General features: G+C 37.7%; 3 protein-coding genes across 6 annotated transcripts; 1 reads left to right on the top strand and 2 right to left on the bottom strand.

Annotated features, from left to right (window-relative positions):
* Positions 1-18,201: 18,201 nt before the first annotated feature.
* LOC149816654 (UDP-glycosyltransferase 73C6-like) lies at positions 18,202-19,997 on the bottom strand. The gene has a single exon (XM_089987633.1). The coding sequence runs from the start codon at positions 19,938-19,940 to the stop codon at positions 18,480-18,482; it is 1,461 nt and encodes a 486-aa protein (XP_089843759.1). The 5' UTR covers positions 19,941-19,997; the 3' UTR covers positions 18,202-18,479.
* Positions 19,998-74,279: 54,282 nt separating this feature from the next.
* Positions 74,280-115,077, top strand: LOC149816653 (acetyl-CoA carboxylase 1-like). Of its 4 annotated transcripts, none has more exons than XM_089986576.1 (32): positions 74,280-74,418; positions 75,198-75,582; positions 75,911-76,117; positions 76,230-76,391; positions 77,083-77,175; positions 77,681-77,776; positions 78,004-78,177; positions 80,767-80,860; positions 80,938-81,125; positions 81,224-81,274; positions 81,448-81,517; positions 81,598-81,722; positions 81,875-81,991; positions 82,128-82,202; positions 82,306-82,362; positions 82,479-82,583; positions 87,246-87,332; positions 88,257-88,448; positions 88,644-88,832; positions 92,499-92,609; positions 92,716-92,802; positions 92,991-93,167; positions 108,340-108,417; positions 108,590-108,712; positions 109,142-109,411; positions 109,493-109,842; positions 110,117-110,354; positions 110,431-110,798; positions 110,895-111,105; positions 111,334-111,513; positions 111,630-113,780; positions 114,864-115,077. In XM_089986576.1, exons 2-32 carry the CDS (start codon positions 75,208-75,210, stop codon positions 114,918-114,920), a joined length of 6,858 nt encoding a protein of 2,285 aa, XP_089842702.1. In that variant the 5' UTR covers positions 74,280-74,418; positions 75,198-75,207; the 3' UTR covers positions 114,921-115,077. The 4 variants fall into 4 exon arrangements, with proteins under 4 accessions (XP_089842702.1, XP_089842703.1, XP_089842700.1 ...); XM_089986577.1 differs by having other exon boundaries at positions 74,416-74,685; positions 81,478-81,517; XM_089986574.1 differs by having other exon boundaries at positions 74,416-74,685.
* A 4,035-nt stretch (positions 115,078-119,112) lies between these two features.
* On the bottom strand, positions 119,113-125,389 carry LOC149816652 (sulfate transporter 1.3-like). Its single transcript, XM_089987140.1, has 13 exons — positions 124,982-125,389; positions 124,855-124,903; positions 124,507-124,714; positions 124,256-124,430; positions 124,110-124,175; positions 123,914-124,027; positions 123,684-123,800; positions 123,475-123,601; positions 123,095-123,381; positions 122,801-122,991; positions 122,619-122,704; positions 122,455-122,531; positions 119,113-119,605 (listed from the first exon to the last, which is right to left on the bottom strand). Exons 1-13 carry the CDS (start codon positions 125,315-125,317, stop codon positions 119,462-119,464), a joined length of 1,977 nt encoding a protein of 658 aa, XP_089843266.1. The 5' UTR covers positions 125,318-125,389; the 3' UTR covers positions 119,113-119,461.
* Positions 125,390-144,179: the final 18,790 nt, after the last annotated feature.

The following is a 144,179-nucleotide window of genomic DNA, read 5'->3' as shown; positions in this document are numbered from 1 at the left end:
TAATTTGATGATAAATATCACCAACTATATTTAATATCGACGATATTTAGCATCGGCTATTTGAACATATATGATTTAACCTTGCACTTGCAGGTTAGCAAAAAAATTTAAAACGTATATGATTTGACCTTGCACTTTCATGTTAGCAAAACTTTTTTAAACATATATGATTTAATATCAACGACGACCAAAAAAAAATTGGAAGGAGGTAGAGGAGAAAGTGTTAGCAAAAATGAATAAGTGGGTCTGATTCAACCTTGCTCTTGCGAGAAGAATCACCTTAGTTAAGCTTCTTTTTGGCTCCTTTCTCTTGCATTTCTTACAAATTTTTTAAATTCTGGGTAAGACAAGAAAGAGGATAAATAGTGTGTTTCAAACCTTCATTTGGTTTGAAAAAAATCCAAAAATTAAAATGCACTTAGTTTCATGGGAAATCATCACATGTAGCAAAGTGGAAGAAGGATTGGGAATTAGAGAAGTGGGGAGATGGAACAAAGCCATGCTCATGAAATGGATTTGGCTGGTCCTCACTCAAAGCAAACCATGGGTGATGGTTTTAAAACATAAGTATAGCTTGTTTGGATGGCCTTGACGCTGATTTGGGAGTACCAAATGGGCAACTAGGTCTGGTATATGAAAAAGAGTGGGTCAAAATATTACTAAAATTCCTTGAAGCAATTCATTTAGAGATGGCTCTAATACTAGATTTTGGAAGGATGTTTGGTTGAAGGTCCGATGTCTTAAAGACACTTATCCATCCCTATATTGGCTTGCAAAAGGTAAAGAAAGCAATATCTTCTCCTATTAAAATCAAATCTTTGGTTGGGAGATCCAACTTCGACGTAACCCATCGACACTTGCCTTCAATCAGTGGATGTATTGGTTCATGCTATCGCATGCTGGGACCAACAATAATTCAATGGTTGTCGACCAAGGCAATATGGATCCCAGCCTACCCAATCCGTGGATCCACCACTGCCTGATTTATCCTACATGATAACCTGCTCACAGATGAGCCTTTTGTCAAAGTAAGCAGGAATCAATGACTCATCTATTTTGGGAGTGCACCTTCACTAAAACTTGTTTCAGCTATATTTAGTGTAATGTCTGAAAAAAAATAGAGTCTGACACGTGTCAGACATGAGCCAGGCACGTGTCAGACATGTGTCTTGGTAGGCTGACGATCCCGGATCCGAGCCGGACCCAGATCCGAGCCCAGCCCGGATCCGGCTTCTCGATTTTTCGAGAAGCTGGTACACCCCCCTTTTTAAAAAGGGTTAGGGTGCCTCGAGCGAAGGCATTTGCCTTCGCTCGATTCTCTCTCCTCTCCCACTCCCTCATTCTCGGCTCAGCTTCGGAGACCCGCCGACCGCTCGATCGGCCATCCAACATCCACCTTGGTGGTGGTCAGCTCCCCTCCTCCGTGCTCGCATCCACTGCTTTCCTCTTCTTCTTCTCCAGCGACTCACCATCGGACTGCTGCAGGTAGGTGTCCTTCTCCCTCTCCCCGAAGCTCGGGTTCGTCGGCAGGGGGGCTGTCCCCCTACCATCGTCGGTGTGTCGGGGAGAGGCTTGGCCCTATGTCACCGACGATGGCTCGGCAGGGGGTTTAGCCCCCTGTCACCAGCGGTTTGTCGGCAAGGGGCTTGGACCCCTGCTGTTGTCCATTCGTCGGCAGGGGGCCTGACCCCCTGCCATCGTCAGTGTGTCGGGGGGAGGTTTGTCCCCCTGTCACCGAAGATGGGTCGGCAGAGGGTTTAGCCCCCTGTCGCCGGCAATTTCGTCGGCAGGGGGCTTGGCCCCATACCGTCGTCGATTTGTCGGTAGGGGGCCTGGCCCCCTACCTTTGTTTGTGTGCTGGCAAGGGGCGGAGCCCCCCCTGTCGCCTCTGTGTGCTGGCAGAGGGCGAAGCCCCCCTGTCACCTCTGTGTGTTGGCAGGGGGCAGAGCCCCCTTGTCGCCTCTGTGTGCCGGCAGGGGGCAAAGCCCCCCTGTCGCCCCTATGTGTCGGCAGGGGGAGGAGCCCCCTGTCATTGCTTCGGTTTGCCGGCAGGGGGCGGAGCCCCCTGTCATTGCTTCGATTTGCCGGCAGGGGGCGGAGCCCCCTGTCACTGTTCGGTCTGTTGGCAGGAGGCTTGGCCCCCTGTCACCATCGGTTTGCCGACAGGGGACTTGGCCTCCTGTCGTCGTTCTGTTTGCCGACAGGGGGCGGAGCCCCTGTCACTTTTGTTTGCCGGCAGGGGGCGGAGCCCCTGTCGTTGTTCGGCTTGTCGGCAGGGGGCTTCGACCCCTGTCACTGTTTTGTTTACCGACAGGGGGCGGAGCCCCCTGTCATTGTTTGGCCTGTCAGCAGGGGGCTTCGCCCCTTGTCACTGCTCTGTTTGTCAGCAGGGGGCAAGGCCCCTTGTCATCTTTTCTGTTTTTCGGCAGAGGGCAGGGCCCCCTATCATCTTTTCTGTTTGTCGGCAGTGGGCAGAGCCCCTTGTCATCTTTTCTATTTGCCGGCAGGGAACAGAGCTCCCTATCATCTCTTTCGTTTGTCGGCAGGGGGCTCAGCCCCTTGTCGCCGTTGGTGGCCGCCTGTCGCTCGGGTTGTTCGTCAGGGGCCTTGTCTGTCTATCTCTGCTTGGCGGTCAGGCCCTTGTTTTGCTTTTGACTTATGCTAACATCTTTAGCGTGTGCAGGTTGCACGACGGAGCGCCCGCGTGTCTCGTGGCCTAAGACCCTTCGAACTTACGCCCGCAGGTGTGCAGGAACCCGCAACTCCCCAAGGTAGGGGAAAGTTGCGTGGAAGGACTTTGAATGAACTAAACTGAACTAAAGAAAAGATAATTAAACAATATGCCTATATACGTATATGCACGTTCTTTTAACTCAAGGATGCGGTTTCGTGATCCTTGTCCTGTTTACTTTGTAGCACTTTACTTTCTACTGCCGCCGCGCTATATGTGACAGGCTTTCCTTTTTGTCTTTTAAACTCAAGGATGCGGTTTTGTGATCCTTGTCCTATTTACTTTCTAACACTTTACTTTCTGTTGTCGCCACGCTATATGTGCCCAGGCTTTCTTTTGTGTCTTTTAAACTCAAGGACGCGGTTTCGCGATCCTTGTCCTATTTACTTTTCAATACCTTACTTTCTGTCTTTTAAACTCAAGGACGCGGTTTCGCGATCCTTGTCCTGTTTACTTTACAACACTTTACTTTATGTTGCCTTGCGCTTTATGCGCCTTGACTATTTATGTTTCCGCACCTTACTTATTGCCTTGCTTGCTTATGCTGACTCATTTCTTGCTTGTGCCATATTGACTTCGATTGTGCTATTGTTCTGCCTTGCAGGTACCCTTAGAAATTGTTGTCAGTACTTGAGCTCCTTTGAGTATTTCTGGTGACTTGTGGCTATAAACTTAGTCGCATATCTTGGCTGTGCTATGCGATGCTATGATGCGTAGCACAAAGTGAATGAGCCTCATGTTCTGCTTTTGGATATCTCACTAAATGATAAACATGCGCCTTCACAGGCAAGATGCTCGAGTGAGTCGAATACACTAGGGCATATAGAGCAAGGTGATGATGATGAATAACCCTTCATCGTGCTTGTTTGGGCTGGTTCATCAAGAGAGATGATGGATGATACAAACCCTCCGGTGGACAAGTCATTCATGGCTATTTCGGGCAAAGATCTAGCTTCCCCAGTCATCAAAGGTAGGGAAAATGGTGTTACCATAAATATCCTAGGTGGTAGTCGCTCGGCACTTCTGCAGAAGTTAGATGCATCCGTGGGCCTTTTCTAGCCTTTGAGGACTTGCTCTCTCAAACACAAGTCGTTCCCTTAGGAGCGGACTCAGTCAGTCTTTCGGGGTATAATAAAATACATGGCATAATGAACCCCCGAAAGGATCTCGGTTGTTTCTACGTTTATACATTGTGCGTACCCATAATGTCCAGATAATAATTAGATCACAGTATGGCATGCTCACAGTTATTTATTCTTTTCTCGTACTGCTTGCTTTTACCTTACTATTCGTTTGTTGTTTGCGATAGTTGGAAGGTATGCATGATAAGCCTGGTTGTGATTGCTTACAGTTACATTGATATCACTGTACCACTAGTTTGCTTGAGTTTATGATATATCGGTTAGCCTTGTTGTTCACAAGCATAGATTGTATTTGTTTCTACTTTCTTCTGTTCAAGCATGCTTTAGATTAGTTCATTCTATTCCTTTTGCGTACCTACCAGTTTTCAGGACTGACCCCATTCTTTATGGGTGTAGGTGACACGTAGCTTTCTTACAGGCGGCGGTGCAGATGCTACGTGGTCAAAGCTTCGCCTCTCTTGTCGACACGCTGGCTATTTGGTTTTATACTTTTTTGTTGTTTTGGGGTGGACACCCTTCTGCCTTGTATAAATTAAACCCTTTCTTTTATGAATGTACTTTTTCTATCCTCTGTTCACTATTTTGGCTTAGAAAATGAGCTTGTATTTGCGCTGAGTCTTTTTGCTAACGTACCCAAAAGAATTGACTTGTGTTTTTAAAATCCTTTGGTATCTTTAAAAATCTTTGCTGCAAACTCTGATTTTCGAAGGTATTTCTATGCAAACCTTTTTCTCTCAAGTCAAATTTTTGGGGCGTTACAAATTTTGGTATCAGAGCCAGGACAAGAATGGTTGAGCCTTGATCATCGAGTTTTTCACTGCACTGTAAGTAAACGCTTAATTTTTTCTTGCTTTGATAAAAAATAATGCATTGTTTTTACCTTGATCAGTACTTGTGTGTGATGGATCCGTCAGCTGGTCCGAATGGCTACCACAGCAGGGGTGGTCGTAGAATGCGTGCTCGTTCGGTAAGAGGTAGGGGCCTCTTTTTTGAAAGAGGAGGACGTAGGGTGTCCTGGGAAGAGAGTTGGGCTAATCGCCCACCCCCACCAACCTTTACGGATGAGACGGGTAGCCCACTACCCCCAGAATTTCAGGTACCTTTCACAGCAACCTGGTCCTCAGTATATGTTCGAGTTGGAGGACATCTACCCTCGCAAGTCCAGGAAGATCGGCAAGCTACGCCAGAATTCTCAGACGGTAGTGGTCCCATCCTAGTACCACTTGAGTGTGTCTTTTGTGGCGAGTTCTGACACACCTTAGACTTTTGTCTCCTTAAAGAGGAGCACGATAGGGCAACTGCAGTCCAGGATTCTACTGAAGCCGTCATCCCTGACCTTAATGTGCCAGATCTACCTTTGGCGGTCCTCGAACAACCTTTGCCCCCAGTGATTTCAGAGGGCCCTGCGCTCCCAATTCCTGGTGTTGATTTTCCAATCAACATTTCAGATTCGTCCACAAGTGGTTCGTTCTCACTGGACTGCACACCTTCGACTCCGATGTATGATGTGGAGGTTCCCCCAGATGAGCCACTCCCTTTTGTGCCTCGACGCAGGTTTAGAAGTACGGAGAATAAGAGGAAATACCTTCGACAGTTCGAGCGTCCCTATAAGGGAGTGTTTGTAAATTTTTTGTTCAATTTTTGTAAGAGAGGCTGTCATCGTCGATGTGTCGGGGGGAGGCTTGGCCCCCTGTCACCGACGATGGGTCGGCAGGAGGTTTATCCCCCTGTCACCGACGGTTCGTCGGTAGGGGACTTGGCCCCCTGTTGTTGTCCGTTCGTCGGCAGGGGGTCTGACCCCCTGCTATCGTCGGTGTGTCGGGGGGAGGTTTGGCCCTCTGTCACCAACGATTGGTCGGCAGGAGGTTTAGCCCCCTGTCGCCATCGATTTCGTTGGCAGAGGGTTTGGCCTCGTGCCGTCGTCGGTTTGTCAGAGCCCCCCTGTCGCCTCTGTGTGCCGGCAGGGAGCGGAGCCCCCTGTCATTGCTTTGGTTTGTCGGCAGGGGGAGGAGCCCCCTGTCGCTGTTTGGCCTGTTGTCAAGGGGCTTGGCCCCCTGTCACCGTTGGTTTGCCGACATGAGGCTTGGCCCCCCTTTCACCATCGGTTTGCCGACAGGGGACTTGGCCCCCTGTCGTCGTTCTGTTTGCCGACAGGGGGCCAAGCCCTTGTCGCTTTTGTTTGCCGGCCAGGCCCTTGTTTCGCTTTTGACTTATGCTAACATCTTTAGCATGTGCAGGTTGCACGACGGAGCGCCCGCGTGTCTCGTGGTCTGAGACCCTTTGAACTTACGCCTGTAGGCGTGCAGGAACCCGCGACTCTCCAAGGTAGGGGAAAGTTGCGTGAAAGGACTTTGAATGAACTAAACTAAACTAAATAAAAAATAATTAAACAATATGCCTATATACGTATATGTACGTTCTTTTAACTCAAGGACACGGTTTCACAATCCTTGTCCTGTTTACTTTCTAGCACTTTACTTTCTGTTGCCGCCGCGCTATATGTGCCTAGGCTTTCCTTTCTGTCTTTTAAACTCAAGGACGCGGTTTTGCGATCCTTGTCCTGTTTACTTTTCAACACTTTACTTTTTGTTGCCTCCGCGCTATATGTGCCCAGACTTTCTTTTCTGTCTTTTAAACTCAAGGACGCGGTTTCGCGATCCTTGTCCTATTTACTTTTCAATACCTTACTTTCTGTCTTTTAAACTCAAGGACGCAGTTTCGCGATCCTTGTCCTGTTTACTTTACAACACTTTACTTTTTGTTGCCCTGCACCTTACTTATTGCTCTGCTTTCTTATGCTGACTCATTTCTTGCTTGTGCCATATAGACTTCGATTATGCTATTGTTCTGCCTTGCATGTACCCTTAGAAATTGTTGTCAGCACTTGAGCTCCTTTGAGTATTTCTGGTGACTTGTGGCTATAAACTTAGCCGCATCTCTTGGCAGTGCTATGCGATGCTATCATGCGTAGCACAAAGTGAATGAGCCTCATGTTCTGCTTTTGGATATCTCACTAAATGATAAACATGCGCCTTCACAGGCAAGATGCTCGAGTGGGTCGAATAGACCAGGGCATATAGAGCAAGGCGATGATGATGAATAACCCTTCATCGTGCTTGTTCGGGTTGGTTCATCAAGAGAGAGGATGGATGGTACAAACCCTCCAGTGGACAGGCCATTCATGGCTATTTCAGGCAAAGATCCGGCTTCCCCAGTCATCGGAGGTAGGGGAAATGGCGTTACCATAAATATCCTAGGTGGTAGTCGCCCGACACTTCTGCAGAAGTTGGATGCATCTGTGGGCCCTTTCTAGCCTTTGGGGACTTGCTCTCTCGACCACAAGTCGTTCCCTTAGGAGCGAACTCAGTCAGTCTTTCGAGGTATAATAAAATACATGCCATAATGAACCCCTGAAAGGATTTCGGTTGTTTCTACGTTTATACATTGTGTGTACCCACAATGTCCAAATAATAATCAGATCACAGTATGGCATGCTCACAGTTATTTATCCTTTTCTCGTACTGATTGCTTTTACCTTACTATTCGTCTGTTGTTTGCGATAGTTGGAAGGTATGCATGATAAGCCTGGTTGTGATTGCTTACAGTTACATTGATATCACTGTACCACTAGTTTGCTTGAGTCTATGATATATTGGTTAGCCTTGTTGTTCACTTGCATAGATTGTATCTGTTTCTACTTGCTTTTGTTCAAGCATGCTTTACATTAGTTCATTCTATTCCTTCCTCCTACCTATCAGTTTTCAGGACTGACCCCATTCTTTATGGGTGTAGGTGACAGGTAGCTTTCTTACAGGCGGCGGTGCAGATGCTACGTGGTCAAAGCTTCGCCTCTCTCGTCGACACGCTGGCTATTTGGTTTTATACTTTTTTATTGTTTTGGGGTGGATACCCTTCTGCCTTGTATAAATTAAACCCTTTCTTTTATGAATGTATTTTTTTTATCCTCTGCTCACTATTTTGGCTTAGAAAATGAGCTTGTATTTGCGCTGAGTCTTTTTGCTATCGTACCCAGAAGAATTGACTTGTGTTTTTAAAATCCTTTGGTATCTTTAAAAATCTTTGCTGCAAACTTTAATTTTCGAAGATATTTCTATGCAAACCTTTTTCTCTCAAGTCGAATTTCTGGGGCGTTACATTTAGCACACAACTGACTTCCATTGGGCTGATGCTCGTGATCTTTAGAGCAATCTTAATTGCCTCACACATCAAGCTTTGAGGGAAGAAGTACATCTTTGCATAGAGATGCTTGGTTCTTATCTTGTGGTGCCTAATCTGGCTTTAACGAAATAATCATATTCATGACAACAATCAACAAAATCCATTCACTATTGTGAAGGCTCGATGCAGCGAACTGATTACAATGTTGAATTTCAAATGGCTGAATCAGTCTGCCCTCCCCCCCCCCCCCCCCCCATCTTTAAAACATTTTATTTGTTCTGTAAATCATAACGAATGATCTCTCGTCACTTGTTTACTGATTATTGTTGTAATTCTTTCAATTATATATATATATATATATATATATATATATATTTAAATGAAAAACAATACTATCTCTATTCTCCAAGTCTATTACATTGTGAACGAGTCTATTAGAATCATTTTTACACTCCACAACATATACTATCACGAGAATTCATTTGGTCTGGGTTGTGTTGGAGTGTGGAGCTTGTTCCCTACCTAGCTATGAATCCTTTTAAAGAATAGTTTTGTAATTTTACCCTAGACTTTTTGTAGGATTAGGCTACAGAAGTCACGTACACTCCTTGAATCAAAATACAAGTCTTGTAGAGTCCTTATAATATATGAACTCCACTTGCAGAGTTTTTTGTAACACTCTTTGGCTTCCTTTATTTAAAGAGGGTCATTCGCACTTTGTAAGGTATCTCAGAATCGAATAAGCGATCATGGGCATAAGCAATTCTTGCCAAACCAAGTAAATCTTTGTTCCTCATGTGCTTTGAATTCTTCCTTTTTGCTTCTTCTCGTTTATTTGTTTGTTGATTTGTCGGTTGTGTGCTTATCATTTCCCAAATACTGGTATCAATGCTTGGAGATGGTTCAAGTGGGAGCGATGGAAGAGAAGAAGCTGAGAATTGAGAAGTTCAACAAGATGAACTTCAGGAAGATGTATATTGAAGATTATCTATATCAGAAGGATCGCTATCGGCCGCTCGGAGGAAAAGCCAAAAAACTGACTGACATGAGCAACGATGACTAGGAGATCTTAGATAAGAAAGCCCTTGGAACGATCTGTCTCTCCTTGGTGACATATGTTGCTTTTAATATTTCAAAGGAAACTATGACTACAAGTCTCATGAGTGCTTTGGCCAAGATATACGAGAAACCATCGACATCCAACAAGGTGTTCTTGATAAAGAAGTTATTCAATTTGAAAATGGCCGTAAGTGAAAGTATTTCTAAACATCTAAATGAGTTCAATACTGTCACTAGTTAGTTGAACTAGGTCAACATCAATTTTGATGATGAGATTCGTGCATTATTGATCTTGTCTTCTTTATCGGAAAGCTGAAATGGGCTAGTCATGACTGTAAGCAACTCCTCAGGGTCATCAAATTTAAAGTACAATGATATAGTAGGTGTTTTGTTTAGCAAGGAGATCCACAAAAAATCATTCGATAAAGGATCAAGGAAAACTTGCTAGTGTAGGCTATGTTACTGTGTTTGTTGGTGACTCATGGAAGATCACTGAAGGGGCTATGCTACTAGCCAGTGGTAAGGAGGGTACACTTTATGTGACAGAAGGAACTATAAGTTCCAAATCATAGGACAAATCAAAGACCCATGGACGATCCAAATCAAGGGGTAAATCCAGATTTTCCAAAGATAAGGAAGATGGTTGTTGGCACTGTGACAAAAAGAGGCATTTCTGCAAGGCTTTTAAAAATTAGACAGAGAGCACTCCTCAGGAGAAGAGCGCTTTCGATGAATATTTTTGACGATTCTGACATTGATGCCTTAATTCTATCTCTAGATAGATTGTTTGAATCTTGGGTTGTAGACTCTAGTGCTTCTTTTCATGCTATTGTATAGAAAGATATTCACAGAAATTATGTCCAAGGATACATTGAACGTGTTTGTCTTGGAGATGGAGAGCCTTGCAATATTGTTGGTAAAGGTAAAGTTCAGATAAACATGTCCAATGGTTCTATTTTGAAGCTCACGAACGTGAGACATGTGCTCAATCTCAAAAGGAGTCTCATATTCGTGGGACAGCTTGCTAGTGCAAGCTATGCTACTGTGTTTGCTGGTGACTCATGAAAGATCACTAGAGGGGCTATGATACTAACCCGTGGTAAGAAGGAGAGCACACTTTATGTGACAGAAGGAAGCATGAGTTCCAAATTAGTCGCAGAGTCAACCACTAATTTGAATTTATGGCACAGTAGAGTTAGACACATGAGCGAGAAGGGAATGAAGATTGTGCATTCCAAGAGAAAACTTCCAGAGCTCAAGTTAGTGAATTTGGAGTTTTGTTAAGACTGCATCTTTGAAAGGCAGAGGAAAGTAAGCTTCTCAAAGGCAATATGACCATTACGTTCACAAAGGTTGGAGTTGGTCCATACTGATGTCTTTGGACCAACCTAGGTACGCTCACTTGGTGGTTCGTCTTACCTTGTAACCTTCATAGATGATGGTACAAAAAAGCTATGGGTTTATTTTCTGAAAAATAAATTTGATGTATTTGGTGTCTTTAGAAAGTGGAAAGCTCTGGTTGAGAATTAATCTCAATTAAAATTAAAGTGTCTAAGATAAGACAATGGAGGAGAGTACTGCAGTAGAGAATTTGAAGTATATTGCGCTACTCATGGAATCAAATGATAAAAGACGATTCCAAGGATACCATAATAGAATGGTGTAGATGAGCGCATGAACCACACTATTATGGAGTGTGCTAGGAGCATAAAGAGGCTACACGTTGGGTTGCCTGAACAATTTTGGGCAGATGCGGTGAACACTGTTGCATATTTGATAAACAGGGGGCCTTCAATCCCACTAAATTGAGCATTGCCAGAGGAAGCATGGACTGGGAATGAGGTAAAACTATCACACCTAGGGACTTTTAGCCACATGTCTTATATTCATATTGATTCTAAAAATAGAAGCAAATTGGATGGCAAGTCTAGGAAGTGTATTTTCCTTGGGTATGGACAAAATGGTTTTGGGTATCGATTTTGAAATGAAGAAAATTGAAAAGTCATTAGAAGTAAGGATGTCATATTCAATAAAAACATTATGTATAATGACAGATATGAAAAACAACATAAAAAGAAAGAATATGTAGAGTTAGAAGAGATAAATGAGAGAGATGACTTAAAAGGTAAAGAGAACATGGTGACACCTGCAGAATGAGAGACCTCTAGTGGGGTGGTACCTGCAGAATCGGAGACCCCTACTGCTACTAAGAGGTCTGCTAGAACAGTTAAAGCTCCTAGTCATTATTCTTCATCTCTACATTATTTATTGTTGACTGACAATGGTGAATCAGAGTGTTTCGAAGAAGCTTTATGAAATTCCACTAGAGGGGGGGTGAATAGTGAAATATGATAATGATCGATAAAATAAAATAATTAAGCAATTAGGCACAACGCATAAAACACAGAAGTTATACTGGTTCGGTCAATATCCAGACCTACATCCAGTCCCCAAGCAAACCACTTGAGATTTCCACTATAACATCCGAGTCACCAGATAAATAGTACAACACCCTCTTCCCAAGAGGTCTTCTTCTCTCAACAGAGAAGGGCAACACCCTCTTTCACAGAGGTCTACTTCTTTAAACAAAGAAGGAATACAGTGAACAACAGAGTTACAATACTTCCTATAGAACCTTCAGAATGATATGAATGCACGAATGAAGGATTCTAAGAATGTTATGTTTGTCACTCAGAGGATACTCTTTGTCAAAGAGCTGGACTTGACTTTTTCTCTTTTCTTTCTTTTTCTTTTTCTCTTTCTTTTTCAAGGCTCTCTTTTCTAATCACGAATAGAAATTTTTCTCTTTGTAAGCTCACACGTCTATTTCATTCTCTTATCTGAATAGTTTGTTTGTGTGTGTTTATATAGCTTATAAAAAGTAGTCGTTACATTTTGGAATTGTAACTTTTTGAAATGTGAAATGTTAGGTCATTTCAAAAACATTTTTTAGAGAAGTTCGAGAATGCCTTTTTCCATAAAGGTGAAATAGAGGGTACACTAGTCGTTGTATTATTTTTAGGTAATACATATTTTATGTAAAAAGTCTATTTCTTACAATGGTACATTGAACGTTGGGTTGTAGTTTTGTCTTTATTCTAATTAATGATTTGAGGTACATTAGTACTTCTTTTCTTTAAATGAGTGTAAGTACTATGAGTGCTTTGAGATATATATTTGTACATAGTCATGTCAAGTGTTTTCTTTATGTTGTGTATTTCAAAGTCTCTAGAGAGAATGAGGACCAAAAGAAGGTCGACATTCTTTGGGAAGGATATTTAGTAAGGATTTGTTACAGAAGGCATTTAATGCTTTGTAGAGAGAATGATGACTTCAAGTAAGTCGACATTCTATGGTTATGAAAAAAGGTAACTAGAGTCCTTTTAAAAACATATAATATTTGTTTTTCTTATGTGTAGCCGATTTATGTTTTTGTCTTAAACAATATTTCTTTAAAGAGGGAAACTAGAGTCTTTTCAAAAACATATTTTATTTGTTTTCTCCATATAGTCGATGTTATGTTTTTTGTCTTTTTCCTACATTCCTTTTTTTTTTATGTTGTCTTGTATATAGTGTAAGGTACAATGACAAAATGTTTTTTTCATAAAAGGTTGTAAGAAGGTACAATTATTATATGACAAAATATCTCTTTCATAAAAGGTTGTAAGAAGGTACAATTATTATATGACAAAATATCTCTTTCATAAAAGGTTGTAAGAAGGTACACTTATTGGTTTTCAAAAAAGGAGCTTTTTGAAACTATCGTATACTTTTATGATATAGTTTTTATGAATGAGTATGTAATATGCAATATGCAAGTTCCTGAAGGTTCTGTTACATATGACTCTAAAGAAGAAAAAAATCTTCATCTTGAGGTAGCCGATTTCTTCATTTGAACTTTAGGAAAGCATGGCTTATCAAGCTTTTTCTTCAAGGAGTATGATTGCACCATAGTTGTACTTGAACAGGAAGTCTCCATCCTTATTGGGTGAGATATCCTTGCATCAAATACTCGTTAGATTTAAGGCAAAACATATTCAGTCATAATATAACATTATTTCAAGAGAACATATTATCATATCATATAAAATCAAATGAGACAGTGTATCATATTATGTGACATCAAAACTGAGTTTCTCAACACTTTATAGGTTGGTCCAATTGCCTGAAGGAAAAAAAAACTCTTTACAATAAATGGGTCTACAGACTGAAAGAAGAACAAGATGACACCAAGAGGTATAAGGTCAAATTGGTGGTAAAAGGGTTTCAGCAAAAATCAGGTATAGACTACACTAAGATATTTTCTCTTGTTGTCAAGTTGACTACTATAAGAACTATCTTGAGTTTGGTGGCTTCAGAAGATTACACCTTGAGCAACTAGATGTAAAAACTGTATTTCTCCGTTTTGATTTAGAGGAGAAAATTCATATGCATCATCTATATGGTTTTCTAGCTCCAGAAAATGAGAACTTAGTGTGTAGACTCAAGAAGAGTCTATATAGTTTAAAGCAAACTCTTAGACAATGGTATATTAAATTTGACAAATTTATGTTTGTGTATGGTCATGGGAGATGCAATACTGACCAATGTTGTTATTTTAAGAAACTTGATAACTCTTACATCATATTGCTATTGTATGTAGACGATATGCTTGTTGTAAGATCAAGCATGGAAGAAATATAGAACCCCAAAAGTGAGTTGTCAAAGGAGCTTGCAATGGAAGGATTTGGGTCTAGCTAAACAAATCCTTGGTATGAGAATCAACAGGGGTAGAGTAAAGAGGAAGTTGAAGTTGTCGCAGACCTAGTATATTGAGAAAATTTTACAAAGATTCAGCATGGAAAAGGCAAAGCCTTCCAATAGTCCATTGACTGCTCACTTCAGGCTTAGCAAAAACCAGTGTGCAAAAAATCCAGATGAGAAGGCTTATATGAAGAAAGTTTCATATGCTTAAACTCTTGGAAGTCTTATGTATGTTATGGTGTGTACAAATTCGGATATTGCACATGCAGTGGGACTTGTCATCCGATTTATGAACATTCCAGGCAAGACATATTGGAAAGTTATAAAATGGATTCTCAAATATTTGAGAGGTACTATAGATGTGGGACTCTGGTATGGAGGGTCAGAGATTAGACTTCATGGGTTCGTGGACTCGAATTTTGCTGGTGATCTTTATAGCAGGAAAAACACTACAGGTTATATATTTACTCGAGGTAGTGCAACAATCAGTTGGGCTTCAACGCTTCAAAAGATAGTTTTCCTGTTCACTACAGAAGTCTAATATGTTGCAGCAGTGGAATCATGTAAGAAGATGATATGGCTTAGGAACCTTTTGTCTGAATTGGGCAATCATCGAATGCAATTTATCTTGCAAAGAATTTGGCATTCCATTACAAAATGAAACATATAGACATAAGGTATCATTTTATCTGCTCTTTTCTTGAAAATGGATAGTTTATCTTTGAGAAAATCCATACCAACAAAAATTATGCAAATATGCAAACCAAGAAAGTTACAGTTGAGAAGCTAAAGGTATGCAAAACTTCTCAAAGACCTCACGGATAGGAGTTGGTGGCATCACATCGAGACCCTGGACTGCTTGAGGAAGAAGTTACAAGATGAGACTGTTGGAAGGAAATCAATCTCCAAGTAAGAGATTGCTAGAGGAGTGTGGAACCGTTTCCTACCTGGATATGAATCCTTTTGGAAGGTAGTTTTATAATTTTATCCTAGACTTCTTTGTAGGATCAGACTACTCCTTGATTAGATTACAAATCTTGCATAGTCTTTGTAATATTCAAATTCCACTTGCAGAGCTTTTTGTAACACTCTTTGGCTTCTTCTACTTAAAGAAGGTCATCCGCCCTTTGTAAGATATCTTAGAATCGAATAATAGGGTTTCAGTGTGGCCGTGAAAATACGCAATTCTTGTCGACCCACATAAATCTTTGTTCTTCATGTGGTTTGATTTCTTCTTTTTTTTCATTTATTTGTTTGTCAATTCATCGAATGTGTGCCTATCATTTCCCAACAGGTTGTTGGGGGTGAGTATCAGACATTATCATTAGCATCATACTATCCAGAATGATATCATAGTTATGGATATTGTCTACTCAGTTTTAGCCTACAGATGCATTTGGCATGGTTCTTTTATTAGGAAACACCACTTCGGATCAAGTTGTTCTGAAACAAATACATGAAATTCTTAATTGTGACACTTTCAGGCATTTGGTGTGTTGATTTTTAAGCGCTTGAAAAGCCCGTTTATGGATCACAATCATGCTTCCAGATCATCCATCTATTTTTATCATAATTGATGCCTACGATACATTGGTTCCTTCTACAAAGTTCAAGGTATTTATTGTTTTTTCCTCATGATATGACCTTTCCACTGTTGAATGTATATCATAGGCCACAAATTCAAAAGAACTAACTTAAACGAAGCAGTAAATTCTATAATTCAAAAACAAAAGCAGTAGATTCTAGCAACACTATCTTCCTTCCCCCTTTTTATTCAATTTGCTTCACTCCCCAATGAGATTCAACATTTCTCGTTGCCTTTGCATCTCTCTCTCTCTCTCTCTCTCTCTCTCTCTCTCTCTCTCTCTCTCTCTCTCTCTCTCTCTCTCTCTCTCCGGTGAGAGACTTTTTAAAAGAAAACAAGGAAACCTCAGTATTCAACTGAACAAAGAGGATACAAGAAACGGAAATGAGGAAAACCGAACAGACCAATCACTCTCACCCCAAAGCAGGTTATATGCCCCCCCCCCCCCCCCCCCCGAACAGGGGAGTTAGCTACATCTCATGTTCGGGGGTCCCAAAGAGCACCACGTATGTAAGCATGTGTGTCTCGTATCCCCATGTTTGTCAGCATTAATTAGCATTGGAGTTTGATGCGATTGCAAAGACTTAAGTACCCTCTCCTCCATTGGTGCAAAAAAAAATGACGATTCTTGAAAAGGAGTGGTTGTAAAGACTTAAGTGCCCCGAAGATGATTATTTAAGACCCAGTCTCTGCACTGCAGAATTATCTGAGAAAGAAATCTCCCCTGGAGGAGGCCATGAACATCAACCCTCTCACTCTCTCTCTCTCCCTTCTCTTTCTGCTTCTGTGCACATCCAGCAGAAGATCCTACATTGCTCCATCAAGCACCGACTGACCTGCACATTGACTGTTGTGGAGCCTGATTCAAAGCTTTTACCCTTACAGGAGGAGGGTTTGGGGGCTCCTCCCAGCGTGGGTAGCATCATTCAACAAAATGAGTTGTAGATCCTGATTCAGAGTTTTTACCCTTACAGGAGATGGGTCTAGAGGCTCCTCCCAACATGGGTAGCATTATTCAACTTGAAGAGTTGTGGAGTCTGATTCAGAGTTTTTACCCTTACAGAAAGGGGGGTCTGAGGGTTCCTCCCAGCGTGGGTAGCATCATTCAACTTGATGAGTTGTGGAGTCTGATTCAGAGTTTTTGCCCTTATAGGAGAAGGGTTTGGGAGCTCCTCCCAGCGTGGATAGCATCGTTCAACTTGATTCATTGTGGAGCTTGATTTAGAGTTTTTGCTCTTATAGGAGGAGGGTTTGGAGGCTCCTCCCAGCATGGGTAGCATCGTTCAACTTGATTCGTTGTGGAGCCTGATTTAGAGTTTTTGCCCTTACAGGAGGGGGGTCCGGGGGCTCCTCCCGGCACGGGTCTCGGGTGTCGTGGTCCAAAAATGCACAGAGTATCGTGGTGAGAAAGACATATTTTTGTTCCAAGCAAGGTTGGAAGAAATCAATGGAAAATCTAACAAGAAGCATGCCAGAATCAAGATGTGGATGTCAAGCGAGAATGGTGTTGTGCAACTCAAATAACACAAAATAACAGGGGTTTGGTTTTTAGTTAAAATGAGGAATGAAATGATAATAGAAATCGCTGAAAATTTACAGAAATAAACTAGACTCAATAACGAAGACACCACTTTTTACGGATTTGGAATATGACCTCTGGTTAGGGAGATATGGCCCTGACAAGTTGGTCCTAATTCGGGTAGCGATTTGCTTACTGAATAACACTACAAATCGTTATAGTGATTTGCGGAAGACACTACAAATCGCTATGGCGATTTGCGGAAGAATCTACAAATCGCTATAGTGATTTGCGGAAGACACTATAAATCGCTATAGCGATTTGCGGAAGACACTACAAATCGCTATAGCGATTTGCGATTTGTAGTGTCTTCCACAAATCACTATAGCGTTTCGTTGGAGACCCAAAAATACTACAAATTGTTGTAGGAAAGCCCGATAATACTATAAATCATTGTTGGAGCCCCCGGACCCCCCTCTTATAAGGGCAAAAACTCTAAATCAGGCACAGAAGTAGAGAGAGAAGGGAGAGAGAGTGAGAGGGTTGATGTTCATGGCCTTCTCCAGGGGGGACTCTTTACCTCCCTTGATTCTTCTCTAGAGAGAGAGAGGGTTTTACAGTGTTTTACGGAGAAGGAAGAAGAAGAAGAAGATGTCGATGAAAAGTTCAAACGGACATTTTTGATGGCTTATGTTTGTTTCGTCAGATGACCATTGGATCGTCGACTCACCATCGTTTCGCCAGATTACCATCGGCGAAACGATTAAGGTTCGTTTCGCTAGGTAGACTTTGAAGAGTCAACATCATCCTTGACTTTCTGGATAAAGAACATGTTTGTCCTTTTTTTGAACTGTTTGTTTTTTCTTTTTTGAATAAAGGGCATTTTTATCATTTTCTCAAACAATTATGGTTCGTTTCGCTGGGTAGACTTTGAAGAGTCAACATCATCCTTGACTTTCTGGATGGAGGACATGTTTGTCCTTTTTTTGAACTGTTTGTTTTTTCTTTTTTGAATGAAGGGCATTTTTATCATTTTCTCAAACCATCGTTTTATGAGAACAATAGCAAGAAAAGGTACTTAAGTCTTTGCAACCGCACCACACTCCAATGCTAAGTGATGTCAACATACACAGGAATACGAGCCCCATGTGCTTGTATAAGTGGTGCTCATTTAGATCCCTGAACACAGAACATACACCACCCTCTCCTCTCACCCACCATCCCCATCATTCTGCAAACACTCACCAAACACCACCATGATTATAATTTACAAAGATAATTTGAATTACAATTTTCCACATTAATACAATATATAATCAAAGCTCTTATAGAACCAAGAGATATTATGGTCATACCTTTCAATCATAAAGAGAAAATCTAGCAAAGTACATTGTATATAACGTCTTGTATATAACGTCCATCAACTTCATTCCAAAAATCTCATAACAGTGTTTTCCTGCGCATTTCTCTGCTTTGCAGCTGCTTAGTTGCCTAGCAGCTTGAAGATTTACCTCTCTCTCTTCATTTCCTATGGGGAGTATGTGACATAACATACTCAAGAAAGAGAGTCAAGTTGGAGTGAGAGGAACCACCTTCCTCAACGGCCCTCTTCGCCTTCTCTCGAAGCTCATCGGCTCTGCGCCTCACCCCCTCGTCGCCCAACACGGCAACGACAGCCTTCGTTACCTCCTCTCTCCTGACCCCTTCAACGCACTGCTCCCCAAAATCCCCCACGAACAGGTTCCCCACCGCAACTCCCGTCCTCAACGCCTGCACCACCAGCCTCTCGTTCGCGTGCTGCTCCACAAACAGCGGCCAGGTGATGAGCGGCACCCCGCTGCTCACCCCTTCCAGTATGGAATTCCACCCGCAGTGCGTCACGAACGCCCCCACCGATGGGTGCGAGAGTATCAGCAGCTGCGGAGCCCAGCCCTTTATGATCAAGCCCCTGCTCTGCAACCTCTCCTCGAGCTCAGTCGAGAGGTTGTCGATGGCATTTCCTCTGATCACCCAAACGAAGAAGTAGCCAGAAGCTTCAAGACCCAGCCCGATTTCCAGCAGCTGAGCCTCTGAGATGGCACTAACACTACCAAAGCACACGTAAACCACAGAGTTCGGCTCCTTGGAGTCCAGCCAATCCAAACACCGGCGCTCTTCGATGGAAGCCTTGTTGCCCCTCTCCGCCTTGTCGACCTCCCGTGTATTGCAGAGCGAGACGGGGCCGATGGTCCATACTGGCTTGCCGGTCGCTCCTTTGTAGTACTCTACATACGAAGGCTCCAACTCATAGAAGCTGTTCATAACCATACCCTCCGTCGCAGCGTCGGCTTTAACGACTCCCTCCAGGAATTTAACGAGTCCGGGATCGTTGATCTGGTCCCTCGTCTTGTACATAATATTCGATAGATGGTCTCTCGAGAACGATATCCTTTCTGGAAAGCCCTCCAGAAGAAGCATCTCCTCTGAATCCGAAGAAACCGTCGTGTTATAACCGCGAAGGAAGCGCATGAAGGAGAGGTAGAAGCAGGAGGTGCCGTTGAAGGCGAACCTGGGGATGCTGAGCCTGCGGGCGATCTCTGCGGTCCAAGGGAGGAAGACATCGGATACGATGAAGTCGGGAGGGGAGGCCTCGACGAGTGCTTCGAAGGGGGCCTGGAGCGTCCAGGTCGCTAGCTGCCACTTGACGGCCATCTCTTTGGAGGTGCAGGAGTCGAGATTCTCGCAGTTTTCGGGCAGGCCTGACGCTTGAGGAGAGAAGGGGAGCTGCGCCACTCGAATGTCGAGGCCGAGGGAGACGAAGCGTTCGACGGTCGATTGGAATCGGGGGAAGTTGAGAGAGGTGGTGACTAGGGTGACGGCCACGCCTCGGTGGGCGAGGAGGCGAGCTATGTCGACCATGGGGATGGTGTGGCCTTGTGCCATCAGAGGGAAGAGGAGAGCCTGGAGGTTGGATCGTTCGCTAGCAGTTGCAGAGGGGGACATCGTGTTGTGGCGATGGGCTGAGAGAGACAGAGACAGACAGAGGACGAGCTTATCTTTTCTTTCAGCAAAGTTAGTTGTATATGTACTGACTCTTCACTACCACACAAATAATGTAGGTAAAACTCTTTTTCCTGGCTTTTTTTTTTGTCAATTCCTATTGTATTATTTTGACCTGCTAAACACATTCATAAGGTCAGATTTTGTCAAAACAACCTCATCCTGTGAATTTAACCAGGGTTCCTTATCCACGAGGACAGCAAATGCTATATAATGAATAGTAAAAGTGTTTGGCTTGCAAGTAACAAGTTTTGAATTCTCTACTTATCCCATGTGATAAGCGGGTCCTGTGATCGAATCCCTCTGCCACATGGGCGGCGGCTCTTGTTCTGATAGGGGTCCGCCTAACCCCAGCTTGCCTTTCAAAAAATAAAATAAAGTAACAAGTTTTGAATTCAAACTCTACTTTATTCCATCTTTGAAAGAGTGTAGTTTCTCTGTAAACCAGTTAACCTGAGCCTCGCTGAATTGTTCTAAAGTTCGTGCAATATTACTTTCAATTCTGTAACAATGTACTTTTTCATGGAGCTTGCTCATGTTCAGCTCATTTAGCTTGAGCTGGTCATGAACTACATCAAGTTTGGCTCATTCACCAACCCTACCTGCAGAGTACTGTGAACTATATGCGGGTAGGGGTGTAAACAGGTTGCATTCGGGATGGATCTTGCCAGATCTGAAATAGTAGATACGAATCTGAAGCCATATCCAAATCTGATTTGAGGAGGAAAGATTGAATCGGAAACCGAAATACATGTAATACTGGATCAAAAACAAAAAAGAACAAAACAAGCTATTTACATGTAAAAAAATGTAATCAGGTCAGTCTTGAAATGGGATCGATTTAGTATCTGACTTAAAATACTGATCTGAATCCAAAAGTAATCTGATTAGATAGATATGAATATGATCAGAATGTACATTCAGATATCCAGAAAAAAAAAGTCACTCTCAGATCGAATATCCGATCATATCTGATTTGTTTGCAGCCCTATATGTGGGTGCGAATCATTGGAGACTTGTTTCTTTTGGAGACTTGTTTTTTTTTATAAGCAAGGTGGGGTTAGGCAGACCCCCTACCAGTTACAAGATATCAAAAAACATTACAAGTCAAGCAAAGAGGGAAACCAGTCTGGAGGTTTATCCTTACAAACTCTATTCCTGCTAGTGAACCCCATCTGAGCCAGCCAAACAGCCCCGTAATTACAAGATTTATCAATGAGCAAACATTTGCTAAAAAGCAAATTGGTCATATCAGAAATCAACATAGAGACTACTTTCTCTTCCTTCTAACAACTTGTTTGTAGCAGCAACAATGTCTCGCCTGAAAGATTCAATGAGAACCTTAGTACCCAGTAAGGAACCATACTTAAAACCTCCTTCCACGATATCCACTCCCTCTTACAGACCTCCCCCGTACAGGACATCAACTGTTCAAGTTTATCAATAATCTTCTTAGGGAGATGGAAACACCATCCAATAAATCGGATACAAGGCAAACGCCTTTTTAATAAGCACCAAACGACCAGCCTGAGATAAAAAGAGTACCACTCCATGTGTCTAAATCTTTCCTAAACTTGACAATAAGAGGGGCGCACAAAGAAGATTGGAGTCAATCTCCCCGTGAAAACGGGCACTCCTAAGTACTGGAATGGGAGTTTCTCTAGCTTCCATCTAAATATAGACAGAGTATATAAGATTCTACCAAGGCACAAATTAAATGGGATGAAAGTATACTTCTCCTTACTGATTAGGAGGCCCGATCGAAACCCGTTGGAAATGCTCCAGTACTATGAAAATTTTCAACAAAATTCTTTGAATCTTTTAGGGAAAAAAGAGCATCTGACTCCACCTGAAGGACTTAATTGAGGCTAGAATAATTTGAGAACTGATTTCAGCATCTTTCAATCTCCTGATCAGTAGCTTCATGACCAATAAAAACAAGAACAGGGAGGGGGGGTGATGAGTTGTAGAGTCTTGATTCAGAGTTTTTGCCCTTGCAGGAAGAGGGTCTGGGGGCTCCCCCAAGCGGGTCCCGCTTATGTTTGAGACCTGGTTTCTTATGGATCAGACTCGATTTGTTTAGGTTTAGGGTTGTCGCTCTTGCCTTGTATAAATGCTTTCTTTTCTTTCTCTCTTGTAGCAGTCAGAAAGAATAATAATATTTCTCTCTAGACGGCCGTGGTTTTTTACTCTCTTTAGTTTGAGGAGAGGTTTTTCCACGTAAATGTGTGTCCCTCTTCTTTGTGATTTGATTGTTCTTGTTTCTTCATTTTATTGCTTGAGTGTTATCTAACAAAAAGTATCGTTGGGCTCACCATTTACAAGAACTACAAAAGTGAGCATTGACACACAAGTCATCCTATCCTTTGAATCCATTTATCATGAATCCCAAGGAAAAGCAGGGAGCTCTCCAAAAATTCTCAGTCCACTCTATCATATGCTTTAGCAAGATCAAATTTAAACATGACGCACTAGACTCTAGAGAATGCACTGCCTCGTACGCAATAGAAGTACTTTCCTTGACAAAAACGCATGTTGATTCTCCCAGATGATTTTTTTGTAGAACAGGATGCATCCTATTCACCATCACTTTAGAAATAAGCTTGAAAATCACATTGCAAAGACTTATTAGATGAAAATCCTTCATCTTCGTTGCCCGTGCAGCCTTCAGAATAAGAGAGATATGGGTGGCATTTATGTGTTTTAGGAGATGCCCTGATTCAAAAAAATTCTTGCGACACCTCATATCTCACAATGCCCCCAATACTTCTGATAAAAGAACACTGGAAATTCATCCGAGCTCGGAACACTATCCGATTTCATTAAAAAATGGCATTTTTTTTTTATATTTTCGAGTCAGAGATTTGGCTAACAAGCATCAATTTTATCAATATCATCAACCCTCGGATCCGCCACCCGAGGATTCTTCATAAAGAGCTCCATAAAAAAAACCCTGTTCTCCCGTTTCATAGCTAGTGGAGAGTCAACACGATCACTCGTAGCCGTCTCAATAAATCTGATCGAATTCCTTTGAATATTACGTTTGAATCGAGCATGGAAAATGTGTTGAGATCACCTTCGAAAATCCACTGCACCCGTGATTTTTGGCACGAAAAGCTTTCCTCCATCACAAGACAATGTCACACCTTGTCTCGAAGAAACTGAATCTGAGCCACAGCTCCCAAATCTCCAGAATAAATCCTACTTTGCACAATCCTCATTTCTTCCTGAAGATCTGATTTTCACCTGTCAATGTGGCTCACACGCTGTGTTGACAAAACCTTCAACCGCCGTTTGATTTCATCAAGTTTACTAGCAACCCGAAACATAGGAACACCTGCCACAGAAAGCTGTCAGCAATCCTGTATGATTTTACCACACTCAGGGAAAGAAGCTCACATATTAAAAAGAAATTTAAATGGTGGTTGACATTTGTAAGTGACAAGCTCCCATTTTAACAAGAACTCCACATTATCATAAACAAGACTAGGAATGAACTCCAACATCGAATCCGAAAACAAATTCATCCACTCACAATTCACCAGAACCCGATCAATCTTGCTGGCTAGAAACCAACTACCTTTTAGCACTATTATTTTCGATTTCCGTAAGATGGCAATCATCAATAAAGGAGTTAAAGTCATGAATGGCCAAAGAGTCTACCTGAGAACCCCACCTCTCCTCTATAGATCTGACAGAATTCCAATGACCGAGCAAGGCCCACGGCCCATGACCACAAAGCTGACCTAGATGCTCCCAAAGTGCATGTCTCCGCCCATAGTAGTTACGTGCATGAATACCTTGAGAATGTAGAGTTTATTGTGAGTTATCTTAACTGTGAGACTCTGGTCAGTGATGGCAATAACTTCTAGATGCAGGTATTGGCTTTTTCATACGCAAAGCACTCTACAGGTTTTGTAATATTGGAAATTCCCTCAAAGTCCTTCATAACTTTGTTCATATTCTCTATGGCAAGTTTAGTCTCCAACAAAAGCACCGGTTCAGCCTTCATACTCTGCAATAACCGAGCAATCTCTATTCTTGCCCATGACCTACGTACCTAACCCACAAACATTCCACACAATGATCTGTTGTTGATAAAGAATCAAGCTAGAGTTAGCTCCAGGCTGAATGATTGTATCATGACTACTGTCGTGGCCAACAACTTGGATCACTTCATCAATTCTGCACTCCTTAAATGCTCGACCTACTGTAGGCCCACTAACCTTATCAACGTGAACATCATTACCTGCGTGATCATCACTGGGAGATACCCCATTAGGATCTGGATCGTGGATCTTGTTCTCCAATGCTTGCGCTATGCGACCCACCTTGGGTTGAGCCACGCGTCTTTTTCTAACCAACCGGGACCCACCTTTAAGGTCCAGCATCATAGAGGATTCACCGTTATGAGGTCCCCTAAACCAAGCCGCTCCTTTTTTGAGGCGGGTCCTGATTTGACACCTAGGATGCCAATTTGGGTGGAGTCTATCAAAAGAGGTGATCCACCAGCTTGGAAAGAGAACGTTCCTAAATCATCTCCACCATTCGCTGCAAGAAAACAAGGTTTTACTACTGTACTCGCATGCGGACCCCAGAAAAAAAGCAAAGATTTACCGGCGCAATACTCTTTTGCGCACAAGATAAATTTTTTTCACTGTTGGTGCCTGCGCAAAAAATGAGAGAGAACATACCTGAAGAGGCCATGTTTGTCTGATAATGGACGATGAGTGAACCTGATCTATCATCTCTGAGATGTTTGTCTCCTCAGCTGATCGCAACCCTTGATGAGCGCAGGCCCTCCAACGACAATGAGCAGGATCTGAATCCCAAAATAATCAACTGCGTTGATTAGCTTTTGTTTCTGCACAAGGGTCTCTCATCAATACCATTTTTATAGCATTAACCTTTACTAAGAAATAGTTAAAGATAATTGTTCCCTCCAAATGGTAAGGTTTATCCGATAGGGATACCTCTTGGAGAGTCCTTATACATGGGTGACTCCAACATTCTCCCGCTTTTCCCAGCGATAAACCCTTAACCGAATAACTTATGGGAATGACTTGATGAATAGATTGACCTTTAAAATCTATTCTACAAATCCTTAGTTAAATCTCTAATACTTATGTGATTAACAAAAATGACCATAATGAGAATCAAAACTGTGTGTGATCACTTTATTCTTATGCATATGTCAAAAAGAGTTGAACAAGTACATCTTCAATGCATGTTCGAAATACAATCTCAGTGCTAGCCTTTAGTAAGAGGATCAACAATCATCTCTTTGGTACCAATATTAACAATATGTACTAGATAATTCTTTGTCCTTTCTTTAACAACAAAGTACTTTAATTCCATATGATTACATGATGTAGTACTCGTATTGTTATTCGAAAAGAATATTGCAGCTTCATTATCACAGTAGACCTTCAGTGGCTTCTTGATGAAATCAACCACCTTTAACTGTGATATGAAGTTCTTCAACCATATGGCTTACGAAGTAGTCTCGTATAATGCTATAAACTCTGCATCCATGGAGTGAGCAGTAGTGATCGTCAGTTTTACACTCCTCCAAGAGATCGTGCCCCTAGCAAGTAGGAAGACATACCTGTAGTAGACTTTCTACTATCAAGGCACCCTCCTAAGTCCGCATCTGAGTAGCCAATGACCTTAAGGTGATTAACCTTATGATACATCAACATATAATCTTTTGTCCCTTGCAAATACCGCATGACTTTCTTAACAGCTTTCCAATGAGATATGCTTGGGTTAGACTGAAATCTACCAAGCATTCCAAGTGCGAAAGAAATATATGGACGTGAACAAGTCTGCGCGTATTGCAAGCTACCAACAACTGATGCATATGGATAAACACTCATATGTGCTTTGTCAATATCGTTCTGTGGACAATCCTTTAGGGTCAGTTTATCACCTTTTGATATGGGTGATGCACCAGGAGAACAATTCTCCATCCCATATCACTTTAATATCTTATTTATGTAGGATCTTTGGGAGAGACCTATAAAACCTTTTGATCTGTCTCGACAGATCTCTATGCCAAGTATATAAGCAACCTCACCCATATCTTTTATGTCAAAATATGATGTAATAAACATTTTTGTCTCTACAAGTAACTTTATATCGTTGGTTGCAAGTAGTATATCATCTACATACAACATCAATATGATGAACTTACTCCCACTTTCTTTAAGGTATATACATCAATCAATAATATTTCTGTAAGCCCGAAAGTCACGATGACATGAGAAAATTTAATGTACCACTGTTGGGAGGCCTGTTTAAGTCCATATATTGATTTGTTAAGCTTGCAAACTAAACGATCATCTTTAGAGAAACTAAGAAGTTGTTTCATGTATACCTCTTCATTTAGATCTCCGTTGAGGAACGTTGTTTTCACATCCATCTGATGTAGCTCTAAGTCATAATGAGCTATGAGGGACAAAATTATCCTCATTGACTCCTTAGTTGAGACATGAGAGAATGTCTCATTATAGTCAATGCCCTCCATCTGAGTGAATCCTTTAGCAACCAATCTTGCCTTATATCTCTCTATGTCACCTTTGAAGTCTCTTTTGATCTTAAAGACCCATTTACACTCTATGAATTTTACTCATTTAGGTAACTCGACAAGATCTTACACTTGATTCATAGCCATAGAGTTCAACTTTTCTTTCATGACTTTTATCCAGTGCGAAGATTGTTTGCTTTCAACAGCTTCTATAAAAGTCAATGTGTCATCATTTATATCTATGAAAACATCATGCTCCAGAAGGTTCACCACATAATCAGGATGTATGGTAGATTTTTATACTCTTGTGGATCTCCAAACAGGTTGATCTACAGGTTTAGATTGAACTTGTTCATTCTGTTTGTGTTCTTTTACATTATACATAATAGATTTATTTTGGATTTGTACATCAGCAATCGGGTAATCAACCACATCATTATTAGGAATAACAATATAGTATCTCTTAGTGTTCTCCTCAATAGGTAACGAAACTAGATCATGTATTTCCTCAAAACCAAGATTTTGAAGTGCACTTAATCCAACTAAACCATCTTCAAGGAATTTTGCCTTATCCATTTCAACAATCTGTGGTGAATGAGACAGACAATAAAACTTATATCCCTTTGATCTCTCTGGATAGCCAATGAAGTATCCACTGGTTGTTCTTGGATTAAAGGCTTTAATGTGGGAGTTATACAACTTAGTCTTTGCAGAACATCCCTATATATGCATATATGACAATGATGGTTTCTTACCTATCCACAACTCGTAAGAAATTTTAGGCACAGATTTTGTAGGAACCTTATTCAAAATATACACATCAGTCTTTAAGGTTTCATCCCACAACTTGATGGGAAGTGTTGAATAATTCAACATGGCCTTAATTATTTCTTTAAGCGTATAATTTCTCTTCTCAACTACACCATTTTGGTAAGCACTACCATGTATGGTATACTGAGGCACAATGCCTTCCGCTTTGAGAAATCGTGCTAATGGTCATTCCTTTTGCCCCATTTCAGTAAACCTACTATAATATTCGCCACCTCTATCAGATATGACTATCTTAATAACTTTATCAGTTTGTTTCTCTACTTCTTTCTTAAATTCTTTAAATATTTAAAAAATATCAAATTTTTCATAAATCAAGTAGAGATACATATACGGAGAATAGTCGTCAATAAAGGTGATAAAATATTTTTCGTTTGTGTAATTGGGGGTAAAAGGTCTGCATACATTCGTATGGACTATTTCTAATATCTCACTACTACGTTTGGCACCCTCTTTATATATTTTGTTTGCTTAGCCTTTATACAATCAACACACGGGTCATTGTGAGTAAAATCTAGGGATTTCAAAATTCCTGTATTTACAAGTTTCTTTATTTTCTTTTTAGAGATATGACACAACCTTTGATGCCAAAGCATGTAGGACTTATCATTAATCATGTTATGTTTGTTCTCAACCAACGTGTATTCAGAAGTCAAAGACTCCTGAGTTTGGATCTTTACATTTAGTTTATATAAACTATCATAAACAAAAGCATAACCAATTTCAATTGAATTTTTGTATATGAATAAATTGGAGTTTTCAAATTTAAAACAATATTCAAATTTATCCAACCTTGAAATTGAAATTAAATTTCTACTATATGATGGAACATAAAAAATATCATGAAGATCCAAATCTACGTCGGTATCTAAAGTGATTCTGCAGGTCCCAACACCTTTAATATGCGAACGCATCTTGTTCCTCGAATAGATTCTCTTCTTATGCATTATTGGTTCCCTTTTGTTCAAGAATGATTACAAACAATTGGCAATATGAACAGTAGCACCAAAATCAATCCATCAGCTATTTTTAAGAATATGTAATAAATTACATTCATGAGAAACAAATGATAAATTACCTTTCTTTTCTAACCATTTCTTGTACTTTATGCAATCCGCCTTCCTGTGTCTCTTCTTCTTGCAAAAGAATCACTTCATGGGAGTATAATCGGGTTGCTTGCTTTGAGATGACTTTTCTTCTGCTGACTTCTTCCTAGCATTTTTCTTTGGTCCTACCTTGGATCCATGAGAAGCCATATGTGTATTTTGCATATTCTCTCCTTTTAATCTCTTTTCTTCCTCAACACACTTGAATATAAGTTCATTCATCATTATGTGTATTATAAGAGATCTTAAAAGGACCATATTCCATAGGTAGGGATGCCAAAATTAAATACACTAGGAATCAGTCAAAAATGATCAGTTTCATGTCATTCAGTTGGGACACTATGTTCCTCATTTCCAAAATGTAGTGGCGAATATTACCCCCTCCAGAATACTTCATAGATATGAGTTTTGATATTAGGGTACTAGCCTGGTCTTATTCAAACTGACAAACTCTGCCTCAATGGCACTCAGGAATTCTCTCATTGTTCTGCATTGCGGGATAACACTGCGAATATTCTTAGCCACCTTAGATTGCAAAAGCAATAAGCTAAGTCTATTCGAGTGCTCCCACTTCTCAAAAGCACTTTTTTTTATTCAGCAGTGCTTTGTTCTGTCAGGGTAGCCGGTTCATCATTTCTTAAGGCCAAATCCAAATCTATATACCATAATGTGAAAAGGATAATTTATTTTCAATTACTAAAATTAGATCCATCAAGAAAAGAGATAGTACTCGAGCCATCTAAAATCACAGAACCAGAAATTACATGGCATAAGACATGTATCAAAAAAGAAAGCATGTATGAGACAAGCCTGACGGAAAAAAACAATAAATAAAGGGCTCTTGATATGTTTATTTTCAGGCGAGTATAGGGGGTCATCGATGTTCTACTTTGGTAAGAGCTCTGACATACGTAATCACTATGCCTACCAACCATAGCTAGTAAAACTAAAGCTCATGTAAAGCTAGACCATCAACACATGACACCTTTGGATACACATGCGCAATTTTACTTTTGCGAGTCAAACTGACCTTTGAAAAAGATTTTAAAAATAACTTGCCTCCATTTTAAAATGCGGGATAATTCTGAAGAATGGGACCCGTCTGTTAGTACGAGGTTCAACCATTCCTGACGTCATAACCAGGGGTAATCAAACCAAGGATCAATCAAGTGCTTTACTTTGCTTTGCTCAACTGTCTAATTAAATCGATGTTCTATTTCTTAAATGCACAAAGAATCACGCATGTACTATGACTTAGAAATTTTTTTACTGAAAACATGATGTTTGCTTGGAATACTTGAAAGTACTTGGAAAAGGAAACACCTTAAAAATCGTGAATTGCATTGAGAAAGTATTTTTTAAAGAATGAAAAATCAATTTCTGAAGAAAAGGAGAGCTTTCTGAGAAAATCAATTTATGAGAAAATTCAAATGATTTTTGAGAAAATCAATTTTATGAGATGGAATTGGAAAATACATCAAAAGGATGAGCAATAGTCGCTCTGTGAAAACTTTTCATGATGTAAACTAACCTAGATGAATTAATGTGATTTGCAAAAGTATTTTCTGAAGAATTTTAAGAAAAAACTTTGAAAAAGAGTTTATGTGTCTTATAGAAATTAGATGAAATAAATTTGCCACGTATCCCTAACTATGGCTACAAATACGTATTGAATATAATTCATTTTGATACTAAAAGAGAAAAATATTTAGAAAACTTTGCAATATGCAATAGTTTGTTAAGATAGCCTAAGAGTGTAGGCTGATTGTGTTAGAAAAAAATGATAAATCTGGGTTTCGTTCGTATTCTGACTATGACCACAAATACAAAACCTACCGAGTTTATCAAATCCTTAGAAGTTAGTGCATGCATCATTCGTGTAGACCATGATGAGTTCGAATATGCATGAATCATCATCCATCAAACATTAACATTATTGAAAGAAATAAATTATATACAATGCAGCCTAAGCTAAGCAGAAAAAGTAAATTCTTATTCCAAATTTACATTTATTTTACATCACTAATTGAATTGAAATAAAGGAAAATAAAAGGAAATACAATCTTTAATATTCCTGCAAAACTAGAAAACTTGTTAGTGAAGATATGTTGGCTTTTCTAGATTTATCCAATAATGTCTAGAAATTGAGAGATTTATCCAGATATAAGCCTCTTTCCATGTTTTCCTGAAATAAATATAATAAAAAATGATATAAAGTTAAAGAAATAATAAAGATAAACAATTTTAAAATTCAAAATTTTGAGAAAAATGATAAAAATGCCCCTGAAAATAAGACTATGGCCTTAAAATCAGGGTTTTCAGAAAAGATCTTTGTAAAACTTTGGATTTAAAGCTCAAATGGATTCAAATAAACACCAAATCGGGTGTGAAGCACCCTAGCATGATTATAAACCTGATCAAACCCTAAAAATATTAAACTTTTTATAAAAAAATCAAAATATCACAAAAATAGTGATTTTCACCAGTGTTTTACTCGAACTGGGATTCTACGAGCGCCCTATTTTCTTGATTTAATCAAATAATATATCAAATGAACTCAAAAATCTGTAAAAATCGACATGGATAGTTTTGATAACCATAAAATTAAATTGCATTCAAAAATATATATTTTTGACATTATTTTAAAATAAAAAATTAAATAAAACCCTAAAATATGCAATTTTGCTCACGGGCACAAACCTGTCACAGTGTCAGACCCAAATCAGGTATCAAATCACCATGAAAATTCATAAAAATTTATAAAGAGATATTATACATATAAAAAAATAATTCTTTTTTGCATATTAGAAAAATCATCTCCAGTTAGAGAGATATCGTCCCAGCAATATATGATTGATTCCTGCTTATATGTAACAAGTTAAAATAACTACATCTTATTTCGGGTATAAGTAAATATAGCAAACCAGGTTTAAAAATTATAAAACTTTGGTAGGTGAAAGTAGACACACAGAGGAAGGTTTTCCCTTTTATGGATCATCAATCAAATATTTGGTTAGGGAGATACAATCTGCCCAAGTTGATCTAGGGTTTAAACAAGGTATAACGGGCCCTGTGAAACCGATTCTGGTTTCTGTCAAAGAAAAAATATCAAACATATATATATAAATCTAAAAAATTTACAAGAAATACTAGACAGAATAACAAAAACACTTTAACTTACGGATCATCAATCGCATCTTCGACGAGGGAGATATTGCCTCAGCAAATTGTTAACAAATCCCCATAGTGATTTCACTGCTTAAAAAGTAGGGTTCGGTTTTCTATTTTTTTGATAGGGCTACAGAATCCAAAGTAATCCAATTTTTTTATAAGAAATCACTGGCATGTTCACGGTTTAATCCTAAAAAAATTATATTTTGTTGAAAGAAACTTGAACATGAAATAACATGGTTCCCGCATGCCCGAGATCGAAATCCATATATTATTGATAAAACATGAAAAACCTAATCTAAATACAATAAATAATAAAGAAAACACAAAAATAACACCACAAATTTGAATTTGACATTTAAATGACCAAAATAAGCATGAACATGATAAAAAAATTTAGGAAATACACGGTTAGAATTTGATTTAGCCTTCGAAAAGAGGGATTCGACCCATTGAACGGGCGAATCTCATCTTTTATTTGGCTTAAATATAAAAATTGATATTTCCAACAATTTCAACGAATTGGAATCATGAAAAATGCCCTTAAATAGCATTAGATCACTTTCTTGAATTGATTTTAAGGTTCTTGAACGAAAGCTAAGCTTGAAACTCACAACCAAAGGGGGGTGTCAATGGCTAAAATGGCTAAAACAAGTAAAAAGTATAAAATAAACAAAGCTTACATTGAAGGTTGTAGCTCCAATGCAGGAAGAAGAGGATGCTGGGAGGAGAGATAAGCAGCAAGAAAGGGAGAGAGAGAGCATAGGGGTCGACCCCCCCTTGGAAGACTCTTTATATAGGTTTTTGAAACCCACTTAATTAGGATTTTAATTAATGAAATTTGACCTTTTGAAATTCTATCCAAAAGGGGTGATTTTTGGTGGGATCCTAACCCTAAATGGACTCTAACTAACTAACCCTAATTGACATAATTAGACTTCTAAAGGATTTGGAAAACTTCTAAATGTGGCGCCACCTAATGTGGCCCACATTTGGTTTTTTTAAAGCCCTAATTTTTTGAAAACTTTAAAAACCAAAGTTAAAATTTAAAGTGAAAATAAAATTTTAAAATCAATTTTGACTCTTCTAACCTAGCTAGGATACTAAGCTAACCATAATACTCTCAAATGTGGCGCCACCTAGAGTGGGCCCACTTCATTTTTCAGAGAACGATTTTAAAACTTTAAAAACAAAGGGGTTAATATGTTTTTTCTCAAAAACTTTAAATGAACACCTAAACTAACTAATAATTTTTTTGTATTTTTGAAATATGAAAGATTAAATGAAATTGAAAATTAGGGTTTTGCACCCCTACAGGGTGGGCCCCGCTTGAAGAAGGCTGATAAAATTGGATTTTGAAAGATTAAAACAAAGGTTAAGAAACAAGGTTTTTAAAATAAATAACAATAAAAATAAAAGATTAAAATCATGAAGATTTAGAGTCCTAATCCGACTAGGAATCTGGGAGAGAATCCTGATTTGAGTGAAACCCTAAAAATCTGGCATTTTTTGAAGATAAATAAAGGAATTTTAAAAGGTTTTCTCAGAATTTGATAAAATGAGCTGAAAAACGAAGTTAGGGTCAAAGTCCTAGTTCAACCGAAACTCTTGAAATAAAGTCCTAAGTTGACTAAAACTTTACAAAATGGTTTTTTTTTAAAACAGGCGAAAAGGTTTTAAAAACAAGTCAAAATGGGAGTTAAAAAAGAAATCAAAATAGAGTCTCGATCCGATCAGGACTCTGAGACAGAGTCTTAATTCGACTAAAACTTTGAAAATTTTGATTCTTCTGAAAACAGACAAGAAGATTTTGAGAACTTTTCGCGAAAATAGGTGAAAACAAGATGAAAACTGAAATCAGAATTAGAATCCTGATCCAACTGGGACTTTGGGACAAAGTCTTAATTTGACTAAAACTCTTAAAATTTAAGGTTTTCTAGAAAACAAATGTGAGAGTTTTAGAAAACAGATGAAAATAAGATAGAAATTGAAGTCAAGTTCAGAGTCCTGATCCGACTAGGACTCTGGAGAAGAGTCCAAAATCGACTAAAACTCTCAAATTTTTTGGTTTTCTGAGAAGCAAGTGACGAGATTTTAAAAAGGACTTTTGAAAACAAGTGAAAATGAAATAAAAAATAAAAGCAAGATAGAGTCCTCATTCGATTAGGACTCTGGGAAAAAGACCAAATAAGTGGAGTAAACAAGGTATGGACCCACTTCTTATTCAGAATCAATAAATGGAAGATTGAAAGGGCTTAAAATATAAAATCACAGAGTTCTAGTTCAACTAGAATTTTGAAATAATTGGAATTATGCAAATTTTGAAAGAAATCATTGATTCAGAAGTGACGCCACCTGGATGGGTCTCAAAATAGATTGAAAATTGGTTTGAAAATAGTTCAACTAGAGTTCTTTAGATTGTTTTTCTAAAGAAATGCTTTTGAAATAAAGCTCTGGGGGTTATCCAAATGGCAAATGTCAATTTAAAAACCCAGGTTTTTAAAATTGCTTTCAAAAGAAAGGTTTTAGTATCGAATCTGGATTAGATGTTTAGAAAAAACAGAGTGATGGATCTCTAAAATGAGATGAAATGATATGAAATGATGAGAAAGGATAAGAAATGATGAGATATGACATGGAATGTCATGTGAAATGCAAACTCTAGATAAAGGATTTCAGGTATTGGACCCTGATCGACTGTTGTACCAGTTTAAAAAGTGATAAAATTGATAAAAATGAACAAAATGATTCAAGAAAATGGTTTTTGTTCCTGCAGGGCCAAGTGTGACACTGAAAACTGGGGTTTTAACTGGTTTAAACTAGAATGAACTGATTTTTAGGGCTTCGAAACTCAAGAGAACTAACAAGACACAAACTCAACAGAACTCTTATGTTGGATGATCGAGAAATGGTACAATTCTTAAGAAAATTGTGAGAAATGATCACTAGAGTGAAGTGAGTTACGAACAAGAACTGGGTTTGAGCTGGAACAAAGATCAGTAATACTGAGTTGAACTAAAACTAAAGCTCAAACACTAGCTCAACTGAATGGACTTAGCTCAATTTCAGCTGAAATGAACTGAAATGGGCTAAAATGGACTCCTAGACTGTAGAAATGAATTTGAACTGGAACTGCTCTACTTGAACTCCTAGTGAGCTCAAATTAGACTCAGAAGAATAGGGTTGACTAGATTTGACCGACCCAGAAACAATTGATTGGGATTCAGATTAGAAATGAGCTCATTTCTCAGAAAATGAACCCATTTTGGCAGGAATGGTCAGAAATGAACATGATCTGCTCATCGTGAGCTAGAAATGACTGACATTCTAACTGTTCTGAACTTAAAAATGAGTTTGGTTGACTCTGACTGGCAAGGATCTAAGGTGACCTAGGGATAAAATGGTAGTTTTCTTAGTAAAAAGGGGTGAAATGGCACCTAAATTAGACTAGACCTAGGGTTAGACTCTTAAGGGGACTGACACCTGCTATAAAGGGGTATCAAGAAATGTGCGAGAAAAATTTTGGGTGTTTACAGATGCCCCTCTTTACTACTAAGCTCGTTGAAAATCGAGCTTAGTAGCAAAGAAAAACACACCAAATTTGGACTACAAAATGTCTCAGTTAGAAGAATGAGACTGGGTATGAAAGGATTTATTCGGGTGATGATGGTAGATATGAAATGGAGAATAAAGAAGAAAATTCACCTCATCAAAATGAGGCTCAGGCTTAACCCTTAACCTGAATGGGACAAAAACTGCCTAATGGAAGAACGAGGTTCAGGTTTTACCCTTAACCTGAGCGAAGAAAATACCTCATGGAAGAACGAGGTTCAGGTTTGACCCTTAACCTGAAGGAGATGATACCTTATGGAAGAATGAGGTTCAGGTTTGACCCTTAACCTGAAGGGGACGATACCTCATGAAAAAACGAGGTTCAGTTTTGACTCTTAACCTGAAGGGGACTATACCTCATGGAAAAATGAGGTTCAGGTTTGACCCTTAACCTTAAAGAGACGATACCTCATGGAAGAACGAGGTTCAGGTTTGACCCTTAACCTGAAGGAGACAATAACTTATGGAGGAATGAGGTTCAGGTTTGACCCTTAACCTGAAGGGGACGATGGAATCCTCAAAAGAAGAAACCATGATGGAGCCTTTGGATTTTGCACAATAAATCCGAGATGGGTCTGCAAAAGGAAGAAAAGGGGGTTCCCTAAAGCTTGAAAAGGGATTGATCTTGGACGTCTCATTACTGAGACTGAATGACTTTTAAAATAGATGACCTTTTACAAAAATGATTCAGGTTTAACCCTTACCTTGAACGAGAACTGTCTATGGTGGGACAGTGGGGAACACAGGGAAGTGTGTGAATTTGAGAGCCCAAGAGCTCAGATTAAAACAGAAGGGAAGGATCTTGAAAACTCTCATTATCAAATCCTAAAGAGGGATAAAAAACAATGCCAGGATATTCAAAATGGACATCAAGCTCTCACTTCATGTCAAGATAGCTAAAAAATGATTACTAATAAGATAAAAATCGTAGTTGATTCAAATGATTGAAAGTACACATTTGTGCAAAAATATATTCCCTCTTCTACCTAGAGTATTACCTCCAACTGAGCTAACTCTGTAGAATCTAGAATCAAAATCAAATTGTTGCTATTGAGTTTCTTCAAGAAGGCTAACCATTTCCTCGATATAAAAAAAAGGAATTTATTCTCAGTATCATAAAAGCATTTTATGAAAAGCTATTGATAAAAGAATTTCGCATAAATAAAGAAAATTCTTGGCAGTTTGACAGTTTGATATCTGAGGTTTACTCATGATGATCTTTTTACACTCTTTCGAGATATAGAAATTGAGCTTTCTTGGGATTTGGCGAGAATTTCATCGCATCAACCTTCAACTTGGTTATGTTTTGATTTTCCCTGGAAAGACATGCCACATGCTCCTTCAACTTGGAGATGATCTGAGTCTTCTTTAGTCCCAAGAATTATACTGATAATGTTGTCTCTTTTATTGAGGATCTCTTGATGGTCTTTTGCATTCTTTTGAGAAATGAAAAGTGAGCTTTCTTGGGATTGGGCAAGAATTTCATCACATCAACCTTCAACTCGGTGATATTTTGATTTTCCTTGGAAGGACACGTCACATGCTCCTTCAACTTGTAGATGATCCGAGTCTTCTTTAGTCTCAAGAATTGAATTGACTGCATTGTCTCTTTTGACGAAAATCTCTTTATGATAACATAAATCAAATATCTTTTAGGGATTGACGGGAGGTTCATCATATCAACCTTCAACTTGGTGATGATTTAAACTTTCTTTGGAAAGACACGTCACATACTCCTTCAACTTGGAGATGATTCGAGTATTCTTTGGCCCCGGGGGTCTAACTCATCCATCAATCTTCAACTTGATGATGATTGAGAGATCCCTTTTGCAGATAATTAATTGCAACTTGAATGATTGAAGAGATATATTGAAATTGAGTGAATTTTTTTTATCGCCCAAGATATTTTCACTGCCTTATTACCAGAAAAATAATCTTTAAAAATGTGTCATAGCTATGATCAATATCAATTCACTTATGGCTTTTTAATATCATTGAATTTTCCTTTACTAGTCATATCGAGGATTTTTCTTTATCCTTTTGGTTGACCAACAGAAAAGCTTGAATTTTTTTTTCCTTTGCAAAAGTCTTGTCCTTTTAGAAATAATACTGAAGGTAATTGAGGTAATTCTTTGTGCAATAAAAGTTTGAAATCAACAACTGTTTTTTATAGCAAATTGGCAAAATGTTCTTAAAATCCTTGGTGAAAGAAATCGCTTGACATCCAACTGACACTTCTGTGGCTAGATTCTCCTCTCCTTTCCCCAAAGGAGAGACTCAGGCTTGACCCTTACCTAAATGGATAATAAAAGGATACTCCTCTCTTCCCTAAAGATGAGGTATTTACAAAATAAACTTTCGAAGAGAAATTAAGCTTTCGTCAAAACGTCCTAACTTTAGGCTTCTCTTATGGAAAGGTGGTCGAAGATGGGTTGAGAGAAAAGATATCATAAAGGAGCAAGTCCATCACACTCTTCCTGGAAAGAGGATCTTTTATGACGAAATGGCCTAACAAAAGTATTGGGGGGGGGGGGGTCACGAGGAGAATGAGCTTTCGTCGAAGCTCTCCCTGGAAACAAGGTTCCTTGTATGATAATAAAAGATTGTCTTACAAACTATTCGTGAAGCATGAGTCCCTTCAAACTCTCCCTAAAAGGGGTTCAGCGAAGCAACAAAATTGCATACGAAAGGAATGAGCTCCCTCGAACTCTCACTACAAGAAAAATGATTGATAATTGATTTTGAGCCAATTGGCAGACGAGTTTGACATAAAAGGTCAGATCTTGAAAGACCATGATTGGCAAAAGTGACTCGTAGGTTAGAAAATGATTGACTTCGATAGAATTGATAACCTAAAATTTTGATTGATAAGATTGATTGATAAAAATTGATTGACCCGAAAGTCTGGAAATGATTGATTTTGACTAAATTGGTAACCCGAAGGTTCGCTTGATAAAATTGGTGACCCGAAGGTCGCTTGACAAAAATTGTAGACCCAAAGGTCGATTGGACAAAAATTGATTGACTTGAAGGTCGGTTTGATAAGAATTGGTGTTGATCTTGATGTGGAATTAGTATAAAGATTGAATTTGAAAGAAAGACTAATACGAATACGGGATTTGGTAAAAGAACCAATGCGATGTTAGATTTTGTAAAAAGACCAATTTGAAAATTGGATTTTACCGGACCGGTATAAAACTGGGTTCGGCAAGAAGATTCGAATCAGAATTTGAATCTTCAAGAAAATACTAGACGAATTGGATTTGGAAGAAAATTTGAGTCAGAACTCGGATCTTCTAGACCAATTACTAAATTTGAAGAAAAGTTTGAGTAAAAATTTGAATCTTTAAATGAAAGGTAGACAAATTGGATTTGGAAGAAAATTCGAGTCAGAACTCGGATCTTCTAAACCAATTACTAAATTTGAAGGAAAATTCAAGTAAAAATTTGAATATTTAAAGCAAAGCTAGATAAATTGGATTTGAAAGAAAAATTGAGTCAGATATTTAATTTTCTAGACCAATTCTAGAATTTAAAAAAAAAAGCAAATTAGACAAATTGGATTTGGGAGAAAAATTGAGTCGAAACTCAGATCTTCTAGACCAATTCTAGAATCTAAAGGAAAGCAAATTAGACTAATTGAATTTGGAAGAAAATTAAAGTCGGAACTCGAATTTTCTAGACCGATTCTAGAATCTGAAGGAATGCAAATTAGACGAATTAGATTTGGAAGAAAATTCGAGTCAGAACTCAGATTTTCTGGACCAATTCTAGAATCTGAAGGAAAGCAAATTAGACGAATTGGATTTGGAAGAAAATTTGAGTTGAAACTCAGATTTTCTAGACCAATTCTAGAATCTTAAGGAAAGCAAATTAGACAAATTAGATTTGGAAGAAAATTCGAGTTGGAACTCGGATTTTCTAAACCAATTCTAGAATCTGAAGGAAAGAAAATTTGATTAGTGTGAAAACAGAATTTTGGAATAGTTCGACCAGTATGAAACTGGATCTTGAAATAGTACCAGCACGAGCACTGAAAAGTACCAGCATGAGCACTGGATTTTGAAAAAGTATCAGCACGAACACTGAATTTTAAAAAAGTACCAACACGAACACTAGATTTTAAAAAAGTACCAACATAAACACTGGATTTTGAAAACTTACCAGCACAAACACTGGATTTTGAAAAATCACCAGCATGGACACTGGATTTTGAAAAATCACCAGCACCAACACTGGATTTTGAAAAAGTACCAGCACAAACACTGGATTTTGAAGAGGTACCAACATAAACACTGGATTTTGAAAACTTACCAGCACAAACACTGGATTTTGAAAACTTACCAGCATGAACACTGGATTTTGAAAAATCATTATCACGAACACTGGATTTTAAAAAAGTACCAGCACAAACACTGGATTTCGAAGAGGTATCAGCACAAACACTGGAATTTGAAAACTTACTAGCACGAACACTGGATTTTGAAAAAGTAAGCCGACACTTTTGAAGATATTTGAAGATTGTGATGAGAATTTTTAACTTCACCTTTATGATTGATTATCATAAATGACTGTCGTGGTCTCAGGATTTATCCATTATCCTGAATGAGAAATAAATTTGATGCAAATGGATGCAAATAAATGCAAAATGCAGAGGAATGCAAATAAATACAAATAAATACGAATGAATGCAAATAAATATAAATAAACGATGAAAGATTTTGTTTAATTCTGTCTGCATACAAGACATTTTGAAGTAGCGACAAATTTTTAAAAAAAATGCCCCAGTGTAACTGGGGAGTGGGATGTTAGTCAAAAGGATAAGTAATTGATATTTGACGAAAGCTCTTTGAAAATAACAAGGAAAAGATTAATGATGTGCTTCTTGATTGATTCGAAAAGCACTCTGAAAGAGGTCACTCCTCGTAAGAAGACATTAGACATTTTGCAAAGAAGGAGAAATATAAAAGATGGCACCAAGCCATGAGAAAAATTGATAAATTTATTGAGGCATTGGAAAAGAGGAATAACAAATTGGTAAGACAACTGTGACTACATTGCCCCTTTAAAATGACAAAAGCAAAATGAAAGAAGTGATATAGCATTGGCATCATCCTTCCTCTTCGCGTCCAAAAAAGATGTTGGCAGGATAGCTGATTGATTTTCTAATTTGCCTTAAGCAAGAAGTCCTTTGTCGATGCAACCCTGCACGATGTTCTTGAAATCAAAGCAATGTTTTATATCATGCCCCAATGCTCGGTGGTACTTGCAGAATTGATCTTTCCATTTGCCCATAGTGACAAAAGGATCAGCGGCCTTCAGAAGTCTGACCATATATTTTGCGAGCATGTATGCGAGAATACTCTCGAGTGTTTGATCTAATGAAGTAAATTTGCGGTCATGGCTCCAACCTTCATGCTTTTTCTTTTGTTGCGCGCTTGGCTTCAGCTAAAGCTTGGCTAGGATAGTCGATTGGTCCTCTTCTTTGCCCTCAATGAAGAGATTCTTATTGATGCAGTCTTGGATGATGTTCTTCATGACAAAACAATTCTCTGTGTCGTGCCCTACTGCTCGGTGAAACTTGCAGAATTGATCTTTGAATCTTCCCATGATCGTGGAAGGGTTTGTGGCTCTTGGGAGCTTGACCAATCTCTTGGTCAACATGTATTCAAGGATTTCTTCGAGTGGCTGCTCTAGGGGAGTAAACTTGCGGTCATAACCCTAGCCGTCACGCTTTATCTTTTCATTCTTCCAGGATTTCTAGTGGGAGGTCGACGGGAATAGCTTGCTTGAAGGTAACTCCCTTTTTGCCTCCATTGCTGCTTATGTCAGGCTTAGAACCTCCCATGTTGCCGCTCTTGCTAGTGATGTTCTTGAAGAAGGTGATAGATACCTTCTTCTTGATGGGAGCCTTTCTGGGACTGTCTTCAGCTTGTTCGGATATCATTTTAATCATCATTTTCTTAAATAGCTGATATGCGGCAGGATCGATGTCATCGCTGTCAGTCTGACTCTGTCCTCTAGCAGATCTTGGAGAGTTCATCTCTTACTCGCTACTGCTACTCTGACTAACACGTTGAGATGATGCAGTCTTCTAGCCGGATCTTATTTGAACCGCTTGGGGATACCGGTGCTCTCTGCATATTGAGGTGGATGGTTTAGAATTTGCTAATGGCGCTTTTGGACAAAATGAATAGAAGAGAATATTTATTGCAGATCAGGTTGACAATTGAAAGAATATTTCATTACCAAGGATCAAGTCATCGTTGGAATCACGACAATTGTGTTGATAAACAACTAAAATATACCTTGTTACCTAGGCGAGGTCGTCAAACCATGATAAAATGAGATTTATTAAAGAAAAATTATTTTATTTTTAGTCATAAACTTGACAAAGAGGAGGACGGACATACAATCTGCCACCACTCATGATAGTCGGAAGACACTCGAGGACCAGTAAAAATAGTGAGGGTAACAAAAGAATTCTAGCTATGCTGGGCAGAATAGTATGCTTCAGACCACTAAGCAGGCTTTAGATCAAACTCTTGCACAATGCCTGACAATAATCGAGCTTAAATGCGTTTTTGCCTCTGCGAGAACTGCCTGAGACATCGATCTGACTGGTAATAAATGAAGAAGAATGGTCCGACTAACTTGAATCGCTTGTCATTTGCATAAGTGTATCTAGGGGGTGACTCTCGATGGTCGAAGTAGTTCCATACGATTTCTTCTTCATGAAGGTTCTCGATCAAGAGTCTATACCAAGAAGTAGGTAGTGGCTTCTTATTGTTGTATCTAAATGAGCTGACTCAAGTTGGCACATGCCGAAGGAACCAAGACTGTAATGCGTAGATGCACCCTTCTACTAAGACTGAATCTTTAAGTACGAAGCGGGTCAATACACGGTACAAGAAAGCGAGTGCGACCATAGCGATCGAGAGACGCTTGGTCTGCCAACTTTCCCATCTTCGCAAAAGTTTTACTATTCTGATATCAACGTAGTTTTGTCCGTCCTAAAAGAACATCAGTCCTATTGTGCACAAGACCATTGCATGTTGAATCCTTTCTCACACTGCTCGGGATAAGGAGTCGACTTCTTCAAAAGTTTCATACTGTCGGTATAGCTTAAACAAGTCAACACACTGAGTCTCATAGACTTGTATCAGTGGCCATGATCGGTGCCTAGTCATACATGCTAAAGCATCACGAGGGTCAAGTCCCTTGACATTGATAAAAAATTGTTGCTCTAACGGATCTTCTGGTTGACCAGCTAACTCGGGTAAACCCATGATATCTGAAAATTCATCCAATAGTAGAGTCATCTCTCCCCACGGGAATCAGAAGGTGCAGGTGCGCGGATTCCACTGCTCTACTAGTGCTTGAATTAAATTGGCGTTGATGATCTGCTCTCCCACTAACAATGTCATTTCCAATCCACAGTCGCTCAGATGGCTTGGGAACATACGAGAGAAGTTGGTGAGCCAAGAATAGTACCACCAGGGAATGAAAGATCTAGTGTTTAGAGTTCGATTATCAGAAAGACCTTGCCGCACCTCCTAAGAGATATAACCCTCGAGAAAGACTGAATCAAGCTGACTGGATGCCATCAGAATAGACTGGAAACAAAGAAGAAATTAGGACCAGTATTTAAAGAATGTACACAATTTTTTTAAGAAAATTACAGGCAGAATAAAAACAAGGCTGAAAATTCGAGATCCAGAGGAATGAAAAGATAGAAAATTGCCTGGAGTTTTGGGGAAAACAGAGGAGATTTCTGAAAAAATTGACCAGGGTTTGAGAAAATAACAAGGAATAAAAATAAATAGAAAATAGGAGATTTTTGGAAAAATCGTTCAGTATTTTTTAAAAATTATGGGAAAATATAAAGAAACAAAAGGAATAAAAGGAGCTAACATTCAATCACATCCTGCATAATCAAATATTCACGTACAACACTCCCTAAAAGTTGACTCTAAATGCATAAGTTTTGAAATAGTTGTAAGACCGTAACCCTAACTCTAAGGCTCAGATCATCTGTGTTCAATCATGCTATGCCGATATACTCGAGCCGATGCTCGATGTACGTGGCATAAAATAAATTTCTCTAGTTCTAGGCTCATGTTTTCCATCATCCTTGAGCCCATGTTGATATACTTTGGACTATGGCCCTCGGTACGTGGCAGTGGGGGGATAAACCCAAATAGGTGGCCCAGTTGTGAGGCTTTGTCCTAAACTATGGTTTTAGAAGAAAGCCTAGCAACGTGGTGGCCAGGTAAAAGTAGGTGGGGTTGTTTCGAAAATATGATCAACATGCAAGAAAACAGAAGGCTCTAATGACCTAAAGGAGTAGAGTTTTGAAAATTTTAAGAGAAGCAAGCATTATTTTCAATCAGATCCTAGATTGAGGATGATTGTATTTGACATAAGTCTAAGTGAGCATGAATAATGCCTCCTCAATCGGTCCTACCAAACCATGCCTAAGCCTATATGCTTTCCATGTCAGCTGGGTTTGATTCTAGGCTCCTAGGTTCATATGAAATAAAGCTGACATTCTAGAATATGATTTTGACAAGATTAATAGAGCAAAGCACAAGATTGATCAGGCGAAGACAGGTCCCATCACGGTCACCAAACCTGTTATCATTGCAAAATTTTACTTTTGCGAGTCAAACTGACCTTTGAAAAAGATTTTAAAAACAACTCACCTCTATTTTAAAATGCAGGATAATTTTGAAGAATGGGACTCGACTATCAAGGCGAGGTTCAACTGTTCCTGGCACCATAACCAGGGGTAATCAAACCAAGGATCAATCAAGTGCTTTGTTTTGCCCAATTGTCTAAATCGATGTTCTATTTCCTAAATACACAAAGAATCAGGCATGTGCTATGACTTAGAAAATTTTTGACTGAAAACATGATGTTTGCATGGAATACTTGGAAAAGTGAACACCTTGAAAATCGTGAATTATATTGAGAAAGTATTTTTTAAAGAATAGAAAATTGATTTCTAAATAAAAGGAGAGCTTTCTAAGAAAATCAATTTTTGAGGAAATTCAAATGATTTTTGAGGAAATCGATTTTATGAGATGGAATTAGAAAATACATCAAAAGGATGGGTGTGTCACTTTGTGAAAACTTTTTATGATGTAAACTAACCTAGATGAATGAATGCGATTTGAAAAAGTATTTTCTGAAGAATTTTAAGAAAAAACTTTGAAAAAAAGTTTATGTGCCTTATAGAATTTAGATGAAATAAATTCGTCATGTATCCCTGACTATGGCCATGAATACGTATTGAATATAATTCATTTTGATTCTAAAAAGGGAAAATACTTAGAAAATTTTAAAATATGCAATGGTTTTTTTAAGATAGCCTAAGAGTGTAGGTTGATTGTGGCTTAGAAAAAGATGATAAATCTAGGTTTCGTTTGTATTCTGACTATGACCACAAATACAAAACCCACTGAGTTTATCAACTCCTTAGAAGCTAGTGCACGTGCCATTTGTGTAGACCATGATGAGTTCGAATATGCATGAATCATCATCCATCAAACATTAATATTATTGAAAGAAATAAATTATATGCAATGCAGCCTAAGCTAAGCAGAAAAAGTAAATTCTTATTCCAAATTTATATTTAATTTACATCACTAATTGAATTAAAATAAAGGAAAATAAAAAAAATACAGTCTTGAATATTTCTGCAAAACTAGGAAACTTGTTAGTGAAGATATGTCAGCTTTTCTAGATTTATTCAATAATGTCTAGAAATTAAGGGATTTATCCAGATATAAGCCTTTTTCCATATTTTTTTGAAATAAACATAATAAAAGATTATATAAAATTGAAAAAACAATAAAGATAAACAATTTTGAAATTTGAAATTTTGATAAAAATGCCCCTGAAAATAAGACTATAGTTTTGAAATCAGGGTTTTCAGAAAAGATTTTTGTAAAACTTTGGATTTAGGGCTCAAATGGATTCAAATAAATACTAAATCGGGTGTGAAGCACCCTAGCATGATTATAAACATGATCAAACCATAAAAATATAAAATATTTTATAAAAAAATCAAAATATTACAAAAATAGTGATTTTCACCGGTGTTTTATGCAAATCAGGATTCTACGGGCACCCTGTTTTTCTGATTTAATCAAATAATATATCAAATGAACTCAAAATTCTGTAAAAATCAACATGAGTAGTTTTGATAACCCTAAAATTAAATTACACTCAAAAAAATATATATTGACATTATTTTAATATAAAAAATTAAATAAAACCCTAAAATATGTGATTTTGCTCGCAGGCATAAATCTGTCACAGTGACAGACCCGAATCAGGTGTCAAATCACCATGGAAATTCATAAAAATTTACAGAGAGATATTATACAGACAAAAAAAATCCTTTTTACATATCAGAAAAATCAACTCCGGTTAGAGAGATATCGTTTCAGCAATATATGATTGATTCTAGCTTATATGTAACGAGTTTAAATAAATATATCTTGTTTCGGGTACAGATAAATATAGCAAACTAGGTTCAAAAATTATAAAAATTTAGTAAGTGAAAGTAGACACATAGAGGAAGGTTTTCCTTTTTATGTATCATCGATCGGATACCTGGTTAGGTAGATACGATCTGCCCAATTTGATCTAGGGTTTAAACAAGGTATAACAGGCCCTGTGAAACCGATTCTGGTTTACGTCAAAGGAAAAACATCAAACAGATATATAAAAATCTGAAAATTTTATAGGAAATACTAGACAGAATAATGAAAACACTTCAACTTACGGATCATCGATCGAATCTTCGACGAGGGAGATATTACCTCGGCAAGTTAGCAAATCCCCATAGCGATTTCACCATTTAAAAAGTAGGGTTCGGTTTTCTAGTTTTTTGACAGGGTTACAGAACCCAAAATAATCCAATTTTTTTATAAAAAATCACTGACATGTTCACGGTTTAATCCTAAAAAAATTATATTTTTTTTGACAGAAACTTGAATATAAAATAACATGGTTTCTGCATGTCCGAGATCAAAATCCATATATTATCGATAAAACATGAAAAACCTAATCTAAATACAAAAAATAATAAAGAAAACACGAAAATAACACTACGAATTTGAATTTGAGATTTGAATGACCAAAATAAGCATGAACATGATAAAAAAATAAAAATAAAAATCAGGGAATACATTGTTAGAATTTGATTTAGCCTTCAAAAAGAGGGATTCGACCCATTGAACGGGTGAATCTCATCTTTTATTTGGCTTAAATATAAAAAATGATATTTCCAACTATTTCAATAGATTGGAATCATGAAATGCCCTTAAACATCGTTAGATCGCTTTCTTGAATTTAAGGTTCTTGAATGAAAGCTAAGCTTGAAACTCACAACCAAAGGGGCGTCAATGGCTAAAACAAGTAATAAAACTAGTAAAAAGTATAAAATAAAATAAACAAAGCTTACCTTGGAGGTTGTAGCTCCAATGCAGGAAGGAGAGGATGCTGGGAGGAGAGAGAAGCGGCAAGAAAGGGAGAGAGAGAGAGAGAGAGAGCATAGGGGTCAACCCCCCCTTGGAAGCCTCTTTATATAGGTTTGTGAAACCCACTTATTCAGGATTTTAATTAATGAAATTTGACTTTTTGAAATTCTATCCAAAAGGCGCAATTTTTGGTGAGATCCTAACCCTAAATGGACTCTAACTAACTAACCCTAATTGACCTAATTAGACTTCTAAAGGATTTGGGAAACTTCTAAATATGGCGCCACCTAATGTGGCCCACATTTGGTTTTTTTAAAGCCCTAATTTTTTGAAAACTTTAAAAACCAAAGTTAAAATCTAAAGTGAAAATAAAATTTTAAAATCAATTTTGACTCTTCTAACCTAGATAGGATACTAAGCTAACCCTAACACTCTCAAATGTGGTGCCACCTAGAGTGGGCCCCAATTGGTTTTTCAGAGAACGATTTTAAAACTTTACAAACAAAGGGGTTAAATTGATTTTTCTCAAAAACTTTAAAAGAACACCTAAACTAACTAATATTTTTTTGTATTTTTGAAATATGAAAGATGAAATGAAATTAAAAAATAGGGTTTTGCATCACTACAGGGCTCTGCTTGAAGAAGGCTGATAAAATTGGATTTTGAAAAGATTAAAACAAAGGTTAAGAAACAAGGTTTTTAAAATAAATAACAATGAAAATAAAAGATTAAAATCATGAAAAATTAGAGTCCTAATCCGACTAGGACTCTCGGACAGAATCCTGATTCGAGTGAAACTCTGAAAATCTGGCATTTTTGAAAGATAAATAAATGGATTTTAAAAAGTTTTCTCAGAATTTGATAAAATGAGCTGAAAAACGAAGTTAGGGTCAGAGTCCTAGTTCAACCGAAACTCTTGAAATAGAGTCCTAAGTTGACTAAAACTCTACAAAACTGGACTTTTTTTGAAAAATAGGCAAAAAGGTTTTAAAAACAAGTGAAAATGGGAGTTAAAATAGAAATCAGAACAGAGTTCTGATCCGATCAGAACTCTGAGATAGAGTCCTAATTTGACTAAATCTCTAAAAATTTTGATTCTTCTAAAAAGAGACAAGAAAACTTTGAGAGTTTTTCGCGAAAATAGGTGAAAACAAGATGAAAACTGAAATCAAAATTAGAGTCCTAATCCAACTGGGACTCTGAGACAGAGTCCTAATTCGACTAAAACTCTTAAAATTTAGGGTTTTCTAGAAAACAAATGAGAGGGTTTTATAAAACAGGTGAAAATAAGATAGAAATTGAAGTCAGGTTCAAAGTCCTGATCCGACTAGGACTCTGAGGAAGAGTCCTAATTCGACTAGAACTCTGAGAGTTTTTGGTTTTCTAAGAAGCAAGTGACGAGAATTTAAAAAGGACTTTTGAAAACAAGTGAAAATGAAATAAAAAAATGAAAGCAGGATAGAGTCCTCATTTGATTAGGACTCTAGGAAAAAGACCAAATAAGGAGAGTAAACAAGGTATGAACCCACTTCTAATTCAGAATCAATAAATGGAAGATTGAAATGGCTTAAAATGTAAAATGACAGAGTTCTAGTTCAACTAGAATTCTGAAATAATTGGAATTGTGCAAATTTTGAAAGAAATCATTGATTCAGAAGTGACACCACCTCGATGGGTCTCAAAATAGATTGAAAATTGGTTTGAAATAAATCTCAATTGTTTTTCTGAAGAAATGCTTTTGAAATAAAGCTCTGGGGGTTAGCCAAATGACAAATGTCAATTTGAAAACCTAGGTTTTTGAAATTGCTTTCAAAAGAAAGGTTTTAAAATCGAATCTAGATTCGATGTTTAGAAAAACTAGAGTGTTGGATCTCGAAAATGGGATGAAATGCAATGAAATGATATGAAATGATGAGAAATGATGAGCAATGATGAGATATGACATGGAATGTCATGTGAAATGCAAACTCTGGATAAAGGATTTAAGGTATTGGACTCTGATCGACAGTTGTACCAGTTTAAAAAGTGATAAAATTGATAAAAATGAACAAATGATTCAAGAAATGGTTTTTGTCTTTGCAGGGCCAAGAGTGACATTGAAAACTATGGTTTTAACTGGTTTGAACTAGAATGAACTGATTTCTAGGGTTTCAGAACTCAGGAGAACTAACAAAACACAGACTCGACAGAACTCCTATGTTGGATGATCGAGAAATGGTACAATTCTTAGGGAAATGGTGAGAAATGATCATTGGAGTGAAGTGAGTTACGAACAAAAATTGGGTTTAAGCTGGAACAAAGATCAGTAATACTGAGATGAACTAAAACTAAAGCTCAAACACTAGCTCAACTGACTTGACTTAGCTCAATTTCAGTTGAAATGAGTTAAAATGGGCTAAAATAGACTCCTAGACTGTGGGAAATGGACTTGAACTAGAACTGCTCTACTTGAACTCCTGGTGAGCTCTGATTCGACTCAGGAGAATATGGTCGACTGGATTTGACTAACCCAGGAACAATTGACCGGGATTCAGATTAGAAATGAACTCATTTTGGCAGGAATGGTCAGAAATGAACATGATCTGCTCATCGTGAGTTAGAAATGACTGACATTCTAACTGTTCTAAGCTTAAAAATGAGCTTGGTCGACTCTGACTGACAATGATCTAAGGTGACCTAGGGATAAAATGATAGTTTTCCTAGTAAAAAGGGGTGAAATGACACCTAAACTAGACTGAACCTAGGGTTAGACTCCTAAAGGGACTGGCGCCTGTTGTAAAGGCGTTTCAGGAAATGAGCGAAGAAAATTTGGGGTGTTTACAGTCTGACCTGGTACAAACTAGATCTGGGTCTGACCCGGTACAAACTTGATCCAGTACAAACTGGATCCGGGTCTGATCTAATGGAAATGACAGACCCAATCCACCCAAAATGGGTTTGGATTGGGCCTATCATTAGGTCGAAATGCGGGACCTGATCCAGTTCCATTATTAAAATAAAAACCTGAGGCTTTCTGTTTACAATTTCAGAGAAACCGAAAAGGGTTTTCCTTACCCGGCCTACTAGCGATCCACGTCGTCTGTCGGCGACAAACGTCGGTGGCTGGCCGAAAAGTTGTCAGTGTTTGCAGCCCCCTGATGGACTCCGACGATTGGAGAAAGAACGGGAAAGGGTTTTGCTGCACGTCACCAGCAATCCGGCGAAACACCCCATCTATCGGCGATGATCCATCGGCAGACCTCGGCGTCGATCAGCCTCCCTGCAACCCAACAGCGTAGGTAAAATCCCTCTAGTCGACTTTTTTTTTATGTGTGTGGGTGTACCGGGAAATGTTGTTGCCCCATGGCAACAGTCATTGAAGTTCCAGCGACTGTTGCAGAACACAGATGAGCCATGTCGCCCCATTGTGACGGACTGCCGAAAAACACTATTTTCCCACGACAACCATCTCAGTCTTTGGCAGTTGTCTCAGGGCGACCAAAAAAATAGTCACCTCACAGTGATTGTCGGCGTCAGCCTAGCTGATAAAACTTTAGAAGCACGCGCAGCGAAAATGCGTGGCATGGGCCCATAACCCAGTGTTGGTGCCTACGCAAAAGATGAGACGGAACATACCTAAAGCGGCCATGTTCGTCTGATAATGGTTGATGAGTGAACCCGATCTATCATCTCTGAGAAGTTCGTCTCCTCAGTTGATCACAGCCCTTGATGAGCACAAGCCCTCCAACAATGGTGAGTAGGATCTGAATCCCAAAATAATCAACTACATTGATTAGCTTATGTTTATGCACGGGTCTCTCATCAATATCCCTTTTTATAGCATTAACTTTTATTAGGAAACAGATAAGATAATTGTTTCCTCCAAATGATAAGGTTTCTCCGATAGAGACACCTCTAGGAGAATCCTTATATGTGGGTGACTCCAACATTCACTAGCTTAGTTACAGTGGAATCAAGTCAGTAAAAATCATCTTTCACTGGCGCAATATTTTCTCTGCCAGTGAAAATCTAGATTTTTTTAGCAGAGCACACACTGGCACCAATGAAAATCTCAATTTCCTGGTGCAGCAACGTTATTTCTGTCACAAAGTATACCTGTGCCAGTAAAGGCGTTATTTTCTATAAAAAAAATTGCGAGGGGGTTTCCTCCCTTTTCCTTTTCTTTCCCTCTGTCGAACGCCGTTCTCCTCATTTTTCTTTTTCGATCCCTCCCGAAAACCAAGAAGAGGAAGAGAGAGAAAGAAACGACTGTCTCATACATCCATACTTGATCATCATCATGCTCTCTCTCTCTCTCTCTCTGGAAGGGAACAAAAAGAAGGGGAGTAGAAGTGTATCTTTTCTGCGGTTTCCGTTTGGCATAGCGTCGCATGCTTTCTCTACCGTCCGTGGTATAAAACTATAAATTCCCATATTTTCCCCATTTTTTTTGTTTTCTCCGATTTTCCCAGTTTGTATCCTGTTGGATTTTCCTGATAATCTGGAAGTTTCTCCTCCCTGCTTTAGGTTTAGGTTTAGGTTTGTGACGAGCTTCGATCCCTTCATTTTTCTTTTGAAAATTTTTAGTTGTTATTCAGTGGAGTCGTTAATATCTCTCTATATAACAAACTTATGAGTTACATCTACGAAGTGAAGGTCTAAGGATTTGAGTTATTTATGGGCTTTCTTTTGTATTTTTTGGACACGTGTTTAATTACTCTCAATTTGTTGTGACTGCTCTATTAGCTTGTGATCTAATTGTTTTCTCATGGTTGCATTATTTCTTGTTTCTGTCTTTCTTATTTTTTGAATCAAATTTATTAAATGGACAAGTAGATATGTATGTAGCTCCAGAGGTTTCTTTAAATGAAGAATATGATACAGAGATGGATGTTTTCCCGGTTGCTTTGATTCTACAAGAGGTAATATAAGCTCTACCTGTCATTTTTCTACAATTATAGGTTGTTGCTCACATGTAGGTAAACCAGAACATGAAAGTTCCTGTCTGTGTACTTGTGTTTCTCTAGAAGACCATGCTTTTTTATTATACAGTACCCACCATTTTTTTTTGCCGAGTAAAGGCACGAGTATATGCTGTTAAGGAAGATAGGAGCAAGATGAGCCTTAATTTGCTCTTGTAGTTTATAGATAAAATTTGTGTAATTGATATGCCTCAAAGTTGTCAAGCACTGAATTATCACCTTTGGAATAGCCTCTATAACTTGGTAAGGCAGCCAGATTCGCGGAATCGGTTTAGCCAGAGTGACTAAGAAGTTAAAGATTATGGTTTAAACTAGCTCTTCCAAGAATCGCCAAGAAGGTTCATAAGGGTACCTTCCCATTTGGATTTGGAAATCCTAGTGTTCGAGAGTGACTATGATAGTCCATATTTTTTTCATTCAGGTTTTTTTTTCATGCTCGATGAGCTTGGATACAATTTGGGTTTTTCAACTTTGGATTTGTGTTAATCCCCATCTTTTCACTGATGACTCATCTTTATTCAAAAATCCAAAAATAAAATTTGAAAAATTGTTAAAATCTCAAAAATATCAAAAAACTGAAAAATATGATGCGTCAGATTTTCAAGGGTCTTTTTAAAATGAGTCTGAAGGCAATTGAGGCTTGATCTATATAGGAGAGTCAGCGGAGGCCATCATCGAGCTTTTATGGTAATGTGTTTTATGCACCCTCATCTGCAATGCATTTTGTTGCTTCTCCATGATCATTTTCTATGTGGGCATTTGATGTCATAGGTTTTATTCATCGTCATGAATTGACAATCATCGCTACATCTTAGGAGCTACTGAGTATTTTACCAAGTGGGTAGAAGGAATGTCATTAGCTAGAGTTGAAGGTCAACAAGTAGTTACATTCATCTATAGAAACATTGTATGTCGATTTGGTGTACCCAAGGACTTTGTCAATGATAAAGGCTCTCATTTCAAGAATGAGAATGTTAGAAAAATATGCAATAAGTTTGTCATAACCAACAATTCTTAATTTCATATTACCCCCAAAATAACGGCAAAGCCGAAGCCACCAATAAGACCTTCATTCACATTATTGAAAGAATCGTCAAGACAAGTCATGACTTACATGACACACTACATGATGCATTGATCGTATATCATACTACCATTCGTACCCTTACAAACTCAACCCCAATTGTGTTAATATATGGAACCAAGTCATCTCGCCTTCGCAAGCGTAGTTACCTTTTAGTAAGATAGTTGTTGCCTTAGAAATGCCCTTAGAAATCCAGCAGGAGCTTAGGTTGGTCGGTGTGAGTTTTGAAAAATAATTTTTAAAACAATATTTTATGTAAAAACAATGTGAAAGCTAGACACCAAAAATATAAAAACTGACTCGCACGAGTGGTGGAGTCTGGGTCGAACTTAGGAAATGAGAAATACTTTGTATTCAACACATAATCTAAACTACTATTTATTGCCAAAAAAATTTAATTAATTAAATAAATAAATAAGAGTGTTGCCCCTGCAAAGGGCTTAAACAAATAATTAAAGTGCATTATTACAAACTCAAATGAATTGAATTGAATTAAAAATAAAACCTAATCTCAAAATAAATGAAAGGTCTTCAATGCCCGAGTCCTTGTGTGATCCCTTTGTTCCCTTCTTTTGCAGTTGAACACTTATACATTTTAATTTAAAGAGCTCCCTGAGGGCACTTTTGAGAGCTTAAGGGGGCCTCAGAGGGTACTTTGAGGGCACGAAAATGGCTCTTTTGTATGTTTCAATGCTTCACTGCAAGACACAAAACACAAAACAAGGCAGTACGAGGAAAAACTAACAAGAATTTACTAACTAATGATAAAAGAATTCAGTAAAAAAAAGAATTAAACTAACTAAACTAAAAAATAACAACTAACCTATGAACAAACTAATGTAACAACCTAACAATAATGACAAAATAGCAAAACAACCTAGCTAACTAATCAAAAACTAATGTAACTCATGAAATCAAAAAAATCAAGAAACTAACTAGACCTAAAAATCAAGAAAGCAATCAGCCTAATATGATAAACTAACTAACTAATTCTTATTGTAAGTAAGTAACCAATAAACAAAAAACTGAAATAACAATGAAAGCTAACTTATGCTATCTAATAACTAATTAACAAAGACTTAAAAGAAATAACACAAGAACCGGCTAATGTATGTTAAACTAACTAAACTCAAGAATCAAGAATCATCTAACCAACTACTTACTTAGATTAGTGACTAACTAGGCAAAAGACAAGAGTTTGTATTTATTCTATTCTTATTAGACTCATAAAGAAAAAGAAACGTTAACTCTAATGTGAATGCTGAAATACATAATCTAACTACAAAATTGATTCTTAGATAAATGAAACATGAACCGTACTAATTTATTTAACTATTGGCTGGGTTCTAAGGAAAACAAAGTGTTGATTTTTACCAAAAAAAATATCATCAAATGAAAGTAACTACGGTACTTAACTTTACCAATGTTAATACACGAATTATGATAGCTAAGAAACGTGAATGGGAGATGAGTATTAACTAAAAGAAAAACAAGTAAATCTCAAAGCATAGTACCTAATCTAATAATCTATGCAATCTGAAACTACAATCTACCTAACTAATACTCAATACTACTAACATAAGTCAAGCAATAGCCATAACTTAGGCTAAAAAAACTTAAAACACACTACACGGCTTCACAGACCAGCGTTAAAACCAATATATATATATATATATATATATATATATATATATATAAGTAACTTTAAACTATATTGAACGGCTAAACATTAAACAGTATTTGGCTAAGGAAGAACGTAAAATTTAATGATTACTTACTATGACAGAATAACAAAAGCTAACAGAACTATGGGGTCAACGTCAAATACTGACCTGCGTGTTTGACGCTGATTTCAGGATCAAAACAGCGTTTTCACGTTGTTTCACTGAAACGTGAATATGGCTGTTGTTTCACGACATGATAACAAATATTAATCTTTATGCGATGTCTCGCAGATCGTGAAGAGCCAAAAAAAAACATTCACAAACACAATCAGAAGTATGTCTAACTATAACTAACTATTTACTTAAATCAAGATTATCAAAAACAAAATATATTTTTGTTTTTTTTTTTCAGATGCAAAACATCAACTAAACTAGATTAATATGTAGATGATGTGAAGATCTAACAAAACTATATGTGATGCAATGTGTTATGCTATGCAAAACTTAAATCTACGGTAAAAAAGAGGGAGAAAGAAATGACCTGTCACAGATCGCCTCCGATGGAAGGGTTGAGAGGAGAAAGTGGTTGATCCTAGTTGCATACACGCCTCCCCGATGAAGAAGGTAAGAAAAGCCGATGAAGACGGGGTTTAGAGGATCGATGAAATAAAGAATAAGAAAAGGAAGAAAAAGGAGAAATAGGAGGAGAAAAGAAATCGGCCAAGAATGAAGAAGAAGAAGGGAGAAGGGAAGATGGAGGCAAGAGGGCTGTTGGAAAAAAACATTTTTTCAGCCCTCAAAACTACTATTTATAAGCCTAATTAGGTTAAAAACAAAGTTTTCAAAAGGAGTCTAAAATATTTTTCAATTTCCAAAACAGGTCCTCTCTTAAAATGTGTTTTTCAAAGGGGTATTTTCTAAAACTAATTCAAAGTAATAAAGTAAGTCCTAATCTAACAAAATTATGAAATAGAAAAATTCTATCTAATAAAAATACCAAAAAACACAGGGCCAAATAAAAAATATGGTTTTTTTTTTAAATTGGGTTTCGAAGCAATTTCTCAAAAACAATGATAAATACGAGTTTTTAATATGATTTTACACTAGATCATGCATAGAATAAGATGGATAAACATGTAAAATGTATGCATGATCATTGGCTAAGATAAACCTCTTGGTTGAGAAAAGGTTCTTAGCAGTTGAGTATGTTCAAGGATAGAGAAGGGTTGAGTGATACTATGCCAAGCATATAATCAAGCGATATTTTCAAGTCAATGATCTGATTCTGCGATTTAATCACCGTGTGGCTCCTCATCTCTTGGGAAAGTGGTGCCCTAATTGAGAAGAATCATACATTATCAAAACAAGTCTTGGAAATTCTTATCAGCTAATCAATTTTGATAGAGTTGAGTTACCTGACCCAATCAATGCCATGTATTTAAAAAATATATATCAATAGATTGGATCCTCTTAAAAACTTTATAAAATATCCTTTTTATCTTGAGGAGGTGTCTTTCAGAAAGATGGATTAAAAATAAAGTCGTGGAAGTCCAAATCCCAATGGAAAGGTTATCCCAAGGGAAGTAAAATTGGCGATAAAGCAGAGTTGCCCCAAATTATTGTATCATTATTAAGGATTTCAAGAAGTTAATCATGAGAATTCATAGCTAGATATCTTGAGTCAATGATATAAGACCATATATGACTTCCTTAGGTAAACAATTATATTTGCTTAAGATTAGGTTAAAGACATCATCTGTTAGCCTTGCTTTTTAATTTTCTTTAGTCAGTCCCAAGGAATCCCTATTCACTAACTTTAGGTGGACTCTACGAGTAGCCAAACCAAAATGATAGGTGAAAAGAGCCAGATGTGAGAAAAATGTGTAAAAAATGAGGAAAAACCTTGTCATACCCTTAGGCTAAGTGGTTTCTGTGGAAGTTATAGGTTTAAGTGGCAATGGTTTGAGAGGTGAAAGAGCCAAAAGTGCCAACTTTGAGAAAAATAAGAAAAATAGAAAAGTTGATCAATTAAAGTGAGGAAATGGAGAGGTTGTTGGTTGGGAAAAGTCATAGTAGGATGAACTAACATAGGGTGAACCTGGACATATCTCCAATATTATCTTTTTCCAGCGCATGCAAGTTTCCCAAGGTGTTTTCCTTGTTTGGCAGTGTATAGAGTTATAATCTTTGTAAGGCCCAATATGACAGTCTAGCATTATGGATACTAAACCTTGAATCTTTATGACTAGTCTTTTTATCCATGTTGGAGTCCAATAAGGAGGGTGATAGTAAATGCCAAGCCAATTTTTCCAACTTAGGATAACCTTGAAAGAAGGAGAAAGGTTGAACTGACCAAATTTTGAAATCAATCAGATCAGAAGTGAATTATACTAAGACAATTGGGTCATACTTGAGCACACAAAAGTCACATACTTTTGTAAAAAACTTTCAAAAATCATCCCCGCTTTGCAAGCCAAGTGCCTCTCCTTCTCAAGTGATAAGGGATCAACCTTGCCAGGAATGTCAGCTCCCCTTGATCTTGGCTTTAGTGTTCATCACCATGTACCGCATACACAAATCCAAAAAAAAAGGTGAGTTTGATGGTGTAGAGACACCACCAAGACTCGAAAAAGATGCAAAACAAACAATATGGTATCTGTTAGACAAATCTACACTTAAATTAAATGAAATAACAAAGAAAATAAAGAAAACAAAGAAAATGCATAGATATGAGTCTCGCCTCAGACTTAGGTAGCTTTTTCTATGATGATGGCGAATGTGACGATGAACGAATAGAGCTTCAGCTAGGCAGAGGCTCTGGAAGGCTGGGTAAAACTAGGATCTAGGTCTATGGGTAGGGTCCAGGCTCCATGTATGGGTGCACAAGGCTAGGGTGAATCCAGAAGAGTTTGGCTATGAAGGCCTAAAGATCCTAGATGTTGGACTAGGGGGCTGGACCACTATTTATAGGCATAGAGATGGATCCAGCTCCTAGATCAAGTGGATTCTGGGCCAAAAGAACCAGATCCAGATGCTTAAATTTGATTGGCCAGAGTTATGAAGTGACATGATTCTATTGGCCAGGGTTTTATCTTAGCGGCTAAGAAACTGAGTTTGGTAAGTCTTAAGGGAAAGTTTCTAGGTCCAAAATACCATTTAATTATGACTCGGGCCTAAAACAAACAACACTAGCCTGGGCGCCACCTAGGTTGCCTGGGCAACAACCTAGGTTGTCATTCAAATAAAATGGGTCTGGATCCATTCCTTGGACGACAATTTGGTTTGCACTAGCACCAACTCAACCTAGATCTTATCCATATGAAAATAGTATGGGTGATAAACTAGCCTAGGTGGAAACTTGGGTCAAGATCCATATATTATGGGTGACAATTGGGATTGGGCGACAATGCATGGGTGACAATTGGGTCTGGGCGATAGTGTAGAATAGATTTGAATCCAAAATCAAATCCAAACAAGGTAAAAATCTTATTTTGGGCATAACTTTTGATTATGATGTCCGTTTGAAGTGATTTTTGGTGAGTTGAAAACCTTATGATGCCTTCTTTAACTTCTCTTTTGAATAAATAAAAAGCTTGAAAACATCATTTTCTAAGACAAAAATGTATTTCAAATAGATCCAATAGTTTGGACAAAATATATTAGTATTTTGAGAAAACAAACATTTAGACAAAATCCATGTGATAATGATTGGTCAAAATTTGGGTGTCTACAGATGCCCCTTTTTGTTGTCGAACATGCGAAGCTTTATCAATAACAAAGAAGTAAACACACTGACTTTAAAATACAGAAGACAAATTTGAAAGAGCTTGACAATCATGAAATCTTTTCTTGAAAGGCATTTTGGTAGACGAAAATTGGAGTGTGCTTCGTACCTCAAGGCACATGTGTGGCTTTAGATGAGAGCCTCCTACGCTCTTTGCCTAATGTTTGGAGGTCTTGCCGAATGAGGTCATATTAAACAATACAAATCCTGCAACTTGCATTTATAACATTGCACAAACATTTTGGAAGATTGAATTTTTATGGAAAAAGACAACATGAGTGGTAGACATCATTCATAAATATATTTTAACTTTTTTTATCAAAACATTTTGAAAGAACACAAACTATTTTCTCTCAAGGAGGACATTGGTTCACTTATAGAGGATATTTTGGGTTTGATTGCACTCATCTTTCGGTAGAGGACTACTCTATCAGTCTATGGGACAACCTATAGAACTAATGTTTAACTATCTATAGAATGATCCTAAGATAGGATTGTGTAGGCTTCACTAATAAGACAATTGAATTCTTAAGAACTATGCCAGCTTCAAGAAAACTGGTTAGCAGCATGAAGGAAAATACATATGACATGACATGATGAAGTGTAATGAGATGCTTTGATTGGAACTTTTTCGGTCAAGATAATCACATCACACTTTCATTGGACCTTTTTTGGTCAAGCTAATCACAAAGAAAGTTCTCTAGACAAATTTTCTTACTTATGAAAGATCAACTTTATTTTTTTAGAAAACAATGCAAAAGATATTTGATTTTAGCTTGCTTAAACTCAATGTTTATATGTTTTTTATGAAAAAATGACTATTAATCTAATGCATTGCCAAATGTTCCTCACTCTCTAGCCTAATAATCAACAATTAAAGGTGGGAGGGTCTTACCGACAACCAACCATCATTGTCAATACGAAACAAAAAACTTGTTTCACACGAGGGTCTCCCTAGCTTGATGAATAGTCGTTCAAGGTATAAGTTCTTGCTGACGACCAACCGTCAGTCTCAAGATGAACAAGCAAGACAAAGTGCATTCGAACAATAGCAAGACAAAAATTAATTTGAAATAACACTTCTTGCAAATGTTATCCCATGGATCCACGCATTGCTAAAAAGCCAATTTTTAGACAAAATCAACATGGTTTTACAGAAAAATTTGTTAAAATAAATCTTGTTAGAGGATAAACTTGTAAACCATTATGGGTCAAGTGAGACAACCTAAATATGCCAGAGAACTTTATGACAAGATAAAGATGACACTCATAAATGACAATGATGCATGACATAAGGCCATGACGGAAGTTATTATGGAAAAATTTAGAAAATGTCATATCAATGATAGCCTGAATCTAAAAAGATGATTCAAACAACTTTTTGTTTCAAAAAGGAAACTGCCTCTTGCTAATTTTTAGAAATGAATTTTAAGAAAAAAAAATTCATCAATTGAATGAATGCTTGACTTGGAAAATGTTGCGGACATTAGAAGAGTGAGCGCAAAATGAGTTGTGCACTTTGCATTATTTAGCAACAATATGATTCCTTGCCAATGTTGGTCTAACTTTACTTTTCAGGTTTTGCCCCTAATTGAAGTTTTCATAAATAGACAAGCTCACTCTTCTTCATTAGAATAAATCATTTGTTTAGCCCTCAAATTTCAAAGGAATTAGTCATAAAAGTACATGTATATGCTCATGCTTCAATAGCTACAAATTTAATCCTACAAAGATTGAGATTCTAAAAACTTTCAAATAAGCAAGACTCTTAGGTGGTTTAGGCCAAAAAAATGAGAGTTCCAAGTGAATACAAGGTTTGGACTTACGTTCTGATGCACTTTAATCTCCTCTCTCTAGAGTTTGCATCAAACTTATCCCATGTTGAATATTTTCAAGTGGCCAATCATTTTCCAAAGACTTTGAAGGAACAATAGGACATAGGTTATCAAACTTTTGAAATAAAATGGCAATAGCAATAGCAATGGATGAGATGGTAATGACATTTTTTTGGTATCATGAGGTTGGAAATGGATAATGAAGAAAGATAGATATTGCATCCTTAAACACGAGGTTCAAAGGTGAAACAAAGAAATTTGGATATTATATTCTCAAACTTAAGGCTCAATATAAAGAAAGGGGTAAGCGATCTTGAGCATCTTCTGCTCGATTCTTCAATTACAAATGAAGCATTAAAACTTTGAGAGCTTTCTCACTTTTTTTCTTCTCTTTTTTTCAATAATGCCCTTTTTCTCTCTTTTTTCTATAATAATGCTCTCTCTTTTTTGTCATCAGGTGATAACTTTACAAGGGAATCACCAAGAATAGGGGATGGCATGACTCATTCTATCTTATTCAAGTGGTAAAAAAATTGCCCCAAAAAGGGCAATCTTTTTTAAAATTCTATTTTTTATTTTGGATTTTCAATTTTTTTTATCTTTTATGGAATTTTCAAATAACCATTTCCAAAAGATGATTAAAACAAATCATTCACATTCCCAAAAGATCTGAGATTGATGAATGCATTATTTTGGACAATAAAAGGTTGAGTGCAAACTTGATCCTGATGATGCAACTTTCCCTCTAGTGATTCTTTCTGAGCTGGCAACGAATCTCTATCTTCTGGGTTTTGCCAAAACTGAAGTGGGGTTCACGATGCTTTTTTAATCTACCCCAACAATGGACTTGAGATGCCATAAGGATATGTTGGTGACATCTTCCCTTTGAAGTAAGATGTTGCCATTTTTCTCAATTGTCCTTCTTTTCAATCTTCATCTTTCAAAGGATTAGGATTAAGAATTGGACTTTTATTCCAATATTGCCCTTGATCTGGCTCCATGAAATGTTAGATAATGTTGATCTCCCATATCATTGATAAAGTTTGTTAGCCTTTAAACTCTCTTGCCCTAGCATTAACTTGTTCTACATAATATACATCACACAAGATTTCTCCACCACATTGAACTTTTGAGGCAAAGAATTGGATTGAATTGGCAAAGATCTTGAGATCAGAAGGTTGGCAATCAACATGAGCATGAGAATAACAAGACCACATCTTTTCTCGACACTTTTGAGTTGCCCAAAGAAATTTCATTATAAGCACTTTTTTCCCCATCAAAGGACACATGAAAATTTTTTATCTTAGAATTTTTCATGACATCATCTAGATAATTCATCTCAATATGGTTATTTGCCCCAGCCAAATCATCTAGAGCATCAACATATTCAAGTTCTTCCACTTCCACAGAAACTTCAAACACCTCTTGTTCCTCTAAAATAGGAGTGTCGGTGGTTGATTCAAGTATAACTGAATCTTCTTTTTTGGAGTCGTAATAGGACATTCTTCTTCTAGATCCCTGGCAGAACCTTCTTCTTTCTTCATGACTTGAGCCTCGTATTGGTGGACTTGAATAAAATTTTTAAACAAGGGCAGTGGTAAGCTTGTCCCCCAAACCTGACCCCTCCACTTCCATCCCTATGTCTATTGTGTAGTATTGATGTAAAATATTTTGGATTTTGCAATAGAATGGTTCTTGTCTTTTGTTTTATAATAGTATTTTTGTATCAAATATTACTATAATATAATTAAATAATGTATTTTATATTGCCACTTATAAAGACATTTTTATAAAAATTAATAAATGAGATGATTGTAGTCTGTCATCTTAAGTATAGATGTGATAGACGACCTTCCTCTTTATCTCAACTATTGGTCGACATGATTTATGAAAAGATCATTGATAACATATAATTGATAAAAAAAAAGATGGTAGTGACATGTCGAACTCTCTCTCTCTCTCTCTCTCTCTCTCAACTCATACGAGTAATTTTAGTTTTATATAGTAAAATATTTGACATGAACTATAAGTGTGTCATAATGCACATGGTATCCGATGATGTGCCCAACACACCCATGTTTTGACGTGTGCCTGACATAGAGAAAACCTTTTCCTCATAGGAGTAACTTGAAAATCTTGCAAACTATGCATTTTGTCACATATCCCACAACAAAACTATGAATTTCGTTGTCAAGGGCAAAAATTCTCAGCGTCATAGAACCAAATCTGACCAGCCTAACAACCTTTTGTACTAACATTTTTCTATATTTGTGGATTCGATCACCTCATTCACAATTGCCTAAACACATCATACACCACCTCATGCACAATGACCTAACCCAAGTCACAACTCCGCTCATCTTCTCTATGCACAACATTAGAATACTCTTTAATGAATATACAAAAGCACTCATCATTCGAGTTTTGAGAAGGAGGCGACACTCACGTCCCTCCGAACCAACAACCTCAACAACAATGCCATGCTCCCAAGGCCACGATGTGATTTTCTAAAAGCGACACTCATAAGAACTTGCAGCCTTGCATCCAGTTGATAGATATATGTCATAGTAAGCAACACTACCCAAATCATTCACCTATACCTAAACATTCACTCGCTTAGTCCCATGTCACTATACGTGGTTGAAAACACTTAATGTGATCCCTAAGAGAATTAGCTTTAACCCATATGAACTCCCGTACATACCAAACACTACACCTGGGATATCACTACAAGAAAAATATGGATTAGCGATGGACGCTTTTCATCGCTAATCTATTGCTAAACATGTTAACGACGGAAAGTGTCCATCACATAATCCTGGTCGCTAAAATGCGACAGAATTTATATGTTGCCAATCCGTCGCTAATTAGCGATTGATTAGCAGTGGATCATGTGCATCGCCAATCCGTCGCTAAATAAGGATTGATTTGGTTTTACGAAGGAATGTATTTTGTCGTTAATCCGTCGCTAAAATTTAATGACGAGTACGTATCTGTTGCTAATGTCCATCACCAATTTAGCGAGGGATTAGCGATGAATCAAATTCTATCGCAAAACATCGACTAATTTAAATTGGCGACAAATATTAGCAACGAATAATATCCGTCGCTAATTCGTCACAAATTTTTAAAAAAATATAATTTTTTTTTTTGAAATATGAATATCGAGAAAAAATTCTCGTTATACAATTTATATAACCTATGTATAAAAAACAAAGTACACATAAAAAATAAATATACAAAGCATGTGAAACAAATTTAACACAAGTTATAAGTTAAACAAATTTAACAACCCAGTACAGTCCTTGCCAAGTTCTAATTAGTTACAAGTACGTGAAACAAATTAAACACATGAATCTAATCCTCGCCAAGATTTGGGGCATTATCATCTTTATTGTCTCGATCTGCCCCTCCAGCCATGCCTCCATTGGCTCCTCTACGCTGATCATCAACAACAAACTACAAGAGAACTGAAATTTTAGTATTGATAAACAAGATATAATGAAAAAAATTATATAGAATGCACCTAATCTAATGCAATCAAAGTAAATGGCTGAATGACACATAGACTAGCAATAAAATTAAGGACAATAACAGAATTCAGATATGTGTTCTAAGACTAACAAAAAAAAATCATAGTGATTTAATCATGCAGATATGTGTTCTAAGGTTGTCAAAAAAATGTCACAGTGATACACGCATGCATATAATGTTTATAAGGTTGTCAAATAAATATGTTATGTGTCACAATCATGCATATATGTGTTATAAGGCAGTCAATAAACTTTCATAGTGATGAAATCATGCTTATATGTGTTCTAAGGTTGGAAAAAAACTTTCATAGTGATTCAATCATGCATATATGTGTTCTAAGGCAGTAAAAAAATTTCATAGTGATTCAATCATGCATATATGTGTTCTAAGGCAGTAAAACAATTTCATAGTGATGAAATCATGCTTATATGTGTTCTAAGGTTGTAAAAAAACTTTCATAGTGATTCAATCATGCATGTATGTGTTCTAAGGTTGTCAAAAAACTTTTATATTGATTCAATCATGCATATATGTGTTATAAGGCAGTCCAAAAACTTTCATATATGCTAATATCATGCTCATATGTGTTCTAAGGTTGTCAAAAAACTTTCATAGTGACTCAATGATGCTCATATATGTTCTAAGGCAGTCAAAAAACTTTCATAGTTATTCAATCATGCATATATGTGTTTTAAGGTTGTCAAAAAATTTTTATATTGATTCAATCATGCACATATATGTTATAAGGCAGTCAAAAAACTTTCATATATGCTAATATCATGCTCATATGTGTTCTAAAGTTGTTATAGTGATGAAGGAATGCTTGTATGTATTCTAAGGTTGTCAAAAAACTTTCATAGTGATTCAATCATGCATATATGTGTTCTAAAACAGTAAAAAAATTTCATAGTGATTCAATCATGCATATATGTGTTCTAAGGCAGTAAAATAATTTCATAGTGATGAAATCATGCTTATATGTGTTCTAAGGTTGTCAAAAAACTTTCATAGTGATTCAATCATTCATATATGTGTTCTAAGGTTGTCAAAAAAACTTTCATATTGGTTCAATTATGCATATATGTGTTATAAGACAATAAAAAAACTTTCATATATGCTAATATCATGCTCATATGTGTTCTAAGGTTGTCAAAAAACTTTTATAGTGATTCAATCATGCTCATATGTGTTCTAAGGCAGTAAAAAAACTTTCATAGTTATTCAATCATGCATATATGTGTTTTAAGGTTGTCAAAAAACTTTCATATTGATTCAATCATGCATATATGTGTTATAAGGTAGTCAGAAAACTTTCATATATGCTAATATCATGCTCATATGTGTTCTAAAGTTGTCATAGTGATGAAAGAATGCTTTTATGTGTTATAAGGTTGTCAAAAAACTTTTATAGTGATTCAATCATGCATAGATGTGTTCTACGGTTGTCAAAAAACTTTTATAGTGATTCAATCATGCATATATGTGTTCTAAGGCAATAAAAAAATTTCATAGTGATTCAATCATGCATATATGTGTTTTAAGGCAGTAAAACAATTTTATAGTGATGAAATCATGCTTATATGTGTTCTAAGGTTGTCAAAAAACTTTCATAGTGATTCAATCATGCATATATGTGTTTTAAGTTTGTCAAAAAACTTTCATATTGATTCAATCATGCATATATGTGTTATGAGGCAGTCCAAAAACTTTCATATATGCTAATATCATGCTCATATGTGTTCTAAGGTTGTAAAAAAACTTTTATAGTGATTCATGGTGAAGAAAATATCTAATTTATCATGCATTCATGGTGGATGTAATGATTTGATATATATATATATATATATATATATATATGATGTCATTCAATCACAAGAATCATGATGCATGCATTAATAACTTAATATTTTCATGTGCAAAACCATTCATTTGAAGCATTGATAACTTATCATTCATTTTCATGTGCAAACTCATTCATTACACAATACATTCATTTGAAACATGTTTTTATGATACAATTTCACATGGAAGGCATAATCAAATTGAAAATAACTTCATGTAAGCATGGATACAATCACATCAAACATTGCATTACATTCAAATCATTCATATCAAAATAATGTTAAACATGTATCTGTTGCAAACACACTCTAATATCCCGCTAACTACTACCATAACTAGCATGAAATTTGAACTCCAAAAATAAGAACACTTCTATTTTCATACATTAAAATCATGTTCAACATCATCTCCGAACTCCATCAAAGCAGTCCTAGATATCCACAACTAAGTGAGTGTGTGAACAGAAAAGTGTTGCATCAAATAAATTAAATAACCTATGATGCGCTTGCATCACTTACTCACCACGGGTATTTACCCGATTTGCATTTTGCTTGTTTCTTTTCGCATAGCATTTTAAGCCACGTGCGGTGCTTAATATTAAGCATTGCGTATTTTGCTTTGTTACACATCTGCAATGCACATTACTCTTGCCGACCAAAGACAAAGACATAGGGAGAAACAGAAGAAAACAGGCGGAGCCCCTTGCCAAAAAGTACCACTGGTAGGGGGGCGGGGGGGCCTGTTAGCTGAGCAAACACAACGATAGGGAGAGCGGAACCCCCTGCCATTGTTGCTTAAACAAGGGCAAGGGGGCAGAGCCCCCTGTCGGAAAGTATCAGCGGCAAGGGTGCGGCCCCCTTGTCGGTCGAGCAAACACAACGGCAGGGGGGGCTGATCCCCCTATCGATATTGCTTAAACAAGGGCAGGGGGGCGGAGCCCCCTACTAAAAAGTACCAGCGGCAGGGGTGCGCCCCCCCCCAAGCCAACCGAGCAAACACAACGACAGGGGGGGGGGGGGATCCCCCTGCCGCTGTTGCTTAAACAAGGACTGGGGGGATCCGCCCCCTGCTAGAAAATACCAGTGGCAGGGGGGGCTCCGCCCCTTGCTGGAAAATACCAGCGGCAGGGGGGCTCTATCCTCTGCCGGCCGAGCAAACACAGTGGCAAGGGGGGTGGATCCCCCTGCCGTTGTTGCTTAAACAAGGGTAGGGGGGCTCTCCCCCCGCCAAAAAATACCAGTAGCAGGGGGGCGAGTCCCCTGCCGACAGGTTGGAAAGAGGGACAGGGGGGAGGTGAGCTCACCGGCATGGTCACTGGTGGACTTCGGTCGAGTTGCCAAAGTCGGAAGAACAAGTGGTGGGTCATCGACAGGGTCACTGAGGGAAGATGGCGTCGGTCGGTGTGGCCAAAGAGGGATGGGCGTCGGTCGGTGTGGCAGAAGAGGAAGGCAGTCACCAGAAGGGGGAGAAGGGAAGGGAGGAGGTCGCCGGAGAGGGAGGCGGTCGCCAAAAGGGGGAGAAGGGAGTGCGAGCAATGGGGCAAGAGAAAGGAAAAGAAAGGGGGCTCGCATTAGGGATTTATGAGAAATTTAGCGATGACAAAATTCTGTCGCAAACTTCATCGCAAATTTGCGACAGAGTTTGAGACAGATTTTTTCCATCGCGAATCCATCGCTAATTAGCAACAGATTCGTGACAAAAAAAATTTTGTCACTAATTCTGCAAATAATTCAAATGTTAGCAACAAATAGTTTTCTCTAGCTAATCCATCATAAATTTCTGTTGCTAATTAGAGTTTTTCTTGTAGTGTATATTATCTAAATAGAGAGATACTTAACCAAATCTCTAAAGGTATCTATCTAATGATCTGTTGGCTCAACACTTTATCGAACAATGTTCTACGTCTGTGTTGCCACACACTGTCGTACTAATGATGATATCATTGTCCATCGCATGGTATGCTACCATCACACGTCACTGATAGCCCAATGCATATTGCTCATTACTACCCCCAATGTATTTTCCACTCAATGGCGCTCAACACTCTGTTGCCACATCCCAACAAGCTTGGTCTGTGACAGTCCCTCCACTTAATCCTTCAACGTTCTTGTCAAAGTGGGTGCAGGTAAGAAAGTGTCCTTCCTTTGAATTACCAATTTTCCTTCTCACTCATCTTTGGTTCCACTTTACATCACCCTTCTTCACTTGTAACTCTCACTCAAAAAAATCCAACTTTATGTCAGAGTACTCTTTGAACGTATGTTCCCCTTGCGCACAACCATCTTTATCTAGCTTCAACTTGCTGTTATTGCAACTTTCAGCATGTTGCATCCCATACCATGACATACATTAAGTTACTTTGATAACGGTCTATCACTTTCCCTTGCGACCTATTGTCTTGCTCATTCCCTAAACCATAGGGCTATCCAAAGGCACTTTCTGCCCAACATGGTCCTCGATATTTGCAGAGAACAAAGACCATCAACACGTGTCAGATGAATGTCTGATATTTTAAGGCACCAAACTATGGTTTTCAATAGTCCATGGTCAAACTGGTCCTCAAAATGGGGGATGCCCTCGTGCATACCACCCCATAATGGTATTCTAGTCACTTGTCCAACATGATCAACTTTCGACTTAATGCTGTAACTCTTTCCTAGAGTCAACACACTGCAACTTTCTTGTAGAGCCAACAAACACGTTCTTATATAAACCAAACTGATGAAGTAATAATGACAACCTTTTACCACCCATACAACAATCAATGAAAAATTGTCGAAACACAATGGACCAACAATAAGGAGCATCTTGCTCAAAAGGTGGGTACTCCACAAACCCACAACTTTATCATCTTATTCGTAGATGTTTCTACTTCACACTTTCATCGTCTTGCTCGAACACTTGAAGGAGAAAATACAAGTCTGATTGAGTCTCCCTCACTCAAAAGTGTAAATCCTTTTAGCTAAATAATCAATTGTGCACTCTTTGCATCGTGCACAAAGCAAACACCATGATCCACCTATGAGCTGACACATAAACTGATAGGAATCGATCACACATGTGCTCATCATATCATAGTGTCATTATGCCAACCCCGGCACACATCGGCTTACATATGTCCCTTAGCCAACTGAGTAACAACTTGGCACATCTTCTTACCATCGACAGAATGCCCCATACCTTCCAGCCAACAACTCACTTTTATACTCAGTCCACCATGCCTCAATTTCAAACATACACATACATGGGACAAACCAATATTCTTATTGGTTTTGATACTTGAAACTCATATAAACGAACATTGTCCTCTTTAGTGTCAGATTAACCCTTAGGTTTCTTCTACTTTAAATGCATAACTTATGTGTCATTGTGTCTCATCTTACTTCGAAGGCATGTCATGTACCACTCAACCATCGGCAACATCACCATAAATTGTTATGCTATGATAACATTTGTCACAGGCAAAAATTTTCTGCGAGCCCGTGTTGTGCCAAAAAACCAAATTTGACCAGCCTAACATCCTTAGGCCTTGCACAAACTTTTGTGTTTGTCGATTCGATCATTGGCACTGCGCACTACCCCATGCATAATTGCCTAAACAAATGTTTGGCCTCACACAATACCTTATGTGAATGACCTAGCCCAAGCCACGACTTCGCTCATCTTCCCTATATGTAGTGCCATTGTATTCTTCAATGAATGTACGAAAGTAGTCATCATTCAAGTTTTGAGGAGCGGGCAATGCTCATGCCCCTCCAAACCAACAGCCCAAATTCAACAATAACGTCATGCCCCAAATACCACAATGTGATATCCTAAAAGTGTCACTCAGAAGACCTTGTAGGTATCTCAATAGACGGGAGAAGATTGTTTTTAACTCTCAACCTTGCAACCAATTGATAGTATGTGTCATAGTGAGAAACACTATACAAATCACTCTCTCACACTTAGGCATTCACTTGCCTAGCCCCGCGCCACCATACACAGTTGGGAACACCTAATGTGATCTCTGAGAGAATTAGCCATAACCCACACGCACTCTCATGTGTACCAAATGCTACACATGAGATATCTTATCCAAGTAGAAAGGTACTTAAACAAAGCACCAAAGGTATCCATTCTTTGATCCATTGGCTTTTCATTTCCATTAACAAATGCATCACTACAACTTAATTGCAGCCTTATCATATTTATGTTCATGTATACGAATCATAAAGTGTGTTTTTTTTTATTTGATGCTTATGTTAAAAATAAGTTTTTTAATCTTATGTGCTCCATTTCTAGGTTTATTAGGTCTTTCACGTATGTGATATGCCTAACAACTTTTGGATTCATTCTCAAAAAGTTATCAGGTTTTATTATTCTTTTATTTATATTTTAATTTTTTATCTTGTTAAAATTATTGTCTTTTAGAAAACTTGAATCTGAACATAAAAACATAAAAAAAAAAGAAAAACCAAAATTTTAGTTGCTTCTCAAAAAGGTGCTCTTGATAAGTTTGTTATTAATAAGAAAAATATAAATTACTTGAATGATGATACTATTACCTACAATGAAGAAAATTTGGATGATGTTGAAATGAAAGAAAGTGAGAAAATTGTCAAAAAATTAGAAGAACCAAGAATAATATCTGAAGAAATTTATGACATTATAGAGGGAGAACATGAAAAAGTAAATGAAAAACTTCAAAAACATTTAGAAAGAAAATCACAAATAATAGTTGATTGATTATGACCCATGACATTGGTCAATAAAAGATATAAAATTATAAGATTTATTAGTTGAAAGAGGCCAAATTAGAGAAAATAAAAGAATTTTTTCTCTTGATCAAGACTCTAGACATTTTTTTATGTTCCATTATTTCTTAGAATTACTAAATAGAGAAAAATATGATAGACCATGGTTAATTTATTCAAAAGGTGTGGATAAAGTGTTTTATTTTTGTTGTAAGTTATTCACATTGAAACCTAATAAAATTCAATTAACTAATAAAAGAAATAAAGATTGGAAGAATCTTAGTAGAATATTAAAAAGTCATGAAACATAATGCTTAGGTTGAGTTAGATAAAAGATTATTAGAAAAAAGGACAATTGACAAAAGTACTCAAGCGACAATAAATAAAGAAAAAGAATATTAGAAAAAAGTTTTAGTAAGTATTATTGTCGTTGTTAAGACTCTTGCAAAAAATAACCTAGCATTTTGTGGATGTAAAGATAAAATATATCAAGAAAAAAATAAATTTTTTTAAGTTTAATTGAAATGATAGTAGAATTAGATCCAATAATGAAAGAACATATAAGGCGTATTAAAAATAATGAAATACAAAACCATTATCTTGGACATAACATACAAAATGAATTGATATTATTGTTAGCTAATATTGTTAAAAATATTATTATTTCAAAAATTAAAGAAGCAAAATATTTTCAATAATACTTGATTGTACAACCGATGCAAGTCATCAAGAACAAATGATAGTTATTTTAAGATGTAGTGATGTTTCCACTATTTCAATACAAATAAAAGAGTTATTTTTAGATTTTTTAGATGTTGATGACACATTTGGACAAAGTCTTTTTAATGAACTAATAAATGTAATAAACGGTCTTAGACTAGATATTAATAATATAAGAGGATAAGGTTATGACAATGAATCTAATATGAAAGAAAAACATCAAGGTGTGTAAAAAAAGAATACTAGATTTAAATCCTAGGGCATTTTACACACCATGCGGTTGTCACAATCTTAGCTTAATACTTAGTGATATGAATAATTCTTGTCCTAAAGCTATGTATTTTTTTAGAATCATACAATATATTTTTTGCTTATTTTCTTCTTCTATAAAACAATGAAAATTTTTAAAAGACACTCTTCCATTGCTAAGTCTTAAAACATTGTCCATAACATGATGGAAAAGTCGGGTTGAAAGCATTAAAGCAATAGTATACCAAACACCATATATAAGAGATGCATTATTAAATTATCTGAAATTAGTGAAGATGCTAAAATAAGAAGTGAAGCAGAAAGTTTAGCTACATATGGCATAGAATATTTTGAATTTTTATTAGAGTTAGTTATTTGGTATGATATATTATTTGTCATTAATATAATTAGTAAAAATTTGCAATCTAAAGATATGCATATTGATGTTACCATAAGTCAATTAGAAGACCTTAAAATTTTTAATTTTTTTTAGAGAAAATAGTTTTAAATCGTCTTTAACTCATGCCAAAAAGATTGCAAGTAACATGAAGATAGAGCCTATTTTTCATGTAAAACATAAATTTTTTAGGAAAAACTATTTTGATAAAAATATTAGTGATGAATCAATACAATTAGCGGAAGAATCTTTTAGAATTAATTATTTTATATTTATTGTTGATCAAGCCATCTCCTCCATTAACATTAGATTTGAATAATTTCACAAATATGAATATTATTTTGGTTTTTTATTTGACTTAGAAAAACTAAGATCATTAGATGACGAAAGTTTAAAAGTATGTTGTGTTAAACTTGCATGTTTTTGAAAATATGATATATATTTAGATATAGATGGCATAGATTTATTTTTAGAGTTAAAAGTCTTAAGAGAAATTTTAATAAAAGAGATAAAGAATGTAATTGACACACTAACTTTCATAAAAAGATTAAACTCTTTTCCAAATGCACATATTGCTTATAGAATATTCTTGACCATACCTGTTACCGTTGCTTCCACCGATTTTTTTTTTCAAAATTAAAATTGATTAAGTCATATCTAAAAAATAACTATGTCACAAAAAAGATTAAGTGGATTAGCTATGCTATCTATTGACAAAGCTTGACTATAAAGGTTTAATCAATATATTTGCATCATTAAAAGTAAGAAATGTAGATTTTAGATAATATTTTTTAAACTATTTAAAGTTTTTTGTGTGTAGTGTGATGAATATATATATGAACCCAATTAGTAAATATGGAGGATACTAAGAATTTAAGGAAAAAAAGGTGCAAATTTTTATGTATAATAAAAAAATTAGGGCCTCATTTGGAGGCTTCGCCTAGGGCCTAAACTTCTCTTGAGCCGGCCCTAGACCAAAGTTGCACAAATCTCATTGCACTAGTAAATGGATCCTCATTTAACGACAAAGAACCCTCATCGAGAACCAGATCACTTAATAAGCTTGCTCCCCTGTGAGATAAACCTCGGGGAGGTTTCACAGTCACCGGTACCCAAGCATTTACCCAGTTAAAGGTACAAAGTGGTGTGGGGTCACCAGTTAACAAATGGAACCTGAGTCGAGCAACCTTCGCATCAAAGAAAATGTGCTTAACGTGTGCCTCCAAGACAACTTTGTATTGAGCTATGTTTCTTTCATAAACCCACTAATTTTAAACAACTACAACCAAGTAATTTGTTTGAAGTTTTGGAACATTTATTCTAGAACATGTAAATTTTGTAAGTGTGATAAGAAATAATCACAATTTTACAATTACTATTTTTAGTAGTGACAAAACAATTTGATCTAATAGAGCAAGTTTGCTTTCAATGTTGATACCTTGCATTATCATGCAAGTGGAAAACTAGCAAATTGGGTTTTAAATAGTTTCTGTTGTCTCTTAACAGTTACATAACCACAGAGCATGGGTGCATGAGTCAATATATATTAACTTAATATGCGGGTTTATTCAAGAAAAATTAGGAAAAGTCAAAGCATATGTTTTGATAGCTAAATACAAGAGTTCCTATTTCTGTATTCATAGAATTAATGTTTCTTAATACTATTAATAAGATCCTCACCTGCCCTTATGCCGACTTTGCATCGCATCCATTTTTATAATCGAAAGTTTCTCCGACTGCAAATTGTTTTAAAGTGCCCTGTTCCACAAATCAAACAAAGCTGTTCAACATGAATCAATGTTTTAAATCTTCTTATACGATAAGAAACTGAAATCCATTAGGTGACCAGTCAACCTAATCCCAAGTTGGTAACCGAGTACTGTGGTGCCCCCGCATCCTTGACTTAGTTAACTTATATGAACAATCACAAACCAAGGTCACCACCTTATAGAAAACAAAATGGATATGAACTTAGCACAGGTCATCAAGAAACAGAGTCATGTTGAAATGATCATTATAGTTTATAAATGATTGACTAATTAATCACTTAAGAACCAAGTAGTTGAGAAACCTAGCCACCAAAAAGAATAAAAAGATAAAGAAAACCAGGAAAACAAGTCAAACAAGCAAGAGAGGTGATAAGGTGGAGGCAGATATCCACATGATGCAGCCACCATTCCAACACCATGGAAACTAACATTAAATAGAATGGGCCCCACCTTTGTTTGAGATAAAAAAAAGGGTATACTGTCTCATTAGTTTAGAAGCACCAATTGCATGAATTCTCTCGCTCAAAATTCAGAAAGAAAAAAGAAAATATCATTAATGTTGGGGCAAATATATAACAGATCAGAATTCCCCTTACATCACCCTTTTCTCCTCCCTCCCACAATGGAAATCAACATGATGATGATAATTGAGAAAGTGACATTGAAAACTTTTGGTGTTTATACCAAAAGCTGCCCTACTGACCTGCATTAGATAAGTTGGTTGGCCCAACCCCTTCAACCCTCAGTCAATCTCTACCACCACCACCACCACCACCACCACCACCACCCCAACACGTAATGCATTCCTCAGCAAGTTGAAAAATCAAGATGTGGGTGGCCAAATCCTTGGAAGGGGGCCCTGAGACCAGAAAATTCGTTAATAGTTGGGAGATTAACTGCACTTTTTTTTCTTCACCATGGTGTTTAATGAGGGTCCGAAAACAAAAAAATGGGATGAATGGGAATGGGATCTCCTTGAATGCATGGGGTAGTTGCGAGCTAACTCCACAGAGATAGGTGGGCAGATATCACGTGGAACTCTAATGATCACCGCTTCTACTTACTACCGGCCCTCTATTTTATTCATAGACAGTTTTTGAAGAAAGAGGTACTTTTATTTTTCTCTGCGTTTTTTTTTCTTTTCTATATTTTTTTCTCTTTCTGCGGGGGTGTTCTATGAAAGGAGCCGCCAAAATGCAACCGAATTTGGTCTTTTTTTGAGGAAAGCTGAGATGGGCAGCTGTTAGTTTTGCGTAAATCTAATTTGTGGGTTGTGAGGAATCGGTTTTCTAGAGTGGTGGGGGAGATTGGTTTAGATTTAGTATTTGGGTTGCTTGAAATTTGTGGAGTTTCCCTTATTTTCTCACTCCCATAGGTAAAGTGTTCTCGATTTAGTTTTTTGTTTTTTTTGTATTTGACTTTTTGATCAAGGGATGCAGCATGTTAGAAGTAGATTGTTTTGACAGAAATTCCTACTTTTTCCTTCTTGGTGTTCGAGATCCTTTGTTGTTTCCCAATTTCGTAGTGTTTTGGTTGCGTCTCAGTTTTTCCTTTTGGTCGTTTATCTGGCGTGTGTGTAGCGGTTAGACTAGATGGGCTCTCTTCCTCAATTCAAATAATGATATTTGATAGTCGGAACTGTCTTCGAGAAATCTCTTTTGGCCTACGGAATGAAAAAATCTAAGATGACAATGAGAGAAGTCCGCAATACCCTTTTTGTTTTATTCTAACTGTTGGGCCCAAGACAGAAGTAGACCGAATTATGGTGTTCAAAAAGAAAATCTACTTATTTTTTTCATTTGTTTGTGATTCATAAGATCATCATCCTCCCAGATACTTTTTGGCTTTGAGGGGTTGTGAAGTTTCATGTATCTTTACATTTCTCAGTGGTGATAGCATGGCGGAGTTGCAAAAGGGGCCCGTGATGGGTGATGCTTTGCTCACAAATGTTGTTGTGAACGGGAAGGTTCAAGTGAGGAACGGACAGACGGTGTCACAGATCGACGAGTTCTGCTCGGCGCTTGGCGGGAATAAACCAATTCACAGCGTTCTGATTGCTAACAATGGGATGGCGGCAGTCAAGTTCATGCGAAGTGTTAGATCTTGGGCCTATGAAGCATTCGGAACAGAGAAAGCCATTCTCTTAGTGGCCATGGCAACTCCAGAAGATATGAGAATTAATGCAGAGCATATCAGAATCGCCGATCAGTTTGTGGAAGTGCCTGGGGGGACCAACAATAATAACTATGCAAATGTGCAATTAATCGTGGAGGTGGGCATAAATTTTCTTTTGTTTTTATCTTTCACCTATGTTTCTGTAGCTTCATACTGCCATGATTTCAGTGCACAGCCTCTTTGTAAGTCCACTCAGCATGTTTAACTTAAATATTGTTAGCACCAAGTTATATAAATGGATTTTCTAGGGAAGAAATCACACTATAAGTAGGACAGAGCCATTGTTGGTTGCTAACACTCTCTTCTGGATTTTCCTTTTTTCTTTTTTGTTTGAAAAAGTTTTGATAGTTACATGGCCAGTCTTGCCAAAGTTCCATAGTTTTCAAATAAGTACGCTTGTTTCTGAAGTTTATGGTATCATACAGATGGCAGAAAGGACACATGTTTCTGCTGTATGGCCTGGTTGGGGCCATGCATCCGAAAATCCTGAACTTCCTGATGCATTAAATGCCAAGGGGATAATATTTCTTGGACCCCCAGCTTCAGCAATGTCAGCTCTAGGAGACAAAATTGGATCATCTTTGATTGCTCAAGCGGCATCAGTGCCAACCCTTCCTTGGAGCGGGTCGCATGTAATCTACTTTGCCTCTTATTTTATTTTGTCAGGAGAGGCATGTTCTATCGTTTTTGTTGGAGTGTATGCATCAAATAAGCCAGACGTGGACTTTTTCCCTTGATGTTTAGGTCAAAATACCTCGTGAGAGCTGCTTGGATTCTATTCCAGAGGATGTCTACCACGATGCGTGTGTGTTTACAACAGAGGATGCTGTGGCTAGTTGTCAAGTGGTTGGTTACCCAGCCATGATCAAGGCTTCTTGGGGAGGTGGTGGTAAAGGGATAAGAAAGGTTCGTATTATCTGTGTGCATATTGTAATGGCAAGTTAAATGGGACCTTTCAATATCACAGAGTTAAGTGCTTATATTTGATCTTCTTTGAATGGGAACGTTGTTAATTGTTACACTGTTGTGGTGGGACACCATATTGATTGATTGACAAAATGACCAACAAAGAAACGTGTTTATCTAGTTGACACTTTCATATGCTAATGTTGAGGCTTTGTAGGGTCTGCATTATATGGGAATGGGATATCAGTCAAAGACATGAAGTCCAAAATTTTATATATCCTAGGCACAGTCATCAGTAATCTCAATGTTTAAATTTACCACATTTTTAGAGGCTTTTCTTCCAAAAAGGAAAAAAATGAAAAAAAACCATCATAAACTGTAAATATTATTAAAAAAGTAATGATAATGATATCATACCATTTTATCAAGCAATTCATTTTCCAAAAACTCATATTTTCATTTTATTATCATTATTTTTAGAAATGCTGATAATTTTCTTTTACAAGAGGGGAAAACCATTTTATTAAAATCTAAAAGGACTGTGGTAGAAAAGCTATACAATCGGTTACAACACGTGACTGCTGAAAAATAATTAAAAGAAAAGTAAACACTTTCAAGATATCCTATTCTTAATAAACCTGGTGAAGTCAAATCTGATAAAAATACTGGTGGTTTTTTACCCTTCTCATAGGTTCATAATGATGATGAAGTGAGGGCCTTGTTCAAACAAGTTCAAGGTGAAGTTCCTGGATCTCCAATATTTATTATGAAGGTTGCATCCCAGGTATGGTTATCTTGTTTGACTTGTTTTCCGATTCCCATAGACATTGTTGTATCTGCTTGTAGTTGCATATTCACAGAAGTGGCTTTCTGAGATGCCTAAACAACTTTGGAGTCCATGGTGCCTAGTGACCTAACAGCAAAAGCAGTAGTTTATTTCTACACTTCACGACTTTATCTCATATTTCTTCACTTGCCAGCAACAAGTGAAACCTAATGTAATAACACAAATGTGCAAAGTTAGCAGATACAGTTTATTCATTATTGGTTGTTTGCCATCTCTAAGTAGACGATGCAATCTTTTGTGGGATACATATAATATGCATGCTAGAACAGTATTCGTGTAATGCATTCTGTTGCAATATTATCTTGCTAATAATTAATTCAGGGTATACATTTGGTTGGTTGAAGGCAAGCTCATTCATGAAATCTTTGAAAGAGGAACTAAGCATTTTAAGCTGGTGCACTTGTCTCCCAATGTATGATATAATTTTCTCTGGTGCATGCAGAGCCGGCATCTGGAAGTTCAGTTACTTTGTGATCAGTATGGGAATGTCGCGGCATTGCATAGCCGTGATTGTAGTGTCCAGAGAAGGCACCAGAAGGTATATTATGCTGATTTATATTTGATTTTTCAGTTTCATATCATCAGTTTGATGTCAACCTTAATTTACAGTATAAATGAAGTCTTTTGTCCTTATCACAGTATTTATGTATTCTATGTTTGTGACTTTGTTCAATTGAAAAAAATAGCCAAATAATTTCTTAGCATTGTTAGCCTGTAGTTAGACTGTTGAATGTTCACATTAATATGCTCATTTATATGTTGCAGATTATTGAGGAGGGACCAATTACAGTAGCTCCTCATGAGACTGTGAAACAGCTAGAGCAGGCAGCTAGGAGGCTGGCCAAATGCGTGAATTATGTTGGAGCTGCTACCGTTGAGTATTTATACAGCATGGAGACAGGGGAGTACTATTTCTTAGAGCTCAACCCTCGTTTACAGGTTTGTGGATTTTTACTCCTGTTATGTTCAGCGCATAGTCACAAATATCGGTATCGGCTATATCCTGGTGAGGTATAATATCGGGATATTATAGGTTTTCGAATAAATCTCAAAAAAATCTCAGGATTTGAAAAAAATTTGAAAAAATTGAAAAAATTGAAAAATAGGAATATATATATATATATATATATATATATATATATATATATATATATATATACACACACACAACAACAACAACAACGCCTTCATCCCAAACATTTGGGGTCGGCGATATGAACCAAAAAGAAAATCATTTTGGGTCCTCCACATGAATCCTTCTCCTCCACTCATTTCTATCCAATGTCATGTCCTCGGTGAGGTTCAAAGCATTCATATCCTTTCTTATCATCTCCATCCAAGTCTTCTTAGGCCTACCTCGACCTCTTTTAGCTAATATATTTTCCCATTTCTCCATCCTTCTAACTGGAGCATCATTAGGCCTTCACCGAATATGCCCAAACCATCGTAAACGATTCTCACTCATCTTATTTTCAATGGATGCAACGCCTACCTTCTTACGTATTTCCTCGTTCCGAATCTTATCTTTTAGTGTCTTTCCACACATCCATCGAAGCATACACATCTCAGTTACACTCATTTTTTGAAAATGATGTCTCTTGGCAGCCCAACATTCCCTACTATATAGTAAATCAGGTCTAATTGTCGTCCTATAAAACTTCCCCTTCAATCGCAATGGCATTCTACGATCGCACAACACTCCGGTTGCATTTTTCCATTTCATCCACCCAACCTTAATCCTATGATTTACATCTCCATCAATTTTTCCATTCTTTTGAATGATAGATCCAAAATATTTAAAACAGTCATCCACCGTTATTTCTTGCTCACCAAGCTTCACTACACTCTCATCACTACTTCGTTGCTTACTAAAGCGACATTCCATATATTCTGTCTTACTCTTACTCAACGTAAAACCTCTTGCTTCCAAAGTCTGTCTCCATAATTCTAACTTAGCATTAACCCCAACTCTAGACTCATCAATCAAAACAATATCATCAGCAAACAACATACACCATGGCACATTTTCTTGAATTGATCTCGTAAGTTCATCTATCACTATAGCAAAAAGGAAAGAGCTTAATACAGATCCTTGATGTAACCCAACCGTTATAGGAAAATTGTTTGTCACCCCTCCACAAGTGCAGACATTGGTTACTACTCCTTCGTACATATCTTTAATTATACTAATGTACTTGAGAGAGATACCTTTCTTCATCATTGTCCACCAAAGAACATCCCTAGGTACTCTATCATATGCCTTCTCCAAATCAATAAAAACCATATGCAAATCTTTGTTCCCTTCTCTATATCTCTCAATAAGTTGTCTAAGAAGATGTATAGCTTCCATAGTTGATCTTCCAGGCATAAAACCAAATTGATTCTCCGATATCATGGCAACCTTCCTCAACCTATACTCAATCACCCTCTCCCAAAGTTTCATAGTATGACTCATGAGTTTTATACCACGATAGTTTGTGCAATCTTGTATATCACCCTTATTCTTATAGAGAGGCACCAAAGTACTCTTCCTCCACTTATTAGGCATCTTATTTGTCCGCCAAATCTTGTTAAAAAGATTTGCCAACCATACTAAACCTTTTTTACCCAAGCATTTCCAAGCCTCAATAGGTATACCATCCGGGCCAACTGCCTTTCTGGATTGCATTTTCTTCAAAGTCTCCGCAATTTCTTTATTTTGAATCTTGCGCATAAAGTCACGATTCATCTCATGAAAAGGAATGGAGAAGTCTCCAAGATCCTGGGCATGCCTTCCATTATATAGCTTATCAAAATAATCTTTCTATCTCTCCTTAGTCTCCTCATCTTTAACTAAAACCCTTTGCGTTGCATCTTTGATACATCTAACCATACCCAGATCCCTCGATTTCATATCTCTCATCTTTGCAAGCCTATAAATATCCTTTTCGCCCTCCTTGGTATCCAACTTGTCATAGACCTCCTTATATACCTTATCCCTCGCGTTTCGAACTACTTTTTTAGCTTCCTTCTTTTCTATATATATATATCATAGTCACAAATATTGGTATCCTTCTTTTCTTCCTTCCCTTTCTCTCTCTTTCCTTTCCTTCCTTCCCTTTCTCTTTATTCTTTCTTTCCCTGTTGATGCAGCCTGTCGAGAACTCGAGAACATCAGGGTCAAGGTCAAAAGACCCCCTTACATTTCTTAAAAGTTTTAAAAGGTAACCCTAAACCAAAAAGTTATACATTTTATACCAAAACTAGCCTATTAAAAATCAGTAAGGACATATGTATCCCCTTTTTTTCAAAAATCCCCAAATACCCCTACACTAACATTTTTAACTTTTAAAAAAGCAACTGTTGTGATAGCTATAATATAGCGATATATATAAATTACTGATATTTTACCTTTAATATTGCTTTCCCATTTTACAGCTTTAATATCATGATATTTTCAAAATATCGGCAATATCTGTGACTATGGTTCAGCGTGATGTCTACTTGAAACCTCTTGGCTTGGTTATGTAGAGCCACTTTTTATTTTAGGTTGAGCATCCTGTAACTGAATGGATAGCTGAAATCAATTTGCCTGCTGCTCAAGTTTGTGTTGGGATGGGTATCCCCCTTTGGCAAATTCCAGGTATGATTCAGCATTCAGTGATCATTTATTAATGAATTTCCTTACAGTGCTCACTAATCTGCTCTTATATCTGATAGAAATAAGACGCTTTTATGGGATGGATGCTGGTAGAGGGTATGATGCCTGGAAGAGAACATCAATTGCTGCCACACCATTTGACTTTGACTTGGCAGAGTCTGTCAGGCCGAAAGGCCATTGTGTGGCTGTTCGTGTGACTAGTGAGGACCCAGATGATGGTTTCAAGCCTACTAGTGGGAAAGTGCAGGTTGGACTGTTGAACTAAATTTAGCAGTTTTAGATTCTGGTCACCAAACTGCTTTCAGTTTTCAAGTAATTGGAAACATTTGGTTGACATGCATGCAGGAGTTGAGTTTCAAAAGTAAACCAAATGTTTGGGCCTACTTCTCTGTTAAGGTATAATTTCCAGAACATTTTTTATGCCTTTTCTGTTGGGATGAACTTTGTTGATCATTTGATGAAGTTGTCCTTTGTTAACATTCTTTGAAAGCCCAGGGTTTACCAACCAATCACAATTGTTTAATTAATTGATGCATCATGTGCTTGGTGGTCTTTCATGTACTGAATAGCTGAAAGTTGCATTATTATGTGATTTGCAGTCTGGAGGAGGCATTCATGAGTTCTCTGATTCTCAATTTGGTATATTTCCATTTAATGCACTGTTTGGATTTTCTTCTGTTAGCACTGTCACTGCTGAATTGTTTGAATAAATAATGCAGGACATGTTTTTGCCTTTGGTGAATCCAGGGCCCTAGCAATAGCAAATATGGTGCTTGGCCTAAAGGAAATCCAAATTAGAGGGGAAATACACACCAATGTTGACTACAGCATAGATCTTTTACATGTAAGCTGTGATTGTTTTTCCGACAACTCTGCTTCTCCAAAGATGTACTGATGCTCTCAAAGTTTAGTCTTTTGTTTGAATTATACACTAGAAGAACGATAAGGTAACTCAAATGCCTCCTTTTTCTGACTGATATTAAAGTTAATTTCCAGGCTGCTGAATATAGAGAGAATAAAATCCACACAGGATGGCTTGACAGTAGAATCGCTATGCGGGTTAGAGCTGAAAGGCCTCCTTGGTACCTTTCAGTGGTTGCAGGAGCTCTTTTTGTAAGATTTCATCTCAAATATCTAACTCATGGAGCATTTAAATAATAGGCATGACAAAGGAAAACAGTTATCTGTCATGATTGTTTTTTTAATATTCTAGTCCCTGATAGTGGGCTTTAAATTGGCACCTTCCCAGAAAGCATGGACTGCTAGTGCAGCTACGGTTTCTGAATATATTGGTTATCTGGAGAAGGGGCAAATTCCTCCCAAGGTACTCCATTATTCTTTAAGTGCTGTATATTTAAAGAACGTGATGTTGTTCTTAACTACATTACAGGATATAGTTCATAATGACAATTACTCTAAAATTGCAGCACATTTCACTAGTCAACTCTACAGTTTCACTGAATATTGAAGGAAGCAAGTATAAGGTAGGTCCTCCAACTTTGGTTCAATAGTTGCATGATTTTTCCTTGGGCAAAAGTTTCAAATTTATCTTCATCAGCTGCTTGCTTTTTGACTGACACATCTCATGCTTGGAATGTAGATTGAAATGGTTAGGGGAGGACCAGGCAAGTACCGGTTAAGGATGAACCAATCAGAAATCGATGCAGAAATCCACTCTCTGCGTGATGGAGGTCTATTAATGCAGGCATGTGTTTCTTATCTCTATTCTCCTTAGAATTATACAATTGTTGATAGAGATGAAATTTTATTTTTGATGTATAAAGCAAATTGTGTGTGATGGATTTACTGATGCAGGCATGTATCTTCTATAAATATTATTTAACTGTGTTTTTTGATGCATTTAGGGCAATGATAGCATCTCCATTAATAACTTTGTTACTTGAATTGTTAGAGATATTTAGTCAATCTTCTGAATGTAGCAGGTGATATTCTTTCACTTGTTATGAGAGAACTATTAGATCAAAACCCTTGACTAGTTATTTCTTCCTGTATGTGTAGAACTTAAGATCAACCTCCTAATCTCTCTCTCTCTCTCTCTATATATATATATATATATATACACACACACACACTGCGTATCTGTCTACTTGCACCACTCACACATCATCCTCTATACTTTGGATGATAAATAGCTTTTATCTAATCTTCCTGCTTTTTAAGAGAAAGGAAAATAAAGTTTTCTTCTTTGAATTGCTCTCTCTCTCTCTCTCTCACACACACACACATACACACACATGCACTCACGCATGCATGCAAACATGCAACACCACACATCCAAACAATGATTCAGAATATATTCTTCTAATTAAGTTGAGAAGCTCCTACTATCATCAACCAAGGAGAAAATATGGAATGGGCATGGGGTAATAACTCCATATTGTGTATGAACCAACCTATGTACTCCTGTTTTAGTAAGATTTCAGCTTGAAATATACAATGTGCCTCTTCATGAGTATTTGGGAGCCATATACGTAGGGACGTTATTGGTGATTTCACAGCATAAGCTACAAGGAAGCCAAGGAATACAATTGATTAGCCGATGTTTCAAAATCTTATCTTGATTCATCAGAGCCATAAAAATAAATACCTAGAAGCTGGAACCCCCATTAATAGAAAATTTGAACCTCCTACAACGTACAACATGAACTTTATAGCTGCTTACAGGTTAGTGTGGTGTGAAGAAAAGGACAAATAACTAGGAGTATGGCCACATCTAAACAGAAGGTTACAGTGGAGAGTGGTATGTCATTTAGTGATGGTGCATCAAGCATTTTTAGCTATTTATGTGAAGGGTTAACACTAGCTGGTGATACCAAAGGCTTTCAACTCACCGACATAAAGGCTCTATTTGGGAGCCTTGCATTGAGATGGAAAAACGATTACCATGCATTGCCAAATCATGGTTTTGAAAATGTATGAAACTGCCAACTCCATAATTTGTTTGGGAGCTCTCCTTGGTTTTCAGGTGGTTTTAACAATTCAAGGAATTGATGTTGGCTTCCAAACAAGTGTGGATTTTTGGGTATACACCTTGACATTTTTGAGTGTATACAAAACATCATTCATAGATACATGATAGAGTATCTGTTGAATACCACCACAAACTCGACATTTCAAAATAAAAAAACAGACAATACTAGCAAATAAAACAAGGCTTGTGTGCTGCCAATGGGATAGGAACAACATCACTTGCCTGAAATCGAGCGATTTCAGTGAGGAAGGATGGAATAGATTTTTGTTTGGAGTCCACAAATCTCCTTCACATGAATTGCATGTAAATCAAGAAGTTCAATACTCTTGAAGCAATAATTAGAAAAAGGAAAAGAGGACGAAGTAGAAGTATAAGAAGGTAATTATTAAAAAAAACATCTAATGGAAAAAAGCCAAAAATAATCAACTAAGACCCAAAAAGGAGAGAGAGAGATAGAAGATCAAACTTGTGTAGGAAACGGCAGAGCTGCAGGTGGTTGGGGCCAAGAGGACCTTCGGTTTTCTGGTCGTCAAAAAAAGCTTGCTCTGCAAAAGAGTCACTCGTTGTTGAGGGTCACTGGAAAGTAGCTGGGCATCAAGTCAGACATCGACGCAGGTGTCGGCTGTTGGAGTTTTGCAAATCCACCTTGAGAGATGGGTGTCAAATCTATGCATTGGGAATGGTTTGGAGCTGCCAACACCCTCTCCATTACCAATGTTTTGGTAAAACACTGCTCCCAAATGTATCCGTGAATCGGGGATTCTTCCACCCAGCTCTGATGCAGCATTCCCAAACAGAGCCAAAGTTCAAAAGGAAAAACTCTAAAGAGTGGTATCATTCTGTCAAAATTACAGTGAGTGAAGAGAAGCCTTGAGTTTTATTAGAGCGGAAAAGTGATAACTATCTCGTAGTAGGTTGGCTTAGATTCAACCCCTTTTCACAAAGACATGCTTATGTTTTTGTATAGTTAAGGAAATTTGGATGCCATGACCAATGTATACTCAAGGAATGCCACATAAAAGTACGATATAATGGATGGAGGTATAAGCAAGGGAGTGTACTTCCTGGGTTATTATTATGTCAAACTTCGAGGCTTGTGATTCACTAAACCACTACAATTATGCTCAATGGGCACATGTGAAGGAAAAAAAAAAGCCTTGAAGAAAGGTCTCACTTCATCTAATGCTTGAGCCCAGAGTATGAGATTATAAAGGCCAATATTACAGATAGTGATGAGCTACCTTCTTTTAGGCTGTGTGCTACTGTGCTCTTTTACAAAGAGAAGATAGAAGACACTTGAGAATCCAAGAAGTTAGTATGGAATGCTTGGCACTCTTGACTGAATATACTCTGGTATGTAATCCACTTTTAATTGAATATACTCCTCATAGATCACCTTTTGATCAGGTGAAAGGAATAGGAAGAGAGCTATTGTTCATGTAAGAGGTCAACGAATGGTAAACAATGACAAGAACAGTAGACCCCAAAAATGTTTGAAAATTCGACAAATTGAGTCATTGACTTGGTTGAGTCAACTTGAATTGGCAATTCATTGGGTCAACCAGTGAATCCTAGAAATTGCACAAGACTCGGTTGAGCCACAAGTTGACTGTTTTAGTATGATATGTGTGTATATGTATATGGTGCATATGTATGTGTATATAAAATGCCTACACAGACATATTTAACTCTCTCTCTCTCTGTCTTTGTACACATATACGTGTGTATGTATATTGTAAATTCTTTAATGATATATATGTCTTAGTATACATAATATATCCTAGAGTTACTGGAAGCACCATATTAATGCAAGTACGTTCCCTAGAATCTTGCTTCAGAAGAACAGTAGACCCCAAAAATATTTAAAAATTCGACAAATTGAGTCATTGACTTGGTTGAGTCAACTTGAATTGGCAATTCATTGGGTCAACCAGTGAATCCTAGAAATTGCACGACTCGGTTGAGCCACAAGTTGACTGTTTTAGTATGATATGTGTGTATATGTATATGGTGTGTATGTATGTGTATATAAAATGCCTACATATAAACATATTTAACTCTCTCTCTCTCTCTCTCTTTGTACACATATACGTGTGTATGTATATTGTAAATTCTTTAATGATATATATGTCCTAGTATACATAATATATCCTAGAGTTACTGGAAGCACCATATTAATGCAAGTACATTCCCTAGAATCTTGCTTCAGAAGTGCGGGACACCTCGTTTCTGAAGCATGATAGGCATCGTGTTTCCTATGCAGTTCCCTCACACTTCCCTCATGCTACCCCATTGCTCTCTTCATGCTTCCTCTATGCTTCCCCCTCGCATTTTCTTGTGTTTCTCCTGCTTCTTTTCACGCTTCTTGCATGCTTTCCTTAAATTGGAAACTATAGTTCTCAGATTTTAAGTTTTTAATTCTTATACTAAAAAACCATGAGTTTCCCTTACATTGGAAACCATGGTTCTCAGATTTTAAGTTCTTAATTCTTACACCAAAAATGACAACTGTTTTATTTTTAGTTTTTAAAAGAAAGTATATAATATATTAAAAAAATGGTAAAAACTGGTAGAAACAATTACAGTTTTACATTCTTTTTTCGTTTATTGTTTTCTTGTATAGGCATCCAATCATTTTTGGGTCTATTTTCCATATAAAACTCAACTAGCTTCAGAATGGTTTACTTAGTTTAACGACTGAGTATTTTAGGATTGAGAATGCACTCATCAAGAAAAAGATGGAACTGAACATCAAAGGGATTTTTTGCCATTTAAAGGTCAAATACAAGTTTTATATAGTATTCTAGTTGTACTACTGTCTAGTTTTAAGTTTAAACTTTTAACATTATATAGTATATAATTTTATATACTATCTAGGTCCATGATTAAAGTGTATCCCTGGGGAGTTGGTGGAGAAGGTAAATCTACTTACATCCATGAATTATTCATAACACTAATTCAATATTCCATGAGAAAACAAAATATATTGACATAGATGAGTGTGAGAAGATTGAAAGAAGATACTTGCAGCTCTTTATGTGAGTTTTTCATATCAATTAACGAATATCATTATTGATGTGGTGGATCCGTTGCATAAATGTCTTTGAATAGGTAAATCAATCATTTGTCATTGGGGTACATTTTGAGCTGTGGGTTAAGTGATTGCATAATTTCATGAGGCAATTTCTGATGAAAAGTCATGGATAATGTTCTCATCATTGATACTTTCTTTGCATTAAGCTTTCCAGAACTTTAGTTTTAGACCCTTCTTTTGATTTCCAGTTATCTAAATGCTGATTCAAATACAAGTGAAGGTTCTTCATGCTGTTTGATATTTATGTTAAAGTTTAGCTGATACAGAACTCTATGTCACAGCTGGATGGCAATAGCCATGTTATTTATGCAGAGGAAGAGGCTGCTGGTACTCGCCTCCTCATTGATGGAAGAACATGCTTGCTACAGGTAAATCCTTCTCTCCATCTTTTATGTATTTATTACTATATTTTGTTAAATTTGTTCTCTTAAGTAGAAAATGATCAGAGTTTGAACAAGAATATAGGCCACTCATCTGTGGACATTGCTTTTATAGAGCATTGATATGAGATTTTTTTCTTTAATAGGAAAGATTTGTGATATATATATATATATATATATATATATATATATATATATATATATATATATATATATATAGAGAGAGAGAGAGAGAGAGAGAGAGAGAGAGAGAGAGAGAGAGAGAGAGAGAGAGAGAAAATATATGGTGGTTCTGTACCATTTTGTTTGTATGGATCTAGCTACCAATTGGTAAATCTAACTGTACAGATGTGTTTAGCATGGTTTATTTAATATGTTAGATGGTTTATCAAGTCTAATACACCATAAGATTCATTTTTGCGATGGTGAAAAATCAATGGCTCACAATTCATAAAAATAAGGGTAATTTACAAATGGTATAAAACATCCTATTTTAGTAAACTTTAACACATGCAAATAGTAAATAGAACATGCTATACATCATCCAAAGGTTTGATTTTGCTTTTGGAGCTTAGATCTATGTAAATCATGTGCGTACCACGGTAAGTTATGGTGGTACAGTACCACCACAGAAGCTCCCATATGCATATTTATATAGATGAATGTTTGTGTGCATGAGTGTGTGCGCGTGTGCATGTGCATGCATGATGCATGTGTGTGTGCATGCCTGCCGTCTATGGTTCAGACATGAAAACATAGTACCAAGCTTGCAATTAAAATATCTTGGCATTTTCCATATTTTCATTTATATAGTGATTTTAGTTAACAAATTACATTATCATTTCATAGATTTTCATACACAATTTTGTCCTTAAACTTATCTTTGTTTTCCTTGACATTCTATCTTGCCAGAATGATCATGATCCTTCTAAGCTAGTGGCTGAAACACCATGCAAGCTGCTTCGTTTCTTGGTGCCAGATGGCAGTCATGTCGATACTGATGCACCATATGCAGAAGTTGAAGTTATGAAGATGTGTATGCCACTGTTGTTACCTGTTTCTGGAACCATCCATTTTGTGATGTCTGAGGGCCAAGCTATGCAGGTAATTTTCTATGTAGAATTTCTAGTGGTTTTGTTAAAAAAATCTGAAGTGTTGTCTTTAGTTTTTTGTCTAAATTCTACACTCCACTCTAATTACAGTTTTTTCTGTTATATGAGGTTGAGTCTTGTCCTCTGAGTTTGGAGGTCTGGCAGGTCTTCATTTATATGGATGAGCTAAAACAATAATATTCTTCAGGCAGGTGATCTTATAGCTAGGCTTGATCTTGATGATCCTTCAGCTGTAAGGAAAGCTGAGCCATTTCACGGATGTTTTCCACTTCTTGGCCCTCCCACTGCAGTAGCTGGAAAGGTCCACCAGCGATGTGCTGCTAGTATAAATGCTGCACGGATGATTCTTGCAGGATACGATCATAATATTGACAAAGTTGATATCCTTATCTGATGCCTTATCTCTTCTTTTTGCACTTTGTTTTTCTCATCGCTTTTGGCTACATTCCAAGTTTTGAGCAATGTTATGTTCTTGCCATGTTCTTACAGTTGATTTTCTTGTCTCATTGTAAGATTGAATACTTGGTTACAGAAAACTGATATTATTGTTTTATTTTGAAGAGTTTGATGAGTAAAGCTGTAAGAATTATGAGTATTATGTCATATAACCTACCTCTAAATTAATGTAAATGTTACTTCTGGAAGTTTACCTATATGCCTTAGTTTGGAATTTGGATCCATGATCATGTTACAATGATTAATGTTAGCATAGAACATGAAGTTGGCAAGATTCTATGTCATGATATCGCCAATGTCTGACTATATTCCAAGTTTTGAGCAATGTTAGGTTCTTGCCATGTTCTTACAATTGCTTTTCTTGTCTCATTGTAAGATTGAATACTTGGTTACTGAAAACTGGTAGAATTGTTTTATTTTGGAGAGTTTGATGAGTAAAACTGTAAGAATTATGGGTATTATGTCATATAACCTACCTCTAAATTAATGCAAATGTTACTTCTGGAAGTTTACCTATGCCTTAGTTTAGAATTTGGATCCATGATCATGTTACAATGATTAATGTTTGTGTAGAACATGAAGTTGGCAAGATTCTATGTCATCATATCACCAATATCTGGCCTTATCTCATCTACTTGGGGTAAGGTTATCAAGTATATTTTGTTATCACACATTACTTTGGGCCCCTCTCTCATTTCTGGCCGGAAGATGGCCAGGCTGGTTCTGCCTGACAGGCATGACAATAGTCCAGCCATTTTCCGGCCAGCAACCAGCGGAAAAATGGTTGGTTTTTTCTCTTTTTTTTCCAAAATAAGTAACTCCCTGGCCATTTTCTTACCAGCCACTAGCCAGAAAATGGCCGTGCTGGTACCGCCCTGCTGGGATGGTACCAGCCTGGAAAATGTCCAGAAGTTATTTCCTTCTCTTTAAAAAAAAATGAATGCCTTTTATGGAGTCTAGCCATTTTCGGCCAGCCACTGTAATGAAATATGACAAATACAAACAAATGGGCAAGTACAACATACACAAATGGAGTCCACTTATGGGTCAAGATACAATCACATACACAATACCACTTATGGGCAAGAGAGACAACATAAAAAATCTAAAGAATCTATTGAGAGAGTGCTTGAAAACAAGCATAAAAGAACAAGAGGGGGTTCACCCCTATTTATACACAAGAGGCAGTCTGAATAGAGCTGTTGGACTGTTTCAACAGCTCTATTGACTAGTCAACTCTATGTTGACTAGTCAAAAAAGAACCCAACAACTCTATTTGGTATTTGACCAAATAGTCCCTATAAAAATATAAAATGACAAAAAAAATAATAAATTAAAAGTACTAATGTGCCCCTAATGGGCACAACCTATTACAAGGACTGAAATGACCAAAATACCCTTAATGAATATTTACCTATTACATCATTATAAATATATCTATATATATATACATATGTATATATATGTGAATAGAATACATACAAAGCATATATATATATATATATATATATACACACACACACACACACACAACTTAACAACCATCACCCGGAAAATGGTCGGGCAGGTGGTCTGTTGGTGGTTGCTACTATGCCGGTGATGTGTTCGCCCTCATTTTTGTTCTTTTTAAGTGTTTTTTTTGGTATTTCCGGCTAGCCAATGACCAGAAAATGGTCAGGCTGGTGGCTGGCTGGAAAATGGCTAAACCTTTTTTCATATTTTTTATATTTTTATATAAAAACCCAAATTTTTAGGGTTTTTTCATTCAAACATTATCATAATTGAGTTTTTGGCAAACCAAGTTTGCCAAAAACTTGGCTTTAATGCAAAATCAGGTTCTTGGAAAACCTAGTTTTGTCCCTTGTCATCCAATCAGAGCCTTAGCTTTAACCTTTTCATGAATAAAATGGGAATCTGAATATGCTTGGTCTTCATGTTGTAAATTGGATTTGAATGCGGATGGCATCATTAATATCACAATTCATAAGAAGCTTTGTTATTGGCACCTATGAGTAAGTAGAAGGGCTTTTTATTTAAAGGATAGGCTAGTATTTGTATTCAATTCTGCATATTTATAAAATTATGTGCAACAATTTGCAGCCCGACCATATAGTTCATCAGCATTAGCTGCATTTAATGAGACATGAGGTTATAATATGCCACCAGCACTAGGACCTCATGGGTCATGAATCATGGAATGCTAGGTCTTTGGACTTGGGTAGACACAATCATCATAAGAAAAGCCCATATAATTACATGATTCAATTTTTACAATATGAAAAATCCAAATTTACACTAATCTTACAAACCTTGTATAACAACCCTTGACTGTCTATTTCACTTTGTGGCACCTTTTTTCTCTTTTTTCCCTAGTTAGAGAATGTGAGGGGTTAGGGGCTAACCCCTGGTGAGATTTGAAGCAAGTCTTTGACAATTAGTGGTATTTTGTTATGTATAGCCTCATTGATGCGATCTATCAACTGTTGTCGGGGTACTTGTCTAGTATCCACTTAAAAACTTATATTCTGCTTTAACTAAAAAGAAAAGTATAAATAATTTCTAACAGTATCGTAGAAAGCCTTTCATCTACCATAGGTAGAAGTGTTTGATTGACAGATACTGGTCCATGGCTAAGTACAATATGTGCCAATGCATCAGTAACAGCACATAGAGGAGCATCTCCAAATTCATTCTTAAATTTAAAGTTCTAGGTGCATCTCATGAGTGTCAGCAACAAAATAATGATTTTGGTGGATGCCTCAGCAAAATGTTTTAATGTCTTGAACCTTAACGATCATGCAATTGCGGTGTACATGTTTTTCAATAACTTCAAGAATGGTTGTCACTGCAATGCACTGACATTTGACAATTAAAAATCGAGTATTAAAATCAAAACAACTCAATTCATAGTGTGTGTCCAAACAAACAAACCATGCAAATACATCAATGGGCTTTGGTTGAGTAGCTAGAGCTCACATCTATGATTTCCTACTAGATAGTATGGTGCTATCAATAGCAGAAAATATCTTTTAGATACATACAATTTTTCTGTCCTTGGTTAGGAGAAACAAGAAAAATCTTTATCCACTTTTCTATCTCAACTAAAATTTGAAACTTGAAAAAGTTGAAAGTTTTCTAGTTTTTGAGAAAATCCTTTAAGACAAATAAAGAAGAAATCCAATTAAACTCCTGACAGGTATCAGGTATTTCTTAAACCTTGTTCTCACCGTATAACAGAAATGGTCCAAGAATATGTATATGGTGCAGAGAAAGCTAGTTATTGATCGGGAGAATTGCAGACAATCTTTGGTGCTACTCTGCTGATAAGTATTTGGAGCTATAACTACTATCCTATGCTTATCACTTTTAAATTGTTGGCTCTGTTTGAATGAGTTCTTTTTAGTAAAGTAGTCAAAGAATCCAAATTTATCTTTTTTTCTACCAATATAGGCGTTTTATACACACACATGCCAAAAGATGGATGCGTTCCCTATATATTGACTTAATTCATTCTTTTTGACTTTTTGCTTATTTGTTCTGTTAGCTCTTCATTGGGGTGAACTATGTGATGGTTATCTTTATGCAGGTTGTGCATGATTTGCTGATTTGCCTAGATAGTCCTGAGCTGCCCTTTCTCCAATGGCAAGAGTGCATGGCAGTTTTGGCAACCCGCCTTCCAAAAGATCTCAGGAATGAGGTAGCATGAATGTTAGACTTTGTTGCTTTTATGACCTTTACTTTTTCGAAGCCATTTGTAATCCTAAATGATGCTGACAATGATGTTGACCTATGTAAATATCTAGTTGGATACAAAGTTTAAGGGGTATGAGGTGAATTCGAATGCACATAACGTTGATTTTCCAGCCAAATTGCTAAAGGGGGTTCTGGAGGTCAGACTGTTTTCTCTTTATCATAACTCTGATGTCTTTGTGAAACTGGATGCATGTGATTATATTTAGTTTACAGGAGAAATTGGTCTTTCTGGAGCACATTCAGCATTGATATACTGAACTACACTTTACTATGTTTAAGAAAATACATGGTTCTCTTAACATGTATTACTGATCTTTGTGTGCAGGAACACCTTGCATCTTGTTATGAGAAAGACAGAGCTGCCCAAGAAAGACTTATAGAGCCTATGGTGAATCTTGTTAAGTCTTATGAGGGAGGAAGAGAAAGTCATGCTCGGGTTATTGTTCAATCCCTCCTTGATGAATATCTGTCTGTTGAGGAGCTCTTTAGTCAAAATATTCAGGTGAGTATCACTTAGCATACGTATACCGTGTCCACACGACATGACACTTGGACACACCGGGAAACTTTATTGATACAGCACACTATGTCATTGACTTTATTTATTCTCTTTTATGATCTTGTTCACATATTTTGTATTCACTTGTATTTTTTTTTCTTTTAAAAGTTGTGTCCTCATTTTTCAGAAGTGTTGTGTCATACCAAGCATATCTGCATTGTATCCTGTACCCACATCCATATCCATGTGACATAGATTACCCTTTGTTACCTGAACGTTCCTACCTGCCAGCCATATCATGCTCCTGTTTTTAGTTCATTGAGCTTTGGACACTTGAAACTGGTGTTCGAAACTTATGCACACCAATGCACACTTCTGTACAAGTTTAGTTTTTGGTTTTTCAATTGATGAATAAGTGGTGCTTTATTCTACCTAGGGGTGGCCATCAGGTCGAGCCGGGCCGGCCCGATCATGTAAAGGCCGATCTGAACAGCTGCCAAAAGCCCGACCCAATTATTATTGGATCAGGCTCGGCCCGACACTAATCGGGTGGGACTTTGGTGGCAATGTCTGTGACCCGTCCAAAACCCAGAGAGAGAGAGAGAGAGAGAGAGAGAGAGAGAGAGAGAGAGGGGGAAGCGGCTATTCCTCTTCCCAAGAAAGGAGTGAGGGAGAGCGACATGTGTCTCTCTCCTTCTCTCATGTCATTTCAATTTGACATATGGCAGCTGTCAGATGACAGCTGCCAACCTTTTCTTTGAAAATATGTAAAGGGTGGGAAGATCGGAAGAGGGGGGGGGGGGGACGCACTTTTTAAAACGGTAATTGTTTTTAATATTTTTTTGCCATAATAAGGGACAGACTTGGGCCAGGACCTCACCCCCGATAAGATATAGGGCCAGGCTCGGCCCGACTTTTATTGGGATGGGTCCTGAAATTGGAGTCCGAGCCCGACCTGAACCGGGCTGGGTACCCGAAAGCCCGTGGGCTACCCGGCCCAGTGTCCACCCCTAGTTCTGCCATTTATTTCAAAATTTAAACACATTTTGATTTAGTATCAAAATCAAAAGTTCATATTTCACATTAATGATCAATGAAAGAATTATGAAATGGTGCAGTAATATTCGGTAGTCTTTTGGTTTTCTGTACAATGAATTACTATTTTGACACCCTTTTTCTCTTTATGTTGATTAATTCTACTAATTCTTTTCAAGAATCACAACCATTTCAGTAATTCAGTTTTCAGCTCATGTGTTCAATTTTTTATCAGTCATCAATCAAAGAATTGTGATATGTCATGGTAGTGCTGTAGAGACTTATTAGTTTCAAATCATTGCATTACTAGTTTGACACCCTACTTTTTTTCTATGTCTAATGTTTTTGATCTCTAATGTGTATGATTATCTCCACCTATCTCATACCAATAACCATATCTATGTACAAGGAATATACATGTTGCATGTTAAGGTGGAGAAATGATCCTAAATTTTCCCTTTTGCCTTTCTCCTCAACTGATATTATGTGCAATGTTGTATCATACCGTATCGTACAATATGGTACGCTATGTATCATAACTATGGGCAAAATCGATACGACACACACTCGTATTACGCTATGAATGTATATCGTATCCATATTGGGTGTATCGTATGACACAACCCTGTATCGTAACACATCGTACGATACAGGGTGTATCATATGATACACTTTCGGCACACTTTAAAAAGGGCCAAATCGTATTTTTTATTTTTTGGGTTTTAAAGGCCTCTTGAGGGATAACTTCCTCATTTGTGTAGAGGATCATAACACATGGTTTTAAAGACCAAAAAAGCATAACACATGAAAAAAGACATCATTTCTGTTACTTTATTTGCATTATGTAAGCTTGTGGAATTTTTTTTGGCGTAATAACCGAAAACCATTGTTCTATTCAATGAATTTCGGAATCACTAAGAAAAGAATAAAGATAACAACAATTTCAATGTATTGGAGGGCCAAGTAGTTTGTTAATATGAGGAATCTCTGAAAATCGCTGTTTCATTTAGCACAATCACTGAAAATTGCTGTTCTATTTGATGAATTTTGTACTCACTGGAAACTCAGTAAATATAACAACAATTCTGTGCATTAAAATCTCAAGTTTATTAAAATAGGAATCATTGAAAATCACTATTTCCTTTGTAATCAATAAAAATTGTTCTTTTTAATGAATTTTGAGAACACAAAAAAATCAGTAAACACAATATTGACTTTAGTATAATGGGGGCCCTAGTAGTTTGTTGATCCCTATATTATTCTCGTGATGTTCTATTAAGAATTGGGAGAACCGTGAAACTGAACCTAGCAAGATTAGTAATATATTTGGATGATGGTGGTAATGCAATTTAAAATTAACCATCATCCAGCCTTTCATACAGGGTTTTTTTTGTCTTTCATGTGTTATGATTTTTTTAGAATTTTTACTAATTTTTTCTGATTTTCTTGATTTTTTTGGAGTTTTTGGAAATGTTTTATTAAAAAATTATGATTTTTTACAATACAATACAATATGAATCTTTTTTGGGGCCCGACCGATACGGGTAACCATACGATACAACCTTGATTATGTGTAAAATTTGTTCTATTCCAGGACCATGTTGGAGTTCCCAAAACATGATTCTTTTTCCTTTTCATGAAAAATGATGGAAGATGGGGCTTGGTATTGTTTCATCTGTCTTGTGAAAGCATTATTAGAGGCTTGCTACAAATCTAATCTAGCGATTCTATATTGTGTCTACCTCATATTGTTTATAAAACTTGAAAAGAATCATTCTAGTTAACTTGACATGGTTTCTTTTGAACGTTAAATGAAATTTTGGCACAAATCATAATAGGAATGGAATGACATCTCAAGGTTCATTCATTGTCATTTGTAGTTTGAGGGGTTCATGTGTAGACAAAACCATTCTTTTTGGGCATTTCTATCAGAGGTGTATTTGTGCATCTTATTTTCCTCTAGCTTAGGGATGAAAATGGGTCAATTGTAATGAAATCAAGTGTCACACACCTCAAACAAGAGACCAATACAAATCCCACAAAGAGGGCAAAGCACAAAAGCTACTTAGGGGCTTAGAAGAACACACACAACAATATAAAAAATATGTTTATTCACTTGAAAATGCATACAAAATGCATTATAATACAAGGCTGTCAAAGATCCATACCCATATTTATACACAAGGGGGAGTGCGGAGCTCCAAGATATAGCTGTTGGGAGGTTCCCCAATGGCTAGAAATCTAGCTGTTGAGAGCTCCCAACAGCTAGACAGCTGTTGTAATTGTCAAGGACAAGAATGCCCTTTACAATACAACAAAGTACACAAAAAAGAGAAAAATAAAAAAACAAAACTCCCTAAGGGGCGACACCGATACAATGGTCAAAAGACCAAAATACTCCTAAACTGTGTGTATGTATGTAACGCCCCAAAATTTCAAACTTGCGAACCTTTCAGAAAACAAGCAAGAGGCTAGAAGAAAATCTCTTTCCTTTTAGAGTTTGTTTATGAAATCATCGGAAGATAATTCTTTTGTTGAATTTAGAAAGGCAAGCTGACAACTTTGGGCCCGTTAGCTAAAAGAACCAAAACTCACAATCTATGTTACTTGCAAAACACTTGGAAAAACTACTTTCATTAAAAGAAGTTTCCAAATAGTACAAAATTCAGATATCCAAAGGAAAATCCTTAACAAAACCCATAAACATCCAGGACGGGAGCTAAGATTAGGAAAAAGATATCTTGAAGCCATCTTGCCATCGCGCCGTCGCCCGTGGTGTACCTAATCATCACATGTACTCATAGAATGGGTTAGTTTCGCGAAAAACTAGTAGGTGTACAAGAGAGACTACAGAAAACTGAATTAAGAGTATTTAATTCAGCATGCTAAGCAGTTTAAAGCGGATATGCAGTTAAACTGGTAAGTCGTTTCAAACAGGTAAACAGTTCAAAGCAGGTAAGCAATTCAAAGCAAGTAAGCAGTGCAATTGTCAAACGCATCATGACGATTCATTTAATCGTAAGCTGTGAACTACCACGCAACAAGCAAGTCTCATGACCCATCAACCAGTGTGAACAGACTTTATGTTTCGATATTACTGGCCTGCGGGTACGCGCAAACAAATTGTAGAAACAACTGAGACTAGTTCGAACGTCTGTTATTCTATGTATTTTCAATAACCCGAATAGCTAGTTGAGTCCGCTCCTGAGGGAACGACTTTAGCCGAGAGAGGATTCCCCAAAGGCAGGTACTTGGCAACGGATGCATCCAACTTTTGCAGAAGTCCATGGGATCTACCACCTAGGATAATGTCTGGTAGTCCCTTCCCCTAACTCCAATGACTGGGGAGGCCAGATCTTTGCCTGTGGGGTGGTTGTTAACAACCTGTTAATTGGAGTGTGTACCGCTCTGTCGTCTCCCTTGACAAATTACAAGCGAATGAGTGTGTCAGGGGTAAGTTAACTGATGACTCATTCTATATGTTCTGGTCTTTTGACCAAATGAGCATCTTACCAGTGAAGGCAATCCCATTTTTATGTGTTTACAGCATTATCATTTAACACTGTTCGAGGTCGCACGACCGTCTTATCTGATCATCACAGTACTAGCGTGTAGTGCACGACTACAAGTACTTTAGGATGAAAGGGGTATAGTTCCTCAATAGGAGCCTCAACAAAAGTGTTTCACAAAGATGTAATGTTTCTCAAACTTTTCTTTTAATATTCTTTATCCTTTGAAACAACCAACTGATGCCAACATTTGACATGCGATTTTCTAGAATCTCATCCGCTATCGGGGTATCTACATGCCTCACATGACTCGATACTGGCCTCGATAGACGGGATACAGGTTTCTCAACAGAACCCCCACTAAGAAGTTCGCTCAAGCCTCAATTCGGGGTTACTCGAGATATGTCGAATAGACGAACAAAACCAACCAATCACATCCTTTCAAATACTTTGATTTGGGTAGTCTTTTATGCTTTTACGCAGCTCCCTAAATTCTTAAGTCTACTTTGCAGGACTGCTCACTCGAAAAGCCAGGATCCCTGTTAGGGATCCCTCTCCTTAGACGAAGATGTATCGTTAAGCTCCCGACTCAACTCTTTTTGTAAGAGGAAGAGTGGTAAATGCCTCTTGCATCCTCTACGAGGATGCCTTTAATAGAACATGCAATGAGCAAAAATTTGAGCGTCATCTGCAATGACAAGGCAATAACGAAACATTTGCAAAAACAGGAGCCTGGGCGCAAAGCGCAACAACAAAGTAAAACCATGACAGAAAGTAAAGGACAAGGATCGCGAAACCACGTCCTTGAGTTAAATGTCTACTCGTATAAATATATATGATATATATATATATATATGCATATATATTTATTTAATTATCTGTTTTAGTTAATTAAACTCAATTTAATTGTCCAAGTCCTCCGTGCAATTTTTCCCTACCTTGGGGAGTTGCGAGATTGCTAGCGTCTGCGGGTGTAAGCGATGGATGGCTCGGGTCGCGGGGCGCGAGCAGGATCTGTCGTACGAGCTACAAAAGCAAGACATCAACATGCTATCTCAATTAGAAAGGTAGAGAGGACAGGGGCGTTGCCACTGTTCTGACGTGAAAGAAGTAGAGGCAGGGACAACGTGCCCCCTACGAACTTGCTTTACGTGCAAGAAACAGGGGCAAGAGCTGCGAGCCCCTGCTGACCTGCTGTCAACAAGAACAGGGAGGCAGGGTGTTGCACCCCTGCCTGCCAATTATTCAGACAGAGGCAGGGTTTGTGCCCCTGCCTGACGAAGGCAAGGAGAGAGGCAGGGGCTTCGCCCTTGCCTGTCGGAAAGTACAGAGGCAGGGAGCTTCGCTCCTGCCTGCCGAAAATTGGCGATGGCAGGGGCGATACCCTTGCCCTAAAGAAGAGGGTGCAGGGAGGGGTCTCAGTCCCTCCCCTGCCCAAACCAAGGGAGGAAAGGGGTCTCGGCCCCTCCCTAGCGAAATAGGGAAGAAGGGAGGGAGCTGACCCCTTCCCTGCGCAATAAACAAGCAGGGAGGAGCTCGACCCCTCCCTCTGTGTAGCTCGAAGGCAGGGAGGGCTCGAGCCTGTCCCTGAAACAAACAGAGGCAGGGAGGGTCGAACCCTCCCTTGCGCAATCAAAAAGGAGACAAGAGGGCTCGACCCTCCTTGTGAAAAAGAAGAGACAGGGAGGGGTCTCGACCCTCCCTGGTGAAAACAAAAGGGCAGGCAGGGGCCCCAAAACCCCCTGCCAAGACCCTTCTCACAGGTTTTACCCCTGCCGACCTATAGACAAAGTGGTAGGGGCTAAAGCCCCTGCCGGACGGCCATTCCCTACCGTCAAAGGGAGCAGGGAGGAGGCTGGGCCCCTCCCCTGCTAAAGGTAGTGCTGGGAGTGTAACGCCCTAAAATTTCGACTTGTGATTTCGAAAACCTTATCGAAAAACCTTTCAAAGATTTAAAGTTTTAACTCTGAAAAACGACAGCGGAAGACATTTAGAAAGGAACACAAGTCAACAATCCTGGGTACGTTAGCTGAAAAAACATCATTCACATGTACAACAACTTAAAGGAATTTAAGAAATAAGGCAATAGATTAAAAATCTGCAGTTTACTACAAAGTGAGCATTTTGTCCCAAAGTTCAATAAATCTAAAGAAAACTCCAAAAAGACTCAGAGCCAAGCCGTCAGCAGAAAGAAGATAAATCTTGATCCATGTTGCACCACGCCATCGGCCGCCAGTGAAGTCCTACTCCTCACCTGCCCATGAAATGGGTCAGTTTCATAACAAACCAATAGGTGCACGAACAGATAAGTAGAATGAAAATAAAACAGGACATTCATGAGATAAGCAGTTATGATATTTAAGCAATTAAACAATTGTAGTCTATTCTAACAAATGTAATAAGTGCAAAGAGCTGTTAGTTGAAGCAGTGTAAGTCTCAGTCATCTACAACTATTCATGAAGATATTCCTTAAGTTCTGATATTAACTGGCCTGTGGGTACGCACAGACGCGAAACGTAGAAACAGCCGAGACCGATCCGGGGGTTTATTATGTCAGGTGTTTTCATTAACCCGGATGGCTGACTGAGTCCGCTCCTAAGGGGACGGTCAGTGACCAAGAGAGTAAATCCCCAAAGGCATTCGTGGCCCATGGATGCATCCAACTTCTGCAGAAGTGCCTGGGAGTTACCACCTAGGATAATTTATGGTAATCCCAATTCCCCTAGCTCCGATGACTGGGGAAAACCGAGTCTTTTGCCTGTGGGGTGGTTGTTAACAACCTGTCCATCGGAGTCTTTGTACCATCCATCCTCTCCCTTAATGAACCGTGAAGATCGGATGGGTACGACGGGGTTTCTTAACCGTCGCCCCATCCTACATGCTCTGGTCCATTAGACCCACTCGAGCATCTTGCCTGTGAAGGCGAATGATCACCATTTATGTGATCTCAGCATTGTGCTAATTGCACTCATCGAGGTTGTTACAACCTCATCCTCCAACCATCGTAACCCATATGGGACGTACTTGTCCAAAAGTACGATTGTACCTCCCTAGAGGTACGACTACGATGAAAGGGCAACATATAAAGTTTTATGATTCTTTTGGTTCATAAATGACTTGTATTGCTCTTTCGAGAAATTTGGCCTGTGGAGGCCAACATTAACTCATCTATATAAAGTGTTGAGTTCCTAATTCAAGGTTCTCCATGACCTCTTGTCAAATTTATACCATACCTGCCTTAAGGTTTGGTTATAACAGTAATTACAGTGGTTTTCTTTCCAGAAATGAGTCTATTCACAAAGTCTACCTTAAGTATGCAGTTTCAAAAGTATAAGCATGCCGAACAGACAATCACGAGTTAAGTAATCCTACACGTAAACAGGTATGCCAATTAAACTACTTGATTCTTTCTAGAATGAGTCTAACCACAGAATTTACATTAAGCATGCAATTTCAAAAGAGTCAAAATGAGTAACCTCTGACCAGCCAATACTTTTTCAGATAAGCAGGTATGTAAAATAACTATTCTATCTCTGAAGTCTTATTTTATTTTGTTCATACAAACTTTTCGTGCGACTTTCCCCTACCTTAGGATGTCATGCAACTGCGTGCGTCTACGCGTGTAGATGATACGAGGCTCAGGCCGTGGAGCCAGAGCGGGGGTCCGATGCGAGGTCTGCAACAGTGCTACGTTAATTATTATGCGGAGAAATAGAAAAACAAGCCTGCCTATAGGAAAAGAGAGAGGCAGCAGGGGTGTGCCCCTGCTGGCCGAAATCAGAAAAACGACAAGGGGCGAGCCCTTGCCTGCAGACAGCCGCGGGGTGACAGGGGCTGAGCCCTCTGTCGAAAAATACCGAGGCGGCAGGGGGGTCAGCCCCTGCCAATCGCAAAGAAGCGGCAGGGGCTGCTAAAGTGGCAGGGTTGAGCCTCTGCCAGAAACAATCAAGTGGCAGGGGCTGAGCCCCTGCCAGCAACAGCCAAGTGGCAGGGGCTGAGCCCCTGCCAGAAACGATTAGGTGGCAGGGGCTGAGCCCCTGCCTGCAATAAAAAGGTGGCAGGGCTAGGCCCCTGCCGGCAAAATGAAAGTGGCAGGGGCTGAGCCCCTGCCAGCAACGATTAAGTGGCAGGGGCTGAGCCCCTGCCAGAATCATCGAATTGGCAGGGGCTGAGCCCCTGCCGACACACACGAGACGGCAGGGGCCCAACCCCTGCCGATGACGGTGAGGTGGCAGGGCCGCGGCCCCTGCCTGGTATAGTCAACGAATGGCAGGGGCCTCAGCCCTTGCCAGACCGAGTCACGACGACCCCAAAACGACGACAGGCAAAAAGGTGCCGAAGGGGTGATTGGACCCCTGCCGGCCCTTCGACAGTCCCACTAGAAAAAAAAAGGGGGGGGGGGGGAAGAAAGGTGACAGGGGCCTGAGGGCTCCCTGTCGACCCTCCGAAGGGCACAGGGGACGTGGGAGGGTGCGACAGGGGCCGTGCGCCGCCTGTCGGCCTCCCGGCGAGGTGACAGAGGGGGGTGAGGAAGAGAAGAGGGAGGATGGCGTACCTGGGAGCGGTGGCCGGCGTCGGCGACGTGCGCAGCAGGGGAGGAGACCGGCGCGAGGGGGGGGGGGGGGGGCGAGGACTGCGAGAGGGAGGCGTGACTCCCTTCGCCCTCCAACGCCTCACTTAAAGGCACCAGGGGTGATGAAAGGGGAAACGTCGGTGGGTTTCCCTAATCCACCCGAAAACTAAAGGGAAATAAAAGGGGGGGGGGGGGGTTGTGGCGCCCGAAAGCTCGGGTGAGCTCGGGTTACTTAAAACCCTAATAAAAAAAAGGGGCCCGGGTCGGGTCCGGACCCGACCCGGCTCGGGTCCATTTTTTTTTAAATGGGGTTTTACAGGGCGGGGGGTTCGACCCCTCCCTTGGTCGTAGGGAGCATAGGGAGGTGGCAGGGGCTCGACCCCTGCCCACCCAATCGAGAAAAAGAGAGGGAGACAGAGACAGGGCTCGACCCCTGCCGTAGTTCCCGAACTTAGGGAGGTGGCAGGGCTTGACCCTTGCCAACCTACCGAGAACAAGAAGAAGAGAGGTGTCAGGGGCTCGACCCCTGCCGACTTACCTGAACAAGAGGCAGGCAGGGGGGCCTTGCCACCCTACCGACCAAGGCACGAGCAGCCCCTCCCCCGAAAGCCCTACACTCGAGAGAAGAAGCGACGCAGGCGACAACCCTACCGCCTGCCGAAAAGGAGAGGTGGAAAGAATGAGGGGAGGTGCTCAACACCTCCCTCCCTGGCAAACTCAGAGCCACCACTATCCACCGACCCTTGAACAGGAGGGTTGAGGGAGACGAAGAGGAGAGAAGGAGACAGCGAGGAGGGGTGCTCGGCACCACCCTCCTGGTAGACCCAGAGCCACCCACGATGGTGGCTCTAGTCCACCGACAACAAACAAGGGGAAAAAGGGATGAGATTTACCTGGGAAGACTGCGGCGACGGGAGAGTCCACAGATGGCACAAGTGAAAGCGACGACATCGGTGACGTTGGCCGAGCTGCTGGAGCAAGGGCGATGACAATCGGTGGTCGAACGAGGGGGGGGAGATAAAGAGAAGAGGAAGGGGGACGGTGACGTTGTCGCTGACGTCTTCCTGTCGTCGGTCACGGGTGGTGATGGCTGGACGAGCCACAGAGAGGGAGCAGAGCGACGGTGGTGGCGTCGACCGAACACGGGAGGTCAAGAAAGTGCAGAGAGAGAGAGAGAAAGAGAGAGCAGAGGGGAAGGAGGTTTCGAGAAACCTCCCCCCTTTGCCTCACTGCCTTTAATAGGCAGAGAGAGAGGAGGTGGCCTCGGGTTCGGTCTGACCTGAATCTAAGTTTTTTTTTTGGGATTTTACAATGTACATACGAATGTATATATATGTATATGAACATATGCAACTACCTATATTCTAACAACCTCCTCAAACTCATGGAACGACAACCGAGAATTTGCCAAGAAAGTGAAATGTCGGAGATGGTAGCCCCTTAGTGAAGAAGTCCGTATACTCAGATGTCACATATGATAAAGTGATGGTCTTCTTCAGGAACTCTTTACGAACATAATGACAATCCATTTCGATATGCTTTGTTTGCTCATGAAATATATGATTGCTTGCGATATAAACAACGTTCTTGTTATCACAACATAACTTTGAGGGTGTGGATACGAAAACCTCCGAATCTTCGAGTAACTATAGCAACCACACCAATTCAAAAGTCATAGTGGCCATGGCACAATATTCGGTTTCTATGGAAGATAAGGACACCTTCTGGTGTTTGTTGCACCTCCAAGATATCAAGGAATCACCTACAAAAATGCAAAAACCCGTGGTTGAGCAATTATCATTTACATCTCCGCAATCAGAGTCAGTATATGCAATAACATCTAATGGGGATGAGGATGACAAAAATAAACCATGATTAACAGTATTTTTGACATATTTAACTATTCTCATTACAACACTCATATGTATTGTAGTAGGAGAATGTTGGAATTGACTAACAATATTAATAGCATGACGAAAGGAGGAAGCACATCGAGATGGACTACCATTATGTTCGAGAGGAATATCTTCAAAGAACTATTGATCTGCCCTATGTCATATCAGAGTACCAATTGACAGACTTTTTTTATCAAACCCCTCTTTGCTCTTAGGTTTCACTTTGTTTTTGGCCAGCTTTCGTTTATCCTACCTTGAGGGAGAATGTTGAATTGTACATATATATGCATTTGTGTATATGGCATAGTATATATGTATATATACATATATATATTATTATATACATACTATATGTATATATCTATATGCATATTTATCATATATAATATAATATATATGTATATATATATAAAATATAATATAAGGAAGTCAACTGATTTGACTTTGATTCCAATGGCGAGAATTTGTAATGAAGTATGCGGAATTACAAGGCTAAGATGCAAAAGCATCAAACAAGTCCAATAGTGGACAATTACAAAGGCACAATAAGCACAAAAGTGCATAAGCAAGAAGTCCATGATGAGACAGTATAAAAAGCCTAAAAAAGGCAATACCAACAAGTAAAAGAATAAAAATATTATTGAAGGAGGCTTAGAATACAATGAGAGAACTAAGGGGAACACCCCCTATTTATATACAGCAAAGGAGTGAGACGAGGCCATTGGGAGCTCCCCTCATAAAGTCATTGGGGAGCTCCCAACGATCATATTTCTGACTGTTGGGGGCCCCAACAACTCTATGAGTGGGGCCCCAAATGGCATACAAAAAAGAAAAAAAATACATTTAAGAAAGAAATAAAAAAAAATTAAAAATATAGTTCTTTCTAGAAAACAACTATAAGTACATGTGAAAAGACAAAAATGCCCCTATCGAGCAAACTAAAACAAAATAGATTATATATATATATATTAACAAAATTTTAGCCGTTGGGAGAAGTGACTTGACTCCCAACGGCTAGAATTCTAACCATTGGGAGGCCTTACTCCCTCTTGTTATGCCCTATCTCTCTCTCTCTCTCTCTCTCCACTTTCTAGCTCACTCTCTTCTCCCCATTCTGTATAAATAGAGGTGTTCTTCCCTTTGTAATTTTATGCTTTTGCACACTTATTTCATTGAATAAAATATATTTTTTATATTGTGCCTTATCGTATATCCCTTTTATGGGATTTGTGAGTGTATTCTCTTAGAACACTTTTATTGTTATCTACTCAAGTTGAAGATTGGTGGACTTTTGGTTCGTGATTGAAGCCTCTTTGGCTCTTGACAATACTCTCTCTCTCTCTCTCTCTCTCTATGTTGCTCGGTCTATTACGTGTGTGCATGCAAAAATGTGTGTGCCGATCCTTTTGATGTAGTGTTTAGTGGAGATAAATGGATTTTAGTGCTTTAAATAAGGGGCTTTTGTGTGTTTGTTATTATTCTTGCTTTCTTTTCTGTGTTTGTTAATTTTTTGGCATTCTATTGCGTGTATACATGCAAAAATGTATTGGGTGACCCTTTTGATATAGTGTTTGGTGAAGATAAATAGATTTTAGGGCTTTAAATTAGGGGCTTTTGTGTGTTTGTTAATATTCTTGCATTCTTTTGTGTGTTAATTTTTTGACATTCTATTGAGGATATACATGCAAAAATGTGTTGGCTGACCCCTTTGCTATAGTGTTAGGTGAAGATAATTGGATTTTAGGGCTTTAAATTAGGGGCTTTTGTGTGTATGTTAATATTCTTGCATTATTCTGTGTGTTAATTTTTTGACATTCTATTGCGTATATACATGCAACAATGTATTGGCAGACCATTTTGATATAGTGTTTAGTACAGATCAATGGACTTTTAGCATTTCTTTTATTTATTTGTATTTTTAGATATTTTTTAAAGTTTTCAAAAAAAAAATTTGAGGCTTACGCCTCGCCTCAGTTTTTGGTGGAGGGCTACGCTACGCCTCAACGTTTTTCACAACATTGTTCTCTCTTCTTGATGCTTTATTTTGGTTCTTGTTCATTGCTTCCTACCAGGTGATGTTCTCATAACCGTCATAATTTTGATCTGAATCTGATTCTGTAAAATCACAGAGCAAATTGATTTTCTGCAACCAATAATTGTATTGTGTCAACTTTAATTTGAATTTGGTTCTGTAGAACCCATAACAAATTGATTCTATGCAAGCAAATAGAGTTGGGGAACATGTCAATTATAAATCAGACACATGGTGCCTAGTTTAGACCAGAGGTCTAGGTAGAGATTAAAGGGACTTAAGATACAGAGGCCAAGAAGTGATGGCAACACACGTACTGTGAACACTTTCATCATCCATAATCATGTTTGAATGGATCAGTGTTGAATTTCAAATGAAATATATGCAACTGGTCTTCAAAGTCACTATAATTCTGGATGTCTTGATCACTTGAGTTCTCATTGTAAGAAGATGAGCTCCTTCAAGGATGTTCACTAGATCACCAACAATGGATACTCAAAGAGTTCCAACAAAAGTACCGAAATGAATACTTAAAAGAACCAAGAAAGGTTCATACACAAATGCCCACTAAATGGGTATTCAAGAACAAGAGGAAAAAATAGAGATTTTATTGATTGTAATCCACTCTAAAATACACTAAAATGAGAGGAGGCAATACCCCATATTTATACACAAAAGAGGGTTTAGAGGAGAGAGTCGTTGGGCTCCCAACGGCTCTTTGTATTTGACTAGTCCAATACAAACTAAATTTAAACTAAAAAGGGATAAAAAAATCCTATACAAACTAAACTAAAATAAACTAAAATAAAAGGTAAAAAATCCTAGTTGTTATGATACATTATTTAACACTCATCATTAATATCATACTTGTTTGATTGTTGAATGGTAAATTGATATATATACCTGATATTATTTAGTGGTGTAATTGATGCTCAACAACATAAACAATTCAGTCTAGTTAGGATGAGTGTGAGTTCTTACATTGCTTGGTTATTATCATTATTAGCCACTTCACAAAATTGGGATTTGGGTAACTCTTATGTCTGATTTAAGAAGGAAGATACGAGAGTAGTGGAGAAGTTGAAGCATACTTTTGTGGGGTAGTCAAGTGTGGAACATAGTGCCAATTTTTATGAGTAATAAAAAACAAATTTAATTTTAGTATTGTGCATGGTACTCCAGATGCAACTTTTGGTCTATGCGTCTAAATTGGAATAGAGGAGGCAATCAACAAATTTAGTGCTGGAGTCAACAAAAAACGTTTTGGAGCATTTGGGAGTTTTAGAAAATTTGATCCAGGAACTACATTACGTACTCGAGCAGAGACTGGCATGAAAGTGAATGGAAATGGTGTGAACACCTTTAATAGATAGAAAGTTGGAAACAGTAAATCTCATCTGAAGGAAGATGATACATGAGAAATGGACAATGGTACTTCCTGTACTTTGTCAAAGAAGATATATTGCTGGTCCATAGATAGACCTACGAGCAGTGAGGTTAAGAGTGGCAACATGATTGTATGTAATTTTCATATATTATTTTGAGTATGGTAAATACAATAAATAAGAAGTTAGTGCCAAATTATGGATGATAGGAGCTAATTTTGTGTTGCAGAGTAGGTATATAGGTGATGCATGTTAATGTGCTCCCCTGGTCCATTGCTATTTTTTGGTTAGCTTGTGCTTGTTATCACTTTCTTAGTCGTACATGTTTGTAATATTTGCATGTCATCCTTATTTTGATCAGTGTCACCAATATCACCGATATTTTGAGAATATCACAATATTATCGGCAAATCCAGGTCATCCAATCGGCAAAATATCATGATATTATTGCGATAATATCATGATATTAAAGTGGTATTACGAAAAAATCTTATTTTATATATTTTAAGCCAAATTTTTGTATTTTTTGGATTCTTTTTGTTTTCTTATATTTTTCCAAGAATACCTATTATTTTTCATATTTTTTGTATTTTTAAAACTCCTGAGATTTTCTCGGGATTTTCCAACTTTTGAAAATCTCTGAGAAATACCCTCACCGAGAAAGTACCTTGAACGATATAGGTGACTGTTTTGAATCAATAAAGCAATGGAACTTCTGAAATCTCATTGCAAACACTTTTTTGCAGGCTGATGTCATTGAACGACTTCGTCTACAATACAAGAAGGACCTCTTGAAAGTTGTGGACATGGTCCTTTCTCATCAGGTATGTTTGGGATTACTGAACCCTTTGTCTATTTCCATTTACCACTTTCCTTTCACACCAGTTCTTTTCCAATGGTTGTACCACTTCTAATGCCCTTTAATCAGGGAAAGGGATCCTAAAGGATATATTACTTTCTAACATGGAATTCAATATATTGATGTGCACATTGCAGGGCGTGCGAAGCAAAAATAAGTTGATTCTTCGTCTCATGGAAGCACTAGTTTACCCTAATCCTGCTGCCTACAGGGATAAACTAATTCGCTTCTCATCACTCAGTCACACAAGCTACTCTGAGGTCATACCTCAACTTCATCTCAAACAGAGAACTGCTTTGTATTATTGTGTAAATGTAGTTCATCATATGCTCTTGACTTTCCTTCTTTTATGATCCCTAGAAGATGTTAGGAGTTTTTTATTTATTGACAGTATTATAGAAAATCAAACAAAAGCAAGACTTATATGGTTGTCTTTTTCTAGCTTCCATATTCCAGTCAGACGGACAGGGAATTTATGTGGATGCCTTCTTGTCAGTTTTACAGGCTAACTATAGTGTATCATATAAATAGAGAGTACACAAAGTTTAGCATGATCTGACCAAAGTAGTTACAATGAGGAAACTCTACCAAAATCGAAGTTGCGAGAAATAATCTTGGAAAAACAAATGGAAACTATTACCCTTTTTGTACTTTTCTGTCTCTGAAATTTTCTTATCTTATTTTTTCAGCTGGCACTAAAATCAAGTCAGCTGCTTGAACAAACCAAATTGAGTGAGCTCCGTACAAGCATTGCTAGAAGTCTTTCAGAGCTTGAAATGTTCACTGAGGAAGGTGAGCAAATCTTTACTCCGCGGAGGAAAAGTGCAATTGAGGAAAGGATGGAAGACCTGGTAGGTGCTCCTTTGGCTGTGGAAGATGCCCTTGTAGCATTGTTCGACCACAGTGACCATACTCTTCAAAGGCGTGTTGTTGAGACATATATTCGCAGACTTTATCAGGTATCCATTACTCTCAAATCACAGTTGTTGTAAGGCCTAAGCCATCACCGGATATTGCTGACTTTCTTTTTTGGTTCTCAGCCATACCTTGTGAAGGGAAGCATCCGTATGCAGTGGCACCGTCATGGCCTTATTGCTTCATGGGAATTTTGTGAACAAGTCTTTATAAGGAATAATTCTAATGAACCAAGGACTGCTCTGCCTAATTTTGACAAGAATGGGAAGAGACGATGGGGTGTGATGGTCATCATCAAATCACTTCAAATTCTAACTTCAGTGATTACTGCTGCATTGAAGGAAGCTGCTCATTGCTCATGTTATGGTACTGATGGTGAAACTTTGTTAAATGGATCTTCAGAGACTACCAGCGGAAATATGCTTCATGTTGCACTGGTTGGCATGAACAATCAGATGAGTTTTCTTCAGGATAGGTTTGCATCCATTGCTCCTTTCACTTTTGTGCTTGTCTGATTTTGAAATTGCTAAGATGAATTTCATTTAAAGAAGGTGAAAATTGTGAAGGGCCTCCTGTTTTCAATTTTCAATGGTTTCTCCCTAGAAATACCTAGTATGGGTTTGTGCATCTAGAAGAAACAGAAGGTTTTCATGGATATGCAAAATTTGATTGTGATCTGATCTCATTGTGCACTTTTGAATCTACACTTTCAGGCTCTCTTACACTTTATTGTGCTTTGATTTGTATAGTGGTGATGAAGATCAAGCCCAAGAAAGAATAACAAAACTAGCCAAGACACTGAGAGAGAAAACTGTAGTGTCTAGTCTTCGTGATGCCGGTGTGGATGTCGTGAGCTGCATCATACAGAGGGATGAAGGGCGTTCCCCCATGAGGCACTCATTCCACTGGTCTTCTGAAAAACAGTACTATGAAGAAGAGCCTCTACTCCGTCACCTAGAACCTCCTCTATCTACCTTCCTTGAATTGGTCAGTCTATGTTTCCTTTGCACCTTATGTTCTTCCGACAATTTTTACCTTACATTAGACATTTTTTCTTTTTCAGGAGAAGCTTAAAGGATATGAAAAACCACAGTATAGAGCATCCCGAGATCGCCAATGGCATCTATACACTGTGACGGACAAACCATCTATCCAGAGGATGTTTCTTCGGACACTAGTTAGGCAACCCTCTTCATCTTCTGGCTCCTCTGTAGTCCATGGATTGGATGTGGGCAAAGATCTACCACAAACAGCTTTTTCCTTCACATCAACCAGTATTTTGAAATCACTGATGGGAGCTTTGGAAGAGTTAGAATTGCATTTGCATAATCAAACAGCTAAATCTGGTCATGTTCACATGTATCTTTGCATCTTACGTGAACAAAAGTTGTCTGATCTTCTTCCAGATTTCTCTGGAACATCTCCATCAGGGTAACCAATGTTCTGTTTCTGAGGGTAATTAATGTTTTTTCTGCAAGGTTAAAGGGGATCCTTATCGTATTCTTCTATTTGATCTTTTGGTTTCAGGATATGTGATGTAAATGTGGAAAATCAAACTGCAATTGCTGCAGTTTTGGAAGATCTAGCATATGCTATATTTGAATGTGTTGGTGTACGGATGTACCCTTTGTCAGTTTGTGAGTGGGAGGTGAAACTTCAACTGGCTGAAGCTGGAGTTTCTAGTGGCGCTTGGAGAATTGTTGTTACAAATGTCACAGGTCATACTTGTGCTGTCCATGTAAGTTCTTATTTTATCAATATTTTGCATGAATCAGTTTTGTGATGCTTTATTTGTAATAATTTCTCCACATATTTCATTTAAGAAATCATTATTTCATAACTGCCAGTAGATATCAGGATGCAGTAAGCAACTTGCAAATAGTCTGAAAGCTTAAGCGAGTATAAATAATGACTTCTCTTTTCTTCTTTTCCTTTTTGTTCTAACAAATGGATAGATATATTACAGATATACCGAGAAGCGGAGGATACCAGAAAACATGAAGTGGTTTATCAGTCAGTCTATTCTTCCGTTTCTCCTCTGCATGGTACACCAATTACAGCACAGTATCTGCCACTGGCAATCATCGATAGGAAACGTCTCTCAGCAAGGAACAGCAATACTACTTACTGTTACGATTTTCCTCTGGCAAGTGCCCTCCTTTTGCCTAAAACCATCTTTTCCCCCTTTTCAGGGATTTGTTTCCAGTAAAACCTGTATGGATGGTTTTGTCCTAACTGGAAGGGTTGCATTTACTCTTGCAGGCTTTTGAAACAGCTTTGAGACGTTTATGGAGCTCTCATCTTTCTGAAAAAGCTATTGCCAGGGGTCAAAGCCTGCTCAAAGTCACTGAGCTTGTATTTGAAGACAAGAAAAGCACCTGGCGTACTCCTTTGGTAACTGCTGAACGTCCTGCAGCTCAGAATGATGTAGGCATGGTAGCTTGGTTAATGAACATGTCTACTCCTGAGTTTCCTAATGGAAGGACCATCTTGGTGGTAGCAAATGATATGACATTCAGAGCAGGATCTTTCGGACCAAGGGAGGACGCTTTCTTTCTTTCAGTCACAGAGCTAGCTTGTAAGGAAAAACTGCCTCTGATATATTTGGCTGCAAACGCTGGTGCCAGAATAGGGGTTGCTGATGAGGTAAAAGCTTGCTTTCAAGTTGGATGGTCTGATGAGGCAAGTCCAGAGCGTAGTTTTCAGTATATCTATTTAAGGCCAGAAGACTATGCTAGAATTGGATCATCTGTGATTGCGCATGAGTTGAAGCTGGACAGTGGTGAAACAAGATGGGTCATAGACACCATTGTGGGAAAAGAAGATGGGTTGGGAGTTGAGAATTTATCAGGTAGTGGTGCCATTGCTGGTGCTTTTTCCAGAGCATATGGTGAAACCTTTACCTTGACATATGTTACTGGTCGTACAGTTGGCATTGGTGCTTATCTTGCTCGGTTAGGCATGCGGTGTATCCAGAGGCTTGATTCTCCCATAATTCTAACTGGATTTTCAACCCTAAATAAACTGCTGGGTCGGGAGGTATATAGTTCTCAGATACAACTAGGAGGCCCAAAAGTTATGGCAACCAATGGTGTAGTTCATCTGACGGTATCAGATGACCTTGAAGGTATTGCAGCCATTCTAAAGTGGCTCAGCTATGTCCCTGCCATTATAGGAGGGCCTCTTCCTGTCTTGACTTCTTTGGACCCAATTGAAAGACCAGTTGAGTACTGTCCAGAGACTTCTTGTGACCCTAGAGCAGCTATTTGTGGTGTTCAGGACAGCAGTGGAAGATGGCTGGGGGGTATTTTTGACCGTGATAGTTTCATGGAGACATTGGAAGGTTGGGCGAGGACGGTGATAACAGGTAGGGCAAGGCTTGGTGGAATTCCTGTCGGCATTATTGCTGTTGAGACACAGACTGTGCTGCAAGTGATCCCAGCAGACCCTGGTCAACTTGATTCTCATGAAAGGGTTGTCCCTCAGGCAGGACAAGTTTGGTTTCCTGATTCTGCTACTAAAACTGCTCAGGCCCTGTTAGATTTCAACAAAGAAGAGCTTCCTTTGTTTATTATGGCTAACTGGAGAGGTTTCTCAGGTGGACAAAGGGATCTCTTTGAAGGAATTCTGCAGGCTGGATCCACAATTGTTGAGAATCTCCGGACATACCGTCAGCCAGTGTTTGTGTATATTCCGAAGACTGGTGAGCTTCGTGGTGGAGCATGGGTGGTTGTGGATAGCAGAATCAACCCAGACCACATTGAAATGTATGCTGAAACAACAGCCAAAGGTAACGTACTTGAACCAGAAGGAATAATTGAAATCAAGTTTCGACCAAAAGAGCTGCTAGAATGCATGGGTAGATTGGACCCTGTGCTAATCTCATTGAGGCAAAATCTTCAAAAGGCAAATGATTTAACATCTGGAAGCATTGAAACACTGCAACAGAAAATTAAATCCCGAGAAAAGCAGCTGTTGCCTGTCTATACTCAAATTGCAATTCGATTTGCTGAATTACATGAGACTTCTGTAAGGATGGCTGCTAAGGGAGTTACCATGGATGTTGTCAACTGGGAAAGCTCAAGGTCATTCTTCCACAGAAGGCTACACAGGAGAGTAGGAGAGGGGTACCTTGTCAGATCTGTTATGGATGCTGCTGGGGAGCAGTTGTCTTCGAGAGAAGCTCTTGCCATGATAAGGAAATGGTTCCTGGACCATAATCCTGCTGACTCTGGAAGCAACAGATGGGAGGACGATTTTTCTTTTTTCTCTTGGAAAGATGATCCTAGAAACTATGAGGAGCACCTACAGGAGTTAAGAGTTGGGAGAATGCTGTCACTATTTTCAAATCTTGGGGCCTCCACGACAAACTTGAGAGCTCTGCCTCAATGCCTTGCTGTGCTTCTTGACAAGGTTAGTACTCACAAATCTATTTATATTGTTGATATTGGTGTGCATGTGTGTGTGTTTTGCACGCACCTCTATTTCTTAAGGCATAGGTTGATTCAACTAACAAAGTTAACATAACCATTGGGTGCTGATAATATCTTATATCCAACCATACAGTAGTTTCAACATGGTTAACGTCTCATGTTAATGGTGTTATCTCAAAATGCATTGTAGATTTTAAGCACTTCTGGAAATAAGTGTTAGTTTGACTTACGGTGCCATTCGAACCTACAACAATGTCAAGCTGTATGCATCTATATATACTTTTTTAGTTTCCAAAACCTGGGAACCTATGGCTATGTTTTAAGAAATGGGAGAAACTTTGCACTGGGACTACATATGCAGATTCATAGATATAATTATACAGGGAGGTCTTAACACCCTTCCTAATAGAATCAAAATAGTAGAAATTAATTAGATTTCTAGAAACTTTGGAGAGAAGAAGGTGACTAGAACTACAGTTAAAAAGAAACAAAAACATAGAGAAAATGCGGAGTAAAAACCACGAGAGTTCATTTTTTTCCATGTTTTAGGGGATCACCGTGTCTATCGTGCATGTTACGTTCTAGAAAGAACATAAAAACATAAGACTTGTATTCAAAAAAAGAAATCTTAAATGTTACTATGACCGAAAGGGCTTTCATATCTTTTTATGTTTCTTATAAAGCAACACAAAGTTCGCCACAAACTTGTACCCTTAAAAGATTTTAAAAATGGCTTAGTTGTTTTGATGCATTAGTTTTCAGCACCATGAGCATTTTAGTAACTTTGTAGAAGTTAAATGACACATTTTTCATTGGTTGTACTTTGAAACTGCACAATATTTTGTATTGTGTTATCTTTATAAAATGACTAACATGCCCATGCTGGTCACAATTAATGCATCAAAACCACCGAGTTATCCTTAAATTTGTCAAAGGTATATATACTTGTTGACATGCATATACATACATATATACATACATATGTGCATGCATGCATGCATGCATGCACATACACACAAATCACTTTCTGATTTTCTTGTTCTTTCTCATTAAAAAATTATAGGTTGAACCATCAAGCCGGGCACAGCTGATTGAGGACATAAGGAAGATTTTGAAGTGAAACTAGGACATGCATGCAGCCTTTGTTCATTGCTTTCTTGTTTATTATTTTGTGGGTGGAATACCTGCTCGAGTAATTATGTTCGATTTTATGAAAATTCAGATGAGCTTGTATTTATAATGTTCTCTTAAATCAAGCATTTGATTGTATCCAATAATAAGCATCCCAATGCGAAAAGTGGTACTAATGTGTCTGTGGATCTGTAGATGCAGAATTGATCTGTCATCTCTTAGCAATATATTGTTCATCACATCCTGATTAGGCCAACCAAGCATACAGAGGTTTCAATGACTCTCTTCAATTGATATGATGGTTTTTCGTTGGTGGAAAGAGGTTGGTTTCTTGATTCCGATTTCAAATATAGTGTTAGAGGAGTGCCAGTCTAAGGTCTGCTCATATGGCATTTCTACTGGGATAAACATTTTCCGTAATTACCCTTGTTGCATATATATTCACAACGCTTGTGCCTGACCTGTAAAGAACGCCCATCTTACAGCAAATTTTCATAAGAGGGTAGTAATTTGCTATTGCACGCATTAGAAGGTTATCTCATGTCAGGCATTGGAGGCAATGCAGAGATTTAGTAAGGGTGCGTTTGATTACTTGGGATCTCAGATCAAGGCAATCAAGGATCCTAAGGATCTGAGATCCTAGGATCTCAAATCCCTGAATCTGTAGGAATCTCAGATCTCTCGTTTGCTTGAGAGTCGGTTCAGGCCTCATGCCAGATCTGTCCTCCAGCAAGGAGACCCACTGCAATCAAACGTGCCATAAGAGACTAGAACAGGGTCGCTGATCTGCAGTGGCTTCCCTGTATGTATCTGCTATACGAGGCATTTGTGTGTGACGTGGAAAAATAGTGCCGTTACTGCAAAAATGGTGTTGTTTTTGTGGTCCTCACAATTTATTTTGGAAATTCCAAGTGACCCCCCCACCATCCACCGTACATTGGCTGGCCGCTAGTTGGTTAAACCCTTGAGGTCCCTCCTGCCCACCAGTCAGTACACTCAGCTTTAACGTTGCGGCAAGGGATGCCATCTATGGGTTTCTAACTCGTGACATCCCGTCAACTTGGTGACATTCAAAAGTCACCCCTACCAGATGGCGGAGCCCTTTTGGGCTAGGCCTCACATAATTCAACTAAAAGATGTGCAGAAAATGGCTCTCAAGAATTTTGCCCGTGGAAGAAGGCTCCATGCTGGCAAACTTTATTCGATGCGAGGCAAGTGTGGCCGTGGAAAATATCAACAATCAGTTGGCTTCCTCTATAAAATATTTTCTCCATCCTGGATGATTCCCATGAAAGATAAGCATACTTATGCATGCTTCTATTATAGCAGCAAGAACAATGCTGTTGGGACAGCACATGTTTTCCTTTTAGCGTTCAGTCTTATGCAAAATTAAATAATTTGGCGGCCATACTGTTAAACTGAGTTATCAAATGGTGTGCATATATGTAAAGCTATGCTGCACATTTTCCAAATCTTTTGCAGTAGGGGCAGCCCTGCTGCCATCCCATGCTTAGGTTCTCCAATGAAGGTTTTTTTTTTCAAGAAAATAATGTCAGTGTCTTGAAACCTAATAACCAACAGTTTGAGAGCTTTTGAAAGAAACGTTTACCACAGTCAGAAATCTTGTTCTCATGAAAAAATTAGCACGGAATAACCTTGCAATATTATGAAAAATCAAGTTTTTCTTGGAAAAATCTATAAAAATATTGGTATACTGGAAAATATAAAATATGTCCCAGAATATAAATGAATTAAAAATATAAAAAAAACTATGCGAAAACATTTTTATCACATTAATATACTGATACAACCGTTATGTTTTCTAAATAAATGGTATTTTGAAAATATGATGTTCTCTTTCTGTTAAGGGTACATGGCACGCTGAAAGCAATCACATCGAATCCACCTTCTACTTCTTTAAGGAGAACACTACATTTCTAGGAAGGTCTTGCCGTAAAAGACACTCATTGGTTTTATCCTGATTGCATTCTTTTTTTTTTTGAAAGGCAAGCTGGGGTTAGGCAGACCCCCCCAGTTATTATTCAACGTATCATTGGAGTTTTGAACCTGCAACGTCCCACCACCGGGAGACGTGCACTGACAGCTCCTACCAACCACTCGGAGCCCCCGTTGGTTTTATCTTGGTTGCATGCTTATGCCATTTTCCTTTTCTTGTGTTTGGTGTTCCCTTCTCTAAATGAATTCTAGCATTGATGTTATTGGGTGGACTTTTGCATGATTTTTCTCATGGGCATTGATCCAAGTCATTGTTTCAATTTACATAGTTTCATTACGTTGCTTTTACCATTCTTGTTTGGTCAATGGATTGGATTTTATCCCATATCTGACCCAATCTGGTTTCGTTCGGAAACCATATCTGATTTGTACTTGTTTATGAAAATCCTTAGTTGTTGTTGCACTGGTAGCAGTCTGCCTAACTCCAGTTTGCCTTTATGAAAATCTAAAAAGACCTATAGGACATTATCGAAAGAGTGGATGATTTGTGAGGGCCCATCCACATGAGGGCTAGTCAATTTCTGGGTGCCACTCATCTTGACAATAAAGGTAGCGTTTGATTGATGGAATGCAACAGTCTTCAGGGATTGTTGCATCCCAACAATGTTGGCTTCATGCACCTCGAGGAGATGCTTGCCTTTCATGAAAAATGAGACGTAAGTGTAACTTGGTCTCACTTTTGGGGGATGCAAGAGTCAGACTCTAAGGGGGTCAGACAAAACTGTACAGGAAGATTTGTCCTGCATGGGTGTCTCCCACTAATCAAACGCAGCCCAAATGGCATCTGGCGTTCCTTGGATGGTTCTGTTCAAGAAAGCCCTGGATACCATATCTACTCTCAAACCACTCCCACCTACTACAACAACAACAACAACAACAACTACCCCTTCATCCCAAAACAATTGGGGTCGGCGATATGAACCAAAAAAGAAAATCACTTTGGGTCCTCCATATGAATCCTTCTCCTCCAATCATTTATATCCAATGCCATGTCCTAGGTGAGGTTCAAAGCCTTCATATCCTAGCCGTCTCCATATTATACCAAACCTTTAGCTCTAAAAGACAACATTTTTCTTCTTCTTATTATTATTATAGTTTTTTTTTTTGTATTTACATGAAAAAAACCCATCCCATCATATACCTAGCCGTCTCACTGGCTCTGCCTGCCATACTTACTATCACTGTTCTGGCAACCTAAAACTCCGTGGGCCTACCCCTTGTCCCTAGGGAGTTCATGTTAGATCGTTTTTTCGGATCGCGCAGTTTCACAATCAACATCATGACATAAAGCAGGAAATGCAGCAATATTGAAACCATGATTGACAGTCGATCGAAACAATAACCGGGAGCAAGCATGGCGGTTTTCGCATCAGACCAAAATCTAGACAGCAGCATATGAACAAACAGATGCAAAAAACATAATAAAAACAACATAAACATGTCAATACTGTGTAAAAGGCTAAGGCGTACGAAAGTACTCCCCTTAGAAAAGATTCACCCCTACATACAATGCAAACATGGTCCGGCGTCCTTCCCCCAGGATACAATAACCTTGACGATTAGAACGGTGCACTCTGATGGATCGTCCTTCAAAAACAACCTCTACGAACCGATGTTGCAGAAAATTCAAGAAACTTTGAGCACAAAGATACTTTGGTCTTGATTGGATATGGCCCTAAAAGGCCAATTACCTGAACCCGAACCCGAGCTTGGCTCGGCACGGTAGGTGAGCGCGCACACGTGTGTAGTAGTTATCTCAACCTCTTGTTCTCAAGAACAAGTGTAAGAGTTTACATGTGGGTTATAAAGCCCACAACAAACTCAAACACCATCAATATGAGACTATTCCACGTCATCAAAACCAACTTTTTTCAAAAAGAAGGAAAACAACCCACGTTTCATATTTGAATTCTCTCTCCCCACCCTTCTTACACCTAACAGTTCACTCTTGCAAACCAAGGAAGTGAAACCCATGCAAGAACAAACGATAGGACGCATTTTGGCCAGTTTTGAATCCAAATAGTTCCTAACATGGCCCCTTTTCTCTATTGAGAAGGTTGTCACGCATCTTTTGTTTTTTGTTGTTGTTGCCTTTAGTGGATGCCTTTAATTCATCCTTATCTCATGCATCCTCTTTCTCTTCATGTATGCAGTTACAACTCAGCTGAAAACAATGGACCAATCTTATAAAAAACAATTGCTTTTATTCCACTAGTGCATGCTACCATCACATGTAGAAGTGCTATAAACACTCATCCAACATTTCAATGCATTACCAACTCGTTGCTTTTCTATTGTATAAAATGCTTTAATTTCTATGCAACTTGCTGATCCCCATGTAGATTGCAGCTTTACAAAACTCAAGGAGCTTCTCTTTTGGTACATTCTTCTCAAGGACAGCATGGTCTTCTTGATGAGAGTCCTTGGCATTCAGACTCCTCATTAGTAAAGGTATGTATCTGTTGAAAAAAAAAAACACGAGCACACACACACAGAACACATGCATGTCATGACCTAAACCTCAAACTTGACCTTTGATGAACAGGTCTGCACGGCTTCTTCAACACTAAGGAAGATCTTGTCATCACCAATCATTTCAATGAGCTTGGATTCATGGAGTTTTTCGATCACTTTATGCCCCGGGTTAGCAAGTATAAGCTGCAAAGGCAAAGATTTTTTACATTAATTAATGGGTTAAACTCTACATGATGAATGTCATCTCTCATGCCATTAATTCTCCATAGACAAACAGCTAGCTGATCGATTGATAATCTAACTACACACACACCATTCACTTAATTTTGTTAGTGCTTCAGTATAGGATGATCAAAGTAATGATGTGAACCCATTTCTGGATAGAAACTTAATTCACATCGATTATAGAGACATTAATGGCAAAAAAGGTATCATGGTTTCCTAGAGGAGTGTCTTTTTTTTTTTGGATAACGCAAGGGAAACCCAGGCTGGTTCCCTTGAGGAGATTCTCTTCTATGATCAGACCTGAATTATGTCCCCTCGTCCCCCTTGCCCACCAGGGAGTACACCTAGCTTCGATCTTGTGGCAAGGAACGCCACCCATGGGTTTCGAGCTTGTGACCTCCGGTCAACTTGGTGACATTGACAAGTCTCCCCTACCAGATGAGCAAAGCCCTTGTGGGTTTCCCAGAGGTATTTTAGCATTCTAAACTTTTCACCCACATCATCGTACGGACTATTGAATTGCAAATACACATAGGAACACAAAGTTTTAGAATCTTCATATACAAGCACATGCACACAAATCTGAAGCGGTTCATTCACTTGGTTCCTTTAAATATTTTCAAATGTTATGTGATGGTGTCGACATGAATACTCTAGGGACAGAGTATGAGAGCGTGATTGTTTGGTTTTCTTAGTTGGTCACCTCTAAAATATCTTCAGCAAGGTTAACTGAGAAAAGGCTGTTATATTGAACATTCACAATATCTCGATCGGAAAAAGCACACGTATTAATTTTACAGCACTGTATTTTTTCAAATTTGAGACCCCTTCAAGTAAAGAAGTGGTAAAATTAGTGATAACTAAAAATACTTCGGTGAACCTTCCATTTGGAAAAATGAAAACAAAACATTGATGGAATTCAATCTAGTGCATTGCAAAAGATAATAGATACTGGGAAGATGATAACAAAAGCCAAGGAAATCCTTTTACTTACAGCTTGGTTCCAAAAGAAATATGAGAAAGTAATCTTAATAATGGCATCAAATACAGCATATTACATGACAATTTTATTGTTTAAAGAGTCACTTTTTTAGTGATCTAGATTCTAGACAGATAGATACTTTCATTCAGTAGCACAATGTGATCCATATGTTGGCTGGAAATTCTTTCCAGCTTGTTGTGATGGAAAGATCAGGACTCGGTCAAAACAAATTATGTGAGATATACAATTGCTTCTAGTTAAGGAGGAAATTTTCAGATCCATCTAAAATTGGACTCTATCGTCACATGGTAAAAGACAAAATTGGGGTCTTACCCTCTGATGTTACAGTGCTACATGTTTGGAATGAGAAGATAAAAGCTGGTCCTGAGGCTAGCGTGCATGTTCTGGGAATTTCAGTTTATGAATAAAAATGCAATTTACACTATCAGTGACGTAAATTCTAAAAGATTCATAGGCATAGCTTCAGATCTTTGGATAATTTTGTTCATTATGTGGTTCAGAAGGTACAAAATAGTTTTACCATTGTAAATAATGCTTACATTTCTGGTTCTCTATTTCTGGATTTTGTTACACGATGTGATCTAACAACTTGGAACTTACAAAAAAATATATATATCTACACAGAACATAAATAAATACATGGACATAAACAATAATGATTATGCATAACTGAAAAATGCTAACATGTATCATATATTCAAGTAAAGATCATAACCTTGTCATTCAACAGAGGAAAAAACCTACAGACCATCATGATCATGACCCATTTTGCTAACATGTTTTGGTTAGAATTTCGCATTTCAGATTGCTTTTGGTATTATTTTGACTAAAAAATGTACTATGTAACACTCTTTTGACATTTAAAATGACAAAAATCTGTAGCAAACTAGATGGTAAGCATATCAAACTATCACATACTATTGGTCTGACCATTGCTGGAAAGGCAAGGCTAGTGGCACTTATCTAAGTACTAATCATCTTGAGAAACATACCCTTACAGAATATCTGTTGGACATTTAAATAACTCAAGGCATTTCCAGGAGAACCATGGTTGAAGTGACACAATTAGGTAGGGGAAACTCTTTCTTTCTGGAGAGTGATCTTAAACCTCCAGCATAAGGCAACTCTCTCTCTGTCTCTCATGTACATAAATACATACATACACACACATATATATGTATACATATATATAAATATAAATATAAATATAAATATAAATATAAATATAAATATAAATATAAATATAAATATAAATATAAATATAAATATAAATATAAATATAAATATAAATATAAATAATATATATATATATACATACATACATATAAATAAGTAAATAAATAATATATATATGCCTGCATGTATTTTTGTGTTCATGTATTCATGTACACATGCACATATTTATAGATCTGTAAATTGTCCAAAAATAAAAGCTTGATTGAAAAATGTAACACCCGTTATGCTGTCAATTTCATGTAATACCAGAAATGGTGGTACTAGTAAGTCTCCTAATGAGAAATTCCAGAACAGTATACCATGTATCCCAACTTCAAGAAAGCCAGCTCAATATATCAGACAAGGACTGAGATGACGATGATAGCTTAAGTGCACGAGGGTACTAATTTCCATTATTCTTTCATTAATTTTTTTCATAAAGTGCTTCTGGAACTTATTTTTTACATGACTTAAGGCTAATATAATATGACAATCCCAACCTTAGTTATCTACTAATCTAATTTCACTTTGATGTCTTAGAATAGAAAATTTTATTGAACTAATGAACAAACTTTATGAAATTGCAAACCTGCACTTGTCGTTTTTGGAGGCTTTTATAAAGCTCTTCCATGGCATGGATACCACTGGTGTCAATGTCAATAACAGCTGAAAACAACAATCCAAACATCAGAACAGGTCCCAGGAATACCCCTCGAAAGGCATGGATATCAGTCTCCTAGAAGAAACTCTTACGTGACATTTCTATGATCAAGAACTGGATCCTCTGTTGACCTATCCCCTGTACTTTCTCTTCTTCATCAGATAACCATCTTAGTATCCTACAAAACATTCAGCAGCTTGTAAGCCTTTCTGGATCAGAGGAAAATTAAAATAGAAAATAGAAAATAGAAAATAGAAAAAATCCGGATGCTTACCTCTCTCTGATATAATTTGAGTTAGAAAAGTAGATTGCTGAATCAATTCTTGTAATCAGAATACCAGGAATTTTGGTTGCATCTGGGTATTGCTCAATGTTCCTATAGATTGATGTCTGAGGGATATTCCCAAGTAATGCTGTATGTGGACGAGTAACGTGAAGAAGAATTTTCGCAAATGATATTGAGACCTGATGACAAGGTCACGAGAAATTATGTAATCCTTATTCTGTTCTTAACTTGTAAGACGTTTTGTGATGAAGTGGATTTGCATAAAAAGATTATGATGCTTACTGCAATTAGAATCCCTATTTCAATAGATATAAACAGAACGCCAAGGAAGGCTCCCAAGCATGCAATAAAGTCCAGTTTGTCAATTTTCCATATCAGCCATGCAGCATCGAAATCAATCAATGGAATCACCGCGGAAATAATAATGGCTGCTAAAACTGCATTTGGGGTGTAATGAAAGAGGGGTGTGATCAGTTCTAGTGTCAACAATACCACAATAGACATCACTATGTTCGATACAGCTGTTTGGCAACCAGCCATGTAGTTTACTGAGGACCGAGAAAAGGAACCTGGAAAGGAAGGCATTGATCTAAAAGTAAGAACGACTCTTCAACATTAATCAGTAATGTAATTTTCAATCATATTAAAATTTATTTTCATACCTGTTGCAACATAGCAGGAAGTCAATGATCCAACAATGTTCATTACCCCTAATGCCACCATTTCTTTGTTGCCATCTATACTGTAGTCTTTCATTGCGGCAAATGTTCTTCCTATTGCTATAGCTTCCTGGGAAATTCATGAGGTTGATTTCTTAATTTAGGATGTTAGAATAGAAAAACAAGAATGATTTGAGTCTGATCTGGCATACCGTTAGTGCTATAAAAGCTGCTACCACACCAATCTTGAAACCTTTGCCAACATAGCTTCCACTGAAATAAATTTGATTGACAGAGGATTTATTTATCCCCTTTTGTATCTTGCCCACCTTCCATGAAAGAAAAAAGAAAAAAATAGCATCTTGGTACTATAGGCATGATTTGTTTCAAGTAAGAACCATACAAGTGTGTCCTGCAACTTAAATGAGAGATGGATACTCACTATTTGCACATTACTCTTGTCTGCTCGGGTTATGTAAACGAAAAAGGTGGACACAACCACTGATATTATAGGTGATATAGCAGCCACCCAGAATAAGCGCTTGTTCCTTTTTGCCTGGTAGCATACCAAAATCGCGTAAGCCAGCCACCAGATGAAGAGAAGGAAGGAAATAGCATCATGTAAACAAGGTTCTTACAATATACTTAGTTAACAGAAGGAATGACAGGAAGGCTATTCCGATGAGTATCGTCTGCCAGTTCCACTACACAGAGCAGATCACAACAGTTGGTTTTCCACAACATACTAAGATAAAAAGTTAAAATGTCTGTAATGATTTCATACCCCATGATGTACTGGGCGCCATACTGAACGCATAACAGAAACAATATCTGTCTTGGTAGTGAAGCTCTTGATGCCAAGAAAACCTTTCAGCTGTTGCAGAGCAATTGTAACTGCAGCCCCAGCCATGAACCCCACTATGGCAGCATGGGATAGAAAATCAACCAGAAAACCTAGCCTGAAAGAGCATTTAAAATAATCAAGCCGCAAATATAAATGTGATAGAAGTGCTAAAATAGGTGTGATAAAATCACCTGAAAAATCCAAGTGCTGCTTGAGTTACACCAGCAAAGAATGTAGCAGTGAAAGCCAGGCGACGATACTCGACTGGATTACGAACAGGATCAATCTCTTTTTGTAGCAAGGAACCCAGCAGAAGAGATATCACAGCCACTGGTCCAATAGCAATATCTCTGGAGCTTCCCAGAAGAGAGTAAATCAATGGTGGGACAAAACTGCTGTCTGTTTGAGAATCAGACAATGAAGGATAAAGATCAGACATGCAGGTAAAACAAAAACGTTGCTTCAACAGAAATCATGGTTAGTAAACATTTCTCGCTCATTAGGAGAAAATATCAATGCGTAAGAAGGAAGTGGCTTACAGAGTCCATATTGAGGATCTAAATGTGCTAACTTTGAATATCCGATGTCCTAATTTGAAGAAGAAACTAAAGTTAGAAACTCCCTCAGACAAAATTTGAACCGATTTTTTTTTTTTTGAATTCCTACCTGTGGAATAGCAAGACTAGCAATAGTTAGTCCAGCAACAAAATCACCAATGAATTTCTTGTAATTATATTGTCTTCCCCACTCCACTATAGGAAACACAGCCTGAATACCAAGAAGCATCTTCTTTGACCTGGGCTGGTCCTTAAAACTGCGCAACGGGTCATCTGCAAAGAGTGTCTCTTTGACCGTATGCTTAAATTCCTTCACTAGATCTTGTCTTGGAGGAATACCAACCCTGTGAACTGATGGTAGATCATCAGCATGGATTCGAGATGATGGGATCTTTGTAATGGCTGAGTTCTCTGTTTCATGCTCATCACGCACAGAGTGACCCATCTGAGCTTTCCTTCTCCTCTATACGTGGACCACCAAAACCTTTTATGCACAACTGAGTCAAGCAACAACAGAGTTCACTCTATTTAGAAACCTGATGAAGAAATAACCAGACAAAACCTAACACATTTGACAATTGTGACCACGGGTCAGGTTTCATACTGGCAAAACACAATTCAAACTCAAGACCATCTAGAAAGACATCCTTTTCAAAGAAAGAAGAAAACTCAATAGCTTTGAAAGGGAGGTAAAAGCCTGAATGCGTGCTGAAGTGCAACAGAAATGGATTAGCTGATAACTTTATTTCCACTGCATTGAAACATATAAATCTAAAATTCAAATATTTTCTTTAGGACCATCAGGATGGTTTCTTCATTCATGAGAAGCATAAACTGGTGGAGATGACTAACCTACTTATTTCGATTATTTTAGTTTTGATAATCTCTCTCAGTAACTCATTAATCTAACATGCATGAAACGCAAAACAATCAAAAGGATGAAAACATCTTTCGTAACACAAGCAAGAGCCTACCTCAGCAGCACTCTAACTAGCAGAAACAGATTTAGGGGACAAACAAATTCACTCTTTGACATATGGTAAAAGATTTTAGTACAGAAATCGTGAAACTTAGATGCAAGATGATGAGAGCATCATTTTTAAGACAAGTACAAGCCTGCAAAATAATGTGGTCGTCTTCCAAATACAAAAAATGGACCAACAACCACAACAAAACAAGCATAAGATAGAGAAGGGCAACAACAGAGACCAACTACAGCACTGATGAAGATACAGCTTTCAATCAATAGTGGAACTGCTGTAGGGCCCATTGAAAGACAGAGACGCCCAACAACAGAGGCCAACAAACAAACAAACAAGCAAAATTGAGGGCTCTCTGAATTCAAATGTACCCACTAGGACACGTACATAGAATTCAATCACGGGTGAGGCTCCTCATTCTTTGGTGGGGATGGTATGAACTGCGAAAAATCTCTCAAAGGCGAATGTATGAACATAGAAGTTCAGCGCAGCTACTTATAAGTAATCAGTGAGCCAAAGGTCAAACATCTCATTCTAACAGCTAAGACTATGAATCTATCATCTATTCAAGGCTATGTGAATAGGAATTTGGACTTGTAAACAAATATTTAAATAAACAAGAATTATTACTAATATTCAACGCCTTCAATTGCGTTGCTGTTATGTTATCTGCAAGAGTTTAACTCTAAGAACACCAGGCTGTGCTCTAAAATATGAGAGAGAGAGAGAGTTGACTCTTGGATTAAGCACCACCAAAGCTTTCGCGAATGTTATTCTTAACAATATTATTAAAGAGAGAGAGAGAGAGAGAGAGAGAGAGAGAGAGAGAGAGAGAGAGAGAGAGAGGCCAACTTAATTTTTTTTTGAGTCGTATGACGTGCCATTTCTTAAGCTTTTCGTCATTCCATGCGGGTTAAAAGTCATTACGTTACGTGGTGAAAGAACAAAAACAACGTCTTTCATTTTCTGCATGGACGAGTGGTGAGAACGGCCATGGCACCCCTTTTCTTGTATAAGCCTCCCAACTATATTGTCTCCCTTCATCAAATACCCAAGTACCAACATGCTTTCCCCCCTCCCCTTTTCCTTTTCATTACTTCCAAAACATGGTGGCGCCACCTTATGGATTACTAGATTTTCCTTTTAGTTTTGAGGTTGTTTCTGGTGAGGGTTTTTTTTGTTTTTTCTTCAGCATATTTTAACAAGAAACCAAAATAAAAGCACAAAACACCAAAACCGTTCTATTTGTCTTCCCTCCGTACCCCCACAAATCACAAAAGGAGAAAGAAAAGTCAAATGGAGTTATTGAAAACTGTTTTCAGTAGCAAAACAACAGAAACTCTGAAAGTTATATATATATATATATATATATATATATATATATATATATATATATATATATATATATATATATATATATATATATATATATATGAGAGAGATGATTATATATATGATTATGATCCTGTAGCAAAGCCTAAATTTTATATATATATATATATATATATATATATATATATATATATATATATATATATATATATATATATATATATATATATATGAGAGAGAGAGAGAGAGAGAGAGAGTGTGAGTTTTCACCTTTTGGAATAACTCACGTTCACGTGTGTTGAGGGCACTCTCCCATCGATATGCTGTCCGGAAACAAACTGCTTTGTCTGATTTTGATATTTGAGGTGACCAAGATGCTTTCCTCATGAACCCCACAAAGAGGAAAAACGGACCGTTACATATACATTAGTATATTGTGCAAAAAGGGAGAGAGAAGGGGAAAAGAGTGGAGGGAAAGGAAAGAACTGAAGCTTTAATTGAGAGTCATCGGGAGGGATGAATGTATGGCTGTCATCGTTTCCTTTTTACCTTTCCCTCCCCCACCCACCTTTTCTTGTTAATCCTCGGACGGTATCCCGTCCAGGTTCAACGAACACGCTCTCTCTCCATAGTTCCGCCAGCATCATCAGACGTAGTTTGATTGCAAAACGGTAGTGTAGGACCACCCTTGCATGCCAATGCATTAGAGAATACACCCTTGTTTGCTATAGGGTTGGGTATCCCAAACACGCCTCAATATACCAGAGTTGACTTTGAGTGGGACCCACATTCGGGGTGATGTGGGGTCCATGCAATGCCTCAGTGTGATTGGTTGCTGATGCTGACCGTCCAATAGAGAATATATCACCAAGTTGAATGGGACGTACGTCACAAGTTCGAAAGCACACAGGTGGTTGTCTTTTGTGTTGCAAAGTTGAAAACTGAGTGTTTTTGCCCAATTATTTTTGAAAGAAAGATCTGAACATAAGCAATCGCATAAGAAAGGTGTTGGGTTGAATGAGACCTGCATTTAGGTGTCATGCATGGGACCTATTATTTTTGAAAGAAAGATCTGAACATAAGCAATCGCATAAGAAAGGTGTTGAGTTGAATGAGACCTGCATTTAGGTGTCATGCATGGGACCTATCCAAGACTGCTATATGATCGGTTCTTATGACATTTCAGATTACTAGATATCAAATATGGGGTACACAAAATGTTTTGAAAAGAAAAATTGGCCACATTTGGATCAGAATTGTGTCACAAATTTTTATATGCATTTAAATGATATAGGTCGGGGCGGACGCCGGAGTCCAATTTCTCTTGAAAAGAGTTTCAAACGACAGGAAGCACTTTCCAAGTCCATAGTGGAAACCTCTCACTTACCAGGAAGATCTATCAGGGACGAACAAGAGAGACGGGAATGAAAGAAATCGATCATTTCTTGCTTTGGATCAACAGGGAGGGGAACTGAACCAACCAATCTTTTTTTTTTTTTTTACTTCAGTATAAAGGTCAGCAGGGCCTTCCTTTCTTTTCTTACTTCTAGACCGACTAAATTTTAAATTCAAAGCATGAACCTTTTGTTATGTTTTGAGTGTCGTTCATCTTGATGATGAATGGTGCACAAGATGCCTTTGAACAATTTTCAGTTGATCATCTAGAGTTCCTTGGACCTGGTCTGATCACCCTTTTGTTTGGCCCCATGATATAATTCTTAGAAAAATGCCAACCTTAAGTCATACTTGTAAACAAAAGTGTTCTAATTCGAAACCAGGGGTCCCGTCCGTCTGGTAAGAGCCGTCAGTGCACGTCATCTTGTGGTGGGTGGGATGTTGCGGGTTCAAAACCCGGTCGAATAATAACTGGTAGGTGGGTGGTCTGCCTAACCCAGGCTTGCCTTAAAGAAAAGAGTACTGTTCTAATTTGAGTATGTGAAATGGTACTATTTAACCAAAAAAGGGAAAGAAAAAAGAAAAGCCCAAGTTAATTACATCAGTTGCAAATCATTAACCAACCGCGTGGTTGGCAAGAGCTGTCAGTGCAAGTCTCCTGTGAGACTTTGTAGGTTCAAAACCCTGTGGTAAGTTGAATAATAATAGTGGGCTCTACCCCAGCTTGCCTTTAGATAAGAAATGATGTAAATGTTAGAAAAATCGGTTGAAAACAAACCTAAATCTTATAAACAATTTGTTAAAAGAAAAAAACAACAACACTGTAAGGTTGCGTTTTAGATAGAGTATCTCTGAGATCTTAAAATATGATGTCAAAAGCACTGTACAGGACAGGGATACACCTCATTACTGATCACATATTAGTAATTGTTGGATATATGGCATGTGCCCCACGTCAAAACTGATAGGGACGACGGTCAAGGGCATTCAAACACTCACAGATGAAAATCTACAAAATGTACACCGTGGTAAATGAAACATGCTATTGGATTTCTATTGTTTTTTCGAAATTCTGAAGGTACTGATGTGATTTATGTACTTGTTTTTATAAGAATCTGCAGCATTTGATTACGATGCATGGATAGATTTTTATAATGTTTCAAAAATCAACTATATTTTTAAATACATTTTTGAGGCTCTAAGTACCATTTTCATTGTAAATGCATGATCATGTGTCTATTTCTAGTAAATCAATCACGCTGAACATATCTATAGGGTTAAAATTTAAAAAAAAATTATCATAAATCCATTAGAATGTTTCATTTAGCACCATACCCATTTTGTGGGTTTTCATTTCCTTATATATATATATATATATATATATATATATATATATATATATATATATATATATATAGAGAGAGAGAGAGAGAGAGAGAGAGAGAGAGAGAGAGAGAGATGGAAAACCAACCCTGCCCACTAAGAAATTTTTTGGTAGTTTTTAGAAATTCTGACCTTACAGATGTATTCATCATGATTGATTTACTAGAAATTGATACTTGGATCATGCATTTTGAATGAAAAAACAGTATTTGAAGCCTTATATATATATATATATATATATATATATATATATATATATATATATATATATATATATATATATATATATATATATATATATATAGAGAGAGAGAGAGAGAGAGAGAGAGAGAGAGAGAGAGAGAGAGAGAGAGAGAGAGAGAGAGATGGAAAACCAACCCTGCCCACTAAGAAATTTTTTGGTAGTTTTTAGAAATTCTGACCTTACAGATGTATTCATCATGATTGATTTACTAGAAATTGATACTTGGATCATGCATTTTGAATGAAAAAACAGTATTTGAAGCCTTATATATATATATATATATATATATAGAGAGAGAGAGAGAGATGGAAAACCAACCCTGCCCACTAAGAAATTTTTTGGTAGTTTTTAGAAATTCTGACCTTACAGATGTATTCATAATGATTGATTTACTAGAAATTGATACTTGGATCATGCATTTTGAATGAAAAAACAGTATTTGAAGCCTTATATATATATATATATATATATCCTGTCACTATTGTGTTGGCTATGAGTCTCTCACACGTAGCGACAGACTGGATATGGATGCAAACGTGAATCATGCTACCACATATTATTCAGACATATCCAACTTGCTAATGATGCATATTAGTGGAATGCCTGATTTGGATATGAGTTGACTGGGTTGCACACTTAACGGTAGAGTGCTCCAAGAGCACTTGCACTCAACTATATATATGATATTGTTTGCTATCCTTGTAGATAAGGAACCCCTAGTGAAAAACTATAATTTTTATTTATTTTTTTTACATCTGACCCTAACCATGTGATCTACGAGAAATAGGCCCTTAGATCATTTTTCTTTGACTTGTATTTCAATGTTTTTGGATGCTAAAAAATTAACAGCCTACTATGTACCATATTCTCAACTCTCAAAAATTTGTATTTGTATATGTAGAAAATATGATCCACGGGTTGGATCCTATTATTTTGATCATGTTAAACACATTCATGGCTTCAAATTAGGTTAAAACAACCTCCCTCTCTGGCTTATACTAAGAGGCACACACACACAAACATGTTGGGTTTCCCTCCTTTTTGTGGGACCCACCTTTTTCTATATTGAGCTTTGTTAATTAATGCTCATTGGTACAGCATATTGCCTTTATTTGGTGGAGTTTCAAGAGCGTTCTTATTTTTGTTTATCTCAAGGTAGCTTTTGCTGTAAAGTAAATTTTGGGGGTGATGTTTTAGTTGGGTATCACATGTCTATTTGGCTACACCTCATCATTTTTCATTTGAAGTTATGAGTGTTTTTGGGGTAACAGCGTTGTGAGAACGTTCGGTTAGAAACAGTAGGGACGTTTGACTAGCAGCAAAATAGACTTTCGTCCAACAGTAGGGTTCTCTCCATTTTGTACTGTGTGTTATTTCAGTGTGACTAGTTTTTTAGAACATTCAGGTGAGGTCTTTCCTCTTGTTTGTTTTACTCTACACCTTAGTGTGTTTGTAAGGCTTATGCCTTTTGGTATTTGTAATCTCTGGTTGATAATAGTGAAAAGAGCTGACCTTACGGTCACCATGGGCGTACCTTAGTTTGAGGGAACCACATAAATCTTGTGTGCCTCTTTATTTCCTGATGTTATATTTATATTGCTTTCTTTGATTTACACTTGGAGAAAGGCGTATTTTTTTCAACATCTGGTATCAGAGCCGGGTTAATCCAGTTTTGATTCGTTGTATTTTGTGTGTATAAATTATGAAAAGCAACGGTGGGTGTATGATTAGCTTGAATGGTATAAATTAGAAGACTTGAAAAACAAAATTAAAGATCTTTTGGTTTGTAAAGATTTGGATGGACCCATAGAGGGTGATAGCGGCAAACCAGAAAAAGATGACGAGTGAAAAAATCAAGACCAAAAAGCTATCGGTTTCATTGAGTAATGGATTGATGATAGTGTTTTTCATCATGTCTCAACTGAAAATTTAGCACATGATCTTTGAACCAAATTGGAGAGTCTTTATGATAGAAAGACAACAGTGAATAAAGCTTTCTTATTTCAAAAGCTTGTGAATCTAAAATATAAAGATGATACTTCTATTGCAAAACATTTGAATGAGATTAAGAGTATTGTGAATCAGTTAGCCACCATGAAAATTACTTTTGATGATGAGTTGCAAGCTTTGTTACTTCACTTCCTGAAAGTTGAGAAACCTTGGTGGTCACAGTTAGTAACTCCGCACCTGATGGAATGGTAACAATGAGCCAAGTTACCAGCAATATCTGTTGAATAAAGAAACAAAAAAGAAAATTATCAGGTCCTTCTCACTCCGACGCTCTTGTAATGGAAAATCGGAGGAGAGGTAGAAGTAAGAGTAGGGCTCCTCACAATCATGACAAATCTAGAGGCCATTCAAACTCGAGTTCAAAGAAAGACGTCGAGTGCTATTATTGTCACAAGAAAGGGCACATGAAACACGAGTGCAAAAAACTCAAGTTCAAAGAGTAGAACAAAGAGAAAAAATTAAAGGAAAATCAAAATGACACAACTGCAGTCACAAATGGTAAACTCATGATTATCTGTGATGGTACTAGCATTAATTTGCTTGAATAAGAAATAAATTGGATAATTGATTCTGGAGCTTCATTTTATGTTACCTCGCGGGCTGATTTTTTTACTTCTTACTCGCAAGGTGATTTCAGGAATGTTCGAATGAGAAATAAAGATATATAAAAAATTATCAGTATATGTGACATTTGCTTGAAAATAAATATTGGTTGTAAATTGTTGCGTAAAAATGTGAGGCATGTACCTAATATTCGACTAAATTTAATCTCTGCTGAAAAGTTGGATGATAAAGGCTACAACAATAATTTCAGTGATGGAAGGTGGAAGCTATCCAAAGGTTCTCTGGTGTTAGCAAAAGGAAAGAAGACTTGCTCTCTTTACACTATGCAGGCAAAGATTTGCAAGAGAGTTGTGAATGTTGTGGAGAATAACTCGTCCACCAATCTATGACATAGAAGGCTCAGGCATATGAGTGAGAGATGATTACAAGTTTTGCTCAAGAAAGAGCTTCTAGTGGAGATAAAAGGTACATCTTTGAAAACATGTGTTCACTGCTTTCATGGTAAACAAAATAGAGTATCATTCCGTAGAAATATTGCATCTAAAAAATCTCATGTTCTAAATTTGGTACATTCTGATGTATGTGATCTTTTAAAGGTTAAGACACTTGGTGGTGCACTATATTTTGTTACTTTTATTGATGATCATTCTAGAAAAGTTTGGGCTTATACATTGAAAACTAAAGATCAAGTTCTAGATGTATTTAAGCATTTTCAAGACATGGTTGAAAGAGAAACTGTAAGATAGTTGAAATGTATTTGCTCGGATAATAATAATGAATACATTGGGCCATTTGATCAGTATTGCACCAATCATGGCATCAGGCATAAAAAGATAGTAAAAAAGACACCTCAACAGAATGGGGTTGCAGAGAGAATGAATCACACCATTCTTGAGAGAGTCAAATGTTTGTTGTCACATTTTAAATTGCCAAGATCTTTTTGGGGTGAGACAATGAGGACAACAATTGATCTTATCAATTTATCTCCTTCTATTCCGTTGAATGGCGATGTTTCATAGAAAGTTTGGATAGGGAGGGAAGTTTCCTATGATCACTTGAGAGTATTCAGCTGTAGAGCTTTTGTTTATATTCCAAAGGATGAGAGGTCTAAGCTTGATCCTAAAGCAAAGCAATGCATATTTCTTGGCTATGGGCATGAAGAATTTGGCTACAGATTGTATGACTCAGTTGATAAAAAGGTTGTCAGAAGCTGAGATGTTATTTTCTTGAAAGATAAGACAATTGAAGACATTGACAAGCTTGAGACAACTGAGTCTAGCACTGAAGATCTTGTTGACTTAGATCCTCTTGATTCACCTGTTGTTCAGGATATCATTGAGGAGATACAAGCATCTCATGATAATGTAGAGGAAGGAATTGTTGAGCCAAAGATTGAGGGAGAGCAGTTACTCCAAGAGCCACCTCTACAGTCACCGTTAAGGAGATCTACCAAAGAGAAATAATCGTCTAGAAAATAATCTTCACATAAGTATGTAATGATAACATATCAAGGAGAGTCAGAGACTTATCAAGAAGTTTTGGAGCATGAAAACAAAACCGAGTGGTTTAAGGCAATGAAAGGGGAAATGAAGTCATTGCATGAGAATCACACCTACGATTTAGTGAAACCACCTAAAGGGAAGAAGATTTAAAAAAAAAATGGATCTTTAGACAAAAGAATGATGGGAACAACTCTCAACCTAGATTCAAGGCACGACTTATTGTGAAATATTTTGGTCAGAAGAAGGGAGTTGATTTTGATGAGATCTTCTCACCAGTTGTGAAGATGTCCTCCATCCGAATTGTTCTTGGTATAGCTGCAAGTATGAATTTTGAAGTTGAGCAGCTTGATGTGAAGATTGCATTTTTACATGGTGACTTAGAAGAAGAAATCTATATGGAGCAACCTGAGGGATTCATTGAAAAGGGAAAGGATCAGTTAGTTTGCAAACTAAAGAAGAACTTGTATGGATTGAAGCAAGCATCGAGACAGTGGTACAAAAAATTTGATTCTTTCATGACCGAGCATGGGTATTCAAGAATCACCACAGATCATTGTGTGTTCGTGAAGAAATTTTTAGATGGTAATTTTACTATTCTCTTGCTTTACGTTGATGATATGTTAATTATGGACCAAGACATAAGCAAGATTAACAAGTTGAAGTTAGAGCTGAGTAAGTCCTTTGCCATGAAGGACTTAGGTCCAGCAAGACAAATTCTTGGGATGAGAATCATTCGAGATAGATCAAATAGGCTGATCTGGTTATCACAAGATAATTATATTAAAAAAGTTTTTGAGAGGTTCAATATGGACAAAGCAAAGCCTGTTAATTATCCACTTGCAGGTCATTTCAAACTTAGCTCAAGCCAATGTCCTACAAGTGATGAAGAGAAAAATGAGATGCAGAAAATTCCCTATGCTTCAGCAGTTGGTTCTTTGATGTATGCCATGGTTTGTACTCGACTGAATATTGCTCATACAGTAGGGGTTGTTAGTCGATTTCTGTCAAATCTGGGAAAAGAACATTGAGCAATAGTGAAATGAATTTTAAGGTATCTTCAGGGCACTTCAAAGATGAGTTTATGTTTTGGAAAAGGTGAGCCTATTTTTGATGAGTTCACAGATTCTGATATGGCTGATGATGTCGATAATAGAAAATCTACTTTTGGATATTTGATTACCTTTGTAGGGGGAGCAGTTGCATGACAATCAAGATTACAGAAATGTGTAGCTCTCTCCACCACACAAGCTAAGTTCATCGCCATCACAGAAGCAAGTAAGGAATTACTATGGCTAAAGAAATTCTTACAAGAGTTGGACTTAAAACAAGAAAGATATGTTATTCATTGTGATAGTCAAAGTGCAATCCACATATTGGATTCGTGATGTCTTGAATGATAAATTATTACAATTTGAGAAAGTTCACACTGATGATACTACTTCAGATATGATGACTAAGACATTGCCTAAGGACAAGCATGAGAAGTGTCGACTCTTGGTAGGAATGGTTGAAGCTTCCACATAAGTCGGGAGGGGGAGAATTGTTGGGTTTCCCTCCTTTTGTGGGACCCACCTTTTGCTATATTGAGCTTTGTTAATTAATGCTCATTGGTACAACATATTGCCTTTATTCAGTGGAGTTTCAAGAGCGTTCTTATTTTTGTTTATCTCAAGGTAGCTTTTGCTGTAAAGCAAATTTTGGAGGTGACGCTTCAGCTGGGTATCACATGTCTGTTTAGCTACCCTCATTTATTACACCTCATCATTTTTCATTTGAAGTTATGAGTGTTTTTGGGGTAGCAGTGTTGTGAGAACGTTCGGTTAGAAACAACAGAGACGTTCAACTAGCAACATGAGAGACTTTTGGCCAGCAACATGGTTCTCTCCATTTCGTACTGTGTGCTATTTCAGTGTGACTGGTTCTTCAGAACATTCGGCTGAAGTCTTTCCTCTTGTTTGTTTTACTCTACACCTTAGTGTGTTTGTAAGGCTTATGCCTTTTGGTATTTGTAATCTTTGGTTGATAATAGTGGAAGGAAATGACCTTACGGTCACCGTGAACGTGCCTCAGATTGAGGAAACCATGTAAATCTTGTGTGCCTCTTTATTTCTTGTTGTTATATTTATATTGCTTTCTTTGATTTACACTTGGAGAAAGGCATATTTATCTCAACAACACACACACACACACACACACACACACATATATATATATATATATATATATATATATATATATATATATATATATATATATATATATATATATATATATATATATATATATATATATATATATATATATATATATATAAAGAGAGAAAGAGGGTAAATATTGGCTACTAATGAAGATAAGAAACTAATGAGTAGAAATCATTTTTTTCTTCAAAAAATTTCAGTTTTTTGTTGATCAAATATACACATCTACATGATTTGTTTAGTAAGAAACTTGTTTTGAATTATGTGATTATGACAAGTAATTACGTTTTTAAAGAGGTTAAAAAATCAACGGTTCCAATGTGTCAAAATTTCATAACTCAAAAGATTACACTTTTACATCAAAAAAGCACAATCTAAGGCTTGATCCTTAGCAAACACATGCATGGACTCAATCTAATAAGAATCACTAACAAATATACAAAATATCCCAAAAAACTTACACACGTATGTTGACGTTCTCCATACCTGCTAATGCTGTAATAGTTCTTGTTACTTTGCTCAATAAGAGCAAGAAGCCAGAATGCAATTAATGTTACCATACTCGCCGACTTGAGATGAAAAATTCCATAGGCAAATGAGGGCTCAAGATTGTGGTTGCAGGTGAGGATGGCGAGGGCTCGCTCTCTCCTCTCCTATATCAAGTTGTATCTAGAGTGGTGAGAACATTTTAGACTGAGAGAAGAGTGTGCACATACGCATTTATTCAGGCTTATGTAAAATTTGGGATGGAGGCTTGCAAAGAAGAGAGTGTACACACGTGTGTTGGATTGAACGTGTGTAAGTTTTTTGGGATATTTTGGAAGTGTATATTTGTTAGTGCTTCTTATTAGATTGAGTCCATGCATGTGTTTGCTAAGGATCCAGCCTTAGATTGTGCTTTTTTGATGTAAAAATATAATCTTTTGAGTTATGAAATTTTGACACATTGGGAGCCGTTGATTTTTTAACCTCTTTAAAAACCTAATTACTTGTCATAATCATATAATTCAAAACAAGTTTCTAACTAAACAAACCATGCAGACGTGCACATTTGATCAACAAAAAACTGATTTTTTTTGAAGAAAAAAATGATTTCTACTCATTAGTTCCTTATCTTCATTAGCAGCCAATATTTACTCCCTCTCTTATATATATACCCTTGTGGGTAGGGAACCACTTAGTTGGAACTCATAAGAGGAGGTTGTTTTAACCTAATTTGAAGTCATGAATGTGTTTAACATGATCAAAATAATATGATCCGACCAGTGGATCATATTTTCTACGTATACAAATACAAATTTTTGAGACTTGAGAATATGGTACATAGTAGGCTGTTAATTTTTTAGTGTCCAAAAATATTGAAATTCAAGTCAAAGAAAAATGATCTAAGGGCCTATTTCTATTAAAACAAACATGTAGATCACATGGTTAGGGTCAGATGTACAAAAAAAATTAAAAAATTATAGTTTTTCACTAGGGGTTCCTTATCTACAAGGTAGCAAACAATATCATATATATAGTTGAGTGTAAGTGCTCTTGGAGCACCCTATCGTTAAGTGTGCAACCCAGTCAACTCATATCCAAATCAGGCATTCCGCTAATATGCACCATTAGCAAGTTGGATATGCATGGTCTGAATCTGATTTAATATGTGGTAGCATGACGTTTGCATCCATATCCAGTCTGTCGCTGCGTGTGAGAGACTCATAGCCAACACAATAGTGACAGGGTATATATATATATATATATATATATATATATATATATATATATATATATATATATATATAAGGCTTCAAATACTGTTTTTCATCCAAAATGCATGATCCAAGTATCAATTTCTAGTAAATCAATCATGTTGAACACATATGTAAGGTCAGAATTTCTTAAAAATACCAAAAAAATTCTTATTGCGTAGGGTTGGTATGTTTTCTATATGGTAGGTTTCCATTTTTCTCTTTCTTTCTCTCTCTCTCTCTCTCTCTCTATATATATATATATATATAAATAAAGGAAATGAAAACTTACAAAATGGGCATGGTGCTAAATGGAACATCCTAATGGATTTATGATATATTTTTTTTAAAATTCTGACCCTGTTCAGCATGATTGATTTACTAGAAATAGACATTTGATCAAGCAATTTCAATGAAAATGGTATTTAGAGCCTAAAAAATTTATTAAAAAATATAGGCTGTTGATTTTTGAAACATTATAAAAATCTATCCATGCATCATAATCAACTGTTCCAAGAAGTGATTCTTATAAAAACAAGTGTATGAATCACATCAGTACCGTCAGAATTTCGAAAAAACAATAGAAATCCAATAGCATGTTTCATTTACCACGGTGTACATTTTGTAGATTTTCATCTGTGAGTGTTTGAATGCCCTCACCGTCCCTATCAGTTTTGACGTGGGACACATGCCATATATCCAACAATTACTAATATGTGAGTAATAAGGTCAGAATAAAACCCTAAAATATATGTATCCCTGTCCAGGGACGGGTTAGAGGGGTCCATCTGTACAGTATTTTGACATCATATTTTAAGATCTCAGAGACTCAAATCCGAGTCAAACTCTCTAAAACGCAACCTTGCAGTGTTGGCTTTTTTTTTTTAACAAATTATTTATAAGATTTAGGTAGTTGTGGACTGACTTTTCCAACATTTACATCATTTCTTATCTAAATGATTTGCAACTTTTTGTTTTAAAGTCAAGCTGGGTAGAGCCCACTATTATTATTCAACTTACCACTGGGTTTTGAACCTACAAAGTCTCACAGGAGACTTGCACTGACCCGTTTCCTATCTGTTATCGGAAAGGGAAAGACTTTCTTCTTTTCCTTCAAGACCGGAATGACCTCTTTCAATGACTTGATTTAGGAAGTGGCACTTAGCTATCATGTGAGCCGGCCTGTCTCTCTGGCCTAATCCATCTATACCCTTGCCTATAACAATACTTTTTCCTGAGCAGTGAGTGCAGGTCACCTTGTGTTGGGAGGTTGAAAGTTCAAATCCCAATGGTATGGTTGTATAACTGGTAGGGTCTGCCTAACCTCAGCTTGCCTATCAGAAAAAAAGTTATCCTTTGTCAGCCTTTTGATGCCATCCAATTAGAAAATGAGCAGCATCACAAATTTTTGTGGGGCCAATCTAGGTGTGAACCATTCTTTTTTATGGGTGATCTAGGTGTGAGGGTCTTTGATGATGTAAAGCATCCAAAGCATAATTACTGAAAACACCCTTAATCTAGGGTAGGAAAGTACCCTTCTGCACTAAGTGGGGCTCCACTTGTCTGGTAGGAGCAGTTAGTGCACGTCACCTTGTGTTGGGACGTTGCAAGTTCAAAACCCAATGGTACGGTTGATTAATAACTAGTGGGCGGTCTGCCCAACCCCCAGCTTACCTTTCGGAAAAAAAAGTATGCTAGCATCATGCTTCCTGAAGAAAGTGTAGGAAAACTTGCTTCCTATGTAATGGGAAGCAGGTTTCCTCCTCGCTTTTCTTATTTTTACGCTTCATGCTACTTTTAACACTCAGCTTCATGCATTGCTTCTGGTATCCATTTTGCTTCTTGGTAACTTTGATCCAAAGTGCCTTGGTCAGGTTTTAGAGGGTCCTTGGACCTGACCAACAGTCGAACAGGGAGAGGGAGAATTGTGACTGCAAATTATAAGATATGTTTCTTGTGATATATCAAGCAATTGAATATTATGCCAAATCAAATGCAAGCTCCTCTATTATTGCATCCTGTATGAAATATTAAGCAACTTCTCACAATTTTTTTTTTTAATCTGTGATACATCTGTGGCAAGGAGAAACAAATGATAACCTAGCAAAGATGTCATGTTGCCATTAGGGATGGCAGTGGACCGGGGGAAAGCGGGGCCCCGCCCTGCCTCGCCCCGGGGATGAAGGGTATGAAACGGGGATGGAGTCGGGGACGAAGGTTAAAATCCATCCCCGTCCGGGGGTGGAGGCGGGGATGGACGTGCACTTTTCCCCACGCCCGCCCCGTCCCCGCCTCATCCCCGCCCCGACCACTTTTCCCCGCAATATCCCCTCCCCGCCTCATCCCCGTTTGAACCGGGGATGGAGGACATGAAACAGGGATGAAGGCGGGGGTGGAGGATAAAATCCATCCCCGCCGGGGATGGAGGCGGGGGTGGAGGATAAAATCTTGAGGTGGGGCGGTGGTGGAGACCTTGTCCCCCGCCCCGCCCCACCCCACTGCCATCCCTAGTTGCCATTAGAAAATAGCTGTCTAAGAAAGCTCTATACTGCTGTCCATTCTTTAATTTCCTCAGATTCGGTGGATCCAATGGATCATTTGGGTCACCGTGTGGATCCATTAATGATTTGGACTACTTGGATGCTTTTGAAGCATGTTAGGGAAGTTATTGCTTAGCTTTCTCCTGGGATTTGGAAGCGGAAACGAAACAGAATCTTGAAATAGTAATATTTGTTTTTATTTTTTTACTTAATCATTAATTCTTATAGGGTAAGCATTTAATCCAAAATCTTATAAAAGCAGAAGCAAGGGCAGCTGAGGCAAAAAAATTGACTAACTTTTTTCTAAATGACAGTTTTGTTATGTGTCCAAAGAATGGAAATATAAATTTGTTTGGGCATTGATTGATTTTTTTTTTCAAAAATAGAATGTGTTACTTACATGGCAACCATGTAATTTTTGAAATTAAATGTATTGAAATAAACAAGCAACTTTCTATATTCTACACGTCACTCTCTCTCTAACGGTTCATTTCCTTCTGCTTTTTCAATGGCAAACTTATCCTTTCTTCTCCCACTTTGAAACCTCTATAATCCAAAAGACACCACTCTCCCTTCTATTTAAAAGAGCACACCACTCCTCCCTAAAATTTATTTGTTAATAATTTCTCAACTTCCTTCTACATGGTTGCTTTTTGCGTTCACCTTTTTAACCACGGTAAGCATTCCTTTTTTTCCTCCTTATTAGGGATGCACGTGAGTCGAGCTTGGCTCCAGCTTGAAGCCGAGCTTGAATTCAAGCTCAGCTCGGCTCCAAGCTCGAGCCAAAGCCTAGACCATCCATAAAAAAATGTTTACAGAGGCAGGATTCGATCCTTGAACTTTTGAAAAAAATAATAGGACTTACCATTAGGTTTTGTTTGATGGCTTATCTTGTACCAAGTCAAATGTTTGTTTGAACCATACTTGCATGTTGTGTTCCAAATATCCGTTGCTAGATGACGATGTGCAAACAACTTGGACATACATGAATAATGGGTCAGATCAATTTGTTTTCAATTGTATGACTCGATCCACCCACCAATTTACATGTTTTAACATGTTTATTATTGATTTTGCCCCGAATATGAACCCAATTACGAACATGTCTAAAATAATGAATTTTTGCTCTAAATACGAATCTTGAATTGTATCCAAATACCATAACATAAAACAAATATGCAACAATTTTTTCATTATCAAAACATCTCAATTACGGATGTATGTCTAAAAGCATGGATTTTTGTTCCAAATATGGATCTCAAATTGGATCCAAATACCATAACATAAAAAAATGTTTAAAATCTAAAATCTTGGATTGAATCTAAACACTAAAAAATGTTTAAAATTTGAGTAATTTGAGAAAAAAAAGAATTAATATTTTTAATATATAAATGATTTAATCAATGTCATATTACATCTAATTATGAAAGTTTATCATAAAAATATCAAACCCTAAAATCAAATTAACTATAAAAATCAAATTATCAAACCCTATTAAATCATAAAACCTTAAAATGCAAGAAAATAAATCATAATTTAAGAAGTTTGATTCAAAGCCTCAAATCAATGAAAAAAAAATTCTAATCAAATAAAAGAAAACCCTAATCAAATTAACTATAAAACACCCTCATTTAAAAAATTTGATTCAAAGCTCTAATTAAAGAAAATAAAAAAACTAATCAAATTAACTAGAAAATCCCTAATTTAAAAAATTCGATTTAAATCCCTAATCAATGAAAAAAAAAACTAATCAAATCAAAGAAAACCATAATCAACTTAACTATAAAAAGTCATTTAAATTTTTTTATTCAAATCCCTATTCAAAGAAAAAAAATCCTAATCAAATTAACTACAAAAAATTCTAATTTAAGAAATTTGATTTAAATCCCTAATCTATGAAAACCAAAGAATGGAAAAAGAAGAAGAAGAATGAATAATGCCCTAAAAAAGAAGAAGAAGAGCGAAGAATGAAGAAGAAGGAGAACAAAAAAAAATAAGAAGGAAAAAAATCCTAATATATGAAGAACAAAGAAGAAGAGATAAGAAGAAGAAGAAGGAAAATGGAAAACAAAAAAAAAAGGGGAGAGAAGAAGAAGAAGAAAAATAGAAACCGAAGAAAGGGGAGAAATGAAGAAAAAGGTGAAACCTGGCTATCAAGCACCAGCCTCACTGCGAGTGCTGGTGACGATTGGTGCTGCCTTGCCCGACGTCGATAATGACCAGCACTACTTCGCTTGGTGCCAGTGACGACTAGCGCTGGCTCAACCCCACCGGCATTCGCTTGGCTGCAAGAGAGAGAGAGAATCGGAGGGACCCCTCTTTCCCCATCTTTTTTCTTTAAATTTCATTCTGCTTGTCCCCGTTCTCACCGTAACAAGGGGTGGAACAAAAATTACATATAAATAAGGATGAGGCAGACAAGTTTCATGCATCCGCCGCAACCAATGTTTGTTGAAAACACTGTCTCCAATGCAATTTTTGTCTAAAAATTGTGCAGGAACATAGCATCAAACATACCCTTAGGGTATAACCCTTTTTTTGTTAAAAAGGCATCCAGAAAATGTAAATGTCATTAGTAGATTATTAACAATTAAAATAAACTTGTTGGCAACTGGATTCAAACCTACCACCTTCTCAAAAAACGACTACCACCCCAACCATTAAAGCAACAACAACCATTGTGTCATAATAGAAATAAAAAATCTACATATAACTTATACGAGCATAATCGAATTTAAACGAGTTCACTCAATTGATCAAGCTCAACTCATTTATCTAAACCGAGCCTGGTCTTGAGTTCAAGTTTAGCTCATTTATCTTAGCAAACAAGCTCGAGCTAGCTTGGCTAATTGTGTATCCCTACTTCTTATCATGCTAAGCATATTTTTTTGATACACATCATGTTAAGTATATTTAGTGTGGCATGAGGGTTGAACATAATCAAGGGTGCCATAAGCCTCCCAGTGCTCCACTTAGGTGTTGAGCATATAAGTAGCCAGCCCCTTGGCCCTACCACAACTTCCTTGGTGCGTGAGAGCATGGATTGACTGTCAAATTGAGGAGAGAAGCTCTCCATGTCTGATATGACAACCCACCTTGTTGTTCCTGGGGTGCAACACCCCTCTTGGAAGTGCCTTGAGTGTTGAAGGCATCGACAACCCTCCAGAGAATCAGTAAGCCTCTTGTTGCCCCGCTCCATGCTTTGAGCCTATCGAAAGCTCGTTGTGGGTGATGTGTAGAGGACATCTTCAACATGCGTGAACCTCTCCCATGACAAATCTTCCCCTACACATATGTTTGGGTGGTTTCGATGATCAGGACTGTGGTTTCTTCTTCGTTGCTACTGATTGTTGCCCAAATGATGATGACCGTTGAGGCAACATCCTCCTCCTCTTGTTCTGTGTCCTTTAATAATGACTATAC

Source organism: Nuphar pumila, chromosome 14 (genome assembly GCF_984573655.1).
Source record: "Nuphar pumila chromosome 14, dmNupPumi1.hap1.1, whole genome shotgun sequence".
Taxonomy (NCBI): Eukaryota; Viridiplantae; Streptophyta; class Magnoliopsida; order Nymphaeales; family Nymphaeaceae; genus Nuphar; species Nuphar pumila.
This window is presented reverse-complemented; position numbering and strand designations above follow the sequence as displayed.

Excerpts from the sequence above, each read along its gene's own strand:
- LOC149816654 (XM_089987633.1), bottom strand. The coding sequence starts at position 19,940 with ATGTCCCCCTCTGCAACTGCTAGCGAACGATCCAACCTCCAGGCTCTC.
- LOC149816653 (XM_089986576.1), top strand. The coding sequence starts at position 75,208 with ATGGCGGAGTTGCAAAAGGGGCCCGTGATGGGTGATGCTTTGCTCACA. Across the intron at positions 87,333-88,256 it reads GAAGAACATGCTTGCTACAG|AATGATCATGATCCTTCTAA; the intron begins GTAAATCCTTCT and ends CTATCTTGCCAG. Across the intron at positions 92,803-92,990 it reads TGCTAAAGGGGGTTCTGGAG|GAACACCTTGCATCTTGTTA; the intron begins GTCAGACTGTTT and ends CTTTGTGTGCAG.
- LOC149816652 (XM_089987140.1), bottom strand. The coding sequence starts at position 125,317 with ATGGGTCACTCTGTGCGTGATGAGCATGAAACAGAGAACTCAGCCATT. Across the intron at positions 124,028-124,109 it reads TTCTGTTAACTAAGTATATT|GCAAAAAGGAACAAGCGCTT; the intron begins GTAAGAACCTTG and ends GTATGCTACCAG. Across the intron at positions 122,992-123,094 it reads AAATAGGGATTCTAATTGCA|GTCTCAATATCATTTGCGAA; the intron begins GTAAGCATCATA and ends CCTTGTCATCAG.